The sequence below is a fragment of the Melospiza georgiana genome, chromosome 8 (genome assembly GCF_028018845.1).
Source record: "Melospiza georgiana isolate bMelGeo1 chromosome 8, bMelGeo1.pri, whole genome shotgun sequence".
Taxonomy (NCBI): Eukaryota; Metazoa; Chordata; class Aves; order Passeriformes; family Passerellidae; genus Melospiza; species Melospiza georgiana.
In genome coordinates this window covers 32,806,285-32,950,463 of record NC_080437.1, presented here as the reverse complement: position 1 = coordinate 32,950,463, position 144,179 = coordinate 32,806,285, and the positions used below count along the sequence as shown (strand labels likewise).

Here is a 144,179-nt window from a genome sequence, read left to right as displayed (position 1 = left end):
TGAAAAGAGATTTTCCAAGTCACTGTTAGAAGGCAGGTATGCAAATAACAAGTTTCAGGCAAAGCTGGACCCACAGTATTCATTACACATCAATGAATGAATGAGAAATAACTTCATAAACCTGTCTAATTTCTTCTTAAGCACAGCAGGTCTGACTCTGTGTGAGAAGGCTTCAGACCAAGGCAGAAATTTAAGATACCCACAGGGACACAACTTGGCATATGTGGACACAGAGACAGTGAGTGCTGGGTGCTCTGCTGGGTCTGTTTGCTGCTCTCCTCCTGACACCCCTGAGATGCAAGCCTCAAACCCCTAATTTCATAGTTATAAAACACTCTGATACTGGTGCTGGAGACAGAAGGCAGCCCCAGGGCTTGGCATTTACTCCCAGTCCATGTTTTTCCAATCAGGAGAGCTGGATGAGGCTCCCTTTGAACACTCAACAATAGCTCCAAGTTTACTCCAAGGGAAGCCAATCAGCATTTCAAACTCTGCTATCTCCCAGCCCCAAACATTTGGCTGCTTTTAATGAGATAAGAGCAAGATTTGTGGATCCTGCTCTTACTCCAGACATCTCTGGAAAATGGCACCAACAACCACGAGGCAGGACTGAGCTCTCAGTGCTCTCATCACCCAATGTTTTGTTTTCTTCAGGACACAAGATGTTCTCACTGGGTACAGCAAGGCTGACAAACAAACTCCTTCATATTTCATACTTGGCTTTCTAATACTTTGGGCCAAAGAGTCAAATTTTTAAGCCTCAGTTTACCCATACATAAGAAAAAGTATTAATCAATCCCAGAAAAATACTGAGAGAATTTGCTATTTCTGTTAAGTTCTTATACTGCAATTCTTTGGAAAGGAAAAAATCTAGCAGCACCTACATCAGTTTCAAATTAATTCATTAAAACACAAAACTTGATCCATTTAATTAATTCCTTCATAATATTAACCTTCTCACAGTTCAGTTTGCAGCTTATCTCTTACATTAACCATATTCACAGAAATTACCCTGGTGTCTAGAAAATCCAACAATAACCTGTTACAGTGACTCTGTCCCTTGGGTGTTTCTGCTGTTTAAAAGTATTTCCATGATTACTGGGATTCCTTTCAATGATTCAGCAGAGAAGGAGGTAAGAAGTTATTTCTCATGTAAGAAAACAACATTACAGGTATCACTAAGTAAAACTAAACTTGTTTAGGAAACAGCTCAGACCTGCTGCATAAGATACAAACAAAGCATTAAAAACAAACAAACCCCTCTTTTTTCCCCTCCTGCGCTACTACTTATGAACTTATTTAAAACCCATTTAAATATCAACAGCATTTCAGGGAAAATATGAGACTGTAAGATTAAAATGGAAAGTGTGGCTTTATTTCCCAAGGAACTAAGGGAACATCCATCCTCACAGAATGAGTCCATGCACCAGCAGCAGCTTAAAAGCTCAGACTGGGGGTCACTTTTGCTGGTCACTGTGTATAGATTTAGCCAAGGTTTTACTTTTGCCAGCTAAAAACGCACTCACAGTCATAAGTGCAAGTTTTGGGCAATACACTGCCTTTTGTAAACCCAACAAAAGACCTACTTATGCATTTAAGTATGAGAATTTGGAAAAATCTCTCAAATTCCATACTCTGAAGTAGAAACTATGCCTTAAGAGACTCACACCAGCACTTTGTATTTAGGCTCAGCCGGAGCTGCGCAAACACAGTAATGAAGGTATCCAAGAAATGAACTGGCATGTGTTAATTAAAAGCAAATAAAACCCCTGTCACACGGGGGGGAACACGAGTTTGATGCCCAGTGCATGGCAGCAGAACTACACTTGGGAAAAAAGACACTGTCACTGAGAGACCAGAGCTGGCTCCTGGGGGAACGATTCCACATTTCCACGGTGTCCCCCTGAGCAGGACTCGAGGAATCCACAGAACAGGTCTGGGTGCCGGTGCCTGGGGCTCGCAGGGAGGGTGGGGCAGCCCCCGAGTCACACCTGTCCCCAAGGGAGGGACGTGCCACCGCCCAGGCTGGGGACACAGCACACGCGGCTGGCCAAGCTCCGCACACAGCGACGGGAGAGTCCCTTCCCTTCCAGCACAATCCCACCCCAACAGCACCAGAGAGGCAAACAGGAGCTGGTTCCGGAGAAATGATTTTCCCAAGGCTTGCTGAAGGCAATCCCCACCTGTGGAATGAAAGCAGCCCAGCTGTGCAGCAGCTGGCAGTGCCTGCAGGTAACTCCAGTGTTCTGCTGGAGCTGTCAGGGACCCTGCACAGGCACTGCCAAAAAGTGCATTCTTCTGGCACTCCTTGTGGAAACCCTGACAAGATAGAGGAGTTATCTTGGCAGGGCATGGGGTTTAGTCACACATTACCTGGGGGTCTGCACTTCCTCCCTCACCCAGCCCTCCTTGCTTAGAAACACCCTAATTTCTGTAACATGCGCACCCAGATTGATTACTGATTTGATTAGCTATAACAACAAAACAAAACTTTTTTTTAGTGTTCTACGCTACTATAGTCGCACTAAAACTCAGGGTGAGTTACTACATTAAACAAACACAACTACATTAGATCCAAATACTTAAAGGCACTGAAACATGTGTTACAGCACTACTTCCTTTGCAAAGTAAGAGAGGGACAGCAGAAAGCCACATAAAAGTGTCAGAAGTATAAATCACGCCTGCACAGGATGAATAAGCATATTTGCTGTAATAACTGTCAACCATTAAAAAAAGCCCATCACGTCACCACGAGCAGCTCGTAGAGCTCGGAAGGGCTCGGGAAGGGCTCTCGGTCACATCCTGATGTCAGTGGAGCACAGTTCCCAAATCCCCAAAGTTCCCAGCCAGCAAACCTGAAGCAGAAGTTCCTCAGTTCAAACAACACGCACAGAGTCTCCTCCTCACTCCAGCAGAAAGCCCAAACCCGGCCATAAACCAGGGCAGGAGCCACAAAACCACTGAGGTTTGCTTTTTTGGGGAGGGGGAAGGAGAGTTAATCCTGACCCAGAGCTGGAGGCAGCGCTGTGGGCGCGGGAGAAACAGCGTGCAAAAAAAAAAAAATCAAAAAAGCCCTCAAAAAAAAAAAAAAAAAAAAAAAAAAAAAAGAGGAGGGAAGAGTAACTTTCCCACTCACAAGTGTGTACTTACCAACGCCAGGAAATAAGCAGCAGCGCTCCTGCCCGCGGTCATCCTCGCCGTGAGCGCAGCCCCCCGGCGCAGCCCCTCACACGGCCACCGCCGCCCCGCGCTGCCCTCATCGCGGCCGGGCACCGCCGAGCCCCGCTGCCTGCGCTGCTCCCGGAGCCCACAAAGGCCGAGCACTGCGAGCCCGGAGCTGCCGCTGGAGCTGCTGGCAGGCTCCTCCCATGAGGCTCCCCGAGGAAAGGCCGGAGCGGCCGCGCTGCCGCGCCCGGGTCCCGGATCCTCCCCCGCTGCAGCTCAGCCCGCCCGGCCCGCGGAGCGCCGGGACAAAGCGGCCAAAAACACCGACCAGCCCGGCTAAACACCTCACACCTGCGCTGTCTTCTTTTTTATTGAGGGTTTTTTCCCCTCTCTCCTCGGTTTTACGGTGGAATTTCGGAGTTTCCATCCGCTGGAGAGGAGGGGATGTGGGGAGATTAAATTACGGTGTGTGTAACGCTTAAAGCGCACACACACAGCTCGCTTTAAGGCTTTAAAAGTCGCTTAAGAAGAGCCTGGTTTAATTCATGGTGTTTGGCAATTTTTTTTTTTTTTAAAGTTTCAGTTTTGCCCAACTTTAGAACTTTCAAAAATGTTTTCAGGATGAAGATGTAAAGTTCTTAACAACTTTCACTGAAGCATTATGTGTTTATAGCTAAGCAAGTAACATTTTTAAAAATCCAAAGCAAACCATTTTTAATCCTGGTTTAATTGTTGGGTTAGATTCTCTCCCAAGGCTTTAAAAGTCGCTTAAGGAGAGCCTGGTTTGATTGATGGTGTTCATTTTTTTTTTTTTTTAACTTTCAGTTGTTTTGCCCAACTTTAAGTATAACTTTTAAAAATGTTTTCAGGATGCAGATGTAGAACTTTTAACAACTTTCACTGAAGCATTATATGTTTATAGCTGAACAAGTAACATTTTTAAAAAATCTAAACCAAACAATTTTTAATCCTGACTTAATTGTTGGGTTATTTTAGGAGATTCCAGCTCCTAAAGTCACCCAGGTTTTCTCCTAGTTTTTTCTACCTGCCTTCTTTATAGGTTAATCTCCTTTTTCTGTATCTTCTTTCTCATGGATTTCTTTACCTGCCTTCTTATAACTTCCTTTACCTGCTTTCTTGTAAATTTCTCTTTCTTTCCATAGGTTTTTACCTATTTTCTTACAGCTTTCTTTACCCAGAAGAAAATTGAGCAGTTTTAATTATTTACCTGCCCTTATTAATTTCTTGGTTTTCCTATGGGTTTATTACAACACATAAGAAGGGTTTTACAGGTAATTAAGTCTACGTGGGGATACACCAAATTGCATATACGAGCTGCCAGCACCCAAGGAATTAATTGTCTCTCCCCAGAGAGATTATTATCATGTTTATAACACATAAGCTTTATGATATCTCTCCCACAGCAAGAAAATTGGTATACTGGGTATTTGGCAAGCAATAGAGATATCCTGGATAAAATCTGGGGTTACAGAGAGTCAGTTCAGCTGAGTTAGTTTCCTAGCTGGCTCCATGTCTCCAAACTCCTCAGCTGTGGTGCCAGCCACATCTTGGATGACAAAACTAAAACTTCCTTCTCAGAGCTCAGTCCAGCCCCTAGCAGGACTGTGCATCTCTTTTTAATGTTAAGGCACAGTAATGATAAGTCCTCGTGGACTTCTCAAAGCATCATTCAGAACTGGGCTGCTGGGGGGAAAATGTATTATTCCATTTTTAATTTTTAACTCTTTTGTTAAAGAGTTCAACTGTTTCTATTTCTAGCCCTTGTCTGATCTTTTATAAGCAAAAAGAGGCAGCAGATTTTTGTTCAGGTCAATTGTGTGTTAGAGGAGAACTTTCCATCTAGTAAGGAGAATACAGAGATTTCCCCTCCACGTGCTCATTGCTGCTTTTAACAATTCAGATACCTGAACAGGAAATAGAAGACAATACCAGATGATCCCCAGACACCAAATCAGGCCCTGTAATGGGTTAAAATGCTGAAGGACGTGTAGAGAGCCAGCACCATCTGGGCTGCAGGACATGGCTTTTCATGGGACAAACACCCACGAAAACTCCCCATGGTGTGGGGAGAGCTCACTTGGCTGCAGGAATTGGAGCCAGCATCACCCACTCTGACAGCAAGAATTAAGATGAGCCTCCGAGTTAAAACTTTCTGGGGAGAGCATCTCTATCATATCCTGCTTCCCAAGCAGTAGGAAACCGGCCATGGAAAAATTTACAGTGATTTTTGATACAGGTACAAGGATCCAGGCCCTCTCTCATTTTGGGGGAAATTAACCTTTTTTTTGCCATCTGGAAGCCATTTCACAAATAGCTGCTGCAGGTATAACTGCCCTTGGTGGGGGGAGGGAAAGCCTGGAAAAAGGATGATTCATTAAAATAAATTTTTATTTTCTTTGTGAGCAGCAGTCTGGCACAAAGCCACAGACAAGCCATGTTCTTGCTAACAGAACCAAACCCAGCATTTTTGGAATAAATGCTCATTTTTCTCAAACAGCATGCCTCTACCTGTTTATTCCTTAGCCTTTTGCCGTGCCAAAACCCTTTGACCTACAGTGATGCAATTTCAAGGCACCTTTGTCACAGAAACATTTGCAATTGTCTCCCAGTGCCCTCTGCTATTTAAAGGTGGGAGCCTGAAAGGCTGAAACTCCAGAACAGCATGCCCAGGTGTGTCTGCGCTACCTGAACCTGGGGAGTACAGAGGGAACCAGCTGAAAATCACAGGGAAATAAGAGACAAAAGCTCCCAGCAGACAAGGACAGAGCGAGGGTGGCTGGGGCAGACCAAAGAGCTGCCAAGGAAAGCCTTGCAAAAGTTTCTCTGGAGGCCAGAGCTACACCAGATGAGAGGCACTGGGAGCAGGAGACATCCCAGCTGTGCCAAAGTCTAAACCCTTCCCTGGCTCACAGGGAACCACAAGGAAAAGTCCAGAAAGCATCAGGATGGGTCATACCAGGGGGGACAGTTACAAAATTTAAATTGTGGAATCACAGAATGGGTTTGGCTGGAAGGGACATTTACAGGAGCCACCCCTGCCATGGCAGGGACACGTTCCACTGTCCCAGGTGCTCCCAGCCCTGTCCAGCCTGGCCTTGGGCACTGCCAGGGGTCCAGGGGCAGCCACAGCTGCTCTGGAAAATCTGTTCCAGGGTCTCACCACCCTTTCAGGGAAGAATTTCTTCCCTATAGCCAATCTAGCCTTGCCTTCTTTGATTTTAAAGCCATTCTCCCTTGGCCTATCTCTACATAGCCTTGCAAAAAATGTATGTGTGATTTAAAATTGCTCTTTGTGAAAACTTGGTGCCTGTTTTGAGACTCTTCTGCAACAAATCCATATAACTATGCTTCAGTTTTAGAATAAAACTGAAGTTTTATTGGAAACTATTCTGGAGTTTCTTGTTTGCATTTCCTGACCAGAGGTTCACAGTCTGCAAAACCACAGACTCAACTGAGAAACACCAAGCCAGGTCTGTAACAAACACCTGAACTTTATATTCCCACTCCTTTCCACACACAAATTGCCCACAACCATCATTTGTGGTGGCTGAAAATTAGGTTGTGCATTTCCCAGCAATTTGTACTAGAGAGGCTTTAGGATGGCTGTCTCTTTAACTTCCCAGATTTTCACCTTAATCCAAAGGAAAGTTCAGTATTAACCCATTTCATCTTGGAGGATGAAAGTGATGGGAAACTGCCATTCTGCAAATTTCCAATTAAGTAAGGCTGGTTTTTAGAAAATCCTGGGCTAGACTCAAAACCTCACAAATTCCCATGATAATTTCTCTAGGAAATCAAGTTTTTTTTGAGTTTCTCCCAGAAGATTTGGTAGATGTAGTATAAGTTTCATGTACCATCTCAACATTCAAAAAAAAAAAAAAGGAAGATGTGGAAAATTGTGGAGACTTTTAAATATACAGCAAAACTATCTTTTGAGTGTTTAATGACATTGTTAGGAAGGGGAAATGGAATTTTTAAGTGTCTATTTATTTTTTTCCATAGTTGTTAGTAACTGAGCAATGTATTCATGCTTTTGCTTCCATTCCAGGAAACAAATCCAATCTTCTCTGTCTGCTGCAGGGTTATTCTTAGCTGGCTTTGATATTTCTATCAGCTAGGAGAGCATAACAATGTTATCATGGTTACAAATTCCAAAGATTTTACATAAGCTCTTGAGTGCCTTAAAAAAAGTAAAAAGGCTTTATTGATTACACTGTTTGTGTTTCAATAGCCAAAGCAGCTAGGGAAAACAGTCTGGAGAAGAATTTTTAAAAGGCATTTTGATGAGTTTCATGGAGCACATGCTCTGTGTTTTTCAGAGCACCATGGACAAAGAGAAGCCAAGAGGGAGAAGCTGGAGGCTGGGAAACACCAGGCCAATGAATCACTTAAATCCTACTTGCCTACACACAGCCTGTCTTCCTAATTGGATTTTTTTATCTGTTGGAAACAACTAGACACCCCTCTTGTTCAAGCAGAGCAGGACAACTGTGGTTGTATATTTATGTATATATTTATATATAATATATTATATGTAATATATAATATATAATATATAATATATAATATATAATATATAATATATAATATATAATATATAATATATAATATATAATATATAATATATATAATATATTGTATAATATATTATATAATATATAATATATAATATATAATATATAATATATTATATATTATATATTATATATTATATATTATACAATATATAATATATAATATATAATATATTATATTATATATTATATATTATATTATATATATTATATTATACATTGTATATTATATGTTATATGTTATATATTATATATTGTATATTGTATATTATGTATATTGTATATTATATATTATGTATATTATATACAAGCACTATATACACACACAACCACATATATATATAAATATATGGCAGAATTTTATATATATATATAAATATAAGGGCAGAATTGTCCTTGGTTGAGCTGCCAGAGGCTCAGGGCCAAGTCCTGTGCTGGGATCACTCCAGTGGAGCAGAGATTTTGGGCCAGCATTTACCCCCTTGAAGGGCAGGCTGCAGCCTCTCCCACAGCTGTCTGGAAAGGAATGTACCAGGAGGGAAAGCAAGTCAATTAGTGAAATTAAATTGGAAACAACCCTGTGCAGTCCTGGGGCACTTTTGGACAGCTGGTTATTTCACTGAGGATGGTGGATACCAAACAGGGGAAGGGAAGAGTTGAACAAAGAGGAGGTGCCAGCACATTTCAGCCAGGAGGACAAGGAGGTTGCCCTCACATTTTGGGGCTGGTCCTTCACCACAGCACAGGATGGTGGCAATCAGCATTTCACAGTGACCTTAGAATCCAGAGCAACCCCGCTTTGAATGCAGCAGTTAACATTTCTGCAGTTATTTCTGCAATTTTTCCAAGTTACCCAGATGTTAAGGAATTGCAACATCTAAAAAATCCCCTCTTGTTTTTAGCAATGCATCTGTGGATTTCCACACACCTGGACCGGTATAAGATAGGCACCAAAGACTCAACATAAAAGACAGGAGGGGAAAAATAGAAAGAAAAGGCTAATGCAAAAACTATGGAGTTCTAACTCTTCATCCCTGTGTCTGTAATTCTGTTTTCAGAGATGTCCTCCATGGGGTTCAAAGCTCGGTCTAATCCTATTTTGCATATTCTATTAGACACAGGGACCATGGAAGAAGCCCTATGGTATATCCAATTTCCCAAGAAGCCAGAAGGCATTGTGTTGGAACAGAGAGAACAGGGGATCTGTAAGATGCAGAAATGATTTTGAGAAAACAGGCAGATTACTTGGAAGAAGCAAGGTTGAAAAATACATCTGGGGAAATCTAATTAGGAGGGAAAAAAGTAATCAAAGTAATTTTTCACTTCCTAGAAAGCAATGGGAGATGTCTGTTGAGTAGGAGCAAAGTTATCTTAATTTTTACTCTTCTGTGAATAGAAAAATACCAAACTTAAATGTCTCAGACTTCACACAAATGAAATTCCCACAGAACTGCCCATCCTGTTAATTCAGTTCAGGACTGCAGGCATCTCCAAAGGCACAACTGTACTGACAGCTGCACCTGCTAAGGATGACAATGACAGTAAGAAGGGAGGAAAATAAAAAGAAAGAATTTAGATACAAAGGAAGAAGGAGAGATAAATAACCTGGTTAATTTTGTGCATTTCATTTACACAATCCCCTCCAGCTACTTTTTCCTTTGTTTGTGAGCCTGAGATGCTACACACCTGAGTCGATTTTGAAGTTAAAAAATAAGGAAATAAAGAACTGCACAATCAGTGTTTTGACAAGATTCCTTTTAACTCCAAACTCTTGTTTTCAGAGGCTAACAAAGCAAAGCCTTAGTGCTCAAAACCCACTTACCTGATCTGAAAAGCAGTTCTACATTCCCCACCTCATCCAGCACGACTGTTAAAATATTTAATACTGTATTTGTCATGCAGACAAAAAAAAGACCAAGTCATATTTACTAAGGATCGAACATTCTTTTTGGAGTTACTGAACCTGCCAGTTTTTGATGGCAAGAACAAACAATGAAGCAAATCCAAAAGTATTTCTGGACCAACTTTAGAGATCTTGTCTGACCTATGCAGAGGACGCAAGGAATGTTTTTGCTGACTCCAACTGCCATGTCCTTCCCATACAAAAATATTGTTTTGATTGGTAATTGATGGGAGTCAGCGCAGCAGAACTCTGCATTCTCTCAGAGCATGGGTGCCACTGCTTGCAGTGTGCTCACAGCTCCCTGTGCCCTTCCTGACTGCACTCCCAGCCCAGCTGAGCCCCTGAGCATCTCTGGAGGCTGGAGCACCCAGGGGCTTGTGAACAAACCCAGAGTTCTGCCAAACCAGCACATCAGCCCCCACATGCCATGTGCTCTCTGCACCTGCCCATCTGGGAATGGATTCACAGCCTCCCCTCTAAAATCTCCCTCTAATTTTTCCAACAGACAGTGGCAGCCTGCCTGTGCCAGCCACTTCAATTACAGCAGCTTATCAAAAATCCATCCCACCTCTAAACACCCCTGCAATTTTGCCATCATTTCCCATTTTATTCCGTGCTCTGCCCAACGTCTGTCACAGCCCATGGTGCAAACAGGAGCATTTCAGGGACTTAAGGACTCCCTCCATCCTCCCTCCATAAGAGAAAGATGTGTGGGTTACGTTACAGAAATGTAGGTTACATTGCACGTATGTGGTATCAATTGCAAAAGGAGAAAAAAACAACAACAAAAACCAACCAACCAAAAAAAACCAAAAAAAACCCCAAATCTTGATCTTCTTTTCCAAGTAAACCTCAGACAGAAAAGTGAAGCAAACGGATGCCCAATAAGTAGGAATAGTGGCATTTTGATGCCAAATTGTGGCCATTAGGAATACAGGTTTTCTGTTATTGTCTTGGTAAAGAGAGTTAAAAACAACAAAACAAGTTAGGTTTGGGTTTTTTTAGTCTTTTTCTGTGCTGATAGACAGGTTTGCCAAAATCCAACTCTTCCCTGCTTCTGTAACTGGTATAGCTGTACCTTCTCCTTTTCATTAAGAAGGTTCTAAATGGTTCTCAAAACCATTTCCTGCTCCTAAACATAATTTACTTCTTATTGATATTTATTTTGAGAGCTGGGGAGGAATCTTTCTCCCTGGAGTTCTTTATATCAGGTCCTTATCCTCACAGCCAGCTCTTAGAAAGGTGCACCTTATTTTGCATGGCTGTAGTAGTTTATCCTCTGTGAGGATGAACAGGGCAATAAACCACTGCAATAAATATCTTATTGGTATTTATTATTTATTATTATATAAATAATCTTATTATTTATTTGCAATTATAAATAATAATCTTATTATTTATTATATAGATATCTTATTGATGTTTATGTTGCAATAAATAATTTCGTAATAATTAATAATATTTATTTTGCAGTGGTTTATTAGGGCAATAAACCACTGCAATAAATATGTTATTTATATTTATTATTATTTATTATTATAAAAATAATAATAAGTATTATATTTATTATAAATAATAATATTATTATATATATATTACTGATATTTATTTTGAGACCTGGGGAGGAATCTTTCTCCCTGGAGTTCTTTATACCAAGTCCTTATCCTCACAGCCAGCCTGTAGGAAGGTGCACCTCATTTTGCATGGCTGTAGTAGTTTATCCTCTGTGAGGATGACAGGGCAATAAACCACTGCAAAGCACTCAAGGCTTTGTGGCTGACATACACAGCATATGGAATACACCTTGAAATTTCATGATACAAACAAACCCAGTTCTAATCTCAGAGGAAAACTGGATTGGTCAGTGTGTTGGACCTGGTGAAGACAGACCTGCCAGCTCAGCTAATGCTGTCTGCTTCTTTTTTCTTTTTTTTTTTTTTTTTTTTTTTTGTGTTATAAATGCATATTGCTCTAAACAAGATCCTGAGCAGAGCAGAGGCTCCTCTGGCCCCCTGAGAGTCCCCAGTGTTTCAGCCTTTTGGACAGCCACAGGCCAGAATGAGCAGCTGCCTGTTGATGCAAACCCTCACGCTGGAAAAACAGGTGATAATGAATTCCTGAAGCATATGCAAGCATTGAGCAACTACTCCATGAACTGTCAGCAGCTGTTTCAAGAGCCCTGCCCTGCCTGCCACAGGTATTTATTTAAAGCATGGTACCCACCCTGATATGAAACACATGCACAGACTTATGCACTGCCCTGAGTCCCTTATGGCTCCTGAGCCAGCCCCTGCCTGCAATTTGTTTGGGAATTTCAAAGCTACCCACTGTGCAGGGAAGCAAACAGGAAAGGAAGGACCTCGGGAGAAAGAGCAGGGTCTAATTTCCTTGTCATTTTATAGACAGATCCTTCAAGAGAAAGTCATGTAGCTGTCCTGGTTTCCAGGACTTGTAATATTTTTCTAATAGACATTCTGCTCACACAATCAGATAAATCCAGCCTCCATCCCAGTAGGAAGAACTCCCCCACATTCTCACCACAACTGAACCACTTCAGGAATTTTCACTTACAATATGGTTTTATCACCTCAGCCTTGAAGGAATGTGGCACTGGGACATTTTCCCTCATTGATCAGTTAGTGCCATCTATGTTTTCGGGATTACTTAGAAAGTTTCCACCTCTGCAGACCATCCATTGGCATTGTCTGATATAGTTTAGCTTTTCCCTGTGCTCTGCTGCTGTCTCAGCCATCCCCGCTTCCTCAGATACAGAAAAGAGAGGGACAGTGTGCAAGGAAGTTCTGAGGTTACAGAGGAAGCAGTGACATGACTAGATAAAGGGAAATCACCTGTTCTAAAATCCTAATTATCCTAAATTAACTGCACATCAAACTAGGAATTCAAACAGCAAAGTAGAAGCACGTTAAAAAAGAAAAAAAAAAAGTCTTAACTTTAATAAAGCAGTTACTGCTAGGTTTAAAATAAAAATAAAAATAAATAAAACCAAAAAAGCAAGGCTCAACAAGTCCCAGCTCAGAAGAATTCACATCTGAAACAACTCCATGTCATTAGGAACACTGAATAACACGGTGATCAAAGGCACTGTCAGTGCAATTACTCTGTACAGGAGGATAAGAGGGAGGCCCAGACAACTAACTGTGAGTAATTGGGTTACTCCTTAGGCTTGTTTTTAAACACTGCACTACACCATGTGAATGCTGCAGGTCTCATTTAACTGGGTCACCAAAACTGAGGCAAAACTCTCCTAACTTAAGGCTAGGAAGTGCAATTTGTATGCCTAACTTCAGGTGATGAGGTGAGAACACTGGGAAGCAAACCCACGCAGGTAAGGACAGGAATCTGGCCCAGCAGATGGAACAGCTCAGATCTCTGCTCCTCAGCTTTCAGGACCTCTCTGTCCTTACAAATAGGTATTTTTCCCCCACCACCACATAATCCACATTTAGAAGCAACATATATTTAAGATAAAGTAAAGAACAGAGTGAGTGACATGCCCTCCCAAAGTGCCCAGACAACGGGCACCTGCCTGGAAAATTGCAGCCCTCTCCAGCCCTGGGCTCCTGCCAAGCATTTCACGTAGTAATTCAAAGTAAATACCTTTCAGTGGGTAATCCTGCCACAGCCATATCTTGAGGTTCACTGAGGTCAAAGCTCTTAGGCTCAGTTAATGCCAGTGGTGATAGCTTTCCTTTGGCATCCTCGAGGGAGATTTCGTGCTCGGAATTCATCTTGCTTGGCTGATTTTCAGCAACAACATCACCTGCACATGCAGAATACTCGCCCTGCTCCATCACAGGGAGGGCTGGAGAGTGATTTCTGTACAGGTGTGCCTCCTGCTCCTCAGTGCTGGTGTTTATAGCTAGGTTTCCCTCAGCAGTGACTAACATCCTTGCAGTACCAGTTTCAGGGATGTCTCCACTTTTTTCATTACCTGTCCTTGCTGAGCTTAACACTGTGTCACTGCTCTCTTTCACCTCTCCCTCAGTCATGCTGCCAGACTTAAGTTTACAGTCAGATTGCAAGCAATCATCCTGGCTTACTTCAGTTTTTAAGTAATCTATTAACCCGTGTATGGTCACGTTCTTTTCTTGCTGTGCATCTTGAGAATTCCCCGATGTTTCCAAGCATTTCCTATTTGCTGCTTCATCCTCTATCAACTGCATGTCACTCTGAGACCTAATGTCATGCACAGAACTGCTGTGAATGTTTGCCTGCTGATTTTCCTCAGGTGACACCCTGAAACCGTCTGGCAATTCTTCATGGCTGTAAGATCCTCCCGGGACGAGCGTTGGAGCTGCCATGTCAGAGCTGCTCTTGGCAACCTCTGCATCACCGTACTCACTTTCCCCCTGTTCATTTGGCTCAGGATCCTGGCACTGTGCAGCAGGAAGACTTACATCCTCTTCAGAGGGAGCTGGTTGTGCCTTGCACTCTGTAATTAAGTTATTTCCCTCTGTGGCAGCAGCATCTTCTACGTCCCTGCCCTGCCCATCACCTGCAGAGATAACAGCGCCGCTGGGTTGCTGCTGGCTCTCGGAACACGCAGGGAAGTTCTCAGCTGCTGCTGCTGCTGCCCCATCAAATGAAGCTGGTCCTTGCTTCTTTATCTCTAAGCTTATTAGTGATTCAGGATCAACGCCACCAGCACACACGCCCTCCTCTCTTTCCATCTCACTGCTCTCGGTGGGCTTGCCTGGCTTCCGCAGATTTTCCGCGGCTCGCTCGGCAGATGGAGCGCCATCCAAGCCAGGGACCACTTCTGAACAGCCAGAGGGCTGCCTGCTTTCCTCAGGGTCCTGGAGACTTGCTGGTGGCAGCTCTGCCCCTGTGTTTTCTTGTTGCAGAGATTTGCCCTGGGCAGCTTTGCAAGAAATCTCAGTAGCTAAAGGCAACTCTTGCCCCTCTGCTTCTGAGGTGCCCTCGGGAGCTCCTTCGCCCGCCTTGTTTGGTTCTGAAAAGTTCTCAGCACCACAGAGTTCTGCTGTGCCCTTGGCCACTGGGCTCTGCTTGAAGCCTGCATGGTTTTCAGTCAAAAGCTGGGGTAATTCAGCACTCAGTGTGCTGTGGACAGTTTTCTTAAAAATCTGGCTGATGTGCTCCCTGAAGTCTGGGATGCTGGAGCCAATGCCCAGAGAGCTGCAAGTCAGAGCCTCATGCTCCCTTCCAGAGTTCTCTGCAGACTGCTCAAAAACACTGATGTCTGCCCCGGTTATGTTATTATTCTCTTTTGAAAGCTCTTCCATTTTTTCTGAATTCCCAGGTTGCTCTAAGATCTTACCGTACTTGTCATCCACGCAGATATTGGTTGCAATTTCCTCATTACAGCCTCCTCGTGATGATGAAAGGCTCAGCAGCTTCCCCTCTGTAGTAGGGAGTGCTAACAGAGACTCTACTGAACTGTCACTTTGCTGTTCTTTGAAGTTTAGCTCACTTTTTGTTGTTTTGGATTTAATTGCAGAGATCTCTCTCTTCAGCTGCTCAGAATTGAAGTGTGATAAGTTTCCAGTTCTCTGCCCTACATTCAAAGTCTCTGACAGGGCAAATATTTTGTCTCCATCACCCTGAAAACTTTGGTCTGGACACTCTTTTTCACTCACACACATATTCCCTGCAGAGCTGTTTTCTGAGTTTGCTGCTTTACCTGTGCTTACCCTGGGTGAGGGACCTAAGGGTGCTGACACCTGAGGACCTGGGGGACCCTGCAAATTAGAGTTACCTCCTGAGGTGTTTTGGGATGCTGCAACTTCCAGCTCATTATTTACTGATCCCACCCCAGTACTCTTGTCCTTGTTATTTCCAGGTTGCTGGCTGGGATGGCTGAGTGCAGAAATTGTAAAGTCTGCTTGACAGTAACCAGGCTGCTCTGCTGCATTTTGAATGCAGCTGGGTTTATGTGAGTTATCAGTGGGACTGTCCTCCCTGTGTGCCTGTAATGGTGAAGGAGATCCTTGTGCCCCTGGACTGGCATCAGGCTTTATATTGCTTGTTTCTGGGACAGAAGCACTGTCCTCACAACTCATCCCCATGTTTCCATCTTTCTGGATGATTTCCCCATCAGCAGTCAGAATATTTTCTGAGGTTTTTGCCATTAATGGCATTTTCCTTTGCATTTCTGGACGAGACATTTGGGGATCATTTTTCTCAGAATTATCAGAAGTATGTGCTATTTCTGTATCTCTTGGCAAAGCCTGTGATGTGTTAGTGGCACTTGCTGAATCCTGTGTCCCTGCAAGAGAGTTTACAGCAGCATTATCCTCTCTCCTGCACACGCTGCCTGGCTGCTCATTCTTTTCAAGTCCTTCACAAAACGTGTCTCTCTGACATGCTGCTTCATGCTGCCTCGCTGAGATCAAAGAATTATCACCCTGCTCGGGCTTGCTGGAGTTGTGCTTACTGCAGCACTTCTCTCCTGCCTGCAGATGGGTTTTGTTTTGCTCTGTGCAATCTCGCAAATTAAGCGCGGTCACACCAGCAGCATCGTGCCCATGTTTGCTCACGTCCTCAGCTCTGCTGTCATCCTTGTCCTGCTCTTTTGGGCTGTCAGAGCCGCTCTGGGGCAGAGCTGGGCCTGGCACAGGAGATGGTTTCTCAGGGCTGTTTGAAATGTCCGGAGGTATTTGTGGTGTGTTGCTGTGATTGTCTGGGTCCGGCTGCCCGGGTTGTGGTGTCCTTCCCTTGTGCTGCTGATCACCTGCTCTGCTGGCAGCTCTCACCCTGCCCTGCTGCTCCTGCTGCTCCAGTTCTGTGTTTGAACCCCAGCCTCTGTCACCAGCAGCAGACAGTGACTGCTCTGCGTGCTCTGCTTGGGGAGGAGTTGCTGGAACACCTTCATTTTCCTGCCCCTCTGGGACACTGCTCTCCAGCACCTCGGAACAGCTGCTCGTGTCCCTCTCAGAGGGGCAGCTGTTTGCAGTGACATGGCTGTCACCCCTTTCCTCCATGTGAACGTGGTGATCAGTAAGTCCTGAAGTGCTGACTGCAGTTTTGGGGGGTTCTGAACCAGCCATCTGTGTATTTCTGTGACTTTCTGCAGCCAGCTGAGCTTGCACATCCGATTTACATTTACTTTTCTGAGCCAAATCTTCATCCTCCACAGAACTTTTCCCTGCAGTTTGGTGCTTCCCTTGTTGAACACCCTCATTCTGGTTTCCATCCCCATCACTGCTGTGTGCAGCTGCAGGTTCCTGCTCTGGATCTCTGTGAGGTGCCGTGGTGATGGGACTGTTCTGTTCTTTGGTTTCCTGTGAGGCCTCCTTGGTTTGTCCCATGGTCTCTGCCAACTCATTTAAGGCCTGGAGATCGAGTTTTAATTCAGGCATTTTTGCACTTTCTCCTGACTTGCTGGAGCTCTCGGGCTGTTCTTGACTCTCAGCTTTGTGCTCACATTCCAGCACAGCTTCTCCAGCAAAAGCCTTTTCCCAGGACTCATCCTGCTTACTCTGCTTGATATGATTGTTCCCAGGGTGTAGGAGCAGTGAACTGTGTGCACCATCTAAACAAACCTTGTCAGTCCTGTCACAGCCTGACTGCTCCCAAGGTTTGCCTTCTGCCTCAGTGTTAAGGCAATCAAAACCCCCTGGGCATTCCTCCCTTGCCAGCTGTGGGGAAGCCACGAGTTTGTCCTCCAGGCCATCTGGGGCAGCTGTTTTCTCCTTGCTCATTTGTTGTTCAGGTTCACGAGGATGGGAATCCTCTTTGGGCAATTTAAAGTTGCTGTCCAAATTCAGAGGCTTTCCCCCACCTTCTTCCCCCAGATCACCTGTTGAAATGTTTTCACAAAGATTGAATTTTTCAGGATTGTGTTCCAAGTGGGTATTTTCCATGTCCTGGTGGTGGCTACTAACAGAGCTCAATAGTTGTTTTCCTGCCCCACTTGAGCCCTCAGGTAATTCACTGATTTCTGACACTTGTGCATCCTCTGTACTGATTCCATTTTTTCTTCCTGTTACATCCACCCCCGTTTCTTTTTGATACAGCTCTGTGGATCTGCTCAAAGAAGTACTTAATGCATATTCTTCCAGTAATGATCTTTTATCTACCACTGAATTTTCCTTGGTGGGACTGATAATGCTTTCTGTTTCAGAAAGTGTGGTGCTTTCTCTAGACACATCATCAGCTTTTATAATTTCATTGCTATTGGCTTCTTTTGGGCTTTCAGTTGTGACAGCTGATTTTTCTTCTTCCTGTCTCTCAAATGATAAAGGCACACTGAACTGCTCAGCACTAACAAGCTCATCCTCCTTTTGAAGCTCTCTTTGAAAAGGGGGTTTGTTTTTCTCAGAGGCTGTTTTCACTGCTTCACTCCTCACTGCATCTTGAGAGCCATTGCCAGGCACATATTCCCTCGAAGGCTCTTCAGGCTTTGGTGCCAGGAAGAGATTTGGAGGGCTAGAAGGCAACTCTGACATTAAAGCACAGGGTTCTGATTGCTCCCTTTTGCTCCCAGACAGAGCTGGATTTGCCTCATTCCCTCTAGCTGTTGTTTCAGCCCCCATCTGTAGATTACAGATCTCACTGAAGCCCTGGGCGTTCACAATTGCTCCAAATTTTTCACCGTCTGGGCCTCCTGTTGCTGGATAATTTGGGATTAAGGTTTCCTTTTCCATTAGCAGACCCTCTCCACCATCTGTGTTCTGTCTACCTTGCTGCATTGCTGCCTGCAGCTGACCTACTTCCCAAACTCCTCTCTGCTGCTGCTCCTGAGCAGTAAAATAATCTCCTGCTGCTTCTCCCCAGGGAAACGTGCTGCCATGTGGCTCCCTCCTGCCACCCAGCTGCTCATCCTGCTGGGGTGATCCTGATTCACCCAAACCCACTGCTGGGAGTGCAGGGCTGGGCTCCTGGGGCGTTCTGGGCTCGTTCTGGATGGTTTTGGTGCAGGAGGCAGAAATATTGTCCACATGTGCTGATCCCTCTTCTTTGTCCTCCCCTGGGCCTGGTGGTGGCTGTGCTCTGTGGCAGCCTGATGAGGTGTGTGGTTTGTCACTGCTGCCTGTGACAGGTCCTTTGGCACAGTCTGTGGCAGGCAGGATGCTCTCCCTTGCTGCAGCAGAGTGCTTTAGGAAATCAGAGTCTGTTTGTCCTCCTTGCTCTTGCAAGGCAGTGCTCTGTCCCGTCCCCTCTGGAGACCCCAGGCTGGAATTTGGGCTGGAATTTGGGCTGGAGAGCTCTTCAGCACTGTGGCTACTGATGCTGCCAACAATGGAAACGTTTATTTGTTTCATGTCAATAAAGAAGCAAAGAAATAAGAAGCAAAGAATGAAAACCGTTTTGTGGCGCTGATGTTTCAAAGCCATGCAGTGCATGCACTGGGGAGCTGATAATCTGCTTTCAGCAGTTAAACCAGCAGATGAACAGTGATTTAAATGCTCATTACTCAGTGAAGTATGTTCCCAGTGTTACCTGAGAGCCACCGTGCTCATGTCATGCATTTTAACCACTCCAGAATCTCAGGTAAGTGTGGGGAGAGGGGACACACATCTGACAGACTAAAGGAGCAACAGGGGAAAAACAGGAAAAAAAATAACACTGGGAAAACCCACAGCACCTCAAAGAAAGGCTTTTTGTTTCTGCTTCCAAGAGACTGCTTTGGCAGAGCTACACAGTAAGTGCTGTTATCTGGCTGTACTCGAGTGTGTGGCAGAAGATTAAGAAGAGCCCATCTGCTGGATGTTTTCTCCAACTAATCAGCACAGTTGATTCTCACCAAAAGGTCAGAGGCTCACCCTGCCCAGTGTGGGATGCTGCTGTGCCACCATCCACACCCAAACGATGAGCTCATTTCATTGCAGTGCTTGATTTCAGTGCATCCTAGCTATAACCCTTGGTGTGATCTCTTTCTCCACTCATTAAAGATATTATAGAAAAAAAACAGAACCAGAGATGACTAACTGCAAGAAGGAAAAAGTTATTTTAAGTATTTTTCACTGTGTGGACCTCAGTTTTTTCCACACTGAGGTTTGTAGGTGATGAAATAGATTAACCTTGTTCTCTCACTCACCTTCCATGCCTGGGCATGGGAATATGGACAGAAACATCTATTTCAGACTGGATGTGGGATTGTACAGAGGAGCAAGGGGCAGAGTTTACTTGACATGAAATAATGAATCCCAAGCAAGGCAGGACACAGAAAACACACTGCCAGGTGTGTGCCAGGGCTCAGAGCATTGCCACAGCTTAGCAGTGACAGGTTACATTTCAGAAATTCCCAGTCCCCTTTAGGTTGGAGCTAGAAAAGATGCTTAAAACACCTCCTGTACAGCCAAGCATAGACTGGATTTTCAGTAATCTCCAGAAATCTGAGAAGGCTCTCTCTGCTTCTCTGCCCAAGTTTTACACACAAAATACTTTGATGGAGAAGTGAGTCAGTGACCAGCTCTGGGGTAGGGACCAGAGATTAGGTTGGTGTTTATGCAATCACAGAACCTTGGGCTGTGCTGCCATGCACAAAATTCACTTCCAGCTGGGGCCAAGCCCCCTCCTTATTCTGAGAACTGCCCAACAAACCATTTCTTTAGGGACAGCTGACCTAAAGCTGAATATGAGTCTGTCTGAGGTCCTAAAAACCTTCTTCAGAGTCATTGCAGTGGAAAACAAAGTGGTCTTTAAAGAGCCATTGAAATTTACCTGTATTAAGGCTAAGCCTCAAATCTAAGGTAAAATACAACTTAAAATGCATATATAGTTAAAACAAGTTTCAGCAGTGCTTGGCATGGATTTGAACATTTAATTCATAGCACCAATACATTTTATTTAAATGTTCAAAAAATGGTTTTGCTCAGAGGGATATTTCTTTCCCTAGCACACTGAAAACACTTATCCATATGAAATTTATGGGAATGCCAGAGATGGCAACAGAATATTTGGCGTCTGCTGGGGCATGACAGGGCATGAGCAAACAGCAGGGAGATGCCAGGAGGTTTTCCCCAAGCAAGGAATACACTTTATTATTGACATTAATTTTGCACTCAGGGAAGCTTAATTAGAAGAGGGGGGACAGAAACCACAACACTGAACTGGGGAGGGGGTGGAGAAGTGGGAGTCAATTGTTATTCAGGATTTTTGCTGTGTTGCAGGTCTATCTTCTTACTGACTAAATTGCTCATTAGCTGTTTTGTGCCCAGGGTTCTTCACCCTGGAAGCCAGCTCCTGTCAGAGATCTGGTGATCAGGAGGAAGATAAAACTGGGTGGGGGTTGAGGGGGGAAAGCCACTCTGCCCTCTGTGAAACTGAGCACTGGAAGAAGCAGAAAACACCATCCACAGTTATAATTGCTCCTTATCATTTATCTTTAATCTCTGATTGTTTCCTTATCATCAATCCCATCTGTCAACAGAGCTGGTAAATGCACAGTAATAAATCTGGGATGGAAATGTTGGTAATGTTCACTATATAGAGCATTCATCATCATATATTTGCATTTTTCAGATTTCATCTGACTCAATTTTCTCTTAAGACTTTTACACACGACTTCTTTGTTACATTAGACTTCTGTTTGCAGCTATTAAATATGAAACAGTTCCAGACACGTCTGGAGTGGTTAAATATTCTTGATGACAATATCCAAACCCATGAACTGCCATACTGGTGTCAACCTTGTCAAGAGTTATAAACTTGTGACTTAGCAGGTTCAAGGGAGATGGCAATCCTACCAACTAAGTTCAGCGTTATGAATCAATCAAAACAATTTTTCTGGTGTTCCAAAATGCTGAAAAGTTGTTCATTTTGCTGAGGAGCAGATGAAGGAATTGGGGCAAGTTTGTAATTAATGTATGCTGAAGAGAATTACAATGAGAGTGCTGGCACAGGCTGTGACAGAGAGTTGAGCTGTCGTTGTTAGAGTGGAGCAGCACAGATTCATCATCCTGCGGCTGCAGCTCGCTCAATGTTTTATTCAGAACACAACAGAACTGAAAATCTGAGTTTTCATTCAGCAGGATTGGCCCAGGCTGACCTGTCTGGGACATCTCTGTTTATATTTCTCCCTCTGATGGAGCTAACAAGGAAAACTATTCAGGGAACATATCCTACATCTTCCTTTCCATTATTTGCAATCTTGCTTTTCTGTCTGCGAGGCGTGCTGGGGTTAGACAAACATCTGTTGGGAATGCCTTAAGCACAGCTGATCCTGCTTTAGGGCAGAAGGATGGACTGGACGACCCCTTAAGGTCACACCTAGTCCCATTATCTCCCACTCTTTTTAAAGGGAATAACACTACTGGGAAATTACACCACATGCTGAGGATAATTCCCCTGAGTAAAGCCCAATCTACATTAAATCAACAATTACTTTCAGGGAACATGTATTTTTAGACAACCCATTTAATACAATCAACATAAAGCTATGGCCCTAAAAGTTGGTATTTTTAAACACAGGATAATAAAGTATGGTCTCTTCTGTGGGTAATCTGACCTAGCTCAATATTATTAAGGAGAAAATTAATTCCTATTTTAAAAAAAACATGCAAATGACAAAGTGTGGAAGAACATTTGAGTTCCTCATAGTTCATGTAGAGTTTAGGGCAGAAAAAGTCATTTTGCTGTGAATAATTGCTGCATGCAGTCATGCCAAGAAGTAGGTGCATCTGTAGCTTGAAATGCAGGTGTCCCACTGCACTCAAGAGTTACCAAAGGGAACTTTTCCCTCAGGTTAGAAGTTAAGAATTTGCAATTTCAAGGCCCTAACATACTGAGCATATGAATATTTTCCTTCCAGTTACAGCATCAAATAACAACAAGTTAAATCTTCACATGCCTCAAACATTTGTTTTGCATAAACAATTATTGACAATTCTCTTGTTTGGAAGCCCATTGCCAACTTAGCAATTAATTTTTTATAGCTGCAGTTAACCTCTTCCACCCTCAGAAGATATTGTGGCAAGTCTGAATTTTCCTGGAAAAAATTAGGAGTCCTGCCCAGTTACTAGGCCTGGTTACTACATTTCCTGCTCTGTGTTTAGGGTGTGAAGCTATAAAGGATAATAAGAAATCCATGACTTTTGGTGCACACCCCATAAATAATTCCAGATTAAAAGCCACGCCCAGTCTATCAACCATTAACCCTTGAAGTCACAACTCCATCCACAGCAAAGACAAAGGGCCAGGAGATAAAACCAGCAGCAGCCAGACAAAATCTCTGGCATTTAGCATTTACTATCTGAGTGGGAGTGTGTGTGGAAAGGGGGTTTACAGATGCCCAGATATGATAAATGTACTGGATAAACAACAAGAAATGAAGAAATGAAGATATCAAGAAATGAAGACACCAGAAAATTGTAGAGTGTGTGTGGAAAGGGGGTTTACAGATGCCCAGATATGATAAATGTACTGGATAAACAACAAGAAATGAAGATATCAAGAAATGAAGATACCAGAAAATTGAAGATAATTCAAAATTTCCATTTATAATTCCTCTTCTCCCATTCTAAAACATGCAGTAGTTATTGAAAGGACAGGCAGCTCCCAACCCAGCCCCACTTGTGAGGGAAAAGCATCAAGTGCCCACGGCTCTGGGTGCCAGAGGTCGCACAGGGCTCCCATCCACGCTGGTGTCACTGTGAGCTGGGGGACTGCGCTGCCAGCAGCTGAAATCTGAGCAGGAATTCAGAAAGCACCCAGGGGAACAAATGCACAGCCAGCTCTGCAACCACAGCGCACGGAGAGCTGCCTCCCAAATGTTCCTGTTCTCTTTCCACCGACACATGAGGGATCAGTGCCTACATTTTGAGTTTACGTTTGGACACAGTGTGCTGGAGCGCTTGAGTTAAGGAATCCTGCATTTTAATCTGTCCCTAAGAGGTACTGAAATTCGGTGAGGAACATGGAATTCATTGCCATATTCCCGTTCAAAACCAAAACAAAACAAGGCAAGTGACAGTTTTAGAGGCAGGACAATTCACTTTTTGAACTTCTCAGTGTAAACAAGCACATGAGAAATCCATCACGGCTGAAGGGCTGCTAACAGCAGCCAGGCTCCCCCGCCCTCCCTGTGCATCTAAGCTTTCAGGAAAAAGTAGGAAGCAGGAATAATGATCTGTACAGTCCTCTGGGGAGCCATCCTCCCCTTCTCCCCCACCCCCAGTCACTTTTCACCTCCTTGTTCCATACACAGAATAAAAGGCAGGCCCTGCAGTATTTTATGTACGACCAAACGAAATTATTCTAACATGAAAGAGGTAAGCAAGCAGGGCCAAGCCTCCCATTCCATTCCAGGAGTGGCTCCTAGTCTCCATCTGAGATATCTGGAGTTCCAGCAGGAAGCAGGGCACTGACAGAGTGTCCCACAGGGTGTGTGGCAGCTTTGTCACCCCACAGTGGCTCTGTGGGTCCCACAGGATCTGTGTCCTGCACTCGGGCTGGGAGAGCAGCCAGGGTCATCCACAAAGAGTGCTGCACCCCCTGAACTGTTTCTGGGTACGTGTTGTCTTTTAAATTGATGAGTTATCTTTTGAACTGATGAGTTACCTTTTGAATTGATGAGTTATCTTTTGAATGGATGAGTTATCTTTTAAATTGATGCATCTGCTTCTTCCTGGACCTGCTGAGAGAAGTGCCAGCTGGGGATGCCCCAGGCTGTGCCCCAGGAGAAGGGCATGGTCACACCTCTCATGGACACCACTGCAAAGCCTGACCCTTCCTAACTGTCCTGGCTCTCCACCGTTTTTATTCCATGTGCAAAGTTCACAGATTAATTGTGCAGTAATTACTGATTCTGTGTATTAATTACTGATCTTATTTTCAGCACGCAGCACCAGCGAGTAACAGGTAAGAAAAAATGGGGCTGAAACAATTATAAAGTTCAGGCCAGAGACATTTTGAGCTCCAAAGGACAAGCATTTAAAAGCAGCTTGTGAGGATTTGTGGAGGGCAGGAGGAAGGCACCCAGAGGAAAGGGAAACGTGGTAATTTTCCACGCAGAGATGCTCACACGCCCTGCAGGCTCTCAGGGTTCACTCCGGGGTGGAAAAGATGCGCTCAAAGCAGCACAGGGGAGCGGGTTAAAAATAAACAGCTGGAATGTGCAACTTCAAAGACTTTCCGTTCATTGTCTTTGTTTCTATTTTGGCAAGGATGTAACTTAAAAGACACCCAGAAGAGGCATGTGCCAGCGCTCTCAGGAGTAAGGCTGAAGGACAAGTAATTGCCTGAGCTCCCGCCCATCCAGTGAATTTCCTGAAACAAGAATCCTGTGAATCCTTTCAAGCTGACTCATCCATGTAACATTTCATCTCCCACGAGTCAGAATTTTGCATGCTGCAGTGCAAAGCTCCTCCAGCCAGCTTGAATATAAATCTAAGTGTTCTAGGTACTCACATTTTGGGAAGGAGCCCCTACAGAACTGCCCTTCTGCCATTTTTGAACAATACGTTTTTTAAAATGCAAATTAGCTGCAGAATAGGAAAAAGTTGCTATATTAATATTAAATAATAATAATAATAAAAAGCAAGACTGCACTTGCTGCAGGCAAGCCACAAATCTTCCAAGCCCAAGGTAAGAATGTCCACTCTTACAGAATCTATGTGGATTCTGGTACAAATGCTGTCTGATATTGTGAAGCTCTGCAAACTCCACTTTGCAGCAATGTTAGTTATGATAAATCTACTAAATATCTAAAAAAATCTAAATATCAGCACTTAGCAGCACTCATCATTTCCCCTCTTTTTCCCCTTTTCCATAACCTGCATACTGATCAGAATAGCAGAAAATTACTGTTTTGCTGTCACAAATCAGAATGCATAATTTTTTTAGATAGCTTCCTAATTTATCAAATAATTATGTTTTCTTCAGCAGGACAGCATGGTTACTCACAAACAATACAGTGATTATGCACAATACCATCAAGAGGAGCTAAAACTAGAGGATACATGTGGTATTTGTTAACTGAAATAACAAAAAAACAAAATGCACATTAAAAATCTCACCCTGTCCAATTTTACATCATTATTCCAAAATTTGATTTTTTCCTAGCTATGGAAATCTATGGCTTCTCTCATTAGAGGCACTCAAAGACAATAGAAATTTATCCAAGAAAAAGGTGTTTAATGTGTAGACCTGGTGCTCAACAGTAGTGATTAAGCCATGCATCTCTAGGAAAGAAGTGCAACCTCTCATCACTTTAAATTCATGCCTAAATACCTTTATCACTGTAAATTGACTTAGCAGTCTTAAGTCTTGCTCAGACTCCATTATTTTCAGTAGATAATTAAGATGTGCTAGTGGCAGTCAAAATAAATAGAATTAATAGCAAAAATCCTCCTGTGTAAGAGCTCCACAGCACAGCCAAACTGTCCCGTCCAGAAAACAAGCTGCTCTTTTTCCCATAAATCCTTTTAGATTATGTCATGTGTCTGAATTTCCCTGAAATGTCCCCAGTGTGGTCAGTGATGATCTTACTTAATACCTAAATTAGGGTTTCAGCTGCCAGAAACTGTTGCAAATATCAATAATTTTAAAACAGACTGGAATAGAATAGAATAGAATAGAATAGAATAGAATAGAATAGAATAGAATAGAATAGAATAGAATAGAATAGAATAGAATAGAATAGAATGGGATAGAATGGAATGGAATGGAATGGAATGGAATGGAATGGAATGGAATGGAATAGAATAGAATAGAATAGAATAGAATAGAATAGAATAGAATAGAATAGAATAGAATAGAATAGAATAGAATATTGGAAGGGACCCACTATGATCCAACTGCCTGAGCCCTTCAGGGCTGACCAAGGGTTACAACAAAGACTCTTCAGTGTTGCTCTGTCTCAGATGGGAGTTTATTAGTGCAAGCAAAAAGCATGGAAAGGTTGGGTCAAGGGTTACTACAACAGCTGGAGCCTGGTTTACAGCTCTGCAGTGAGGCAAGAAAATCAGTTTGGTGCTCAGTGAGCAGTCTGGTGGTGTGAGGTTATTTTGAGGAGTGCATCATCATCATCATCATCATCACCATCATCCATCAGGATGACAGATCTCCCCTCCAGCTATCAACAGCATCAGGCTCCAATGCTTTTCCCAGGAGGAAATTTCATGTCTTACCTTGCAGGTGCTGCAGGGGATGGGGATGAGCTCTCCTTGGGCAGTGACACAGCAGCAGTGAGAGCATCTGAGGGCTCCCGACCTCCAGGCTTTGCTGTGCTCTTCTTCTCAGGGCTCCTTTTGAAATCGTGGCCATTACCAGGAGGTTGGCCCAGTTCTGAGTCTTGTGGAGTGTTCTGGAATGAAAAGAGAGAACAAATTAAACAGCTGCTGCTGTTTTGGGGAATACATGAACCAAAGGAATGTTGTTATGCCCACAGACAGACAACCTCTGTGGTGGATTTCCCTACTTTGATGGAACTTGCAGGTTCTAAAGACTTTTTTTTCTTAACAGCAGAAAAACAGAAGGAAACGGTTGGGCCAAAAATAATTACTAGGAAAAGAAGAGGGAGAGAAGAATGCAGCAATTGTTCTGAAGCAGCCAGGGCCTTTACTGACCCAAGGAGGGTATCATCTTCTCTTCCTCCAAGCCTGGCAAATGCTTCCTTGCTGAGCTGGTTTAAAATGAGAAAGAATGGAAACAAGAAAGGCTATAAAGTTGGGCACTCATAATATCAGCAACATATTTGGCGTTAAGTTAGAGATGAAGCCAATGGCACTTGAATCCAAGTCCAGATTCCTTCCCTCCCACTTCAACAAAAGCTCAGAATGCCTCTGAATTGAAACAGAGGGTTTGATTCTTCACCAGGCTGCCCTTCTCTGGTAACAGTGCCAGGAAATGCTGCAGTTTCTCTAGTGACAGCTAGAAATGCTATTCCACAACTATGGCTATGCTGCATCACCTCTTCTCACAGGGAAATAATTACCAGGCATCTCCATCCATGGAGATATGCCTTACATGAGTGGATTTTTTGGTTTGTTTTTATTGCAAATCATTGGTTTTGCTGCAGGGAGGAAGAGAGTCCTGGGCAAGCACAGGTTTACATTAGTTAGTGAGTGGCACCTTCCTACTGAATTTTTTTTGGAAGAAGTATCTTTAGAACATGAAGAAGAACTGGAAAAAGCTGTCCTGAACAGTAGCCGAGGATGCTCTTTGAGCATAGCAAAAGAACTGGAGCAATGGAGAGAAACAAGTGAAAAGCAAGAAAGTCTGAATGAAGGCCTTTATGAAATCCTCTGGCACATCAAGCAAGAGTTAAAAAGAAGGAAAGCTGCTTCACCAAATCACCCTTAACATAAAGTCGCTGTGGTTTTAATTCTTGAATTAAAAAAAAAAAAACAACTGTGTTTTTAATTCTCAATTCTAGCTGTGAAAAGCCTAAGGCACACTTAACCTAAAGCCACATAAGTGTATTTACTGATGGCAGAGCCACTGCAGGGCAGCACCAGAGACCGAAAGCACAGTACACAATTCCATCTCACCTCTTGGGGTTTTCTTCACTCATTTTTATGTTTGTTTTGTTCTAGCAGCAGTCAGTAAATTGCAGAGAGTGCTGTTGAGAGGATTACCCTGCTCTCTGTGAACACGGTGTGCTCCCACTCAGCCGAGAGCTGCTGAGGCTCAGAGCCAGCAACGAGACACCCAGTGGACAAGCACAGTGTGAGGAGCAACTGAGAAGGTCAGGGCACGCTGAAAACACAAAAATACTGCCTTTATACTTAAGACAAATTTGATTAACTCTCATATCCTCTGCCTCTCCCTGGAGGAGCCCCTTCACCACAGCTTTGTTCTCCTTTATCTCTCCGTGTTCCTCTGGGAGAGACCAAGGGCTCTTGGTTTCACGGTCGTGAAGCACTTACCCAGCATGTGCTGACATCTGGCATTCAGAATATTTATCTAAGTATGTATGTTGGCTGCAAACCCAGAGTATATGGCAAAAAAATACTAGAACATCAAGAATTATATGAGGAAATTTGTTTCCTTCAGCCAGGGTAGGAAAAAAAATAGAGCTGAGTGAGCTTGCAGGGCTCTGTTCTGATTTTGGCGCAGAGTTTTGGGCAGCCTTGATTTTGTTTGCATGAGAAATCTGCTTGGAGAGTTTATTTCAGTGTGCAGAGAGAAAGAGCAATGAAAAAATGTGTTATTAAATGAATTAGCAGGAAAAACCCCCAATCAGTGGTTGGGTAAATTCCCACCCAGCCAGGTGGGGCAGTGCCATGCTCCTGCTCAGTCCTGTGTCATGTCTCACCTTGGGAGGTACAGATGGGCCAGATGCAGAGCTGGGCCTCACAAACAAATGCCTCACAGCAGCAGCCAAATTTAAAACTTAAAAAAATCATTTTCAGGCCCCTTGCAGACAGAAATGACCTCCTTTGCTTTCCCAGCAGGGCAGGCAGGGTCAGGAGAACCACACAGAGAACCCCAAGAAATTAGTCCAATTTATTAAACTGTCCAGATGCCTCCAGCAGTTGGCAAGAGCGGTGAGAACTAATTATTCATTTTTTCCTCCTTTCTACTGCTGCCACCTCAGATTTTCTCAGCTGCTTTGGGTGCCAGGCAGGAGGAACACCTCACGTCTCTCCTGACATGAAGAGCTGCATGTTTTGTCTCCTTATCTAAATTTAACAATTTAACATTTAACATTTTCCATAGATTGTTTGAGGTCCGGGGACTTGTGGTTTTTGGTTTTTTTTTTAGGTTGATTAGTTTTGACTTTTTTTTTTTTTGTTTTTAAATAACTTTGTGCTCTCAGGGAACTAATGTTTAAGAAGTTGTGGTTCATCTCCAAATGATCCCCTAAGTGACTGACTTTGGCCACAGAAAAATCTGATTCTTGTTCTTGCAGTTCCTTACCAAATTTAACATGTATTAAAACAATTTTAGCAGCACAGGCCCTGTTGGAGCAGAGGAGTCTGAACTGTGGACACTTCATTTCTTTCTGTTGGATGTTTGAGTGATCAAAAAGCTGCTCTAATACCTAGTAAGGTAAAAGCACACACATATGTTCAAAAGAAATTCAAAAGAGTATTTTAGCCATAATCTAAAATAAATCTTAATGGAGATATTTACATGCAAAATGAACTACTAATATGACAAGATATAGAAAATCTTTACAGATTGCTTTTCTGCATTTAATGTACTCATGTAATCATACAAAAGAATAGGCTTTGTGAATCTAAGCCAGACAGCAGAAAAACATAATTCGATTTTTTGATTAAATTTTTAAAATTTAAACTAGTTATGCAAATCAGGTGCTGAACAAGCTTTGCAAAGAAAGCTTTTTAATTTTTAATTAACATGTGTGAAAACAATTATAAAGACTGTGTTTTGTTCACAAGTACCATCAGACAGCTGCAGTTAAATAAATTACTTTTGAGTTTCAATACATGCATCCTCTGAAGTGATTGACTACAGAAGCTTGCAGCTAAATTTGTTCTATATTTGTTTCAAGTGTAAAAGGATTCTCATTATAAAGAGTAACTTAACTGGAAGACTTAAATAATTATAATAAAAACCAGAACACAGAAGTTCTCAGCATTTTTAAGTCTAGGCTAATTAAAAAAACCCAACAACAAACCAACCAGCTTTGTCACAGAGAACATACAAACAACAGGAGGAAAACTAAACAGCTCATACTTTTTTCCCCCTTTTTGGCAGCACAATATTTAAATGAATACAAGTGATTCTCCCGAAATATGCAATGTAATTTCCATTAAATCCTTCCAGAAACATTGGAGTCTGCAAGAACACAAAGTATATCTACAGGATCACTTTATTTTCCCAATGACTTTGAACAGGATGCGAAAATAAAAAAAATAAAAAAAAATAAATAAAAAAAGGAAGAAAACTCCATTAACGCTGCAGCCAAAAGGATTATGTGCACTGCTGCACTGGAGTTATCACAGCAGAAAGAAATGCCTTTATTGCCTCCTTTTCCAGCACTGCTGGAACCTGCCAGAGCTCTGAGGAGCTCAGAGTGATCTTTGAGGGGTTACATTGAATTTCCATTCCCTCCAACTCCCTCTGGTTTCATGGAGAGGAAGCTGGAGCAAGCCTTTACAAATCTCAGTCAATAAACCAGAAATTGCCTTTCCTTGTCCTCCATGTCTTCCATTACAAGTTGGGGGAGGGAGGTGTTTGAACAGGTTTTTTTTACAAAAAGTCTGCTGCTAGAGGTTGTTCACATGGTTGGGAAATCAGGGTTTTTAAATGGTTCTTGAAACTTTTGAAGACAGAAAGGGATTTTTTGAAACCACCTTTTCAGTCTTCTGGCTTTTGTTGTTGTTCTGCAGGAACAGTAGCCAAGCTGTAAGTTAAGAGTTTTTTAAAACTTCATCTCTTTGGAGAGTCATTGTCTCCCCCTTGTTTGGAGAAGTGGTACCAAAACAAATAAGTAGACAGTGAGTGGATATTGCTTTAACAGCTGGAACTTTGCATTAAAACCAGTGAACACCGGTCAGCAAAAACCAGTGAGCCATCACAGAAGAGTAACAAATTACTACCTAACACATTGAGCCAAGAATTACACTAAAACTCAGTTTTATCACCTTGCAAGGGAGCTAAATGTGATTTTAGCAAACAGCTTGGTGCATTGCTGCCCCTTTGTGAGAGTGGCTGGGGCACAGCAGCTTGCAGGGGATGCCTGCCCTGGCCTCTTCTTGCTTTTCTCCCCAAACACTGTGACTGCTCCATCAGTTGGGTGTAATTATGACATGATCAGATAGGAAGAGCAGACTCCATCCTCGAGGGAGTCTCTGTATAGGATTCTGCAATTACAGTAGATTTTTTCTTTAATCAGTAATGGTGTAATTTGCTGTTGCTTCTGGCGTGGTTTATTTGTCTCTCACGGGAGGAGAATTTTAAGTTCATACCTATTCTAATTAAAACCCTCAAAGGGGGAGGAATGCAAAAACTGGCATTGGCTTCTCATTTAATTTAATTTGCTTCTCACAAACACAAGAAGCAAAGTAAGTTGTGATATGGTAACAATGGTATTTGAAAAATTCTTACAGCTTTTGATTGCAAGCACCCATGACCTTCTCTTAGAGATAAAGGGCTGTTTTTCCTGCTGAGAAACACCTCCTGAAATGACTCTGGCTGAGAACACAAAAATAAACACTGCTGTGTGTAGGGGTGGGTGTGTATGCTTATATATTCACAGTCACCACCTTATCCTTGATTTAGCTTTTTCCCCAGAACACACAATCTCCTCTCAGCCACAGCAGGAACAATTCAAACCTTCAGGCTTCAGTGCTTGTGTTTATGACTCTTCCATTCCACTGAGGGCACCAAATTGTTTTCTTTAGATTCCTGTAATGTCAACATGGGTGTCTTCTCAACCCCCTGAGACTCCTGGCTGTGTTGGAGGAACATGCAGGGAGTTAATGATGCCTGGCTGTGCAACTCCTCCGTGGCTCTCCTTAATTTCACCTTCCCACCTGCCTGATGGGATCTGTGGCCAGCAAGCAAAGGAAAATTCAGAGTTAGCTTTGGATCTTCACAGTTGTTTTCCTTTGTCCCTTTCCTGGTGTTTGGGGAGTGCTTGGATTATTTTCTTAAGGATGGCAGGTGCGTGAGATGCAGCAGGGGAGAGAGAGAATAAAGGTGATGAATTTGGGAAGAAAATCTTCATCCCCTAACTTGCAATTTTCAGTCAGTATAGTTTTAGCTAATTCAGCTTTCTGCTGAGTGGTCCTCAGCAGCCTGGCAATGAATGACTTGAGAAGGTGCTGTTGGATTTAATAAAGCACTATAGAAAAATAATCTCCAGGTTGAGTCCCAAACTCTGTTGTGCTTCTCAGCCAACAGTGTTTGCCTGCCTAGTCATTTCAGAGCTGTGGAAAATGCAGGTCCAACATTTTCACACTATTTTTTAAATGGAGAAATGTAGTAAATAATTACAGAGGAACTTTATAAATATAATGTATTTTTCCTTTTCATCTCTACCCATAAATTCATGTCTTATGAGAAATGATGATGGCTTTGTGAAGGAAACTTTAACCATTAATTCAGAAGAGAAGGACCAGTCTCCCAACCTCCTTTTCACTATACTTTCAAATTAAGAACTCTGCCACAACTTTGAATCTTCTTCTTTCATCCTCTCTCCCTCACTCACAGGAAAGATGTAAATAATAATGTGAATAATAATTATTCATTGCAGTGAGAGGTGTCCCAGAATTTGCTGCATTTGCATGAAAGGACATATAATTCTCTGGGAAAAACATGTTCTTTTTGAGTAAACTCAAAGAAATACTTGACATTATTCACCATGGAATATTGGACCAGCAGTAATTACCACTGGAAGTAAGAATTAATTAATTAAAGTGGTGGCTGGAGGTCTGTCAGGACTATGTAAGCATCAGGAACAGACTGCAGCCAACTGACAGAAACATCCTGATATGCACTGGGTGAAATGGAAGGAAAAATGAAAGAGAATCATAATTCAGGGAGTAAAAATTGTGAATCCCAGTGGACACAACAAACCCAGAGAAGAGCCTGTGTAGGGTAACAGAGAATCACATTAAAATGCTCCAGGCAAAATTTCTGCGCAGAAAATTTGGGATGAGTTTTTGTTCCCAGCCGACCATGAACAATGGGATGTACACAGATGTTACTGCACTGTTCAAAAGGTGTGTAAACACCCAGTTGGAGCCCCAGAGCTCAGAGGGGTTTGCCCAGCTCCCATCTGTGGCATTGGAGGCTGATGCTGGGACAGAGCATCCCCTGCTGATCCCTGCAGCACCAGGGTCTGAAGGGAGATTCATTATCACAGCAATTACCCAGAGCCACTGTCACAGACACATTTTATCAAAAATCCTTTCCTTAGGATTTTTTCTCCTGAGAAGCTTAAAAGCCTCAAAAACAAAATGCAAACATTGATTATCTGCTGCTGTGGGATGCAACAGGGGCATCTGGGATTGGTCTCATGTGGTTGTTTCTAATTAATGGCCAATCACAGTCAGCTGGCTCAGACTCTCTGTCTGAGACACAAACCTTTGTTTTCATTCTTTCTTTAGCTATTCTTAGCCAGCCTTCTGATGAAATCCTTTCTTCTTCTTTCTTCTGATGAAATCCTAACTATTCTTTTAGTATAGTTTTAATATATTATATGTCATAAAATAATAAATCAAGCCTTCTGAAACATGAAGTCAGATCCTCATCTCTTTCCTCATCCTCAGACCCCTGTGAACACCATCCCAAGCCACCAGTTCAGAGGGACTGAAATCAGCTGAAAGATGTGAAAAGTAATAATGCAGAATATGAGCTGCAGGATGCTCAGCAGTCAGATTTGTTCCTAGGAAATAAGTGGAGAAATCTGAGCAGGATCACAGCAGGACAACTCCAGACAGCTCCAGACTCCTAAGAAGTTGTGGCCCCTCTGGCAAGTGTTGCCTGTCTTCCACATTTCACAGCAGAAAACGGGAACAAAAAGATAACCACACATTAAGATCTATGTTTAAAGAGAAATGAACAGTAATAGAGATGAGGAATAACCAGCTTTGTTTGCTTTTTTGCTTATTTCAGAAAACCAAGAGGAAGAAAGGATAAAGCAAAATATGTAGAAATAACTTATGTCTAACTGACTTTGAAATTCCCTCTTCAACTCTGGGGCAGAAGATGCATTACTGGAACATCAGTTCAACAGCAGTTTTCACCTTCAAAGAGCATTAAAATTACTTGGTGACTTTTACTTTTCTGTAGTCGTGAGAAAGGCTGTGGAATATGACAGTTCTCCTCTTCAGAACTCTGAGTGGCAAGAATTAAAACCCTGAGTTAAAAGTATTCCATATTAGAAAATCCAGCCTATTCAAGTTTTACAAAATTTTATGCTCATGTCTCCAGTTATAAAGAATTCTTTCTGTTTTCAACATCCTCCACCCACCTCTTTAAAGTAAGAGGAAAATTGCCTTGGTAATGGCATCATTGTAGTAAAAATAAAGATCAAATACAGTCAGGGAAGTCAATGATAATCCTGTAACGTGCAGTCACTTTGGGAGCTGTCCCTGAGCTCTCTGCACAGCGCTGGAGCAGCATGGATGAGGCTGGGACACATCTGGGGTCACTCTGCATCCCACAGACCATGTCCCTGCCTGTGTCTGGCATTTTAGGGAGCAGATTTGTGGGTCCTGCTCAGCTTGGTCTCATTTCTAAGTGTGGCTTTATGAGCTGGCACCTGAGTCCAGAAGTGCAGGGCTGAGGAAGTGCAGTTACATCAGCCTCTGTCAAAGTGAGTGTTTTCCTTTTATTAAGGCCAAGTGGATGATTTTTGGACATTTGGCTGTCCAGAAAAGTCAAGGAAAAGAAGACAGTGTCATTCCTCCATGACAACCAGTTTTTTTGGGTGGGTTAAGAAAGATCTTTTTGATGGGCAGCACAACAGCTGAGACCTCCTACAGTTCCCTAAACTGCAGCACTTCCCATTAAAGAACACCTCCATTACTTCACCTGCATTTTGCTTGCTAAAGGCTGGATCCCAAGCATCAAACTGGGTCAAAGCATCTGTTCTTCCAGAGTGTTTCTTTATCAATTTAAAGACCTTTCTCTTCAGGTGGGGTTTCACTATTCAAGGAAAATGCATCATAAAAATAGCTTATATTTAATTCAGCATAAGCCCAATAACTGTGCCACTGCAATAGGGCAGGGCACAATCCTAAAATCACTTAGCAGTTTGGACTTGGTGCGCTTTACAAAGCATGGTTAGTATCAGTTTATGTGAAATCACTGTGTTAAACATACTGCTGGCCCCAGCCTTGTTTTATCCAAGCATTTCCTTTGTTCAGTGCCACTAAATTTAGCTGATATTCACCTCAGAGGCTGGTCTCTACAAGCCAGATTGGGTATTTACTTTTTCTCCAAGTGTCTGCTACAGTCTTCCTAGTAGCACATTTATTCCACAGATCTTCCCACTCATTAAATGAGTTCTAAACTTAGCACAGGCTCTCCCAGCTTTAATGCAAACCATGTGTGAGGCTTCCAAATGACTCACTGAGAGCATGAGCCGTGCAGGGGTGCTCTCTGATAAACACACAAATAAAAAACAACTCAGACCAACTGGTTCTCAGCATAAGAACAAGCCCAGCTGAGCTATTTCAGTGGTGTTAGGGTTGGAAGGAAAGGCAGCCAGCAAAGGGGGTCAAGCACAGGCTGCTTCTCCAAAGCATTGATTGCTACTAAAGAAAAAAAGGTTAAAAGAAACCAGATTTTTTTTTTTTTACAACTTGCTGAAAACTCAAATGTATCTGCCTTGCAAATGTGCAGCCAGTGTCACAAAACCCAAAAGCCAGAAGCAGATGCAGAAGAAAAGGAGCAGCCAACATTTTGAATGGAAACCATTTCAAATGGTGATGGTGCTAACATTTTGAATGCAAACCAGGTTCATCATCCACTGCCTGCTGTGCTCCTTGGCTTGGTGGTATAAGGATGGCTTCATTGACATTGGGGAATTTCTGACTCAAAATCAAAATATTTACGTTTTGTTGCTACTTTTTGTTATCTCACTGTTAATAGTGGTTTTTGAAATAATTTGGATTCTTAGCATATTTTGTTTTGCTTTGGATGGTTGGGTTGTCTTTTGTTTTGGTTTTTACAGTCTGAAAAGGAGACCAGAAGCTTCCTTTCCTTCTAGAAGAGGTTTTTTACTACATTTCTTGAAAAATTCAGTCATTTTTAAATAAAGTCTTCTCAGCCTCAGGATGACTCCTGAACAAATCTATTTGACTTCCAAAAGCTTCCTGAGTACAAGCTGTACACTATGGAGAAGAAATTCTCATTACTTAGTTATAGAAATTAAGATATTCTCCTCTTCCCAAACCTTGAGGAAGGCTGGGACCAAATCTTGGGCTAACAGTAAAACTTGGTAAGAATGACCACAAACTATGGAAGATTTTTCTTCTAAAAATGATTTATTAAAAGATTTGTAATGGTTGTAATAGTGATTGCCTTGAGAGGCTCCACTTTGCAATGCAGAAGGTGCAGCAGATCTGCTGATACCTGAAGTGGAAGCAAAATCAATCCTAATGCATTTTAGCAGCTACCACAACATAAGGAGGAGGAGAGGATAAAATTTATACCAGTGTTTTAATTGTTGAAATTAATGAATTGCAACTTTTATTCCAACTTGTATCAGCATGGAAATTTCTAATGTAATTGTACACCAGTAGCCAGAGCATTTTCACCGCCTTCCTTCTGAAAATCTAAAAATAAACCCCCAAACGCCACCATGCATTAGCAGCACACCCTGGGATCACGGGTGCAAAGCCCTGGATGGGGACACAGGCAGTGCAAGGTCCTTTCTGAGCCAGGAGCAGCTGCTGTGTGCCAGGGCTCTGAGGGCACCGCGGGCACTGCCCAGCCCCAGGGCCTGCCCATGGCCCAGCACCCATTTCAGCCTCCTCAGGGCCTGCCCATGGCCCAGCACCCCATTTCAGCCTCCCCAGGGCCTGCCCATGGCCCAGCACCCCATTTCAGCCTCCCCAGGGCCTGCCCATGGCCCAGCGCCCATTTCAGCCTCCCCAGGGCCTGCCCATGGCCCAGCGCCCATTTCAGCCTCCCCAGGGCCTGCCCACGGCCCAGAGCCCCATTTCAGCCTCCTCAGGGCTGCCATCCCCTGTGATGCCACCCTGGGCCCTGCCCTGTGCTCAGGGATGTGCCTGGTGCTGGGGTGCCCCAGGATGGGGTGCTGGCATGAGCCAGCCCTGATAACAGAATTAGTGTTCCTTTAGTACCGCCCACATCCCATAAAAACCCTACACTATTCAATTTGCTGATAATCGGGTGGCAATCAGATCACAGAAACAGAGAAGAGATGCAGTGGTCATTTGTGGGTTCATGATTCCAGTTGTGAATCCCAGTCCTGAATTTTATGTTGATTTTTGAGAGTAAAAGCTTCCCTAAATGTGGTGTCACAGACATCTTTTCTGAAAAATCCTTTCCTTAGGATTTTTTCTCCTGAGAAGCTTAAAAGTCTCAAAAACAAAATGTAAACAATGATTATCTGCTGCTGTGGAATGCAACAGGTGCATCTGGGATTGGTCTCATGTGGTTGTTTCTAATTAATGGCCAACCACAGTCAGCTGTTATCATTCATATCAATCACAAGCTTTTGTTATTCTTCTTTCTTTTTCTATTCTTAGCCAGCCTTCTGATGAAATCCTTTCTTCTATTCTTTTAGTATAGTTTTAATGTAATATATATCATAAAATAATAAATCAGCCTTCTGAAACAGGGAGTCAGATCCTCATCTCTTCCCTCATCCTGGGACCCCTGTGAACACTGCCACAGAGTGGGGAGGCAATATAAGGAAATATTTGCTGTGATTATTTTCCCAGTAGTAATTCCTAAATGTCAGTAACAACTCCACTGCCCAAACCGTGCCCTGATGCTTTGGAGTGCTGTCATTGCCAAAGGAAAAAACCACACCAAGCTGCTTTCAATTACCATTAATGACACTTAAATATGAGTGTAATGGGGAGCAGAAGACAAATATGGGGTAGGTGGCCCGTGGAAGCAGTTTCTGAAGGGTTTGCTCCAGGCTAGGAGGGGAGGAGGAACAATTGCCCAGTCACACTCACCTCATTCTCTGCACTGCTGTTCTCGTTGCCCATCTCAACTCTGATGTCCAGGATCACACAGCAATTAAAGAAAGATCACTGGAAGAAAAGAAAAATCTCTCAATGTGCTGTAAAAAAAAAAAAAAACAAACCCAAACCAAAATAAAACAACAAAACCCCTGGAAATTGTGAAGGGCTCAGCCACCCAGCCAGCTGCCCTTTCTGACATTCAGCCTTACAATGATTCTGAGTCATAAACTGGGGGAAAAGAACTCTTAATGCTTTTATTTCCTCATGTCTCTCTGCTGTCTTCTGGAAAGACAATCCTTGAAATTCAATTTTGTTACTCTGGATTATCCCATGACACTTGAACATGCCAAAGAAAGACATTTCCTTGCCAAAGTCACTTTGAATGGACAGCCCATAGGAAAACCTTAGTGGTTTAATTGTATTCAAACCATTTTTATTTTTTAAAATTCCTGACCAAGCTGCCAGCTCACATTGTCAGAACCATGGTGTAAAACCTGAATATCACTGTAACAAAGAATTTTCAATCAAAGCACTCAGAGAAAGAGTAAATAGATTTTTTTCTCCTGATCATTGGCATTGTTCCCTGCTTTTCTTAGGCATTGTTCTGTTACAATGTTGTGTTCTAAACACATCCTTTAGACTTAAGAGGATCTGCCTACCATAATTACTATTGGTTTTATACTAGTTCAGTTCTAATTATTTAATTTCAAAAAAATCTCTGAGCAGTTCTAGAGTTAAGTGTCTCCCCAGGCATGTTGATTTATTTTTTTTTTAAAGGATACTCAATAGTAAAAGTCCACACCAGAGATTCACTTACATTCCTGTCCTAGACATTTTATTTGGGGGCTCATGCATTGAAATTAATTGTATTTATTGTATTACTGAATAGGTGAAAATTACACATTATTACAGTCCCTTCAGTTTTTTTCCCCAAAGAATTTGGGATTGCTCTGCAGTGTGTGTCAAGAAAAACTCCATTAAAGTCAGGCTGTAAAAGGGAAATTGCACTTTGAACCCCAAGGAAACCATACAAGCTTTTAAGGAATGTTGTTACTTATTACTACAATGCATTTTTTAAAGCTTGAAATATTATTTTTCTCCACAGGAGACTTGTGGAGAGGGAAGTTTGGTGCTGTGCTTTAAGCTGTGTTCTGTTTGAACTTGATTGTCTTCAGGGGATGCAGCAGTGCTGGAACTTGCTCCTGTTGGAATCACTGGGGCCAGGATTGCACTTCCAGTGATTAATTAGCAGCGTGAGGTTTTATCTGCTGAGACTGCTGCCAAATCCTCTCCTGTTTTAAACAGTTTTAGAACTGTTTTGAAACAGTTCTGAGCTATGCTGAAGGCTGGATATAACATTTTCAAAATCACTGTTCCCCAAGTATGAAGTACTCCATCGTGGAGTAATGTACACACACAAATCTTCCCAGCTCAGCCCAGTGAAATGTTCCAAGACAACACATTAAGATTACAATAAGTGTTTATTGATAAAATAAAGCATTCTCACACTGTTAGAGCTGCTGGCTAAGGTTTAAATGCACAGGAGGGAAAGAATAACTCCACTATAGCCATGTGCTTCCCTCAACAGCCAGCACAATTCTTCAAGAGTGAATATTGTGGCATTTCTGTTCCCCTGACCTGCTGAGCTTTTCTCTTCCCAGATCTTTTTCTGTCCCTACAGACATCATGGGAAAACACCTGAAAATTCAGACTGTGCCCTCACAAGCACTTGCAGTAATAACATAAACTGGGGAATTAATGAAATCTCCCAAATTCACATGGAATTCTTTAGTTAGTTGGAGTGGGGTCTTATATATCAATTGTGCAAAATGCAGATTTTGCTCTTCAAGTTCTTCAATAGATTAGCCAATGTATGTCATAATGTTGTCCTATTTATTTTAGAGTAAATTCACTCCAGTGCATAATGTACTGTCAATATTTCTGCACCAGCTCAGCCATACTGACTGTTAAGGACAGCAGCTGCTAATAGAGGCCAAAGTTCTAATATTGAGCTGAAGGATAACAATACTTTTTTTACAGTTTTTAAATTAAAATGCACAGGAATCAAAGTAGAAAATGACAAGAGCACAGCAGAAGTGCCAGCTGTCAAAAATCTCCGCTAACACATCGTATCATATTGTCTACCCACTCTTTTCTTTCCCTAGAGCATGAAATTTCACAATTTTCACACAATTCTCACATTACCATCTGCTTAATAATGAAGATAAATGTCGTAAATAGGAAATAAAGACATTATAGACTTTCCAATAATGAAACAAGCAATAACAATATTAAAGTGTGAATTACATTGCAGAGTGCTAAGATCATTTTTTAGATTACAGTGTTACTGTAATCCTTTTTACATACATTATTTCTAAATCATTCAATGCACAAGCATTACTTAGGTTGCAAACTAAAAGTGCTTTATCATATGTATAGACTTTCAAATAAACATTACAAACATGCTAAAAATCCATCCATTAAATAAACATAGCTTAACCAAAAGATAATATTCATCATCTTTCTGCAGTATCTTTCACAATTTACATGTCATTATTGAAATTATTTGAACACTACATATCTCAGAAACAGCTCAAATTGGCCTGTTCAGCCTGCAGAGACTTTTGAGCAGAACAACTCCAAAGTATTTTCTGACATGGCTTTTTGAGCTGAACAAGAGGGAGCAAACAAGAGGATGTTGAACGTTGCACTTACATTCCAGGATTCATCTGGCACCTTTGGCTTCACTGACGCTTTTAGAGCCTGTCTTCAAACCATTCCTTCCATCTTCACCTCACCAGTTTTGCCCTGGTTTTCCTCCTGCTTCTCCTCAGACTCATGAAATGCAGGCTTTCTCTCCGGGACCCACCTTCATAACCTGCTCAACAACCAAGCTGCCTCCACCCCAGGCGAGAGGGAAAACAAGTTACACCTCCTGAGCCCGGCCTCCCCCTGCTTGCCAGGCTGCTGAGCCTCCCTGCCTGCCAGAAATCCACTTTTCCACAAAAGCAGCCCCAGAGAACATCAATTTTGGGTCAAACATATTTCACTTCTACCGTTTCTTGGCATGTGGTATCAGCGGTGCTTCTTGTAGAAAATGGTTCAGTGGAACTGTGTCAATAACACACTGGAGTTATGTGTTGTTTTCAAGGGAAAATTAGGAATTGGGGAAAAGAAAAATAATTTATTCTGCATTTTGTGTCCAGGTTTGTTTATGTGTTTAAGCTCATCCTTCATTTTCTCATATTACCCTTGAAAGCTGTCAGAAATACCTGTTAGCAAATGTTGATGTGCCTGTTCAGGTTATGGTGAAATCATTTCCCATTTAATCATCCTGAAGGGTGGAGACGTGACAAAAACACTTTGAAATGTGATGTTGCAAGAAGTACTGGTTTATGGGCGAGCTAATTGTTATTATTAACCCTGATTGTCCATTCCAGCACTGCTTCCACAAAACAAGAAATGCTTCCACAAAGGGTGCTCAGAAACACAGCTGGTAACCAAACACAGAGTACTTCTCATTAGTGGCAACTCCAAGGGATTCATGAGTTTCTGTAAATACCAGTGGTGCTTTTTGGGGCCACAAACCAAAGGAATGGGGCACTGTGGGTTTATTGCACCTCCAAGAGTGTGAGGAAGCGTTGCTGAATGCATCATGGAGAAGTCATACCTGGCATGGCTAAAGGCCAGGACTTCATAGGGCAGCAAGTGTGTTGTCTGCTGACTTTTGTTCCACAAAATATTGGTGTCATAAAATCTATAAACTCCTGAATTGGAAACATAGAGCCTGTTATGAGCTGGAATGCACAGTTGCAAGATCAAGGGCTGAATGAATAGCCCTGCCTTTTAAATCTTTCCTTTTTTTTTGAAGTTGGTGATCCAGCATTCTCTGGTCTCCCCAGCCCAGATCAGAATCCAGTAAATCTGAAGTTCATAAATTCAAAATTTTAGTGTGTTCTTCCTTAAAACCAAAGAAGGGGGCATTGCACAATTGATTGTCTTATAGACAACAAATTATGCAATGTTTTTTGTTTAGGCTCTCTGCCATGAATTTAAGAGCAGGGATCCTGTGGGAGCTCAGGAAAACACAAGCCTGGTAATACATCCTCACTTCTGCTAGCTGCATTATTTCCTCATCAAAACAAACTGAACTCACATTTGGGGCCATTCCATGTCTAGGCTAAAGCCAGAAAATGCCACAAAGTGAAAGTGAAGAAGATGCCTTCCAAAACAATTGTCTGGCAGAAACTTTGGGGGAAAACAACCTTCAGTAATCTGTAGATGATGATTTCTGATTGTGTGCTTTTATCAACATGCATGCAAAGCACAATCCCTCTGTTTGGCTGAGTTGTGTGAGGTTTGCAAAGCCACACAGGCAGCTCCTGCGCTGGTGACAGAGCTGTGAGCCCTGGGAATGAGGGCAGTGACACCAACACAGCCACCCTGTGCTCTGACCTGTGAGCCTGTAACAACCCTGACTGACAGCACTGCCACTGTAGCTTTGGGTCAGTCTCCTGATCCACTCCCATGTCTAAATTAGGATTCACTAATTCACTTCTACCCCAGCTATCCCTTCTCCACTGCAAGCTGTTCCCACCTCTGCAGAGGGTGAAGTGTAAACCACCAGCTCTGAGAGAATTCCCCACTCTCTGTTGTCTCTGTTTATTCTCTTTGATTTTACGATGGAACTGGTGGGGGAGGAATACTCACATTGAGCTGCTTTACTGTTGTTGGCTGGAATTTCCCCTGTGGTTCCTCATCCACTCTTCATGCTCATCCAGGGAGAGATTGTCTTTTCTTGATCAAAACAGGATTTAACCGAGGAGGACTGGAAGACTTAAACTAGGGGAGAATACAGGTCAGACTTAAAGTTAAGCTTTGTAGTGGGTTAATAAGTTGGTATTTCAGTAATATTCAAATAATTTGTCATGAATGATCAAATTTAATCCCAGTATATACAGTATTGGGTACACTTACCAACCATACTACACAGATATGTTAGTTTCTTGCATATTGAAGACATGCTACCTTAGGTATTTTTAGAAGACCATTTGGTTTGAGGTCATTTTACTTCATGGTACAAATGCTGCCAATTTAAGACAAAATGTTTTATGTTCCTTACTTTCACATGATTGATGCTACATATGAAACATTGCAAAGTTCTGCTGAAGCACTGAGCATTACACACCAGCTGTTCCCATAGGCAAGAGAAGAAAGGGAAGGTGTTCAGAATTTTACTCTTCTCCAATCTTGATGTAATAGTGAAAAACCATTCCCAATTTCTGCATATTCCAACAATATCTCAGAGATCTGCAAGAACGACTGACCTACGACAGTCCTTTGTCTTTTGCTTTCTCACAAATTCTAGAAGAGAAATACCAAGATCTGGGGGGGAAACCATAGCCCAGCATGAGAATTAATGAACAAGTAATGATTTCAAGTGCACAACTTGATGGGGAGGAGGTTGCTTGGTAGCATCAGCAGCTGGAGCTGCTGTAAAGCCGTGAGGTCGCTTGGCAAGGCTTGGAAAGCTGAACTGGATTTTTGGGAGAGTTGTGAAATTGGGTTTTCGTGCCCTTCCCCCAAGAAAACCAGATCTCTGCCTATGGAGATCACATCACTGAGCCCATGCAGGACTGACATTCAGAGGACAGCAGAGGATGCAGCCCAGCCTTGGCTGATGTGCCCCACTCATGTACAAGTGTGAAAGAAAAGAAGCGGGGATGCTGAGTTCCTGCCACTCAGTACCAAAACAGGTTATGAAAGTTAAAAATTATTCTTCCCATTTCTGGCTTATTTTCAGTCAGGATGATTGAAATCTGATTCAGCCTGGCCTGGAAAAATCCAATTGGTGACATACTTCCATTGCTTCCAATCAGCCCCATGTGGCACCTCAGGGCACTCCTGCATCCTTCAGATGTTTATATTTTATGGCACAGAAGTGCAGAAGATGACACATATTTCTTTGGAGATTAATGGACTTGCCCAAGGTTAAAAAGCTGGCCTAGTGGCAGAACTAGGATGTCAGCACTGGCTCCCCAGTTACCAGAGCCTGCTGGAATTTGAGTTAATGTTATTGGAACCTCCATCAGGAGGTGCCTTTCCTAAGGAAACATGGGGGTGCTAAATAATTTTGGTTTACTTTCCATCTAGTAATATTTACCGAGCTGAAAAAAGTCTATCATTTCAGCTCTTAACAGAACTTTCCTAATACTGTATAGTTTCAAGCAATAATAAATAAAAGTGATTATGGGAACCTTAAGTGTGATTCTGTTGTATTCTACTTGCTGCCTCTCTGGAAGACATGGGTTTCAGATAATTTTGTGTTTTATCTGCTAGTCCCATGAGGATGCCATGGCTACCTCAGGGTGCCTAAAATGGTGTTCAGTGCCTACATCTGTGGATCTCAAAAATCTTTCTCTTCTGCATTGAGCATTAAATGTTTTCAGGTCACGTACATTCCCTTCTGCTGCTCTGGTTGCAGATGTCAAAAGAACTGCATAGGGCTTAGTCCTTAAAGTGATGCCAAAAGTTTTTCATAAAATATATATGATCCAAATAAGAATATCCAAGCATTGGAACGTTTCTCTTTCCAAACCACATTTATACCAGCAGTATTTCAGCAGATTCCATATGCAGCACTTCAGTCAGTGGGGAGGCTGTGGATGCAGACAAAACACAGCTCTGTGCACTCTCTCTCCATGCCCACATGCACATTCCAGCTATGGAGAGCTGGACACTGATTCCTGTTTAAGTTCTGAACACCAGCACCAGCTGATGGGGCTTGGGAGCTATAGGGGAGGCTGACCTGCATGGCTGACCTGGTCAATCTGTGCCTATCATTGTGCAGGACTGCAAGATATTTCCTTATTATTACTGCTGGCCTTTTATAAATAGATTATTATGATTTTTAAACAGTATCTCCTCAACACTTGTATTTTGAGACATATATGACTGTATATTTTACATGTGTTTTCACACTCTAAATGCAAACAGTCATTCAGTCAAAGTGAGGAATTTCTGTTCCTAAATCTCCCAGCTGAGGCTGGAAGAACATGTCCTGTGACTTGGGGCAAAATTCTGGAAGTAGCAGTGGTAGGTCTGATGTGAGGGGAGGATTTTTAGAACCTGGTCTCTGCTCCTCAAGCTGGTCTGCCTGCTCTGGTGTCCAGTCTCAGCACTGGGAATGGTGGGACACGACTCAGAGAGACAAAATCCACATTATGTGAGGCAGAGGAAGAAACAAAGTGGAGATCAGTTGGTTTAACATGTCTAGAGGCGCATGTAGGAAGAATGCATCACAGGATGAATTATTTCTTTCACAGAATTCACAGAATTTCTGGGTTGGAAGAGACCTTCAAGATCATTGAGTCCAACCCAGCCCCAACACCTCAACTCAACCCTGGCCCCCAGTGCCACATCCAGGCCTTGTTAAACACACCCAGGGATGGGGACTGCACCACCTCCCCGGGCAGCCATTCCACAACTTTATCACTCTATTTTCCCTGATATCCAACCTGTATTTCCCTTGAGGCTGTGTGCTCTGGCTGTGTCAGTGCTGCTGCAGACAGAGCCCAGCCCCAGCTGAGCACAGGCACCTTTCAGGAGCTGTGAGAGTGATGGGGGCAGCCCTGAGTCTCCTTTTCTCCAGGCTGAGCACCCCCAGCTCCCTCAGGGGTTCCTCACAGGGTTTGTGTTCCCAGCCCCTTCTTGCCTCTTTTCAGGTCCTTCCTCCTTCAAATTATTTTTCTTGCTTTCCCTTCTGAGTTTACCTGTTCTTTCTGTTCATGCATTCCCTTTTTTCTCCTCCCTTTCTCCACGAGACTCAGTGGGAATACAAGGCAGAGCAGAGTTGCCACAGGCACTGGTTTTTCTGAGAGCTGATGGGCAGGCAGGGGAGAGGCAGATTAGGGGGAAGGGGCTCCCTCCTGCTTGTTCTGCTTCAGCTCTGGGGTCTGAACCAGCTGCCAGCACTGTCTCTCCTAGCTGTGGATGGCAGCAGTATTTCATCTCCCCTTTCCTGGCCTGAGGTGTGTGTTGACATGTCAGGCTTGGCAGGTTGCAGCTGCTCTCTGGGCTTTGTGCTCACACACCCTCCGTGCCCACACAAATATCCCAGCAGAGGAGAACTCTCCTCGGGCTCCTGGAAAGCCTCCAGCACTCAGGGACTCTCCTCAGGGTGTTTATTGGTTTTATTTCTGCTGACACAACACAGGTACACAGCCACCTACCACACAGTCACACATTTATACACATGAAATATTCCGTATATATAAATGCAGATATCTCGTGCAGATTATATCCTTCATCCTCAGTTAGAGGCCATGTAGCCTGAGGCTGTTTTTAATAATTTCATGATAGCTGTTAGATCACTGAGTGAGAATAAATTAGATAAAAACCCAGCTATTGAATATTTTGCAGTTGTCGATACTCTTACTGCAGAAATGCTGTGTTTTGTCAGTAGTGAGAGCAGGCTGTGAAAATAAACCTCTCTGGAGAGCTGCACACCAAGACAACTTGCTAATGGCCAGACAGGGGTTGGATTTCATATTCTAGTCCAAGCAAGTGTATTGGGTTTTTGCAGGACTAACTCTGGGAACTGAGTCACTGACCTCTGAAATTGCAGTCAAGATAGTGCTCATAAGTTGTTTACAAAGATTCCCGAGTTTGGATGAAAAATATTTACTTTGAAACTAAATTTGTTGAGTTACTTCAGTCTTCTGCACCTTGAAAAAGTTAGATTTAGTAAACACAACACTTAGGTGCACTCTGAGCATTTTGCTGGATTACTGTGCAAGTTCCTCACCAATTCACAAAGCAGGAGAAAGCTGCTGACATTTGAGAAAAGCAGAAATTGAGGCACAGGGGAGTTGAGTGATCAGGCTGTTAATATGTAATCCTGGACTAAGCAGGAAAGTACAGCTGGTGTTCAGCCCTCAGAACCATGATACAGAATGAAGATGATTACTGGTTTGATTTGGCATGACTGTTCTAAAAGAAGATTTTCTATTTTACATGGAATATTCCCTGGGTTATGGACTTCTCTAAGTATGATCTAACCCTGCACAAAAGGACTCCATCACATTTCAAGGCTAATCAGGACCAAAATGTTTCCTAGGTTTATTTGTAATGTCAGCCAAGAACAGTTTTGTGAAGAGTAACATCATCCATAAATTAAAAAAAACCCCAAACTAAACAACAACCCAACAGTAAGGTTAAAATAAATTTATGGGCTTTTCCCAAAGGATAATAATTGCAGACTATTAAGAATGTTTCAGTCCAGACATTACCATAGTTTCATACCTGTTAACAGGTTAAAACTAATGTAATGAATGAATGTTTATGCTATAAACATAATTATATATAAATTATAAATTATAAATTATAAACCTATTTTCCTATAAACCCATAAATTATAAACCTATTTTCCCCCTGATTCCTTTGATTCAACTAAGCAGAATTGCAAAACAAGACTGAGAGGAGTCAGTTACAGCCAGTCTTCCATGTATTTATGATACCCTGGTGCCTGAACTGCATTGTCCCCCTCCAGACCAGGTTTGATGTTTGCCTTTGTGGCAGTGGCTTTTTTAGGAGATGATCTAATGCTGTGCTGGTGGGAAGGGGTCCTGGTGATCCCTGATGGTTGGTGGAGATAAAGTTACCTAAGCTGCTCACTGTTGTTACAGATGGCACAACTCTTCATCCTCCTGACAGACCTAAACCTAATCAGCTTCACCTAATGACAGATTTAAACTCTTATAACTTATTGCCTTTCCCAGCTGAGTCTCCACTATTTATATTCATGCTCTCATTTTCCACTCGTTTTCCACAATATCCAGTTTCAGAAGTTCACTCTTAATTTACAGGTGCATTTTTTCATTGGCATTTCATCATCACTAAGGAATATGCCAGTTGCAGGCTTTACAGTACCTTAATCTCAGGTTTGGTTTGGGGAGGGTTCCCTGGAGACCAGGCTCACAAAATCCTTGTTATGCATAATTATGCACTACACTGGCACTTCTAAGCAGGGATTATAACCTTGAATATATAAAAATTCTGCTTTAAATAGGAAACCATGACAGCATGCAGGCAACCAAGTACCAGTCACCAGTACCTAAACATGGATATTAAGCATATTTCAAGCCAGTGGAATGAGCACAAAATAAGGCCTACAATTGTTTGTCCAGTTTAAAGTTCATATGAATAAAGATTTAGGTTTCTTCTCACATAGGTACCCAAATGTGAGTATTTTGCCCTTGTTTGAGAAAACTCTTAAAGATTACTTGGTAAACTCCTGTGCATCTAGAAAGAAGTAATATTCTTCTCTGAAAAGTGTGATAGCCCATAGATTGGGCTCTTAAAAACTCTTCATACTTCATATGTAAGAATAGAACTTGCCACAAAATGATAATATGTAATATAAGAGTAAAATATTATAATGTAATAATGTAATACACAATATGAGAGTACAATATATTAGTGCAAAAGGCTCAAGCATAATTCCTGAAACTCTTGAAATCTTTTTACCAGTAGAAATGGTTTAATAGTGCCATGACTGAAATATTTGTTTTGGGCTGGTGAGTCTTCAGGCAGGAACTAAATATTGCATATAGGACAATTAAGAAATGTTAAGGCTTGTTTATTAGAATTCAAGAATATTTCCATGATCAGTGCTCCTGACACATTTCACCCCTTGGTGTGAGCATTGTGTGATTTAAGAGTCTATCAGAGAAACTGAAAAAAAACCACTTTAGGCCATGAATTTAAACCTCCTGCCCCTTGCATCATGCAGAGATTTTCATATGGGTTCAATAAAAATGTGTAATGCTCCAAAAGTGTGGCTAAAATCAGGTCTTTCTCATCAAGAAAGTGGTTAAGTGTAATTTTCAGTTTACAGTTGTAAGTTGCATGGAAAACTGTGAGTAACAGCCAAAAGAAAAAGTAAAAAGCATGCAACTGAGCACAACAGATTCCAACAATGACTGTATTTTCAATAGTGTCAATATGCTGTAGATATAAAACACAGACACAGAAGCACAGGCAACAGATCCCACTGCTGTTAGAACTGACAGCTTTGCATAATGGAGCACACACATCCCCCTGAAGTGCTGGAGAATAAAAACACACATTAAAATATGGGCAGATGAGGTCAAAGCCTGAAGGTTTATGAAGCTGTGCTGTGAAAACTGGGATTTTGATACTCATGAACAGCTTCTTTGTACTTTTCCCCCCCTTCCCTTACGGCAGCAGTTGTGTTTCTGCCTTCAACCAGGAGTTGCTCACGATGTCAGTTTGTCAACACCAAAAATTGTTGGTGCTTCAGAAGATCTAGGAGGATCCTCTCTGCCTTTTTTGGAGGGCTTGTGAAAATCTGACAGTGAGCCCTCAGTGCACAGAAATGGTGCTGCTGACACTTCACAGAATCACAGAAAACAGAGCTGAGGAACAAATCCTTCCCTATTTTTGCATCTCCCCCAAAGAGGTATTTTTTTACAAGTCTGTTGGAGGAAACACATTTTGGGATGGGACAAAATGTTCTGAAATAATATTTACCAAAGAATTCCTTTGTCTCAGTTTGTCAATTCCTCAGATCTACTCTGCAGAAACATTATAGTGTTGGTTCACTGATAAAGTTTTCTGGTTTATTTCATTGTTTCTAGGGAGATTATCTCATCATCCTGCTTTCTTACTCACAATTCTACTGCTCATGTTCCCTTCTAAAATATTCCTGTAGAAAATATGACAGCTGTTCATATCAAAACAAAAACATTAGCACTATATTAACCACAGTATGTTTTGGTAGCAGAAAAAAACTGTTTTCACCCAGTCAGGTTGCCATGAACCTGCAAATCTTTTCTGATTACTTATACTCAGAAAAGCAGATTTCATCTAGGTAATAAAATAAATCATTCTTACCTTTTATTTATGCACAGACCCATTAAAGTGCTACAAAGCTCCCTGCAGCACACTACTGTTTACACATGAAGCAAATAAATATAAATATCTGAATCCATTTGCAGGGACTCGGAGCTGGCTGAAGCTTGGGTTTGACCAAGAATAAAGAGGGCTGGCTGGATCTTATGCTTGCTGGGAAAGCAGGGAAGTAAATGAGTCTGTCAAGTCCTAACTAGCATTTAATGACAAATTTAATTTGGCAAGAAGATATAGTTCAGTATTTTGTCAAGCTTGCTGAGGCTTGTATATTCTCTATATGGATCTTGACCAACTGCTGTATTTTCATAGGATCCTGCATTAAAGAACTTCTAATGAAAACATACAAAACTTCAATCAAACTTTGTTTCACTATGTGATTTTTGGTACTTAGAAAAGGATTATGTCAAGAAAAATAAAAACTATAATCTCTGATGGCTCAACACTTATCCTGGCTGTCAGCAGTGCAGCTCTTCAAACCAATAGTTTCTGCAATTAAATGTGGAATCAATTAACTGCACTTAAGCCATTCATTGAGCATTAAGCCTAGGCTATAGAAGTAGGGTAAAATGTTACTCTTTTCACACTTGTTATGGACTTTACTGATAAAACCCCAACTTTACAGATAAAACCCAACTACAATGTAACCCAGGTCAGCTCAGAGTGGCTTTTGCCCAGACTGGGTTGCCTCCCACAGATTGTTACATTGCTGGATGAAAACACTCCGTAGGAAATTCATGCATGTGCCAAGTGCCCTCTGATCTCCTTAGGCCAGGACAGCCAGGCCTGTCATTGTCACAGGACTCTGCCTTAGAGATGGGAAAATGACTGGATATGATGCAGATGCAGATGGAGAAGTCAGGTTACTTAAAACTAAGCCTAAGGTCATCCATCCATAGGCCCATCTGCCTTTTCTGGTCAACTACCAGCATTTTTCCTGTCCAAAATCCTTACAAAATAAGATTTATAGTTTCTAAGCATTAGCATTGAATTAAAACTTGAATCTATAGGAAAAATATTTTGGCATGAAGGGACAGATTTTTTTAACTCCTATATGTATATTGCAGGTTTCTAATTCATCTTTTGGGCTGTGTAAAGGGAAAATAGTCTGCTCCTAAGTTGTTAGCAGCTTGATCTTAAATAGTTGGATAATGAAGACAAAATTCAAGCTATAAGCACTCTATCTTGAGAGATTTTGTGGGAAATATCTGCTTTATAATACAGATAGAAGCATGCCTGCCATTGTCATCCTTTGCCTGCCAATAAGATTGTTAGTTTTGCCTGAAGATAACCCCATTTTGTTAAGCTTGAAAAACATTTTCCAAAACATTATGATAATGTAATTTATTGCTGTTCAGTAATAAAATCCTGAAAAAACTGAAGTGGCCATGGACTTAGACACTGACAACAGCTTTCAATGTCATGTCATCAACGTTAAAAACAGTAACAATTAAATTTTTGCTCATCTTATTTTGATTTAATTGGTTCTCCTTAGTGGGTAAGACTGGAACTGACTTCAACTACCTGAAAATCTCTAAGTTTTGCGTCACCAAAGGCAATATTGTACCTACAACTGCTCAGTGTTGTGTTTTACAGCCTGAAACAAACTTTGCTATGCATGAAAGACAAAACATCACAGACAGTTCCCACTTCAGAACATCATCAAACATCTGCATAATCTGTCTAGTGAGCAGCCAGCTCATTTCAGCCCTGAAATTCTGCATGAGAAACACACATTCTTGTTGTTACATGGCAACTTCAAAACAACAAGCAATCCTTTCTGACACAAACCCTCAGAACTGTTTCTGCAAAAAAAGAAGAACAAGTGGAAGGGAGCCACATTTAACAGCTCCAGCATTTGCAAATAGTTATGACAGTCTGTAATGTTGTAACTTGTTTTTAAAACAGCTATTTTAGGACATGCACATTTAATGATCAGCCTCTTGGTCTTAGAGAGATACTGACTAAACAAGACATCATCCTGTAGACACACTATATAGGGTATGGGATTGTAAAACAAGTTATACAAGAGATCATGAAACTATAGAACCTCAAAGGAGACACTCTTTTTTTCTGGTAGAGAGAAAAAAAATTCTTTTACTTGTCAGACACTCCCTTTGCCTTTTTGTAATGTCTAAAACATAATTAGTAAACTGTTTTGAGTCTAGACATTTTTAAATTTAAAGAACTAATGAAAAATTACTTACCCAATTTTCCTTTAGACTAAAAATGAAAATGCACCACTCTGTCCCTGATTTTTATAACCTTCTGCACTCCTTCCCTCCTGGCTGGTGTGTGGATCCCCTTTCTCCCTGGATCACATGAAAGTGTTCTATTAATGTGAATTGGCTGATGTTTGAGAACACTATGCTGGAGAGCTATGAAGTGTAAGGAATCTGACCCAGGGAGCTGTGGGGCTCTGACACATCAGTTCTGCACAGGAATTCTCAGTTGCTGGATGGGAATGACAAGGGACAGGTCCTGTGCACTGGGAGCAGCACGTTGGCACTGTGTTGTTGTTGTTGGGATATGGATTTTTTAATGCAGGGAGACAAGTTCCATGTTAAACCAATGTAACTGGGATTCTACTCTCTGGCTTTTTACTCCAGCACTGTCACTTCCAAGTATCAGGCTGTCCCTTTCACCTGACCTCACAAGCAAAGGTTGGGAAAATTCATCAATCTAGCATGTGACAAATGTAAATAACAACAGCACTGCTGAAAGTGACAGCTGCCTTAAGGAAACCACGGCAAGGCAGCACTGCTCTGCCTATTTCCTTGGAATCCTTGTGGAGCTCAGGATAAACACTGAAAGCCTAGCAATGCTAGCAGATTACCTGGCAGGATGGAGAGAAGGAAAAAGAAGTCTTCTGCCCCCGTTGCATCCTTCATCCTTGGCCTGTGTGCAGTTTTCCCTTGCCCACGTGGGCAGGAGAGAGGGAATGCAGCTTTGTCCTTTCCCTGGTGGGATGAGATGGAGCTCTCAGCACTGCTTTGCACAGGGTGGTTGGAGATGGAGCGTGAGATGTGAGAGCCTTTCAGGGAACCAGCTCCTGCCGCCTCAGCACAGAGCTGCCTCAGCCATACACCCCAAAGCAATGGCACTGCAATGGGAAACCCACACCAATCACAGCAATGTCCTGGAGGCAGAGCATGTTTTCACTTACATGGCACTTTTATAAATCCTCCCTTGGAATACACTGCTCCAGAAAGGAAAGAAAAACCCATTGCTTTCCTAATAGGTTGTGAATTACAGGCCTTTAAAGTCATAAATATAAATATGTCCACACCAGCACAAGATATGATGGGATAGGATTAAACCTATCCCAGAAGTGCTTAGGCTTAAGTCAGTTGTTTGCATGGTATTGGCAAGGTCCAAGAGGTGATAATTTCTACAGATTACTATAAGAAATAATGAATTTATGAATTTTCTGTGAATACAGAAATGATTAGCACATTAAAATTTTTATGTCCAAAAAATTGCCGTGCAGTTATGCAAAATATGTGCACAAATCTTTATAACACTTATTGGCTTTCTGCTTTTGCAAAAATCTGACATTGTTCCACATTTGCTTTTAATTTGTTTATTCCCCCATTCAAGATGTTCTGGATGGACCACCAAGGCTGCAGCAGTCTGGCTATTCTCCACTCTGAGGCACCACTGATGTATGCATATATTTCCTACTCCTTCTTGCAAAGATTTTATTTTATTTTATTTTATTTTATTTTATTTTATTTTATTTTATTTTATTTTATTTTATTTTATTTTTCTACATTGCTGTTTGATTGTAGGGAAAAAGTGGAAGGTTTTCAGCATTTTGGTCTCCAGCACCATGATTTCCACATGTTGTAGTGGTGACCTGGTGTCAGTCTTTCACTTAATGAAACCTTCCAAGTCCATAAAAAGAAAGGGTTCCTGGTGCCAATGAGGGTTTGATCCTAACAGGATTTTTTTCCTTGACATCTCACCAAACTGGGACTATATTTTTTCATAGTTCTATTAATAATTGTTCTTTCATGTGTCTCTGAAAATATCTCCTTAGACTGGCACAATGTACATGGTGATGTGATGGGCTGTAACCTAATCCACACTGCTGAGGGAATATCTGGTGCCAGATTTTCACCTCCCACAGGATTATCTGTAAATACAGAAATAAAAGCTGCTGCAAGAACCAAGTATACTAAGTCACACTTCTGCATTACTAAAAGAATTTTTTAAAATTACCTACACTCATTAAAAGTTTTCCCTCATCTGTGTTTGCTTGCAGAGCTGGCAGCTGAATGCCCAATATCTCAGATGTTTTATTTCTGATGTTTTCAATCCTGTGCTGCCATGTTTTTAGACAACTAATTTCTTGCTTTATCTCTTCATCCTGAACAGGAGCATTTATTTTGGGGTATTCAAGGGAAATGCAAAAGGGTTTATGCTTTAAAATCATAAGCAACACTCCTGGGGGTGACTAAAAGGTCTCATTTAAAGACAAATCTTTTTCCATTAATGGCTGGGAATCTGCTAGGAAATCAGGGATACTCAGATCAGGAGGGCAATTTCCAGAACTGCACAAGTGAATAGATTTGATAGTAAATGAAACAGTGGTGGATCCACATTTTAGGGGCTCTAGATAAGAGCACCATTGTGCTGGGTAGTTCCTAAGCTGAGGTGCACTGTGAATCCCTCTTGTAATTCACTGCTCAGCACCATAAAAAAACCACATTATTGCTCTCTATTTGGTGACAATGGAAAATGACCTTTGCTTGCTGAAATATACTATCTGTATGATCATGGTATATAAAAATTATACAATTTTACATGAAATTCGGTGTGAGATCTGCTGCTAAATGCCAGAAACTCTACATTCATTTCTGCTCCCTGAGAGGAGCAAAAGAGGGAATGATGAAAACTGCACACAATGAAACTCTCCTGCTACATCTGAAATGTTTATTTTAGGATTTCTCTACGTGTCTCTTCTGACTTCAATGAGAACAAGGTTTTATGTATATGCATGAATGAGAACTGAATGAACATCAGACAAAAAATAGTGTTGTGTGTAAAGGCAACTGGAAAATCTTGCAGTCAGCTGCATGTAGGACACTTTTTTCACTTACTGTTTTCACTGCTGACAACAACAATTGACATAGATACACAGTAATAGCTAGGAAAGCACACATCTGCTCATCTGGACAAGCAGAACTCAAAACAAAAACACAATGCAATGTACTGCAGTATTTGGAATGTTGAGTTCTTATTAAGCATAGTGAGAAGACAGTAAAAAATTGTAATTCACATTTGCTAAGCCTGTATTTGCATCCTGAATATTTTTTACCATGTGTTTATGTACTGCAGTGTACAGTGGGCCCTGGTCTTGTTTGGATCCTCTTTTGAGCCTTTCTGTGTCAGCATCTGAAAGCAAATTACTCATATTGAATTTGCAATGCAAATTTGAAAGCATTCTACAAGTCACACAAAGAATAGAAAATGGTTCAAGAGCTCAAATATAATTTATTAATATTAATCTGAAGTATTACATATTTTAAACATATATTTTGAAAGGTAGCTTGTGCACAGTTGCAGTCTGTAGTCCAGCTGAAGTACTGGTTTGGGCAAACTGAAGTAGATCCATGTCTATATACTGAGTCAAGCTGATCTATGAAGATGTTTAAAAAAATACTCCAAAAATACCTTAAAACCCCCACCACAATAATTAGAACAACATAATAGTATTAATCAACAATGAAGGGCTAAGTGTTATGATTTCCATTTCGCAGGGACCATTTGCAGGAAAGTGGTGATCCCTCTGTTCTCAGCATTATACCTCAAGAGGTACATTCAGTGTTGGGCCCTTCACTATAGAGAGGACATGGAGGTGCTGGAGAATTTCCAGAGAGCTCTTCTGAGGAATGGATGAGGCAGCTGGGAGTTTTCAGGCTCAATAAAAGGATGCTCGGGGGCCTTCATCGCCGTCCTCATCGCTGACCTGCAGGAGGGTGCAGCGAGGTGGGACCGGTCTCTGCTGGGCCTGCAGTGAGACAACCAGAGGAAATGGCTTTAAACTGAGGTAGGGATATTCTGATTAGATATCAAAAATTTGTTTTCACTGTTTAGGTGCTCAGGCATTAGGAATAGGTTCCCAGGGAGGTGGTGGAGTCCCCATCCCTGCAGGTGTTCGGGAGGAGCTGGGTGATGTGCTTTAGGGGTTACAGTGACAGTGCCGGGTAGGAAGCTGGACTGGATAATCTTGAAGGTCACTTCCAACCCTGATAATTCCACGATTTTAATCAGATGGTCCTTAAAGTCCCTTCCAACCCAAACCATTCTATGACCCTATAATTTATTTAATTTGCCAGAGCACAGATCCCTGCTCGGCGACTAACGCAGGCGTTTCCATGGACCCATCCCTGTATTAGAGGCGCTGGGACAATCGTAGCGCTCCTTTCCCCCGCTCCCCTCAGAAGTTGCCTCCTTACCCTCTCGCTTTCACCCGCTCCCCTCAGATGTCGCCTCCTTTCCCTCTCGCTTTCACCCGCTCCCCTCAGAGCTGGCTGTCCCCGCCTCCCTCCTCACGCCCCGCGGTTCTCCGCGCCCGCAGCGCCCTCCCGAGGCGCCGCTGGAGCCGCGCCCGCAGCGGAGCGGCCTCGGCGGCCCCGCCCACGCCCGGCTTCATGCACCGCCCGCCGCCGCTCACAGCGCTCGGCCCCGGGCAGCGACCGGAACTCCGGCGAAGGAAGTAAATGGCAAAGGAACGCTGAGGCATCGGTAACCGCCCCTACGGCGAGTCAGAAAGGCCCAACCCTGTTTGCCGCGGGACAGGCGGCGCACAACCGGGGCGACAAACAGCGCCAAGATGGAAGATCGCGATCAGAGCGCAGCGGCTCAGCGACCACCGGCGGCGCCCGCAGACCCCTCCGCCAAGACCCTCTGAAGCGAATTGCGCAGGCTCGACTCGGTGCGTGAAGCCCGGCAGACACGCGGGCCGGCGTCACCCCGGCGGCATCCCGCGGTTCGCGGTGACAGCTCCGCGGCCGCCATGTCGCACACCGGCAGCAGCGGCGACTCCTCGCCGGACTTGCGCCGCCGCCGCTCGCGCCGGCCGCACGCGCAGGAGGACACGGCGGAGGCGGAGGCGGCAGGCGAGAGGCTCCGGCAGCTCAACATCGGCGAGGGCGACGACAGGGAGCACAACAGGATGATCCGCAGCCAGTATCGGGAGCTCATCTCCACCGTGCAGCGTAAGGAGGCGGCGGGGGCAGCGCCGGGGCTGCGGCTGGGCGGTCCGGGCTGGCGGCCGGGGGGACCTGCGGGGCTGGCGGCCGCTCCTCGGCGTGAGGGGAAACGCCTGGGCGAGGGAGCGTTCCTGGCAACTCCGCTTCCTCGGGCTAACGACGCTCTGGGTTTGGACTTAGATCGAAATTTGACTCTCGAGGAAGCAGGGAATCGCAAATCATGGATTGGCTGGAAGGGACCTTACCGGTATTCTCGTTCCAGCAGTGGCAGGGACGCCTTCTACTGTCCCAGGCTGCTCCAAGCCCTGTCCATCCTGGCCTTGGACACTTCCAAGGATCCTGGGGCAGCTACACCTGCTCTGGGCACTCTGTGGATACACCCTGTATCTAAACGTTTTCCAGCGTGAGGCCGGCCGTTCTCCCCTGTGCTATGCAAAGTCCCTCTCCTGCATCCCCTGGGATAGCGAGGTTACGAGGGATTCACTGCATTAACACACATGCGGTGCCTGCGCTGGTGCAGGAGAACTTTAGAGATGCGGCAAAATCCTTTAATTTCACTTTCGTGATGTCTGAGCTTTAGTTTGAAACTGCAGGTATCATTATGTGCCTGGACCACAAAGTTATTCTTGGGACTTCCAAAAAATGCTCTGTAGTTTTTAGCATTTCTCCAGACAGGTATGTGAGTCCTTCTCCTATGTGCGTTTGAGTGAGTTGTGCTTTTTTCTTTACAAAAATGTGGCCGTGGTTGTGTCAGTAGCACTGCCAAGTTCAGCAACATGTGGGATTAGTTGTTTAGTAAATACCTGATAAATTTGTTCACTTGTTTTACAAGAGGCTGCAGTGCAGTTTTTGGGTGATCAGCCTGTTTATAGAAGTGACCAAGCATACAGTTTTAGGGACTGGTTAGTTTTTTTCTTGGAAATTCCACTAATTTCCCCAAGTCAAGCCTGTTTTGCCAGTGAGGTAATTGTTGAGTGATCTCTCCCTTATCTAGACCCATGAGCTTTTTGTTCTCTTTTCTCTCCTTGGCCCAGTTGAGGAGTGATGAAGCTTTGGTGGGCACCTGGCCTCCAGTCAGCATCAAACAAGTGCAGTGTTTCTCAGTGCTTCTGTGTTTAAGTAATTCAGGATTTCCTTTGTGTCTTTTCCCACAGAAAATCGAGAATCCATGCTCAATTCAAAAAGCAACAGGCTGACAGAAGCTTTGGAAGAAGCCAATAGACTTTTTGATGGAGGTAAAACAAATTCTGTGATCTTTCATTGATGTTTGGCCAAGTGCGAGGCAATGATGGCTTACAAACAAAAGAGGGCAAGAGTGAGGTCCCAGTACTTAATCAGAATTTTTATATAATTAAAATAGAAATGTTAAGTTGAAGATTGGTTGAGTAAGTTGATGTGAGAAAATAAATATCATTACAGTTTATTTGCTCTTAGGAATAACTCCTTGCTTTATTTTGATTCGCTGGAACAGTGTATATCAGTAATACACATACAAGATAGCAGTGCAGAGGGGTTCTTTCTCTTGCAGTGGTGGAAAACATGTCAATAAAAATGGATTTGTTGTTCAAGATCATCTGTTACTTTTCCATGGTTTGTCATTCTTTCCCCTTTTAAAATATAAATATAAATATAAATATAAATATAAATATAAATATAAATATAAATATAAATATAAATATAAATATTGTTACGAGGATTATGTGTGTTAGAGGTCATTGCAATAAAAGGATTTCCAAAGCACTAAAGCCAGGATAGTCCCTGTGCTGAATCTGATAATTCTATTTGTGACAATTTCATATTAATCACCATAAAATCCTTTCTGTGCCAGTTTGCAGGGCACGAGAGGCTGCACTGGATGCCCAGTTCCTTGTCATAGCATCCAATATAGGAAAGGAGAAGGCCAATGAGTTACACTCAGAGATGTCAGCATTTGATTCAACAGCATTTGCAGAAGACTTGGTAAGTTCCAGGCTCTGAATTGGCCAACATTTCTGCTGGAGGTTTGTCCTGTTTGTTACAGAACTATAAAGCCTCAGATTGTCAGGCAGTACTTGGCAGTTCTGGTGGAATTTAATGCTCTTCCTATCAATTTCTTTGATAAACTTTCTGGTGAGTGTTGTTAATTGTCTTAAACTACCTATTAAGCACTTGCAGTAGGGGAAAATCTGACTTTAAATGCAAACACCTCCCCCATTATTGCACTGCTGCTCCTTTATGGTTCTGTCAGTTTGTGCTCCTTAAGTCTTCTGCTCTTTTTTCAGTCATTTTTCCATAGTTTCTCAGCAGCTAAGTAGTTTCTTTTATCATGTCCACTGGTTTCTCTGTTTTTGGATAGAGTTCATAAGGCCCTGTGTCACTGACATGAAATGGGACTTTGGGAGACTTCAATGCTTTCAGACTGTTTGTCTCTTTGTACTGGGGGAAGAGTTGGATCAGAACAGCTTTTAACCAGGCTGTTGGCTTCTTTGCTCCTTGAAAATGCTTCCTTATGTTACAGCAGCTCAACAAGGAATCATAAGTGTTTGCTTAAGTCTATAAAAAACATAAAGTTCAATTAAAATTTTTTCCTGGGTTAGTGTGCAGTGGTGGATGCAGGGATAGGCCAGATAAGGTCTGTGATATTTGAGGGGCTGGGCTTCCTGTGAGTGTGTGGTGTTTAAAAACTGTGAGACATCTGAGCTCTGAAATGCAATATGAGTAATGTTCTGCTACTTCATACATCACTGAAAATGTGTTTTGTTTACCTATGGCTTTCATTGGCTGCCGAACACAAGGGTGAATTTGAGTGTTTATCTGTTTTCATGGTGTCCTCAGGAAAGTCAAAGTTCCTAGGCAGTGGTATCAAATGCTAATTTATCAGGCAAACACAACAGTTGTGTCACCATGAATGTATCTACTGCTTTACCTCGAAGTAATTTCTTAATGCAGCTTTTTCCTTTTGCAGCTGACCTTCATGGGTATAAATCGCACAGAAGTGGAAGAAGCTGATGACTCTGAGGACGTTCCAGGTGATTTTTTACCCAGTCATGCCTGGCAAAAAATGGGGGAAGAAGCACCCAAGTACTTCAGGAGAGCACCCACTTTTCACTACATGTAAGTTTCTTCAAGGAAGTAGTGTGTACTGCAGCTCAAGGTAATGGCCTTGGCTGATTCTTTGATGCCCTGGCTTGAAATGAGTTAAACTGAAGTCCCAGCAGAGTGTTGACAAGGTATGAGGCTGCCAACATACTGGAACAACTTTTGGGGCTGGTTCTTTGCAGAAATCTCTAAATGTGATGAAGCTTTAGGTATCAGTCATCACTTTGCATTTTGTTGAGGAGATCCACTGCTCGGTATAAAGATTCCTAAGCATGCAGCATAAACCAGATTTGCATGTGTGCATTTGTTGTGTTGTGTCTGTAGGAAAGGGTTCTTCCTTCCCTCCCTTGTGCTGCCAGTTATCCCAACTCCTCCCCAGTTGCCTTGGAGATTAATGCATTCTTTCTCAAATCCCTCCTCAGTGCCCTGTCCATCACTCAGCGCTCCCACCCTTTTCTCTAGAACTCTCTAGAAACTTCAACTGGAGCATCGAGTGATTGGCTCAGGGGCCGGGGCTCCACCCTCACCCTCAAGTTATCCCCATTAGTGTTCTCCCTAAGTCAATCTTGTATCCCACTCCCCTCTGAAACCTTATTCATCCAAGGACTGACTCCTCCCTTGTTTCCCTCCCTCCTTATAAGCTGTTGTAACGTCCCGCTCTTTCTCTTGGCTGTCGGTTTCCCCTGGGATCAGTAAACCTGCGTTGGCCACAGCTGGAGAGCGCGCTCTTCTCTTTCTGCTGCCTGTAGCCGTAAGCCCAGGCGCGTCTCACCACAAGGTAGCGCTGCTGTCACAGCACGGGGCGTTTGCCTTGGGCGCTGTCCCGAGCACGGAGATCGGGATAGTGCCCCCCTACTGCTAGCGGTGCTGGACAGCTCGCCGGGACGGCCGAGAGGGACGGTATTTCTCCAGCTGGAGCGCTTCATGTGTTCTTTGTGTTTGGGTTAGGATGGGATCCTTCAAGTCTGAGCCTCCTGTACGAAAGCAGCGGATTGAGAGGCAGAAGAAAGCTAGCAGAGGGAAAGCAGAACGGGCAATGCCTGCTCAGGTTTGTTAAGTGTTATCTTTATTAAAAATTACTTTAAAATCTTTGTTTGTTTTGGGTTTTGTAATTATAAACTGTGGATTTGTGACATCCCACCCTGAAGGGGAGGGGAGCATCCAAGATCCTCAGTGGTTGTGCTGTGCTGTGCTTATCTCCAGGAGCCAGAACAAGGATGTTTGTCCCAGAAAAGTGCTGCCCTACCTTCATATGGCTCCTTCTCCAGCTATATCCTGTTGTTTCTCACAGTGTGTGATTACCAGTGCTCCTTGGCTGTTATTGCCAACAGTCCTTCACTGGCTCCACAGCCATCCAGCTGGAGTTGGAGACACACACACCAGCCCCTTTCCTTCTAAGCCTCTACTAAAGGATTCACACTCCATTATTAGGCTTCCTGATTTGTTTTGTGTGGACTGCAGTATTTCATTGAGTGGAAGGAAGTAAAGCAAGATTTACAGACCAATTTCATGTTCAGAAGTAGGGTTTACCAACTGATTTTCAAGTTATAAGCTTACTTGTTCTGTTGCCTGGAAGAAAACAAAAAAGAAACTTCTTTACATTAGTGTGGTGTCCTTTTTTCTTAAAGAAGTGTCTAACAGGGTGTGGCATTTGCACTAAAATGTGGTTAATGACAGCAAGCTAATTAGCTCACGTAACCACTTTTTTATGTTTCCTTATTCTTTGTGTCATTCACTAGCAGAAAAGCAAAAGTCTGGGAATACTGCAAGAGGCTCACATCTGAAACTGCAAATATAATCCGTGTTGTTACAGGGAAGCCTTGGCTGTGATAATGCCAAGATCTAGAGGCAAATGGTTGATTGCTGCCTTTTAAAAGGCAGCCTGCTCAATCCAAATAGTGCTAGAAAGGATTTGTTACAGTTTGTACTGGGAAGAAGAGGAGCTGGAGACTTTGTGGGTTGCTTCTAAATGCTCATCTTCATTAAACTGGCAGACTGTAGCACTGTGTGACCCAGCTCCTCAGAGCTATTGAAAAGTAAGGATACACCTGTACACAGGATCAAAACATGCAAGCCATGGCCTTTCAGATTGGCATTGTCAGATGGGAATTAAACCTAAATCTCTTCAAAGTTGTCTCATGTTTGCATAAGTGTGTTTGTTATGTTTGCATGTAGGGAGAAAAATTCAATTTTATGTTACATGTTCAAAAGAAGCCCTTTGCATATTCTGGCAATTCTACAACAGTTATTTGAGGTGAATCTCTGTTTCTTTTTCCCAGTTAAAAGAAATGGAGCAGTCTCATCAAGAAGCTACAGAAAAAGAAGTAGAGAGGATCTTGAGAATACTGCAAACTCATTTTGAAAATGATCGTAAGTATGATGAAATTAAGCATTAACTAAGGAAAATTAATGTTCTCTGTCTTCTAGAATTTGGAGTGGTAAAACTACAGAGACAAAATGAGATGAAGTCTGCAAGTAGATATCTTTGGTGAAGCACATATACCAACTATGTATTTTTTATGAACACTAATCAGCTGTTGTTTGACTGCAAAGTAAATGTAAATCCTCTCTCCTGATTAAATTCTGCCACTTTTAGATGGTAGTTAAATAGTCAAACATATGGATTTGTGTGGGGGAAATGATGGAAGAAAATAATACACTACATAATCTACTCTGTAGAACATCTGTTACTGCAGGCAGCTGGGAATTCTGGATTATAACTAAATTGAAAAACATCCCTTTAGCTTTTGAAAGGTGCACTGGCTCTCTGAAGTTTGTATTTACATGTGTCAGCTCTGTGTACACCACCTGTTTGTTTATTTGGTTGTTTGAACAAAGGTATTTTTGCATCCCCAGCTAATACACCCATTTCCTTCTTTGATTTTGTGATTGATCCGAACTCGTTTGCACGGACTGTGGAAAATGTGTTTCATGTGTCCTTCCTTGCCAGGGTAAGGCATGATGTCTTTTTAAAATATCCCTTTAGATACTAGAATTACCTAGAAGTACTGACCTGGGATTTTTTCCTGGCTTTGATATTGAAGAATTAGGATTTAAATAGTAGGAATATGAATTTATTTTCTGCAAGTGAACTGGTAATCAAATTTGGTAATCTTTGATTACTTTGGTAATCAAATTAAAAAGGAAACAGAGTTGGCTTTATTTCTTTGCACTGCAGTCAATTTACCAACAAAACAGCAGTGATATTTTTGCAGTCAATATGTTTATCAAAAAAGATTCTGGCTCACATTTTCTGCACATGTAGAAAAATTCTCACAGAGTATGGAAGAGTTACTGAAGCTGTAGAAAACTATGTTAGTGCAAGGTTTTATATTCTTTTTGAATCCAGGGATTTACACTTCAAAACTGTGCTTAGTTTGACTAATAAATAAAATTAATTATGGAAAAAATGAAAACTACCAAGGATATTTTGACTAATTCAGGTTTCATGTTGAATAGATACATTATTATAAATGGTTAGCTCAAGTATATTTAGAGAATAACAATGATTTTAATAAAGCATAACTTTTATAATCCAGCAGTTACACATTGTTGCTATATGGATTGCCTTCTTTATGCATAAGTGCTGTATTAAACTAGTTTTTTCTTATGTGGTATTCTTTATCAGTATATGTACCTGTTCATGATTATATAATAAGTAAAAATACAAATTTTCAGTACATTCTCCTAACTGGAAAACTCTTAAGTTATAAAACTTTAAATCCCACTGTTGTTTAGGATGGTCTTGCAAAAATAAAGCTGGATGAAGATGAATTGCCAATAATAGGTAAAATACAGCTTTAAAATATTTTAATTTTAACAACATTACATGTTACATGTTCACAAAGTTTTTAGGTATAATTTTAACTGGGGATATGCAGTGGATGTAATTGAAGGTATGAAGAGATCTATGGGCAACTGAAAGGATTGAATCTTTTCAAATATTAATATATTTAAAAGATCATACAAATTAATTCTATTAATAGAAATCAAAGGTTATTACCTTTCAAGTTATATTTTTGCTAATAAGTAAATGAACATTATTACACTTGGCTGAACAAAGACATCTTTGGGTGTAAGAACTCTCTTGTCTCAGAGTTGGGAAGTGCTGCAGCTTCAAAACAGTTGGAAGGGAAATCCTTCAGTCAAGGTTGAATGAAGTATTCATTCTCCATTCTTCATACAAGATTGGCTTTCATTCCCACAGGATATCAGTGGGTTAAGACTTTGGTGGGATATTGTAAGGAATGAAATATTTAGTCCTACTGAAAAAAGTCAGTCCTAAGTTTTTAAGATCTGAGACTTAAGGAAGTATCTCGAGCAGTACATGGTACAGGTTGCTGATAGAGACTAACTGTGTGGAATGTGTAGGATTGATCGATTTTTGTGAAGCTTTTGTGTGGAAACTGACTTGACAAGTGTAAATCCTGAAAATGCTGTGTTTGGATCAGAGCCTGTCAAGCCCAGCGAGGGAGAGGGAGGGGAGGAGGACAGCAGAGCTGCAGCACGGAACCAGGTGGTCATAAGTCTGGACCAGAGAGAATGGAAGGTACCATGGACAGCACTTCATCCTTGGGATCAGTTCTTTTTTATTTAAGCCTCTGAGAGCTGTGCTGGGGAGGGCAGCTGTTCTGTGTGCAGAAACACTGCACTTCACCTTAGGCATGCCAGAACAATCACACATCTAAGGGATTTTTGTAGCTGCAGGAAAACTGAGAATTTGGGTTGTGATTCCACCTTTGATTCCTGAAGCCTGGTCAGTTTAAGTGCTTTGAAGCTGTGCACTGGCTTCACTGTTTTATACAAGGCCTGGGTAAATATGGGATCTGTTTCTTCCCTGATGTACAATACTTGTCACTGGAGGCAAAGTTATCCATGCAATGGCCTCACTGTTTGTAATAAATCTTAGACAAAAAGTAGTTTTGAGCACACATACTTCTCCTTTGTCCCTCACTCAGAATGTGCAGCAGAAATGTAGTAATTTGAAATAGTGCTTTAGTATCAGAAACTTTATTACTTGCTTGGTGGTAATTAAATTGAAATAGTTAATCTCTGCTGACTGACACACTGCTGTCATCTCTAACCAGGAGATCATAGAAACATTTCAGATAACAGAAGCTATGATTACCCCTCTTTATCAGAGCACTGAAGAAGAAATGGAGACAGAGTAACTGTTCAAGTAAGTTCTTCTAGCACAACTCAGTAAGCTCCTTATGCATGGGGGAGAACTTCAGGGAATCTGTGTGTGACAAATGCAAAAGAACTGTAAGCAGGGTGATTGTAACACCTGGAATTGCTGTGTTCTTGCCCTCTTCCTGAAACAAAATGTCATCTAGCCATGTATGCAATGATTAACTGGGGAAAAAAACCCTTTATTTTTGAGTTTGATGGTCAGTTAAGTGATGAGTTATTTTTTGGAACTTTATACTCAGAATGCAGTGTTGGAAAGAATCATAGCTTAGTTTTTCTGTTTGGATTCTTAACTTCCTGACAGCTGATGATGTTAATAAAGTAGTGTGAAGAAGGACTTAGAGGGAACCAGGCTGTCTTTCCCTTCTGCTTCCATAAAATTCTTCCAGTGATTGGACTGAAGTCCTGTCACAGTTGTTTGGTCAATTCCAGATCCTAATGCATATTATCTTACTGCCTTCTCTTTTTTGTTTTTCTTTCCCCTTAGGTGCCTTAAAGAAAATACTTCAGGACATTTCTTCCAACAACTGTTTTATATGTATATGTTGTAAAATTAAATATATTTTTTTCTGGAACATCTCAATGCTTTATATGAGCTGCTTTGTTTTAAACCATGGAATGGGTTGGGTCAGAAGGGACCTTAAATCCCACTTAGTGTCACCCCAGCCATGGCGGGGACACCTTCCACTATCCCAGGCTGCTCCAAGCCCTGTCCAGCCTGGCCTTGGACACTTTGAGGGACCCAGGGGCAGCCACAGCTGCTCTGGGCAACCTGAGGAAGTCTGGACTTGTGACAGAGTTATTGATGTATTATGGCTCAGTTTGCTACTTCATATGAAGTTTACTGTCACTCATGAAAAAGGTAAAAAGCAAACACTGTCCCTTCTTCCCTCTCTTGTCCCACCCCAGCAGCAGCAAGTGCAATTCACATGGTTAAACATCCCTGCTGGGATAATCTTGCTATCCTGTATGATTTTGGGTGCTGCAGGAGAATGGATACTGCCCTGCTGTTGTTGCTACTCTGGAAATAAAGGTTTGAGTTTGGAAATCCGGTCTCAGTTACAGATAGCAGTTCCCCCTTCCTTCATTCCAAACTCCTCCTGTATTTGTTTGGTACTTTGGGCATTGGGAAGGCCAGCTCTATAGGGCCAGAACATTATTTTATTAAAAGTACTTGTATGGAAGTCTTGTTCCTTCTCAGAAACCGCTCTGTGGAAGAGCTCAGGATCTCTCCCACCCTTTTATCCTGCTGTAGAGGGTACACAGGGCTCCATCCCCACGGAAGGGCTGTTGGAGCGTGTTTTTGGGGTGAGGAGCTGCTCAGGCCGTGAGGGTGAGGGGGGACACGGCTGAGGAGCGCCAGAGCCTCAGCGCTCTTCGCTCTGCGATCCGCCCGCGGGGGAGGCTGGGCCGGGCCGGGCGCGGCGGCTGCGGCCGGGCAGGGGCGCTGTGGGGTTGCGGGGCCGCCGGCGCCATGCCCGCCGCCGTGGTGGAGTACAAGGGATGGAAGGAGGGCTACGGCTGCGGCTACTGCGGCGCGGCGCGGGGCAAGGTGTCCGCGGGTGAGCGGTTGTGGGGATGGCGGCCGGGCCGGGCTCGGGGCTCCTCCGGCCCCGCCGCGCTGCCCGCCCGAGTCATGGCGGCCGCGCCGCTTCCTGTGCGCGCCGCCCGCGCGCCGCCCGCAGCAAAGATGGCGGCGGGCGCCGCTTCCGGGCGGCCCGGGGCTCTGACCTGAGGCGGGCGGGGATGGCGGCGGGCGGCGGCTCCCCGAGCATCGTCGAGTTCTTCGGCGGGGAGGATGGCTACCGCTGCGGCTACTGCAGGAGCGACACCGGCAACGTCTCGCACGGTGCGGGCGGGGCGGGCTGGCAGCGAGGCCGCCCCGGGCTGGCCGGGAAGCGGCGGCTGCGGGGCCGGGGAGGGCGGCCGGGACAGGCGGCGGCTCGGCAGCAGCTCCCGGCAATCCAGCCGGGAGATCGGAACGGCTCCTACGGCCCGGCGCTCCCCAATGAGTGTGACAGAACTGAGCGGCGGTTCTGTGTTGTTTTCCTTGTATATTTCTGGGGAGTGGGAGGTGCACAGGGGAACTTAGCGCTGGTGCGGTCAGAGAAATGGTTAATTGCATCCCGGGATTTGTGCTGGGCTTAGGGTTTTCACATTTCATGTGGTTATTGAAATCAGTAATTACCATATTTAAGAATCTGTCAGATCCCTATGCATAAGTGGCCATTAGCTACTCAGATTTGCAATAACCGCAGAATCACAGAATTGTTTGGATTGGAAGGGACCTTAAAGCCACCCAGTGCCACCCCTGCCATGGGCCGGGACACCTTCCACTGTCCCAGGCTGCTCCAAGCCCCAATGTTCAACCTGGCCTTGGGCACTGCCAGGGATCCAGAGGCAGCCACACCTTCTCTGGGCACCTGTGCCAGGGCGTTTCCACCCTCACAGCCACGAATTTCCTCCTATTATCCCATCTAACCCTGCCCTCTGGCCGTGAGAAGCCATTCCCTGTGTCCTGTCCCTCCCCACCCCTTGTCCCCAGTCCCTCTCTGGAGCTCCTTCAGGCCCTGGAAGGGCTCCGAGCTCTCCCTGGAGCCTTCTCCTCTCCAGCCTGTCCCAGAGCAGAGGGGCTCCAGGCAGTTCTGCAGAGTTTGTTGTATTTTACAGACAAACCACGGTCAGTCAAGTGTGCTGCTGTGTTGTTTATTTCAGGTATGTGGGCACATTCGATGACAGTTCAAGATTACCAGGATCTCATAGACAGAGGATGGCGAAGGTACATTGAAAAAGAAAATACAAAGCCATGTTGTCAGTTGATATAACAGTTAGAATCCACATTTAAATTTAGAATCCACATTTAAATTTAGATCTATAGATACACTTAAATATCCATGAGTAATTGAACTATTTGTCCAGTGCTCTGTTACCTTTTGTAACATGACTTTCAAACAGGGAAATATTCTGTGATTTTAGAAGGACAATGCAGTCAGCAAAGAACTGAAGAACTTGTTCTTTGATATTTCATCATGACATGTTTTGATGTGATTTTTATAAAAAAGCTTCTTCATTTATTTTGTAGTATAAACAGCAACAAAAAAATCAATGCATATTTATTACTCTTTTCAGAAGTGGAAAATATGTCTACAAACCTATCATGAATCAAACGTGTTGTCCTCAATACACAATAAGGTAAGAAACTCAAAGTACACTTTTGTAAGGGATTTGACCACTTCAAATATGTTCCACCATATGTGTTTGCTGCTTGAAATACGTCATACTTGAGGAGTTAATCTACTTTTAATGATACTTTGAACAGTAAATGTATGCTTTTGGGTTTATGCATAGGGACTTCAGCAGCTCTGGGATATTTTCCTGTAAGGAAATAACCTTGTCTGTAACCCACAAACACTGCTTTAGCAGCCCAAATAAGAGAGGCTTACATTTGTATTTTAGTAATTCTAGAGATACACATAAAAAACATGCCCTAAGGACTGATATTACTCAGTAGAAGACAATGAAATTTCATTATCTCAAAAGTGTTGATAAAACATTTGACCACTCAATATAGAGAAACTTAAGAAATAAATAGAGATTACAGTGTAATTTTTGTAAGTGGTTCCTTAACCTTTCTTTTTTTTTTTTTTTTCCTTAAACAGTCTTTCACAAAAGAAATGTTCTTTTTGGTCTTTTTTAGGTGCCGGGCTTTGCATTTTCAGGCCTCCAAGTCCCACAAGAAAGTTCTGAAGAAAATGTTGAAATTTATTTCCAAAGGAGATGTGTCAAAGGTAGCGAGTGAAGGTAAGAAACAGTGAGTGTTTGAAAACCAATGCTGACGTGTGGAAGGAGGATTTCAGTACCTGCTTGAGTGGTCAGATGGCAAATGGGCTTTGAATTCTGTTTGTACACCCCTGGCTGGGCTGGATCTTGAGCACTTCAGTAGCCCAGAAACCAAATTGTTCAGGGGGCTGGGGTTATTGAAGAAAATATTTCCTTACTTTTTCTATTGGCCAGCTCATTTTCCTGGGCATGTCCTCACTTTCTAGCTGGGTGCTGCAGAGAATTAGATGCTGTTTTTACTTTTATCATGAAACTGATAATCTGGAGAGGACTAACTGGTGGCACAAAAAAGGAAGAGCAAACAGAGAGGGATTTTCCAGTTACCTTCCATTTATACAGCACCAAATCCAGCAATTCTTTGTGCTGGTGAAACTTGTATTGGTTCTGAATCATTATAATCTGCCTCTTTTGTATGTGTGGTATGCTAGATTTGTTTGTTGTTTGTTTGAAAGAGTTTATTTGTTATTTATTTGATTGTTATTTGTTTTAGGGGAGGAAATAAAACTGTTCTCATAAATGAATTGATGTTCATAGTTCAGGATCATAAAGGAAACTCTGTGTTCAGACTGTTGCAATACTGTGGGAGAACACTTGTAAAATTGGAAACTAGTTAGTTTGGTACTAATTTTAGCTGTGGAAAATGTGAGCTGTGGTTGTACAGAGAGAAATTCACTCATGCAGGTTTTAATTCTTGACAGAAGAGCCGATGGATTCCCATATAGAGGATGTGGCCACGTGTGATTTTGCATACAAAAGTGAGTCTCAGGTCAGTCAGTCTGACCTGACTCCCTTGGCTGTGGATCAGGCTGAGAGGGTGGAGAATGAAGATGAGGACTCAGGAGAAACAAAAGAAGAGGGCAATGGGCAGAAGGTGGAATCAGATTCTGTTCAGATCTGTGCAGACAAGGACACCCCAGTCCCTGCAGAACCATCACATTCAGCTAAAGCTGTTCATGCACCACCCAAGCCAGGTAATTTCTGCTAGTCATTGGAGTATCCTCTCATCATTTCACATCTTCTTGAACTCCCTTCTTTTTATCTTGCTTAGTAAGTTAATAATTGCTTTATTTTATTGTTTTGTTTTACTCCCTGCGTTCCTCCCAGTTTATGGAATTACAGCATGAAAATTGAGAGGTGCTGGATTTTACTTGTAATACTGTAATTTATATTTTGTTACATGAAAAAGTTATATTTATCTTCTTTTCCTCACCTTAAGTAAGACTGAATCTTTAAGATCTGAAGCTAAAGAGGGGAGATTTAGATTAGAAACTTTTTATGATGAGGCTGGGGGTGCCCAGAGCAGCTGGGGCTGTCCCATCCCCATGTTGGATGGGGTTTGGAGCAGCCTGGGACAGTGGAAAGTGTCCTTTTAAAAGTCTCTTTCAGCCCAAACCTTTCTGTGATTCTGCCTTCTCTTGGGACATGGGTGATTTCTGGCAGAAAGATGGTAAGGGGTGGGTGGATAATTTATTTAAACCAGAATAATTTATTTAAGGTAGAATTGCTGACAGACACTTTGTGGCCCAGAGGCTACAGGTGAGGCAGCCTTGTCTTACAGATCTTGTTTCTCATTTTGTGTACCCTGTTCTAGCAAATAAAGGGAATTTCCTTCATTGTGGTGTATATGGTAGGGAAAATCCTACTGGAAACTTGTGGCTTTAGAGTTTGTGCCTGTGTTGGGACATCCTAATAATTCCTGATTTCACTCACCTGTTGCATGTTGTGCCAGTATTTAGGAGAACAAAGTACTTCTGTCTTTTTCTGTAGCATTGCTGATTTGAAGTGAAATAATGTTTTTTCCTTAATAACCACTCATCCCTATTAGATCTGATTTTCACCAGCTTGATAAACAATTTTTGCATCTAAATAAAAGGAGAATTTTCAGAAAGACTTGCTCAGAGAATCAGCAGAGTTGCATAGAAATACTACAGAAATTTTAAAACCGTATTTAGTATTTTGATCTTATACAAACCTTTACAACCCTTATATAGTTTATTGTTCATATCAATTTTATTGTGCAAATTTTCAAAGCTCTCTTGTTTTAAATAATAAATTTAAAACTTTGGCCTATGTAAACTTAGTATTGGAAAGAAATGAAGTGGTTGTTGACAGCAGATGGCAGACTTGGGTAAGGAATAGGAGTGTAAAAACCTGCCAGTGCTTTGGAAAAGGTGAGGTAAGGTCTTCACTTAGGTTAAGAAGAGCTTTGAATCAAACTTTAATAAATAAATGCAGATAAATAACATTGAAGTGCATTTCAGGGAAAAAAGGTTTAATTTTACAGAGCAGAAATATTCATGAGTGTGCCTCTTTCTGGTGTTTTTAAAGATCCAAGTGAACAATAAGTGCATCAGAAGCTTATTTAATTTTTTTTTTTTTTTAATGCTAGCTGGTGTCACAGGTCAAATTTAGTTTAAAATTTTCCAGATTCAAAAATGTTTAGTTTTCATCTTGGAAAATGTAGACTTAGTCTGTAATAAGATTGTTTAATTGCATTTTTATTCCTTTATAAACAAAACAGGTCATTGTCCTCTAGGAATAATGGTCTGTTTCTGCACAGTTTCAGATAGAAAAGAAGGTTTGCTTATATCTCTGTAGGCACAGTCACTGCTTGAGGAAGTTTTTCTTGCTAAGTTACAGCTTACAGAAGATCCAAGACATGAAACAGATCCTGATACAGATGAAGTACTCATTCTTCAAATACATCATGGGAGTTTTAAATAAACTCTTCCTCTGACTTGTTTGCCTGAGGACAGGTCACACAGTGTCTGCAATTCCCTCATGCCTTTGGATCTGTGTTGCTTTACAACTCACAGTTCTTGTATTAGTAAGGAACAAATGGATCAAGGTGGGAAACTGCATGGGTTTGACTTCTCCTTTCAGCAAATACCACTTCACAGATAGAATTCTATAAATGACTCATCTGTTAAACTGCAAAAAGTGAATTTATTGATTAAAACAGACAATCTGAAGATAGTTTTAAGCAAATATGCAAATTTGTGGCCTTTTCCATTACATGACCATAATAGCATTGGCAGCATTTCTACACCCTGCCTATGGATTCTGGGCTTTATTTTGGGGTGTGTGTCTTCACAGGAGTCTGTGCTGTAGCCACACACACACAATCACACGGGCTTTGAATGCAGAAGACCAATTCTCTGTGATTTTTTGGTTGTATTTCAAGTTTTTAAGCAGACCCTTGGCTTTGGGGTGAAGTGATCAAGGTGACTCCAGATTAGTGCTGCAGTAAGAAGCTGTGGGAGAATCACTGCGTTCGTGTTGCATCAGGTGTTGGTGGTTGTAAATGTGAAAGGCCATGCTGAGTTCAGAGCCCAGGCTGCAGTAAATGGTGATTTTAACCATTTCCTGCCAATGATGAGGTGAGAGCTGTTTGTTATCAGGTGTGGTGTTTAACTCTGCCTGTGCCCTCATAGGGAAAGGGGCTGATCTGAGCAAGCCCCCGTGTCGGAAAGCAAAGGACATCAGGAAAGAGAGAAAACTCCAGAAGCTCCTGCAGAACCAGATGGGCACAGCAGAAGGCTCTCAACTTCAAGGAGATCAAACTTTCCTCTTGCAAAACTCTAAATCTAAAACAAACCAGCCTAAAAACATTGAAGACTTTGTTTTTGTCCCTCTACCTGATGATGCACGACACAAATTAGAGGTAATCTCTTGTTCCCTGTTGTTGGAGGCAGATGAAGGAAAGGTCCAGTTAAGGAGTTTTTGAAAAGCTTAAGTCTGTATTTATGGCTTTATGAAGTAGTTGTGGCTTAAGTCTTGAAATATATGTGGTACTGAATGATGTATATTTATTTATATATATATAGATATATATAGATGTAGGTACGGATAGATCTATATATAAGTATCTATATATATTTATATATATATATAGATATGCATCATAGGAGTGTGTATATATATGTATGTATATATATGTATTTATATAAATTACACACTCATGGTGCAGCTGCACTCTTTTTAACCACAGGAGGGTACTCTTGTACTACCATGTTCTAGCAGTTCAGTTACTAAAATAACTTGCAAATTAATTTCATACAGAGTGACTTGAAAATGAAAAACTTTGTATTAACCAAGTGTTAATAATGAGAGAAATTCACTATTTAGGTCTGCAGTATGTAAATACTTAAACTACCTAAGCTAATGAAATTTGCAAAGAAGCAGTAACTTCATTAAATTAATCAGATAACAAGGTAGTTGCTCTTTACACACGTCATTGGTGTGTGCTGATGTCTTTGAAAGCTGCAAAAATGAGAATAAAAAAGTTTGCTTAATGCACTGGTTGCCACTACATCTATGAGACAGTAATCTGGAAGACTTTTGGACTTTATAACATTTGTTAATCATAAAACCATTTTTCCTGCTATTTTTTCCATAAGCTGGAAAGCTGACTGAATGTTTTCTTGATCATTTTCAATGATGCTAATGGAGATGAAAATATTTGCTGACTAGAAGCTACAAAATTGATTTGTCTCCCTAACTCCACATTTCCTGAGGAGTTCTTTAACAGAAGCATGATGGCTTTGTCTGAGCATCTTTTTAGAAGATGAAGTATTAAAAGACATTTGCTCTTTGTGAAAATAGAACCATTCTGAAAACTACATAGTTTTGCAAATTAATATGACCTTAAATATTTTTGAAAAGGCATGCACTGCTGCCCCTGTTGTAGCATTATTTTGCTTAGGGAGCAATCATTTTTACTAAGAAGAATGTTTAATTTATAGATTATTTTTTAAAATTATTTTTGCGTGTTTAATGGTGATGGTATGAGGACTGGTAACTCCTTGTTGTGGTTAACTCATAATTGAATATAGAAACACTACTTCATCTTCCTTTTTCAATTTCAAAAGTACCTGGAAATCCCCTTGGGATTTTTGCCATAAAAACATGGATTTTGGGTGAAGAGCAGAGATTTGAGTCTTCCAAGCCTTTCAGGTATTTTTCAGTGTAGTGTGAGACTATGAGAGAATATTTTAAGTAGCACAGAAAATCTCTTTAAAATGATGATCTGCATACCACTTGTTGGTATTATTTCCTAAAAATTGTGTAGTTCTTCTCTAGGCATTTTAGTTAATTTGCAGTTTGAAAACCTGTGTTATTCAATGTCAATTTAAAAACCTTCAGTAGCATAAATTGAGCTGGAGAATTAGAAGACTCTTGGCTAATAGTAATTAATTTGTGATGGCCCTTGTGCAGGAGGGTGAAATTTCTCTCTGTTGTGATGTTTATGTTATGTATAAATGTACAGTCATTGCATGATATTTTAATAATAAATGTGTTTAACTTCTTCTGAAGGTGAGGGTGGTGAGATCATCTCCACCAAGTTCACAGTTCAAAGCCACATTTCAGGAATCTTACCAGGTCTATAAACGTTACCAGATGGTCATTCACAAGGACCCACCTGATAAACCATCCATAAATCAGGTCAGGAGACCAAATTTAATTCTATGCAAAGCTTCCCCTCCATTTCACGTGTCCTGTTTCTAGGAGAAACAAATGTGGATTTTATATCCATTGTATATTCCAGGAGCTTGTAAAATACTGTATCCAATAAAATCAACATCCTGAAAGTGCAAACTCTTGATACCTCTCTGTGTGTGCCACAGATATTTGGTTTTAGTTGCAGGCAGAGAAGTTCTGGATGCTGTTGGGTAAGAAATGGAGAAGGTGAGGCTCTTGGAGATAGAGATGGGCCTTAAAAATACAAATCCCATAAGAACTAAATCCAGCTGGACACTCAGCCTGGTAACTGCTCTCCTTGGCTTTGGTTTGAGTGTTTCCATAAAAAGGATACAATGATCAGGGCCAACATGTGAGCAAAAGTTTGTCACACACACAAATTGTTGGTTTAAGGTTCACCAGAGTGAAATAATTCTCCTCAGTTTCAGTTTAAGCCTTTAAAAAGTAACCTGTGCACTCCATCTGAATTTATAATTTGTTGCTGCTTCCTGCAATGAACAGGTGGAGTATAAAAGTGAACTGTCAGATGTGTTACATCTCTATTCTAGAAGGAAAAAAAATATATCATGAGTTTGGAGAAACAGTCTGAGTAGCAAGAACAAGTAATAGTTGAACCAGGGCAATCAATGAGTGATGTGCCATTAAAAACAAAACATTTTAAGAAGTCCTTGAGACTGTACAATAAAATTAAAATTTGTTGTTGATTGTTAGATATCAGTAAAAATAAGGCAGTTGTCTTATTATTTTTAAGGTAGAAAACTGACTTCAGAGGCTTTGAAGTGCATAGGAGGAGATCTTTCACTAGCCTGACCTTCAGAAGCAGATTATGTGATGCCATGCACTCAAAACAGAATGCTTCTATTTCCCTTGCTCTGAAGGTGAGGTTAGTACCTGTCTCCTTTGAGGACCCCCAGTTCAAATCATCCTTCAACCAATCTGCCACTTTATTTGCCAAGTATCAGATGTCTGTACACAAGGACACACCTTCTGACTGTGGGGAGAACGAGGTACAGTTCACTGCATGCACCTTTCTGCCAACAGCTTCTTCAAATGCACACCTAGATGCTGGGAAATGCTGGTCTAAATATTAAATCACTGAAATTGCCATTCCTGAGGGTTTTTCTGATGGCAAAATCATCTCCTGCTTTAAAGTTCTTTGGTACCTTTTTTATGTTTCTTCCTAATTTTTTGTGTTCTCGCCTAATTTAGCAAGTGAAGGTTTTAAAAATCTCAGTTTTATTCCCATTCCATTGCTAAGCACACTGCTCAGCTGGAACTCACCTTTACAGCAGGAATAGTGCAAAAATATCTCACCAGTTGATCATTTGAGGCTTGATGAGAATATGTTGCATATGGATAAGCCCTGCTCCTAAAAGGGTGTTTACAGAGGATAATCCTAATCTAATAATTGAAAAATAATTAAAAATACTCGTGGGGTTCTGAACAAGCAGCAGTTCTCCATTTCTCTGGCAGGTGGCACAACCTCCTCATTGGCAGAATTAATGAAAATGCTACCTCAGATCTCTCTCTTCTATCTACTGCAGATGTGCAGCTTTATTATTGATTAGCTAGTCAGGATTTTCTGTTCCTGAGAGTGAACTATCTGCAGAAGTGAAACCTTGTAAACTGGGGCTGCTTTCCAGGTAGAATTGTAAAACCACATCATAATTTTTGGCTTTAGTTCAAGAGTGTAAGGAGAGCTGGGTTTTATTTTTTTGTGAGATGTCTGTAATGCTGCTCTGAAAAGCCATAAAATCCATTTCACTTTGTTTAGTAAAATAATAGCTCTCATAACAGTAAGTAGTGGTCTCTACCCTTTTTATAATTGCTGGCCTAAGTGGGTTTAATTATAAAAATGTAAAAGTTGGAGGCATGCCAAGAGAGACTGAGCTATTTACTGGATTTGTACCCAGCATTACCTGGGCAGATTAGAGACTTGAATTTTCTGCCATGGTGGAAGCATTTCATGCATGGAAAGATGTGTTAGGGACTGTCAGGTTTCCACCACCTGAAGGCGTAAAGGCTGTCCTGGGAACTGCTGTTGGAAGGAGATGGATTTCTGTTCACTGCTAATAGTTTAACAGATTTTTATCCTCTTTTTTCTTATTACTTGCCATAGGAGTTTCCCTGCTTTGCTTTTATCGCCTCTCTTTGGCCTCATGTTTGTGCAGGCTTAGAAAATTCCAAGGGAAACATAAAAACCTTCTCTGAAGCATCTGCTGAATGTAAAAACTTGGTCTGATGCTGATGGGTTTGAATTTAGGTTCTTTTTCAGCCTTGGTAAATCATATTTTGTGTCCATGAGACTGCCTGGCCAAGAAGGTTTTTTTATTCACATTTAGGAATTAACACTTTCTCTTCAGTCAACATTTTGTATTTGATCTCTGCAGGATGTAAACTGAAGAATGTTTTACACAAAAATGTGTTTTCATGTAGTTCAGAATCCTTTTTTTAATATTAAATTTGTGTGGGAAGAGTTATCTGAGTCACTTCTAAGGTACCAAGTAGCGTAAAACTGATCCAGATTACTGAGAGGAAGGGTAGAAAATGCTGCTTGTAAGACCTCAAAACTTTTTCTGCTTCCTCTTTTTCAGACTTTTTAATATATCCTACAGACATTATGGAACCAAGGAGTTTTTTAAGCAAAGGGAATAAAATTCTCTCCTATACACAGGACCTTTTATCAGGATAGTAAGAAGTCTGCTTTGTGCTTTAAACTGGCAAATATCCAGGATTTTTTCACTTTTAATTTGTGCAAAATACTCTGTGAGGTTGTTGGGGTTTTTTGTTAGGGAGAGTGCTGCACACTTTCGTGTTTGGAAAGTTTCTAGTTTAGAAAGAGTCTTTAGTTTTATATTAACACTTCATATTTAGAAACCTGCCTATATTTAAATTCAGAATCATACAAAGATTGTTATAGGACATATTAACAACTTCTTTTGGGAATATATTCTTAGATTGTTGGCATTACAATACACTATCTGTTGCTAGGCTAGTTTAATATTAACCTTATTATATTAAAAGGCAATTCTGAGAAGCAATTTAGAGTTTTGGTGGTTATTTGAGAATAACACTAATGGGAAAAACTATAAAAATGTTCACAAATAGTAACAAAAAATATTTGAACAAGGAAGGTGGTTATTGCACAGTGAGTGTGGAGAAGGCCTTTTTGCACCTCAGTAATGTAAATTCAGCTTTCCATCAGGAGTTTAAGTCAGAAGGGAGAGTAGAGGATTGTCAGGGCAGGGAATTGAACTTGTGGGCACTCTGGTTAATGCCAGATTGAGCCAGTGATAATTGGTGTTTTGGTGCCCTTCATGATGCTGAATCTCTTGAAATTTTGCCTTTTCCTCCTTTCCTTCTTCTGCTTCCCTGCTGAAGACTGCACAGCACTAATTACAGTGTGTTCATTAAAATAATTGGAGATTTTGCTGGGGAGAATCCTGCAGCACACTGTGGTGATGCAGTACTGATTCCTGAGTGAGGCAGTGACTTCTGTTTGTTCTAATAAAAAGCAAGGTGGAAACTTGTGAAATCAACTTTTCCCAAGTTCCAGACTTGTGATGAAACTTTGCTTTCATGGAAGCATCACCAAAATCTGTTCCTCTTTCACTGGCAAGGAGAGGACTGGGTAAGGTAGAAATAGAGTGTCTCTCAGCCAAATAGGTTAATATTCTAGGAGCAGTTTAAAGTATTCCCTTGCTCCTGGAATTAAAACCAATTTAGCTTGCAAGAGAAAAAAAAATTCAAATTGGTTTTTATCTTGGCATAGAAGCCACAACTATTTTCTGCATAGTCTTTTAAAATATTCATTATGCCATTTTCTTCTTAGTTGGTCTGGTACAAGATGAATTTACCCTGGAAATCCTCTCACCCCTCTCAAGAACTTTTGATCACTTGCTGCAGGAATTCAGCTTCAAAACTGACCTGGCTGTGTCTGTGCTTTGGAGTGGAGTCAACTCCTGATGTTACACAAACTTGTTGGCACTGAAGAATGTTTCTGTCAGCATGTTTGTATTGTATGGAATTGGTGTCCTGAGGAAAAACATAGCAGGCAATTTTCATACTGGAGGTTTCTTTATAGTCCTTGCTCTTAAAAAGGGCTGAGGAAAAATTGATTTTTCACTTTTCCTCTGTGGGAGCACAAAACTTTATTCAGCTACTGTGTAAATGCATGAGCATCCACTGTTTGAGGAATATATGTATTTTTATTATAGTTGTTGGAGAAAATGAGATGAATTAGGGGGAGCCTGAACAGATTGTGAAGTTAAAGTATAAATAGCAATGAAGGAGTTCAGATAAAATAATGGAAATTAGGAATCCCTCCCTATTGGAGAAGTTTATCTAAGGCTGCTCTTGAATTAGCCAGGTTCTGAGCTGCTCATTTTTGGAAGCTGTTGAAACAATCTGGATTAGTGTCTGCCCCATTCTTTGCATTTCTTCTGTCCCTTTATGAAAATGCTTGATGTGGCTCTTTATCTCAGGTTCAAAATGATGGTCCCATTCCCACTATAACAGAGCTGTCTTTTTCTTTTTTATTTTCAATGGCTTTGTCCTGTTGTTGTTTTGTTTTATTTTGTTTTGTTTTGTTGTTTTCTTGTTTGTTGGGTTGTTTTTAAAGCAGTGGAAGATATAATCATGCTTAGCATGAGGAGCTGTGTCTGTAACATACAAACCCCCCACAAATGTAATCAATTGCAAGGATTTATTTTTTGGGTTATTTCCTGGCTGGTTATATTTATTTTGTGAAATGGGTCAAGCTGTAAGGAAAAGAAATTGAAATCATGAAAGCTTAGAAAAACTGAGACATGGAGACCTCTAATGAGCAGAGAGATGAGAGGCTGAGCATCCTTATATTGAAATAACCTTGGGACCCTGTGGCATCAGTGAAAGATAAGCTGGAGCATAAATTATAGAGCTGATCAGCATATCAAGAGTAAAATAATTATGGAAAAAAATTATGTGGGTGAGGGTTTGTCCACCTTTTTTTTTTTTTCATTGTTCATAAGAAAAATAGTAAATGCTAATACAATTTTGTTGTAATAATCCATGCACAGAGAAATAGGTAAATATGGATTTGGGGTCTGTTTTTAAAATTGAGAAACTTTTAATAGCCTTTGGTTATATTTCTACGAGAAAATGTGTAGATTAATATATGGAAGGATGATCTGAGAATAAGAAAAATGGACTTGTGTCTTATATAATCCCAAGATTTGGCTCTTTGGGTGATCCAGTTCCACTGGATTTATGGAAGCTGTGTAATGGCTTGTCTGTGCTTTGCTAAGAGCAGTCCTTACCTGCAAATATTTTAACTTTGCTCAGCACCAAAAATCCTGTTTCTGGGTAAGAAATGCAGGGAGGGCCGTGCAGAATACAAATCACCTGGAAGATGCTGTGATCCAGCTTCAGGATGATTTATAAAATACCTGGAGATAGGTATTTCAGAACATTTAGATCATTTCAGATAGGTATTTCAGAACATTTAGATCATTTCAGATAGGTATTTCAGAACATTTAGGTCATTTCAGATAGATATTTCAGAACATTTTGCCACCTGAATCTCTTGTGTTTTAAATGAAGAGATGTGATAAATGAAATTATAGGTGTGGAACGGTGGAGATCTGGATCAAAGATTTTACATGAAACAAATACAGCCAAAACATTTTTTAGTCTTTTCATGCCAAGGAGGAAATTTTTGATCCCAATGCAATAATCAATGGCTAATTTGGATAGAACAGAGGTGTCTTTAGCAGTTCTTAATGAAGTATCATCTCATCAGAGGCATCACATTTCTGACCTCAAGTCTTTTTAGAGTCTTTGTCTTTAGCAAACCCAGCTGAAGTGTAACTGAAACAAGCTTATGTGGCAGCTACACAAGCTAGAAAACATTTCCATAAAAGATCATAAAAATTCTACAGTAGTTTCCAGAGAGAGCAGGAGTGAACAGTTTATTGCTATTGCTCCTGAAGCAAACGTTTTATTTAACTTTTCACAAGGGTTTCATAATGACAAACTTGTAGAAAAACAGTATCTGTCTGTTCCCTCTGTGAAAGTAGCTGGACTCTCTCTTTGCTTTGTGCTTAGCTAAATATTTGTCTTGGAAGAAAAGAATTTCAGGACACACAAAAGATACACTGTTTGAAAAGGTGCAAAAAATTACTGAAATACGTAGAGTGGGGTTTTTCTTTCACCCTCCCCCTTTATTTTTTTTTTTTTCTAAATTGCTTCCCAGGAATCCACTTGAACCAATAGAAAAAACTGAGAAATGCCAAGGAGCACGTTCTGATCAGCTCCAACCTGGTATCAGCAGCCAGTTGGAAACTTTTAAGTCTCCCTAACCTACTTTCCTCTCTTATATTCCAGTGAGAAAATGCTGAAAAATCAATAGCCTTTGTGGTTATTTTTAGCCTTCTGTACATTTTTATTCAGCTCCTGGAAGCCATGGCAGAACACCTCACTGCAGTGAACTTGGATTTCACATCCTGGTAGCTCTGACTTCAGGACTTTGAATGAGTATTTCTATATCAGCCCAATTTCTTCTTTTTATTTGTGTGGCCCTTGTGACTGCAGTGCTGTGGATTCATGGATTTTATCATGAAATATCTATAAAAGCAAAATGATTCAGACATCCAGACAATTAAATAACTTGTCCACAGTCATATCATTTCAGTTCAGATTCTTTCTGCATCTCAGTTTATATTCTTCATTTTGCCAATGAGTTTTCTCAGTAAATCCATATAAAATTAAATAATCTTTACTGTAATTCTGATAAACCTTCAGTATATGAGAGGAGGTTTTTTTCTGGGCAAGAAAGCCATAGTGACTTTTATCACTCCATAAAGGAATTGGAACTGAAATAAATGTACAATATTTCATTAGTCCCATCCTTGCATTGAAAACTACTTTTGAGACATGCATTTAAATTTTAAATCCCTCATTCCATTGTAAACTTTAAATCCTTCTTGCTACTTTTGAAGGCTCTTTCTTCACCTTTAGGTCTGTGAATATCTCTGAAACTCGGTTGTTTCTGCATGTTTGTATTTTTGTAAGCAGTTGCTGTAAATGCTAAATAGAGCCAGCCCTGGGATAAGTCTTTGATTCCTCTGCTGAACTCTAATTTATTGTCTGGTTCAAGGGTGGTTTGCACCATCTTTTCCATTAAAAATGCTACATTTTGTCCTATTTTCCTGATTTCTACAGAAAGTTAAAGAATTTACTTCATTTTTCATCTCAATTTCATTGTATTTTCCTAGTGACTTTGTTTTTATTGTTTGGTTTGTTGTTTTCTTTTCTGTGGGAGAGGGTTGTTAGCAGCTGCTCCTTGCCTTGCTGAAACACTGATTTATTTTTACTTTTTTACTGCACAACTTTATGGTTAAGACTGATTCTGATCTGTTTTGGGTAAGGAAGTTTATTTCAATTAAAATATGGCAGCACAGAAGTGATGCACTGGATTTGCAGGTTTTATGACTTGCCATCTTTTTATTTTTTAGTTTCTTATGAGCCTTGGACCTCTGTGAAAAACAAAGCAAAAAAAAAGTGACCAATAAATAACATTGGTTTATTTTAATCCTATTCAGAAATTGGATTTTAAAAACATAAAGAAGGAAGGCCCACATCCCGTATTCATTGCTTATCCTTCTGTATCCCAAAAAAAGGGCAAGTACTCAGCTTTCCTTGGCAGTGAATTGCAGATATGAGCAAACCCTTAATACTGTCAAAGGGGGGATGATAAATGAATGCTTTTTGTGGAATATCTCAGATGATTGTGCAGCTCCTGCTGCTGGCACCTGGGAGGTTCCTGAGGAGGACGTGGTGTCCTCCTGTGACATCAGGAGCAGAAATCCTGAGCTGCCAGGTGAAACCCATTCCAGTTTAGCTCCTGAATCTCCTCCCCCTGTCTAAAGGGAGCAGGTGTTAACACTCTGCTTTATTGCCTCTTTTTAAAGCTCCTGCTCTACTCCAGCAAGAAACTTTGGGCTGAACCCAACCTGCTTTTTATTTTTCTGCCTTTTTTTCCTCCCTTTGATTTCATTCTCACTGATGTGTTTCTTCTTAGTTTTAATAATTATGTTTAAACTTACTCCCTGTTGTTGAGTTGATTCCTTCTGGCAGCTGTAATTAGCTTGCACCAAAGTAAAAATGATGTGGACTTCTTATATATTATAAAGCTTTTAAAAGTTATGTAAATCAGTTGGAAATTAAAATTAGAAAAGGGTGGCTTTGTGAAAGGAATTTGAATTGTGTTTGTGTGACACATTGAGTTATTTTACATACAACATCAGCTTTTGGCTGTATTTCCTTCATGCTTTATTGAATAAATTTTAATTGTGTTCATAATAATCTTGCAGTGTTAGATGAGTTTGTTAATTTAGAAGCTGAATCTAATGTTTTATTTTTTACATAAATGTGTAGATTAATTTAAGAAAATTTAAATTATCTAACCTCTGAACTTCACCAGGTATCATCAGGTGAAATAATTTATAACAAGACTTGGGTTTTTTTTCCCTTAACGCTGTGATACAAATTCAGGTGCAGTTCAGAGGTTTTTTCCAGCAGCTGTAACAGCAGAAGTTATTAAACTTCAAAAGTTCCCCTTCACCCTCAGAGCCAAGGGACTGGGCAGCAGGGCCTGGAGAATTGATAAAACCATTTGAGAAGTGTTGTGGGCTCAGATTTCTCACCACAGGGTTTAGTTTGCACTCTACAGCTAAAGTTACAGATTCAGAACTATTGGGGGTCTTCTGACATGAAAATTAATTACACATGGTTTATTTTTTTTGAAACCTGCACTTTCTAAAACCACTGGCTGTAGAGATGGATGCACTCATAGTGTAGGAATTTGTAACTGTATTTTTACTTCAGGAAAATAACTCAATAATTCAAAAATTTAATTATATATTTTTCTTTAAATATTATTGGTGTTTTTCCCCTGATCCACCAAACCAAAATAATTCTACAATTTAATTAAGATACCACAGTAATTTGTTCTTCCAAACTGAGTAATTTAGAGTGATAGTGACTAGATCTGAAATAGGAAATGTACAGTACCCTGCCTTCACCATCACAATATAGAAATTCAGTGTTCTTCCATAATTTCTGTGTCCAGAGGTTTCCCATCAATCCATAGATCAGCAAGATGAGGCAGCAATAATCTCAGAACTTAATGGAATTCTTGACAACAAAATCTTGACAACAGTCAGGTTTTTGAAGGTGTCCATATGTATTCTTTTTATCTAAATTTTAATTAAAAATTCCTATTTACTGTTATTTGCAGTGTGGGAACTGCTGATTTATTAAATCACCCAGCCATTACAAGAGGGGGGATTAAACTGTATATTAAAGCAGTTATTTAACAAGGGAATGTTTGGAGTTAAATACCAGAACTCTGTAACCTCTTTAATGTGGACTCCACCAATAAGGAAGTGTTTGTATCAAATAAGTAAATGATAGTAAGTGACTAAGTATTGTATTTTATTACTCTAAGAATCTTGGACAAGCTCCAGATCATTAAAACATTGCCTTTTTGGGTAATTATCAGCAGCACATCATTTTGTATTGAGGCAAAAATCCAGGTTTGAAATGCTTGCACTTTCAGGAGGTTGATTTTCTTTCTTTTCTTTGCCCTTCCTCTTCTTTAAAATTAAAATGAGCTTGCTTTTAATTTTGAGTGTAAATTAATTAATTTCTGTTGAGAGGTATGAGGGCCCCATGCTTTGGTGATAGGGGAGGTAGCAGTGGAACAGTGGGAAAAGACTCCCTGTTGCAATGAGTCCCAGAGGAGATTAATGTGTAATTTAAAATAAAGGACACAGAAACAGACCTGTATTACTGGGGGACAATTCTCTCACATCACATTTTTAAAAACCATCTCCTGTTTTATAGAAAATAAAGTACTTTGCATAGTTAATTATTATATTTATTTGTACTTCTAAACAGAATGTGAGAGTTTAAGGGTTTAAATGAAATTTCCATAAACAAAGTCTGATGATGCTTTTCAAATATATGTATTTGAAAGAGTATATTTAAATATTAACGTATCCTAATGCATTGCTGATGGTTTTCTTTCTTTCTGTGCTTTGCATGTTCTTGGGCGCTGCTGAACCCACCTGGGTGCAGTTCACACGATTCCTCTGTGATTCCCCTCTGGAGGTATGTGTTCACTCAGGATGGGAGTTTGGAAATGAATGTATTTCATTTATTTTGTTTAATGAATGTATTAGTGTCCTCTGTGTTGTCTGTAGACAGCCTGCCATGGTTAGAGGTGGTGGAGGTGGCTGGCACAGAATTCCTGTCTGGTAAGGAAGGTTCTGCTGTGTTTCCAAAGGAGCCTGAGGTCTCCTTTGCTGGGCAATAAGCTCCCACTGAATTTCACAGCACTGCATTTAAAAATTGAAGCACAAAAGGCCGTGTCTTTCATGGTTTTTGATTTATTTCTATAGAAGAAAAGAATGAATTACTAAATAACTTGCTAAACTTGTATTTGACTATAATCTGAGGTAGAAGTTGAGGAGAGATGCTGTTCCTTCATTTCAAGTGAGCAAACTGCCATGGAATCCTTGCAGTGTCTCTCTTGTTAGTCTCAAAGAGCTCAGGACAGCGTGACTGCAATGAAATTGTCAGGTTCTAGTAATTACACTGGTAATTTGATCTGTCGCACTTTGAGTGAATCCATGTGTGCAGAGTTTGTTGCTTTTCTCTGCTGAGCCCACTGGCCTTTGCATTCCTGAAAGCTGAAGAGTAATAGAGCTCATTAGACTTTATAGGAAAAGGGCTTTTATCACCTCGTCAACTCGTGCACCAGACTGCCATTATATTCTTAATTTTGTATGGCTACGTACATGTTGATGCACACTACCCTGCCAGCTTTATACCCATATTGTTTCTTACAGACACTTTTTATTGACATTTCCAAGCTTGAATTAAATTTTGTGTGGCACCACTACAGATGTCTTCAATTAGATGAAGTTAAATAAAAGGGGTTATGTATCAGAGGCCAAGGGATTCTTGAAATTCTTTATTCTAAAACAGTTGCCACAAGCAAATCTAGCAGTGTGTAGTCTGTTTACTCTTTTCAACAAAAATAATTTAAAATAAAATTTAAACCTTACATGTTTTCAATTTGTAATTTTTGGAGTTTTTAATGTTATCGTTAGCTGCAAATAGTATGAACACCCAAACTCTTCCTGTCTTTTTTATTTCCTCATTTTATTATCCAGTTTAGTTTCTGTTTTGGCTACAGGCTCTGGCAGAAAAAATGAATGCTTTAAAGAAAAGATACAGTATGAAGTAGCAGAAAACGAGGCAGTTTTCTAGCAGTAAACAGCATAATGTAAAGTGAATTGTTTGAGGTGTTTTTTACTTTATCCTTTGATTTTAGAGGCTGCATTTAACCATTTTAACTGCATTTTAGCAGTTCCCACAGGCAGATGTGGAATGGTGGTCATGGTTCAGCACAGGGGAACAGCCTGCAGGACTCCGTGGGCTGGGACTCTGCTATTGCCAAGGTGGGGGATTCCTGGGAGAAAGTTCCAGGGGAAATCCAGACTGTTCAGGGTGATTCACCTTGTTTTTGGTGCTCAGTGAGCGAGGGGGATGTCAGGGACCAGTTGTGTCAGCATCACTGATGGTCATCTCAGTGTTTGTCCTGCCCAGTTGCTCCATCTTGTCCTGAAATAGCAGCTGGAAGGAGCCTCAACCCTTGGATGGACCATGGTGTTAGGCAGTTCAGGGATAATTTTGTTTTATTCTCTAATTGCTGCTTGGATTTTTTATTTTTCATCTTTACTAATGTTAAGCATTAAACTGACAATTTTCTAAAACTGTTGTCAAAATCTTCTCTTTGAGAGAGCTGCTGATTTATGCCCATTGTTTTGGGTGTGCCTATAGCAATATGTTTTCCAGCATATGGATGGGTTTATGAACGTTTGGTATCTCCTCTGCCTTTTTGATCACTCAGTATTACAGGATCTTTCTGGAGCTATTTACATTCAGTTCTTTTTTAACCCTCCTGAATACTTCAAAATCCTCATCTTGGTTTGCTGCAGCATCATTCAGTCCTCACTGGAGAATGTGATAGATCCAGCAGGATGGAAAGTGATCTGGTTTCTGTTATGCAAATGATCATTTGTTCTCATTAACCATGCTGAGATGCTTTTGGATTCTGAAGAACTGAAAGATGTTTGTGAATCTCAATCTTTCCTCTTCAAAAAGCACATCAGCCTCTGATTTGCATTGTTTTGTTTATTGATATGTTTTAATTTTCAGGAGAACTAATAAGTGGGAGCATTACAAGCCTGTAATTCCCAGGATCATCTTGTTATGAAATGATTTTTGACTCAAATTTGATGCAGTGTAGCTCAAATTCTAGACTTTTCTAGTCAGGCACAGAATGTGGCTCTGTCAGGAGTGCCCTACCAATCCCTAATGGAAGTAGGACAGAGCTCTGGAAAGGAAATGTGTTGCTAACCAAGACATAGAAATCCACCATATGGCAGGTTTCTGTGTGTGCCATTGGGAAAGGAACTGCTGGAATTAATCACTTTGCTTATTTGGCAAATAATTTCCACTGGAGCAGAGAACTCAAGGGTTTCCTGGCTTTTTTTTTTTTTTTCTTTGATAGCATAAATTTAATATCTTCCTCTTCCCACAGCAGAAGGTAAAATGGAAAAGTAGAAAACAAGAAATTTCATTAATTTCTTGAGAAATTTCATGAACCTCCCAGAGAAAAATAATCATGCATTGTACAGGCAGGACACATTTTTGGTGATTATAATATAGAAATTTTTGTAATTATTATAATAAGCAAAATACCTGTTAATATTAAAATAAAAGATTTACCAATGTGCTTTGAGGAAATTCTAGTGCTCTCACCATCATTGAACTTCAATTATGAGCAGTTACTACACTGAAGTACTAATTGGGCAATATATAATGACAGTTCTGTTAAATATTTAAATTTTAATAATGGGTTATAAAATATGAGCAATCAAATGTGTTCATGGGATCATTAGCTAGCAGGTTATGAAGACAGGTAGAATGAACATGGAATAAGTTGTATTTTTTTCTGCATGACAGTGTAAACATTGGAGAGAAAATTGTGGCTTCCATTTTGTCCTGGATTTTTTCAATATCATCAGATTCTGATAATTCATTATATTGAAGTAAGACTAGAAACTGTTAATTTTAAATACTTTGGTCCTTCTGGATTGATTCCAGGGCTGGTGTATAATTTTGGGTAGATAAGATAAGCCCTTTCTGGTGGGGCTTGCTCCCCTGATGTCACTGGTGTATTTTCCATCCCCCTCGACAGACACAGTCCCAGTGGAGATGTCAGTGGTGTGAAATCCTGAAGCCTGCTGCAGGAAAATGTTTCCTATTCTAGACCTGGTTCAGGTCAAATTGCCTGGATAGTGCACAGGAAATCGAGTTAAAGGAGCCAAGTATTCATTGAGGAATGGGAGCAAATGGAATACTGACAAGCATTACAAAGGATTACATTGTATGAGAATTTTTGAAGGTGGAGGGAAACCTTACTCTTTTAAAAATGTTATTTGCTTAATGTAACAGAGATCCCTGTCTGTTTTGCCTGAAATCAGTGCTGTGCTCATTATGTTTGTTCCAGAACATAGACTCTCTTATGTTCCTGACATTTCACTGTAATTGCATTAGTGAAATAACTGCAGATTGTGCTTTAGCAAAAGTTTTAACTGATGTTAATGCTCAGTTTGCAGAGGTCCAGTGACCAAATCCATGTGCTGCTCTTTGGAGCTTTGAGGTCATACACAGACATTTATTTAAGTTCAGAAGAGCTTGCTTTAGTGAAAATCTTTTCCATGGTGGCTTAGACTATCTTCTTTAGCATTCATTAAATCCTATATGATGAATTTTTGACTAAGAAAGAAAATCTGTTTTAACTGAAGCTTACTTAAGCAAGTCTGTGTTCTATTACCAGCTACATCTCCCTGTGGCTTTGAGATGTTTCATTTTTCTGTCACTGACTGCACTCTGAGAAGGGAACTTAACCTGTGCTGAGAAATCCTTAGAGAACATCTTTTGCCTGAAAATGTTACCACTGACCATGTGATTTCATTTGGCTCTGCTGAAAAGCTGATGCTACTGAATGAAACCATAACTGCTGGATAAGTGGGCTTTACCTGAACAAGAAAAGCTGAGTTTAATGTGCTATATCTGGATTTAATGTTCTCACACACTGCAGATGGAGCTCTCAAATGTTTTCATCATTTCACTTTTAGAGTAGTTGTAGCTCCACACTTAGTTTGATGGTATATAACTATATAAAAATTCAAACATATTGTTATATGACCTTTATTTTGGGGCTTGGTGGCTGGGTAAAGCAGTTGAAATGATTTTTGCTCACGTGATTGATTTCTTTTGACACATGTGGTACCAATTAGAGTAACTTCTCCTGCCTATCATCTCTTCAATCAGGGCTACTGTATAAAAATACTTGATTAAACCCACCTTCTGCTGATGTAATGCAAAACAGTTGGAAATAGCAGGCAATATTGTCAGATTTATTGAGTGAGAAGCAGCTTTCTGAAGACCTGGCAATGCAGTGAAAAACATGACTAGATGGATAATTAAGTTGAGCACAGTGGAATTCAGGATTAAAGTAAACTTGACGTGGGAGAAAATGGCATGCCAGAGTTGCTTGTGTAATACAGTTTAAATTAGGGAGATCATTTTCTTCTTAACTTCAAGCATCAGTTTCTGGCTCGAGGTGCTTTACCCCATCCAGAGTCAAACTTGAGTGCACATCCAAAACCACAGCACACAACAATAGCAATCCCTTGGTGCTCCTGCAGGATTTGTGCTGATGTGGGCTGACAAAGAAGAGGTTCCACAGATTTTGTTGCCACACAGTTTCAGGTTCTTGGATGAAAGGTGTTTTGTTATAGAGAGTAAACATCTCATAAAGAGTGGGCTGCTCAGGTTTTTTGATAAATGGTCATCTGAAATAAATTCAATTGCCACTCTGAGGAAATAAATTTCTATGCTGAAAGTGTTTCCAGTGCTTGGGGACATGGAGGAGAGAACCTGGAGGTCCTTGCTGTGACAGGGAGTGTTGGAAGCACCAGGTTTGCATGTAATAATTCATTAATAACTTGAAAAATCATGTTGGTTTGTCCTGTCAGTACCACAAGTGCTGGATGGCAGAGGCTATTTCAGATTCATGTTGGGATGTGTTATATATGGGTTATACCCACTGTGACAACAGCAAAGGGCACAAAAGTTCCAGTAATACCATTGCTTTCCCTGCTTTTCAAATGCCTTTTTTCCTTTTTTTTTCTAAATACAGGTGGCCAGCAAAAGTTTTTACAGTATCTACTTAGGTGTTGAAATTCTCTTTAGGATTGTTTTCATACTGAGTTAATCCCTCTCTTGTTCTTAGGCAGAGCATGCCCCAAACGGACCAGAGTGTGGCTATGGCTCCTTCCACCAGCAGTACTGGCTGGATGGGAAGATCATTGCTGTTGGTGTCATTGATATCCTGCCCTACTGTGTGTCCTCAGTCTATCTGTACTACGACCCAGACTTCTCTTTCTTATCTTTGGGAGTCTACTCTGCATTACGGTAAGAGAGCGTTTTCCTTATCTGGATGGAATTAATACTTGTTTCTAAACTTGGAGTTTTATTTTTAGTCTGAATATATACTAGTAACACTACCTTTAGCAAAATAGTTGTGGGGTTGGTTGCCTTCCAGGTAAATTTTTAATTGTCATCCTTGAATAGGGATGTATCCTTCTAGTTAGCTAAATACTTTTACAGGTTAAGAAAACACACAGAAACGAAATGCCTCGTTTTTATTGCCACTGAAAATAATTTAATATTGCTTGGTTTCAGCAGGAAAAGCCCTTTTTTTTTTTTTGTCTGAATAGAAATAATTTTTCCTTTGACCTTTTTCTAAGTCCAGTTACCAAATGAAATTAATCACTTTTATAGTTTTATGCACATTGAGATCATAAATAACAGAGTACCTAAAAAGTATTGTCTACTGAATTAGTGCTGTCCTGCTGTACTAGCACTATGTATATTTTTCAGGTATGTTAATCTCATTATCTTTCTCTTTAGAAAGCCTGATGGAGAGAGTAATCCTATGAATTTTAAAGCCTTAAATTAACTATCCAGCATGGTCTTGTAAAACAGTAGGAATTGTGGGTATTGCTTTTCACTGTGAACAAAACTTGTATGTGAAATTGCAAGTTACTGCTTTTCTTCCACGGGCAATTTTATGATTCCATTGTTTCTACAAGTGAAAAATATCCACCCTAAATTAGTGGAAATACTTGTGTAACTCTATTTTTTCCTTACCTTTTCTGCTTCTGTGTTTATATGAAAGAAGTTGGCCACAGACAAATGTGGTGTTCTCATGAGCAGCAGGGTTTGAGCCTCGTGCCAGACATGTCTGTGTACAAGTCTGAGTGTGAGAAGCTGCAGCATGAATATTTTCACCTGTGGGGATTTGCACTGCACAATGTCAGGTGCAAAAGGAGCCCTGGAATTGGGAGATCCAGCTTTCCCCTTTCTCCAAGGGCTCCTTCTCTCTCTTGCTCAGGGTCACTCTACAGGGTGGGTAAATTGCATACCTCGAGCTGCGTGAAGCACAAACAGCACTTTTAGGAAACCCCTTACCACAATTAGTTCATAAACCTTTTCTATAATTAATAAACCACATGCAATTTAATATCTCAAAGGTCTAATCTGAATTTGATTAGATTTGGATTAGGATCTGATAATTTTATAGAATTAATCAAATTAACAAATGTGGAAAAACATTGGAACTCCTATAACTTAGAATTGATCTTTTTTATCTTAATGGTTTAGATTTTTAGAACTATTCCATTACAAATATCAGATACTTGAAATTAGAATAATATTTTCCTTGCAAGATGAACATATAAAATACTAAGTCCTCCTAAGAATTATTTTTTAGTCTTTGTAATATCACATTACTTTATGTAATAATAGACTGACATAATCCATGCTTACGAATTCTTTAAATGATTTTAAATTTTTTACATCATAAATTTAAAGGTTTGTAGCTGCACCATGAGTGCATGGCTCAGCTTGTGAAAAAGCAGCTTGTAAATTCTGCAGCATTTAAGGCAATAAAAATGAGTTCCCAACAGTCCTGGAGGGAGCCAACCTCATTCTTCTTTCAAAAAGAGGAAGAAAAAGGTTGAGTTAGGGAGGACTTAGGAAGCTGCAAAGGAATCTGATACCTTCAAAGCTGTTGCCAATTTTACTCCAAGGAGGTTGGACTGCATTGCTGTCACTTCCACTTCATGGCACTCTGAGAATTGTTGCTGCTGAGTTGTAGAAAGGATGGGATTTGAGCATCATTGGAAATATGTAGGCATGTAAGTAGAGAGCAAGGGGAGAAGAAACTGCTTGGAAATGCCAGTCTTGCCACAGGAAAAAAAACCACGAAATACTGAGTAACAGTAATTTAATTTTAAGGGATAAATTGCCTCCAGTGTTTGTAGATGCTTCCTATGTGAATGTACTCATGTCTTGGATCAGAGAATAGTTTGTGTTGGAAGAGAGCTTTTAAAGATCATCTATTCCAGCTCCCCTGCAGTGAGCAGGGACATCTTCTTATCCCTTTGACACAAAGTAAAACCAGCATCCTTTTTCTATCCAGTTTGTTACAGGAGTGATCTGCACAGATAGAAATGCTGCAAAAATGATCATTTATAGAGGAAGCACTGGCTGAGTCTTTGTGGTAACAGTGCTTTCCTTGTGCCAGTAAAATAAAAAACAAACTTTTTTTGGAATACATTGATATTTTTCTCTCAGGATAAATGAGAAAATCATACTAACAAACATGGGATGGGTAAAAATACCTTTTGTTGCATAAAGATGGATGTTTTTACATGCAAATTGCTGGAGCATAAATGATAGAACAAACAAGAGACTTATTGAAGCTTATTTTTCAAAAATACCCTGATGTTTTCCTGAGCCTTGTTAACCAGTAGAATTCCAGAATACCAGTAGGTTTCTGTAGAATTCCAATGTACACAAATATTGATAAGAAACATTAAACAGAGGGTCTTAGTCATTTCTATTTAGATATCAAATCAGACGGTTGGCAGACTAAAACACAAAAATGAAAGTATTTTTAAGCCTGACATGGTGTTGTGCATTTTGATGATTTGTTTGTTAGGTTTCCAAGTAATAATTTTCAGTTTATTATGTTTGAGATTTTTAAAAACATTAGTTTGGAGTTTATGCTGCTGATTTTATAGAAGTCTAGTACTTTTATAAGTCCTAGATTAAGAGACAGCTGTAAAATATTTCAATATGAAGAGGTAAAATGCCTTTAAAAATTGTATTCAAATGTAATTAGTCTTTTCTTTCCCCTCCCAGGGAAATTGCTTTTACCAGACAGCTTTGTGTAAAAGCTCCTGATCTCTGTTTTTATTATATGGGTTTCTACATTCATTCATGCCCCAAAATGAGATACAAGGTAAAGTGTGTTTTCACTTATTTCCTTTGTGTGCTGTTATTCAAAGCTTTTGACGGTGTTCATAGTAATATAATATTTTGTAATTGTCACTTTGCATTTTAATGTAGACTTTATATATGGTTAAATTTGAAATGCTGGTTATTATTTAACTTGGCTTAGGGATTTTTTTTCCCGATTTAGTTGCATGTGCTATTTATTACATCTTGGCTTAAGAGAGGTTTTCAAGGCTGTCAGATAATGTCTGTCATTTGGTTACCTGGCTATCTCATGTTTACAGTGTCTCTTTCATACACTAAAATTCTCCCTTTTTGAGGCTGGCATATTTGTTCCTGTTGCTTAGTGACTCCAGGCAGTGATAAGATGTTTTCTTGGGCTTGGCTGGGTTTTGCTTTTTATTTTTTGTTAGAGGCTCTCCCCATGAAACCAGTGAGAAGTTTGGTGAGCAGAGATTCTGAGGCAGAGCACATTTTGAGGAGAGGATCAGGAAAACCCAAGAACATTTACAGAAACCACTCTGGCTGCCTTGTAACCCCTGGTGGCTTCACCTTTGTTCAGACCTCAGTGCATAAGAATGTCTGTCTCTATTGTGGTTTTAGATCTTGTGAATGTGGTAGCTTTTCTCTTTAAATGCATCATTGCTTTTGGATATTAATTTCAGAGTAATGAACATTGATGGCAATTGCTGAACACTTACACATAACCATTTTTATCTGTTAATAATCTGGAAAGATAAAAAGTTCACAAAATCTAGAGAAAGAGGCAAAGTGTTTTCATTTCCTTTTTTTCCCCTCTCAAAATGTGCTAAAAATCTGCAGTGTTTTCAAATGGCCAAAAACTATGGGGCTCATTAAAGTGATGGTTTTGAAGGAATTTCAGCTTGATTATGGCCTGCACTACTGGTGACCATGAGGATTGTTTTCGGAAAATAAGAAATCCCTCTTGTTTTGGTAGATTATGTGTTTGTGTGTGTGTGTGTCCCCTTGGCCAATTTGAATTTTTATGTCCATCTGCTGGCCAAACAAAAAGAATATTAAGTTTGATGGAAGAAGATGGGTGAGTTGGAAAAGTCTGCCCTCTCTCATCTGAATAATCTTAAAGGCTGTCACACTGCTTGAAACAAAGGTTTTGATTACTTTATCTGCTCTTTGGGGATATTTAGAAGTTTGGGGTGATTTGTTTATGTTGAGACACTGCAATTTAACATCCCTTGTCTCTTTTACAACCTGCATGGTACAAGACTTGTAAAATGAGTGGATGTTATTTACCAGGGCACTTAAAAAACAAATGTGGCAATAATAGCAAAAAAAACCCAAAAATCCCATTTCTGAAAGATATCATGGTTAAGAAACTTTTGGGTTCAGCTGCTTATAGTGCTGTGCTAAAAAAATGAACTTTGTGTATGTGGATTAAATGAAGCTCATACATCAGGCACTGCATTAAAGGAACCACTCTACATTTGTATTATTTATTACAATGTTTTGTGGAGCCTGTGCTGCAATTTGAAAATGATTGCATCAAGAATACAACACTCCCACAATGCTTCTAGATTTCATTCTTAAATAATGGAAATTGATTAAATTGTAGTGGGAGTATTTTACTTTTTGTTTCCTTCACAAAAGCTCCTTTTGTTCCCTTGCTTAGAATTAATGACTATTTGATATGACTGTGATTTGGTAGAATATACATTTTAGTCTTCCAGAAACCTAGACAAGTCAATGTGTTGGGTAATTAAAGCTGGAGCAGGGACTGGGGAGGATAAGAAGAAAAGCCTGTACCTGTGTGATTAGAACACACAAAATGCTCTCTGCTGGGACAGCAGTAATCCAATAAATGAATTGCAAGGGCCTTTGTTCTAGTTTATATTTCCTTTCCTGGATGCATTTGTTTGAGAAGTAGACAAAAGTAATGAAATTGAAAATCAGATTGACATTAATTCTGTAGTTCCACTTTTCCCTCACTGAAACAGAACACCAGAACCAAATTATCAGGCTAAGCTCTGAAATGCATCTGGATAATGCTGCTGCTCCTGTAAGTGATTGGGAGTGGTGAGGTAGGGTGGGGAAGTTCTGACTTTGCAGATTAAGTAATTTCAGTAATGCCTGGCTGACTTGGAGGCATTTAACATTAAAGACTTGGCTTTATTGCAGTTTAATAGAGAAGTTAGAGGCTCCCTTCCCTTAATGATGCTGCTGTGGAAGAGTGACAGGCTGTGGGTGACTGATGTGAAACTGGTGTCAGGTAAAGAAAGAGAAGGAGCTGGAAAGCCATCCACTGGGTTTCTAGCCTTTTTCTTGTAATTTTATTTGCAAATCCTTTGTTTTGGGACCTTCGGAAAGGGAGGCTGACCACAGGAACAATTCTCTGTATGAGAAGTGTCTTATGTGAACACAGAATTAATTTACAGTGAAGGCAAAGATTTGGGGGATATTATTGGGGTCAGTGTGTGACCATTTCCTCTGCAGGGTTCTCTTCCCACAACTGGTACAATTTGGTGTATGAATATGGGGTAATCCAGTGGAAGATATGAGGCCTGAAAGTCCTGGAATCAGATCCCAGAGCTGGGGTTCCTCTGGCACAGAGACAGAGCTGGAGAATTCTGGATTCTCAGGCAGGAAGATGAATGGTTAGAGTATCAACTAACCCATGGATCAGACATAATTACAGAGGTTTTTAAAATAAAGCTCCCTTTTGACTCACTGTTCCCATTCCTTTTGTTCCCCAGCAGCCAGCATTGATTGCAATGTGATTTTGGAACAGTGGATTCCCTGTGAAATTTCTTTTAAGATAGGGGAAGGGATTCCATTGCAAAATTAGGATATCTTTTAGTTCCCAGCCCCTCTCTGATTAGTTCCCATGTATGGGTTAATATTTACAAACTAGTAAAATAAAATCTACATTAAATTGAGACAAAAAGATTCCTGTAGTCCTATTATGTTAATATGGAAAAATCCAGTGAAAAACCTTAAGCAATGGCTTTGTTCCATTTTTTTCTGTGTAGATTAGGGTAATACAAGATTTAAATGGTTCTCTGAAGAAATTCACAACCTTGTGGGAAACCTTCTCAGGCTCTGTTAGATGTGGTGGTTCTCACATTGGAAAATAGGCTCCTGGAAAATTTTCCAAGAGTCATAAGATGCAAAGTCTTTTTCCTAATGCATTTTGGAGTGTGTGATGAAGTTTTAAGCATAAAGTATTTTACTTGAAAATGAGGTTGGTCTCAGGGTTGCTTCTCATGTGTTTAAGTCCTGTCTGTGTGGTTGTTAATGTTTTCAGTTAAATGCAATAATTTGCAAGCATATTTATGGAATTACACAAATAAAAGAAGCACCTTTAGCAAACAGCCATGTCAGAGAAATGCTTGAGAGGACCTGGGATTTTTCTTCCTGGATTAATATTCTGTCTGTTTTATGCTGCATCCTTCAAGTAAAAAAGGCCACTCTGTGGCTCTATGTTACTAAATTCACATTTTCCAATCACTTCTGAACTCTTTAAGGTCCTTTCTGTTCTTTCCATTGCAGTCCTTTCGCACTGATTTTGAGTCTCATGGTGGGTGACACTGGATAGATTTTGAGGTTTCTGGTATAAATAATAAGTGTGTTTGCTGCCTTGCATTAGCCATTTGGCCTCAGTTGACCTTAAATCCCTTTCTCCTCTAAGTTCTTGTGCTGGGAAGGATTTGGTGGCATTTTCTATGTGAGTTTCCTTAGTTCTGGGTTTTGTGAGGCTTTCTCAGTGTTGGGATATGCATAGATCTTGTGAATGTAGTGCCTTTTCTCTTTAAAGATATCATCACTTTTGGATGATACAATTTCAGAGTAGTGAACATTGATAGCAATTTGCTGAACACTTACACCTGACCATTTCTATCTGTTAATAATGTGGAAAAATATAAAGATAGAAAGTTGGAGCGTGGATCATTCCTTGTTTGGGTCAAGGATATGCTTCCCCTGGTGCTGGTAAATAACTCTCAGAGCACTTGGAAGTGCACAGCAGATTTAATGTCTTTGTGCTCTGTTATTTCTGTGTGCCATTTTAAGGCCATTCTATGATGTGAAGAGGTGTTTTGACTGAAATCTTTATCCAGACTTGTATGCAGGCCAAAGTAAATGGAATTATTTCAAACAGTCTCCTTTGGTATCAAGTCATGGCCAGACTTCAGATAGATGGAATACTAGAAAGGGCTCTGAAATGTCAGAAAAGAAACAAAAGGCTGATTCAACTGTGATTAATCATTCTTAAACTAAATACCTCAGACTGATTGTGGTTGTGAGTGGTGCCCCTGGAATTTTATGGCACTTGAGAGCCAATTTCTTTGGCTGCTTTCAGGAATTTCAGCATCACTCCTCGTGCAGCAGTGAAATGCATCCAGGGGTGTCCTGCATGTCCACATCCACGAGATCCACAGGAGCCTGGCTCATCTTCCCCTGCCCAGACTCTTTCACCATGTCTCACTGTGGAATTTAGTTAATGTTTTCAGTAAGCTCAGATTTGCTGTGTGAAGTGAAATTGTGAGGGAAGGAGATTTAATGTGATCCTCTGGGATTTTGGGGGGTGTAAGCACATGCTTGTTATGGTTCTGCCACTGACCAGCAAAAAGCTTTGCTAAATGTGTCATTAGTTCCACACAAAAAGAGTTGGTCCTTTCATACCTTCATGTGTCATCTTTTTATTCTTATTATCATCTTTATTGTTCTTTTTTATTCTTTATTATTTTATTCTTTTTAGTCTCCTTTTCTCATTGGTCTTACTATTTACATTAAAATGGGAAAAATATTATTATTAGCTTGGAGTAGTTTGGAGGACTGGAGTTGCCCTGAAACTAGTGGCTTTTCCAGGATTAATTTTGTAAGTTTGTAGGAATAAATCTGCATTGCAATTAGCACAAAACAACTTTTTTTTTATGTAAACAGGTCATAAAGAGTCAACTAAATATGCTGAAGAGTCAGTGCTTGTTATAGAGTGCCAAGTTGTTGCTTGCAGCACCATTTGATAATAAAGAAGTGAAGTACCTGCATTGTAAAACCATTATTTAAGAAAGCAATAAAAGTTTTGGCAACACAGTGGTTTTGGGCTTTTTTTGGCAGGATCATTAAAAACAAACAGCAAATAATAAAGACAAAAAGATACAGTAGTAAAGTGCTGAGAATGATAAGCTGCACAAGTGAGGAGATAATTCCTGCTTTTGTGTCTTATTAACATCATTTTGATCCTCCTCCTGCCTTCTTCCTTCTGTTTTCTCCCTGGACTTGCCTGGGATCCTCCTCTACATCAGCAGCTAAAATTGAACATTGATTTCTTCAGAGCTCTGGCCTTACCCAGCTGCTCCTTCTGATGGGCTGGGTCAGTGCCTGAAGAGAGACTCCTGAATTCTGCTGCAGTTTGGGCGTTAAAACCTAAAGGGATTTTGAGAAAAGTCTTTTAGAGTGACCAGAACTTCCAGAAGGATTTTGCATTATTGACTTGATGTAAATGTGTTAAATGTGAAAATCAAGCTGCATTAATGTTCATTCAAGGTTTATCTGCTGCAAAAAGTCCTTATCTCTCTACTTGTATTTTATCACATATGTTTGACTAGGAGGAATGTCTGGTTTTTGGATGTCAGAAGGCAGGTGCTCTTTTCAGGATTGCAGAGTCCCTTAAAATCTTTTTTCTTTTTATTTCTTCCTTCCATAAAAGCATTTTCCTTTCACCTTTCCTTATCTGAAAGCCTGCACCAAATAAATGGAACTTAACATGTTGAAATAACTGTGAGAATGTGGGACAGAATAAAAACACCATGGGTGAAAAATTATTAGTTCTTTAGTTATTGATGTCATGCTAGTGATGAATATTTAAAATCTTTTCTCCTTTACTTTTAACAGCTTCTTACAAAGTGTTTGAGGTTTGTTTTTTTCTTCAAGACACTTGTAGAGAGGTTGTGAAAACCACATTATTATTAGCATCAGCAAGCAGGAATAAAGAGATTCTCCATTCTGGATAGCAACAGCCATAAGTGAATGCTGACAGGGGATTTCTACTGAAAATGTAATTATGTAAAGCAGAATATCAGTGTCTGTGTATATTTCCATGTTTTCATAGCAGGTAAAGATAATGAATGCAATTACTCAATTGCCTCTTTATTTTTTTTTCCTAAGCTGTTGTTTTTTACTGGGTATAATTGGTAAATGATTACAGTTGTTCCTCAGTCCAGGTGTTGAGGCTGTGCTGAATTTTACATGGCATTTTTCTGCAATTCCATTTTTCTTCTAGAAACAGACACAGACCCCAGCTTGCATTTTGTCTTAACTTTATTTCTTTACTTTTTTTGTCAGTCTGAACTCCCTTGGGAGAGAATTGACCATGTCCTTGGGGATTTATTTTTCTAATCTTAGAAATGTTTATATTCCTTGTGTTAGAAATCCATGTTTCTTTTTATTTGTTTCTGGAGCTTACGATGAAGTTTGTAGCAGAAATGAAGTGAAAGGAATATGGATATTTATGTTTTACTATTATTTCTAGGCTTTATCAGGGCAGATGATGTTTGTTCTGTAGGTCTCAGCTGACCTCTGACATCAACAAGTCTCTTTCTCATTATTGCACCTTGAGAAAATAAACTTGGTTTGGATCAAGTTATTTTCATGTGGTCCATAAAAAACCCAACCATATTCTGTATGCTCAGGATTCCCAGTTCAAATGTTGTGAAGAATAAACATAGAAATGTGATTAATGTGGCATTAACTACCTACATTTGCACAGCAGGGATGTGCTCTACACCTTTTACTTGTTACAGGAATTTTGTTAATTTGGGACAACTTCACTATAATTTTTTTCTTAGCAAATGTGATTTTGCTAAATTGTGTAAAATTTAAGTGAGCTAAAATCCTGCCTTAAAAACCCAGGAGTAAGAGGCACAGCTAAATTGTTGGTCAGTTCTGTGCTTGTGGATGTTTTCAGATTTACTAGTGGTAACTTCCCTGTCTCTGTCAAAGGGAGCTGCTAAGAAGATTTATTCAGGATCGTGTTAATAAACCTGAGACAAACCATCCTCTGAATGATGGTAGCTGGTGGAAATTCATCATGTCTAATTCATGACTCAGCACAGTCATAAATTCCCTGCTCATTTCTGACTTACACTAAATCTTAGTTGAAGGCTCATTTGGGGACTCCATAGCAACCACTGGCAGCTAAAGTGAGAACTGTAAATTGTGAAAGGCTGAGACAAAAGAGCTGGGGGTTTTGTTTGGGTGGCTTTCTTGTGCTTTTGGTTTTCTGTTTTTTGGTCTTCATTTTTTTAAGGGAGAATAATGTATTTTACAATTTATATGTCTTCAGTTTTTTCCTTCATGTGAGAAATGAGGTCAACATTCCCATTTCAGAATTTGCCAATTATAATTCTACAAACCCATTAGTCCTTGCTAGTAACTGTAAGAATGCATGGAATTAAGAGTATTTTTAAGGTTTCTATCAAGCAAATGAATTGATGTAGTGCTGCTTCATCAGCTTCAGTTTTGTTGGTTTAATAATTTTGGATGGTCCTCAAACACTATTTAACACCCTGTATTCTGAATTTTGTCTTTGTAATTGTCTCTTTGTGAGAATTCCCAAAAGCGAGGTAATTTCAATATTCAGTGATGGACACTGTGCAGTGCTGTGATGAAAAAGGTGAAAACATATTTATGGAGATAATTCTCTTCACTTTCATGACACAGTCCCTGTGTAAAGCTGTTCACAGCCAGGCCAGCTCAGATGTTGGACCAAATATTTAAGTTCTTGTGCCCTACAGAAAAGTCAATCTGTCACCAAAGTATGAGTCCTTGAAACTGGTTAATTTTATCTGTGCACCACATTTATTGAAGATGGCAGCACTTGGAGTGTTGGATCTCTCATTTAACTCCAAATCCAGCTGCTCTTATTTTTGCTGTTTTGCTGATTATCTTAGCTGTAATTAGGCAATATTGTCAAGTGGAATTTATTTGGTTTGAAAGCCTGGAGCTCCTGCTTTTCCTGGCTCTGCCATATTTCACTTGTGGCCTTACAGTAGGAGCTGGCTGACAAGCCAGTTAATCTACACAAGAGATGTTTTCTCTCCAATTTTCCAGGAAAGGTTTAATGGGAGATACTTTAATGAGGCCTGGTTTAACTAAGACCTTATTAATTTTACAGAGGTATCACAGTACACTCCTCTGAAGTGTTGCATGTAATCTAGATGACAATTCATTATTATGAATGATTATTTTCTTTCTCTGAGTTTGTTTAGCTGCTGACTGTATGGAGTCTACAAGTAAGAGTATAATTAATGAACAGGGTATATTAATGAGGTTCTTTTATTTATCCTCAACCCTGAGGTTAAACACAGCCTAGTTTGTAAAAAGTACAACATCAGGACTTGGATGGGAATTGAAGTCCCAGAATTCTGTAGAGGTGAATGATGTGGAGCCAGGAGGGAAAAGTGGAATCATGGATTGTGTAGTCCATCCCTTTACTGCAATACAGGTTCAGTTATATTTGTGTTAACTTTTAAAACCTGTAGGATGTGAGCCAAGGGCCTCCCTTGATACACTCCTGCACATCTCTGCCTTGGTGTGAGTATGTAACAATATATAACATATATAATATGTAAAACATATATAATAATATATAACATATAACATGTTCTAATCTATTCTTGTTCTTTAGTGGTTATCGCACTGAAATTCTTTTTCTTAATGTCTCACCTAAGCTTTTTTTCCTAAAGAACAAGATTATTATTTATTTGTTGTTGTTGTAGTTAATTTTATAGGGTTTTTTGCAACACCCTTAGTTTTAAACCTGATGGCTCCCAACAGGTCTCTTCCTAGTCTTCTCTAAAAATCCCAATCAACCATCCACCAAAAATACCCCTCAATTTCTTCTCCAGCTCTCATTTTAAAGCTGTTTGTAATTTTTTTATGCAGCCTAGAAGATTTTCATCAACCAATGTATTTTTGTCCTAGAGAATGGTGGCTAAAATTAGTCCCTCAGGTGCTGAGGTCAGCTCGTAGCATTTGTTTATATAATATGAGTTACTGCCTTCATTGTGCTGAGGATGATAGCAACCTCTGGAGGCAAGGAGAAAGGGTGGAAAGGAGGAGAAGAAAAGGGAATTGTGCAAATACAAAGTTTTCAGAATGGACTAAATTGGGATATATGGGCTGCGTTATTTTTAGTGTCAGGGTTCGTGACTACGTGACTGTGAAAGAAAATCTGTTTGTGCTGTTGAATTTCTCTGCTGTCCATTGTGCTTTAGCTAAGTCTGTGTTAAAACTTGACTGTTTCTTTCAGGAGAGAATATTGCACTAAATGAGTTGACAGGGCTTATAGGGTTTTATGGTTTTTCCTTCCACTGCTTATGGAGATCTGTTGGATGAATTGTATCTCCCTTATAGTAGTAAATTATTATTTATAGTATTACAGTAAATACCTGAAGTGACAGCTCAAAGTAAAAAATGAAGACTAAAACCTAGAGAAAGGCTATGATAGTACTGGGTTGCAGATGATGGTAATTAATTGTGTTTTCACACCACCAGCATATCCCTGGTAGGGGAGCAGATTATTTCATGTCATCCTGTGGTAGCCATCACTGTTACTTAGATGCAAATAATTTAAAAACAAACTTGCATTTTCTTTAATTGGTATTAGAGACAGTAGTTGAAGTTTGTGAAGTTTGTGGAGTTGGTTTAGCAGGCTCTTGGGTGGTTCTGAGTTTCCCCAAAAATCCTTGAGGGCTCCAAGAGGCTGCACAGAGCAGGGCCCAAGCAGGAAGGTCAGTGGAGAAGTGAAATATTTTTGTTACAGCTTCTTTAAAGTTTTTTCTCATTCTAATAAAATCAGTTCCCAGAGGCTTTCAAAGGTTGCCTTATTGTGGAGACCTGGGAGCTTGACAAGTTGTTGCCTTTTCCAGTGCAAATTAAAAAGAAACCCAACAAATAAACAAAAATCAACAACCTCAAAGTCCTCCTTGGTGTTTTCAGACGCTGCCCCGAGGTTTCTGCTTGTCCTATGGGAATTAACCACTGCCAAAATCTTTATTTATTACTAGTTATTCTCAACTGAAGAGTGGAACTGTTCTGAAAGGAATGGCTGAAACTGTTCAGAGCAGTTATTTGCTGTGTTAGATGTGTTGGATAATTTGGGGATTCTTACTAGAAAGGTTTCAGGGGAGTCGATCATCCTTTTTAACAGATACTGTTTGCTTCCTCCCCTTGCCTTGTTCAGAATGAAAACGTTTTCACAAATAACACTGAGATGGGATGACAAAAAAGGCTATGAAAATGACTCCATTGTTCATTAATTGAAGAAGAATGGGTCTGTGGAGCAAAAGTACATAGCACCCAAAATCCATCTTTGTCCCAACACAAATGCACTGTTGTTCTGTGAATGGACAGAAGATAAGATGAGCTTTTTGTTCCCCTGGTTATTGATTTTATTTATTTATTTAAGTTATTAGGGCTAGTGTTCTCAAGGGGTGCTTAGTGATAGTATGGGCAGTGTATCCATGATTTATTCACTGATTTTTTTCTTATGTTCTTTCCATTTTAGTCTTTACCAGTTGGCATTGTGTGGCTTGTTCATTGCTTTTAACTATCTTCCATTCAGGGAAAAGGGAGGAAGGTGGAGAAATGTTCTGCCTCAAAACATAACAAAAAATGTTATGTTTTGAGGCAGAAATATTTAGGACCATTTTTGGCTGCTGTCCTTTAGATGTGCAGATCTCCATTCAACTTACTTGACTCAAACTGATTAAAGTTTTAATCGTTTAAACTTATATTATGCCAACAAATATTGGCCTAATGTATGCTAAGCATACAAGTGTTTATAGCACTTTGCTGTCTATTTTAGAAGTGTGTTAAAAGTGCAGGGAAGTGCATGAAGCTGCTTTCTTCTTTCCAGATATGCATGCACGTGAGTACAGGGTGCAGCTTATTGATTTTAAAATAAAAGCAGGGTGATTGCCTGGGCAATTTTGAGTTATTTTTAACTCTGAAAAGCAGGGATTGTAAACTGTAGAACGGCAAAAAAGTGCTGGACCTCTGTAAGTACAGTTCTAATTTAATACTCCCCTAATCCTGTATTGGTGGATGTTTAATGCACCCTTGAATTACCAAGTTTTGGAATGATCAGGACTTACACAGCCTATAGTACAGTTGCTAATTCCAGCCCATTTGCCTCCAAACTTGTTTTTTAACGTGAAGGTGTTTATAAAGCAAAGTTTTCAGGTGTTTATAAAGCAAAGGTTTCAAACATCTGGCATTAAGAGAAAACTGAAGTGTTGATGTTTCAGCTCAAAGACTTTGGGGGATACATAATGTTAAACAGTCTGTTTTCCTAAACATGCAAGGAGACATTTGTGTACCTTAAATGGCAATAATTCAGATGGAGGCATAATGGGGAACGTGTTCTGCCCAGCTGAGAGAAGTGTTGGGCACTTTTACAGGGCCACAACCTTAATGGATGCAAAGCTGCACAAGGAGTGACTGCTGCAAAACCTCCCATATAATTTCATTTTGTTCAGCTTGTGTGATAAAAATGAACTTACTTGACAAGAATTCTAGGATTACAAGTTTTATGTTTTGTTTATAATTATGGAGACAGAGTTTAATAACAAAAGGAGGGGTTTGAAAACAAGTCCATGTCAAAAAGAACATGTTGAAAGGATACAATTATTTTTACTGTATTATGTCCTCAGGCAGTTTTTATTTCCTGCAAAACAGCTTAACAAAAATTCAGTACATCTCAATCTAGCCCTGTTTTGTGTCTTATCCCTCCATTTGTATAGTGTCCCTATTCTTGGATTCTTTCATCAGTTTCTTATATCTAGCATGATCTCAGAGGGAATGAATGCATTGAAGCCCTGGAGCTCTCTCACTTCAGTATTTTTTTCTGACAATTAATGTAGCTACAGCCTGGTTTTCAGTTGGGAAGGGAAGGGGCAAATATGTCCAGGGCTCTGGGGACACCTCAGAGCCTCTTCCAGTGCCTGAAGGGGCTCCAGGAGAGCTGAAGTGGGACTTGGGACAGGGATGCTGGAGTGACAGCACCAGGGGGAATGGCTTCCCACTGACAGATGGCAGGGAGAGATGGGATATTGGGAAGAAATTCTTTACTGTGGGATTGCCCAGAGAAGCTGTGGCTGCCCCATCCCTGGGGCAGGCCAGGTTGGACCAGGTTTTGGGATAGTGGAAGGTGTTCCTGCCCATGGCAGTGGGATGGCATGAGCTGAGCTCTGAGGTCCCTTCCAAGCCAAGCCATTCCTTGGCTCTGTGACTGCAGGATGATGGCAGCTGGTGGGGGCTGTGGTGGCAGTCTGGATTTTGGGGGCTGTTGCCTCTCACAGCTGGTTGGGCTGGAGGTGGATGTGGCCCCACTTCACTCCCTATTTTCCAGGCTGGGACACCACCAGCCATCCCTTCTGGGGTAACAAACTTGTCATGGTGTTGCAGCCCAGGGTTTTTGTTCTGACCTGGAGCAGGGATGGCTTCAGCTGAGCCCTGTGGCTGGAGCTGCCCGTGCCAGGATGGTCCCAAGGTGGTGGGATGCTCTCCTGCTGAGGAGGGGCTCTGGGAGAACACAGAGGCTCTGTTTACAAATTCCCCTCTCCCAGCAAACAAAGCAGGCTTGTTTAACAAACCCTCCACAAACAACACGGACCTAAAATTAGAATGCTTGTTTCATGAATAAAAACCTACTATGAAAATAAACATTTTTAGGGACAATAGGAGAAACTTCTTTTAAAACACACGTGTTTTGATGGTCTGGAATTTTTCTGCAGATACTCATTGATCTTTTGTGCAGATAGCTGTTGCTTTGGTTGCTGTTAAGGTTTAAGTTCTAACACATGCTTGGAACACTGGTAAAGTGAGCCTCTGTATTTATTGTATTTATTTATTCAGTTTTTAATCTGCAGATGTAAGGGAGACAAGTGGGTTTAGATTTTTTGGCAGAGATGCATTACTCTATCCTTGTAATACAAATTGTAGACACTGAAAGACTGAGATTTATCATTGCCCATTTTTCTCCTTCAGCTTTTTAGTCTGAATAACATGTTTGTATGTGCATTGGGGATATATTACCATGAATTTCACAATATTATTTAGTCAGGATCCTGCAGAAATTAAAAGTTCACTAATGAACTTTTCTGTGCTGTTGTCTCCCTTTGTCCTACAATTTTGCTCTTTTTCTCCTATCCTAGAGTTACTGTTAGTATGTATTTGCCTGTATATGCCACTGATTTTGAGGTTGTTTCTTCAGAGACAGGCTGTGTGCATTTCAGTGTTGAATGACTAAAGATAAATTACTTGGCTTTTACTCAATTTTTCATTGCTGGGCTTAAAAAGACTTTTCTAGTGTACCATGTATTGGTAGAAAACCTTGAAGTTAAAAATCTCATACTGTTCTGAATTACTGGCTTCAGAATATTATTTTTTGTTCTTAGATGTATGAAAACAGCTAGAAATAAAAAAAAAACTGGACTGACAAATTTTAAAGTGACCTTGTTTTTCAACATGATCTAATTGTGTAAAGTTTTAAAAGCCCACATAGCAAATCTTAATCTAAAGCCAACATCATGCATCTGAATTCTTAATTAGGAGTATATTTCAACTTGTGAATATCAGTGTTTCACAATTTGCAAAGCTGTCAATTAGTCTGTTATTTATTATGTCTTGAAATATTCCACAGGCTGAGCCGGTAGCTGGGCATTTGAGAAGCATGAAATTATTTATTCAGTATAAAGCTACCCTCATCCAGACTTCCTTGGGAAGGTCTGATTTGCTTGCCCTCAGAGTCTGGATGGATTTTTGGCAAGTTCTCTTTTGGCTGGGTTCTTTTAAAGCCCTGTTGGAGGCTGCAGCAGGACTTTGGGGAAGTCCAGGACGGGAGTGGTGTCCCAGTGGTGTGGGAGAGCTGATCCCTAGGGCTGAGCTGGAAAAGGGGCTCTGAGTGGGATAAAGGGTTGAGTTTTGGAAGGTTTGGGGCTCCAGGCAAAACTCCCTGCAGAGTCATTGGAGAGACACTGGGAAAGATGGGGAAAGCTTGGACACACTGATGGACGCTGGGGAAAAAGAGCTGGGAAGTAAGCACAGAACACATCATCTCTGGAGGCAGACATGAAGGCAGAGAAGAGTCAAAAAGGTCAAAAATGCAGAGAAACTGGGTAGGAAGAGCAGGTTTCCACGTGCCCTGTTGGTGCATAGTCCTGGACAGTTTTATCCAGGAGCTGGGAATGAAATTGCAAAAGCAATGCAGGAGTTGTGCATGAGTAAATTGAGTAAATGGAGACTTTATAGATACCTGAAAAATAATAGATAGATATTGTAGATATAATAGATATAATAGAGCTGATAATAATAACAACAGATATAATATAGCTATATTCTATAATAGATAGAATATACCTGCTTTCCTCTTGTATTGTCCTTTAGAATTGTTGCTTAAAAGGATGAGGAAAGTCAGGTTGGGGTTGAAGTGAGTTTTATGTCACAAAATAATTTCTTGTCATTTTCAAAGAAGAATAAGAAACTAATTTACCTTGGTTCACTGTTTGGCACCTCATAACCATAGCCAGTGTTTCTACAAACAAAAATAAAAGATTGTGCACCCCTCACACCCATTTCTATCATGCTGGTATTCTAATTCTGTTGAATTTTCATTTTCTGCTTCCTGCTGCATAGTTGTACAGAAAAAAAATTAAAACATGCTCACTTTCATTCAAATTCTCTAAATTTAATTTTGTTTATTTATGTTTTGTATTAAGTAAACGTGGTGTGTGGTGTTTTTACTTTGATAACTACATAGCAGAAGCCACTTTGACAGGGAATTAATTTAGTTTTCCTGTGGCAAATGTCCATAAACTACAGATGAAAGCTGTTCTTGCAGATGTGACTCCAGCTAGTGAGGTATTAATGATGAATGTTTAATGGATTAATGAATGTTTAAAGCTATTTGATATCAGTGTGACAATTCTGTGCCTCTAAGGGTAAAGCATGGGTATGACACATTAGGTTGTGCATATTTTTCCTGTGCTTATTTCACCTTATATTAAATATAAGAAAACAAACTTTAACACTTAATTTCATACATTTAATTTAATGAACTCAAGGAATATTGTCAGTTTATGGCAGCCCTTCAAGAGAAGGATATGGGATCCACATGATTGAAGCACTCATTGCTTTTTCTGGTTATTTTTTTGGGCTTTTTTTATTCTTTTGCTTCTTCCAGCTGCCAAAATAAACTCCTTTTGAGATAGACCTGAGTCAACAGAGTTGGTGTGTCTCTAATGAAGCATTCTTCTTGAGGCCCCCACTTGGATTTTATCTTTTTGTCATAGTTCTTTTTAATCTCCCTTTCCAAGTTTAATGCTAGGGTCTCCTTAAGAATGTCTGCTCCAGATTCAAAGTAAACAAGGTCCATTTCAGTAATCATAGGATTTTTATTCCCTCAAACACTTTGATTTTTTTTTGTAGTAAAAAGGCAATTAATACTACATTTTTTCTGTAATATACTTTAAGAATATCAAGTTGTTGAAAAAGTTGGCTAAAATTCAAGGAAGCTAATAGCCTTCAAATGTACAAGCTTAATTCTTCTTTATTACTGTTTTCCACTGAAGTTTCTCAAACTGTGCTGCTTTTTTTAGCATTCTTGAGTAGCCTCTCTACAGATAAGACAGATTCTGACTTCCAGCTCCAGAACAATCTGTGTGGTACTGTCGTTAATTATCTTATTCCCAAGTGAATTTTAGATTGCAATTTCCAGTAAATGTTAACTGCTTTTATATATTTTATTTATGACTTTTATTTACAGTCACAAAGTCATTTTTCCTGTAAAATGTTTTGAGCACACATTTTTTTCCTGTAAAATGTTTTGAACCTTTGGAGTTCATAGGGAATCTCAATCTCTAAATGTGCACAAATCCACCTTGAATTAGAAACATTCCTTGGAATCTCAGTCTCATGTGGATGTTACTGTTCTGCCAGTTTAGTGTCACTGGTACTAAATATTAATGCATGAGAGAGATAACATGGCAATATTTAAAGCTATGGAAAATTTTCACATTCTTAATAATATTCTTAATATTCTAATGTTCTTAATATTCTGGTGGCAGTGTCTGGAATTCCATCCAGTAGAATTTTTCTGTAAGTACCAGAAGTATGCAACTTTTTTTGTGTTTGATGTACACAAAAAAGAAAAGTTTATGCAACAACATTGAAAATTCAACTTTGTTTCAATAGTCTGTTTTAATAAAATGCCATTGCATTGTGTACAGCACAGATTAGAAGATAAAAACGGGGAAAAAAGAAAGGAACTTTGGGAAATGTAAATAGTGCAAAATAGACTTATCATAGTTTGGTGATGTACAATAATTTAGAAAATATGCTTTTAAAGTGGCCCTAACTTTATGTAAGCTCCATACTTGTATTTATCTTTGTTTCTCATTTTCAAGAGTTGTCTTCAAACTTATCTGTGATTTGGGTATTATTATTTCAGCTTTGCATAAACAGTAATCCTAGGGCAACCCAGAATCCACAAATTTGCTGTTGCTGCCATTAAAGGTCAGGAACCCTTGGTAAATAATGCACTTTATTGGTCTTGAAGGGACCATTTTGTGATGTTTGTACTGTTGGCTCTGCAGTGTGAAACACCATCTCCAGAGCAAATTCAGCCTGATGGGTTTAATCTGAATTGTGACTGCTAGTGAAGTCTTAAGAATCACAAATGTAAAATTTGTGTGAATATATCTATCCATCTTTCTTACTGAGAGCAAGAGGAATGGAGTTGGAGGAGGCACAGATATTTAATGTCCTGTGTCTGAGTTAAGGAATGTCACTGTCTCTGGACACCCACAGGTTTGAGTAAATCCCTAAGTGCAAAGAACAGGAATATAAAAGATTGACAACTACAAATCTTTAAATTAAATTTTCATAAGGATTCATGTAAATATATACAGTCATCAAATTTTTATGTTGTAATTCCTGAACATAAAGATTTTTTTTCCTCTTTAGTGCAAGCCTTATCACTACATTTATTCCAGACCCAGTGGCTTTGATGCTGTGACTTTTAAGAGAGTGGCTTTAGTTGCTTAGAACAAAGACAAAACTCTCACTTTACTGCTCTTTATCAATGACAAAGGACAAACTCTTAGCAAGAAGTCTTGGAGGAGAGAGCAGGGCTGGAAAGTGGCTGTGAGAGGATGCCCAGAGCTGTGTCTTATCTCCAGCTCTGGCCAGTTGCATCCCAAGCTGATAAGGCAGAGATGATGCAGCAGCCCTCTCTAAAGCTCTCAACCACGCTAATTACTGCTCACTTTACAGCTTGAGACCAGAATTATCTCATTGATTAATTCACTGGTGTTAGAGGGGAGAGCTGCTGGAGTGTGGGCACGGCTGTGGTTCATCTCAGGCAGCACTTTGTTGGCTCCTTGGATGCTGTGGATGGAGTGTTTGAATATTGGTGTGCTGCAGGTTGTAGCTGGGAGCTCCCTTGACCTTGTTCTACTCAGTGAGCGCAGGGAAAGATAATATTGGCATAAAAAAGGAAGAAGAAGAGCTTCACAGACTTGGAGACTAAAGGGGAAAAGCAAAAAAACATCAAAACCTGTCCCAAGTGTTCCCTTTTTGCCTCAGCGGAAAGCAGTTTTTTCTCTGGCAGCCCATGAGCCTTTTCAGACACCTGCTGGCTGTTTCCCACTATAAAAAACAAGCTTAAAATGTTCAATATTTCAGATAATTTCTAGGAAAGGACAAGGGGAAAGCAGCTATTTGGAGTGTACGCTAAGCTGTGAAGATAGCAAAATCCAACCAACTCAGGAGTAGCTCATGTTGGGAAAACAAAGAAACACTAAAAGTTTCTGAAGGTGTTTTGAGGGAAGGGGGAGCATTTCTTTAAAAGTACTTCTTTGCAGAGCACCTTAGGCAAATAGAGTGCTGAGATTTACCTTCAATCTCAATGAAATTTAAGATAAACTTAATTTAATTGCACTTTTGTGGTGGGTTAAGAACATGTAAGTAGTTAATAGCCAAATAATTACATGGTAATTGTAGGATACTGAATGTGAAACTTGGCTTCCTGCCTTTTTGACTTTCACTCATTATCTTAATCTGTTTTACACTTACCTGAAACATTCTGTTTACCTGGGGGACACTATGAAAACCTTCTGAAAAGCTAATTTTTTAAATGTTTAGTGAAGTACAGCCAACTATGAATATATAGTCAATAATTGTAGGAAGTTATTTTGTTTGACATGTAGAAACAAATGTCAGAACTATTTTCACTTTGGGTTTATCATCAGTTACTACTCTTAATGCATTACATGGACTTGGGAAATAAATAAAAAAGAGGTGCAAGTTGGCAAATTATTTACAGATTTGCTTTGGACAATTTAAACATCACTGAGGAACATATAGAAAGACAATTAAAAGTAATAATGATGTAATTAATGGATCTAGATAAATATTTGAAGTAGATGGCTTTAAAGGTCCTTTCCAGCCCAAACCATTCTGTGATTCCATATTTCTTTTGGAAATACAACATCAAATTTTATTTGCATCTCACTTACAGGAATTTGGAGGTTTACATTGGAATTTTATATTCCAAAGAATGTATGAGAAGGTTGGGTGTTTGCTCAAACATGGAGTTTCCATGTTTGAGGTGCTTTGGGAAGCACCTTACAGCTCCCTGGCTGCCTGTAAAATTCCCATTACACAGATTTTGTGATGATGTAACTAAATGAGAATGAACACATCTTTCTGAAGAGCAAGGACTGGCACTTGAGTTCTGTGAGCTGCAAAATAAATTCTGGCTATTATTCGTAACATCTTTTAGGGATTACAACACATTATTCTTTAATGAAACAGAAAGGTGGCTAAGCTCTCAGGAATGCAGCTCTGGGATCCTGAAAATGTGCAGTCCATAATTATTTCAAAGTTTGCAGCTTGGACAAAATCTGCTTGTTTGATGCTGGCCCTGCAGTTTCAGGCAGCCTGGTGAGATCCAACTTGTTAATTCAGTTACCCAATGATGTAACTCCTTTTTGGGGTAGATTTTCTTGTAGACTGAATACTTTTTGATGATAAAGGTGAAGTCTCCAGCCATCTCTCCTGGATAAACAGAACTGCTTGCCTCATTCTGTGCCTATTGCTTATGGGTTTTTTTTTTTTTGTTTAAAAAGATGTTTAAAACGGTGATTATGAGGATTGAATTTGTGGGGGTAGTTTTGGGGCAAGGGGGAGGATTTTGTTGTTTTTCTCAAGTCTTTTAGGGCTCACCCAGCTGGATGCCATGTGAGAGAGGCTGGAAGCACAGAGGCGTTGGGATGTGCAGCTTTTGTCCAGGCTGGGAGAGCACAGCAGGTCAGGTTACCAGCCAAGGGCTCTCCTGGGCATCCAGAAACTCCATTTCTGGTTGTGGAAGGAAATCAGGGAGCAGGGGGCTGTGCAGCACTCTGCCATGGGGTTTGGTTTTCAGGGAAAAGCTGAATTCCATAAGCCATGGTGGGCAGCACTAAGGGGTCGCTGTTGATCATTTGGGGTTGCTTTGTTTGTGTAGCCAGAGCAGTTCTTCTTAGGCAGCTGGCTGGAAATGGAGTCTTAATTCACTTTTAATAAAAGATCAATAGCTTTATTGTGAAAAAATAGAATACAGCTGTAAACTGTACCTGGTAAAAGAATTGAATGTGAGTTTAACCTTCCTGTTTTGTTTTCTCAGTGCTACTGGTGCTTGACCTTCATTTTTGAGACTGTTGTCTTTCTTGGTAGTTTTACATTTTAAGTTTTACTTAGACTACAAAAACAAACTCTGCTGGTGTTTTTCATCTCAAGTGCTTACCAAATCCCTCAGATTTTGCAAAATATTTAAGAAATAATCTCCAGACTAAAGGCTCATTAAAACCTTTGCCCTTCCTGTGGAACAAAAGTTCAGAGAAGTTCTGGCTGATTGTAATTTGAAAACTGTAAAACAAAAACCATAATGGTGTGAAGTATTAATTTAAGCTTGGCAGTCTCTCTGTAAAATTTATTTCCAGAAGCTTCCAATTAAAATGCAGCATGGCTAATTGTATAAGGGAAAGCACCTTGAAGGTTCTCTCTTTTATATTATATTGGAAGAAAAATGCTACAAATACTAGTGACAATAAAACATCTTGCAGGTATTTTTTACTAAAAACCAGTCTCATTTATGTTGGAATGAGTTAACTTGAAGGAACTGTGTGTTCAGGAATTTCTTAGCCATACTAATTTTCAGAATTGCTTTTTAGCCAAACCATTTGATAGATTAGTTAGATATTTATCTTTTTGTATATTTACCTAATCTTTTTGTGGCTTTAATCTAATTTATACCTTTGTTATACATTGGGTTGTTATGCTCCTTGAGCAATTCAATTTAAAAGGTTTTCCCCTGTGGCTCTTTGCCCTTTTTCAAAGGAAAAAAAAAGCAAAACTGGGGAAAGGACGGGTTAACAAGGATGGTTAAAGGTATGGAACACCTCACCTCATAGTGCTGTAAAGAAATTAATTCCCTTTAGTGTGATGGAGATAGCCCAGAATGGTTTGGATTGAAAAGGACCTTGGAGATCATCCACTCCCATCACCTTCCTCTAGACCAGGGGTTTTTAAATTCCAAAAATATTTCAAAAAAGCAAATTTTGTGTCTTGGATATTTCTTGGCAAAATGTAGAAGCAGAGAGAGAAATATGTGCAGTTGTTTTGTATTGACAGAGTTCATTTCATCTGCAGGTAGTATTGGGTTGGAGAAACTGAAACCTGAGACAAGTGCTTGGGGATGGTCTGTAAGAGGAAACTTCTTGTTGAAAGTCTTGTAGTTAAATATTCCCAAGATGGTCTGGACAACTTAAACAGTTCTGCTGTGAAAGAGCTTGTATATAATAAAAGAAAGCAAAATGTTTCACTCTATGGTAAGTGAACTCTTACCATAGAGAGAATCACTTCTGAAATTGATGCTGATTTAATCTGAAGCCAAAGAGAAATGATTTTCAAAATCAGTTTTGCAAATGTGATTAAGTTCTAGTGTGATAAATCCCTTTGCAGCACTTCCTTTCAGGAGATCCCCTTTCTATTTTGGATTTATGTTGGGTGTATGCTGCAAATCAATATTAAGAATAAGAAGGAATATGAATAGTATGCTCAGAGGCAATTTATTTAGATGATGTAATCATTTTAGAATGAGTAATGAAATTGGAACATTTTTCTTGAAGTACAGATGCTCATGTACATGAGGCAGAATCTGTGTGGGTTCTCAGGTTTGGGTGGTTTTGCAGTCCAGGAATAAAGGGAGAGAGGAAAAGGTAGGAAGTGGATTTGTATGAAGTGGTTTATTTTCAAATAAATAAATATATTGGTTTTAAATATAAGTAAATACAAGGTTTTAAGTATTCTGAAGAAAGTAAGTAAATTGAGAGTAAGTCCTTATACTCCTAGTAAAAGAGTAAATTGAGAGTAAGCCCTTATGGAAAGGGTGGGGGGAGGCAGAAGCCCTTAGAAATAATTTTATTTGATGTAATGAAGTCCTGTGGGTTCCCTTTTTAATTCCCTCAATACAGACACAGAGCAAACACTTCATTGGGAACTCACCTGGGCACGTCCTGGGCTCCCCTTCCTCTGGGGGTGACTCATGGGATGTGGGTTTGAGCAGCAGAGGAAATAAAGCACCTTTGCAGGAGAACTCTCTTCTGCTGCTGTGTTTGGAAACACTTCTGGGGAGGGAGGATATCAGAGAGAACCAAGGGCTTCTTTCATTTTTGCCTCTGGTTCCACTGCGTGTCCTGGGTCACTGATGTGTCATCCCCACAGCCTCCTGTGCATCCAGGGAACTTCATTAACAAGCTCCTAAATTTTAGTGTTAGAAAATATCTAAAGGAAGTCACCTCAAAACTATTTATTCCCTTTGCAAATTATGGTGTTTTGATGCCCAAAATAAATATTGACTCTACAATGATAGGTTGGATAATCAATTTTTCCTGTTACTGTGCTGCTCCGCGCTAAAGAAGGGTTTTTTTAAATTATAACCAAACCAGTAATGCTGCAATGCAGTTAATTTTAGAATTCTGTAATACTACAGAAGGAAGTGGGAAATTTGGAACAGGGCTGCACAGTGACTTTCATGTGTGGGATTCACAAATGTGATAAATTTGAAGATGTGGGAGCAGGATCTTCAAGGGAAACTGAGTGCCTGGGCTGTCTTTTCTTAGAGCCGTGAGTTAAATTCATGCTACTAGGAAAGATTAATTTGCCACTTGTGTTTTCTGTGTTCAAGCAACAGCTCTGAAAGACAGTTCCTTGGCTATTTCTGCCTTCTTGGCCAGTTGAGAAAATGTCTTTAAATCAACAAGTAATTATGTTCTAATTTTTTAAAAATATGACTGAAAAGGCATATTTTTTCCCCAAGTCCTTAAACTGTTTCATCTGGGTAATGATGATTAAAAGTTCTTTAAGCACTACCTTCACACAGCTTTCAACTATTTCTGTTTAGAGAGCATAACATTTCAAAGTGGTTTATTTAAAAATGTCACTTCCATTCTCTGGCTTTAGAGGATTTTCTGGGCCTTGAGGTTTAAGTTTCTGAATAGAATTGGAGGAATATTGTTTTAATTTAATATAAAAATTTGCCTTTAATTAAAAATTACCCCAACAAAACCAACAGTAGTAGTTACAAGTCAGTCCTGGACGTTTTGTAAATGAGATAATCAGTCAGACAGATATTTTTAGAAATCTGCCTCAGGTATTTGACAAGGCTCTGCATGAAACTTGGTTACTTTTATCTTTTTTTGCACAGACAAAAAGTGCAAGACTTTTTATCACAGATAATTCTTGTATTTCCTACTTAACCGTTTACTGTTGGTGGGAAATATTTTTAAAAAGTTAATTTTTATTTAAGTATCATGAAGAGTTGAGCAGTAAGAGTATCAAAAGGTCTGGGGATTTCTGGTGGTTCTGATTCCCCAGAATTGGGTGTTCCTCCCTAGGAGTGTCCCTAAAGCAATGTCTTCACCCCCAGGCTGCAGCCACAGGAAATTTGTGTTGTCCCTTCCCAAACCTTGCTCAGATTCATGGAAGGCTTTCTTTTAAATCAGCATCATCTCAAGGTTATAATCTTAATTATCCATTTAATGTAATTGATATGAAGAACTCTTAATAGCATCAACTGCAGAATGACTTCAGATAATGCCCAGTCTTATAATTTTTAATTTATATATTTAAACCTTTTCATTCTCTTTATTGTATGGCTGTTTTTCAAGCTGAGATGTGTAATGAGTTTGCAAGTGAAAAATTAATTTTCTGTTGCCACCATATGGTTGTGAATGTTGAGAGTGTTTGGATTGCATGAGTAATGCCTCAAAGATAGAATTCTGACTTAAGTTATAGGCCACTGAATAATCTTATTTTAAATCAAATGAAGATCTGATTAGGGGAGGTTATTATTGCTGAGGTGGTGATTTTCTGTGTAGCTGGAGGGAAAATAATTAAGGCTGTTTAGTTTCTGGGAATGTCTGTAAAGAATATCTTCTTAATAAATCAACTAAAAAATAGTCGAATTTCACTAATCATTACCTGTAAGCTAATCCAGGAAAAGCTCTGTGAATTAAAGTGTTACTATTTAATCAGCAATGAAATAAATGCTCCATCACTAATGTAATAAAAACAGAGTCCTGCTTACTGTTCAGTGGGGTTTTTCTATTAGATTTTTTTTCTTTTTGGTCTCCATTATTTGCTAGAATTACCAACACTTGAGATGAGCTGCTTGTGGAGGTGCTGAGATTTTTAGTGCAGGCCCCAGCTCAGCAGAGCTCCAGAGAATAACTTAAACACAGAGTTCCAGTAAGCAAAGCCAAAAGTTTCCTAGTTCATCTTGGATATCATGGAAGTGTGTTTTGTTAATTTTACATTTTCATCACGTGCCAAGGTTGAGTTTGTGCTCCTGAGATGGTGCTGAAATGACTAAAGCCTGTGATTTCACTGAACACTCATTTGGTGTAGATTAGGTTAAAAACTATTCTTGCTCTTTGGAAAATCGGGTTGTAGCCAAAGTTCTCGTGCAGCTGATATGACTGTTCTCTTTTTGGTTTCTTTTTTTCCATTTTTTCCCCCTTGGCAGGGTCAGTACAGGCCCTCTGACCTGCTGTGCCCTGAGACCTACGTGTGGACACCCATTGAGCAATGCCTGCCCCTGCTCGAGCACTCCAAGTACTCCCGCTTCAACCAGGATGGAAAAGCAGGTGAGGCTGCAAAAATGAAATCACTCTGATTTTTCTGTCTGCTTCTCATAAATCAGAATCATCTGCTGCTGAAACAGCATGGGAATCTCACCTGTAAAGGATAAAAAGTGTGCAATTCACAGCAAACATTTATCTTTTAAGCAATGGACATTTTAAGTATATTTTGTCCTGTAGGCTATAAGTAGTTCAAAATTAACACATATTGCTGCCTTTCAGATTATTTTCAAATTGTATTTGTTATTCTGGGCATGAACAAACCAATAAAATAATTGTTCCTCACTTACATTCCTGTTGCATGAATGCATAAAGGAATTCAATTGGGATCAATACAGGGAAGTGGAAAGACTGGAGAGGCTTAAAGGTGCTTTTGTAAAGAAACAGAGTGGCAGATTTAGTTTCACAATCAATTAAACATTCAATTTAATTGATGTGGATATGAAGAACACAGTAAACAGCAGAAGTACCTTAAACATCATGATGTAATGTGATATAGTTTTTACACATTGTGTAAAACAGTTTTTTTTTTTTATTATTAATTATTTACCAGCCCTGACTGGTTGAAATTGTTGCTGACCAGAGCACAGTACAGTGATGCTACTGGAAAACAAGGCAATCGAATGAAAAAAAATACATTAATTTGTTTTAGTTACTGATCTCTGGGCCAATGGCAGGCCCCAAGGGAGCTGTGTTAGACCATGCTTGGTGTGGTGCTTGGGGGAAAGAGAATAACTTAACTTCTGTTATTAATTGCAACTTGTTGAATGTCCTCTTTTTGAAGTTTTCTTTCTCCTATGAGTAACAATTGAGTGTGGCTGTGATATTTTTCAGAGATGTGTGGCATTATTCAGGTTAAAAGCACTGTGGTTTGTTTCTAGACACCAAACACAGATTTACCTGAGTCTCAGCATTCTTCAGCAGCTACTTCTTTTTACATGTTTTTACTCTTTTTACTTTTTTTTTACAGTTTGATCCTTTTACTTTTTACTGTAGTTTAGTATAATTCCCATGGCAGTTAACTGCTCAAAAGGCAGAATGTGGATAAATTAAAGGAATTTGAAATGAATGCTTAAGCAGGACTGTGAAGTTCTGGAATTGCTGTTGAGTTCCTTGCTTTTCCTCAACCTCTGCCTGTTACTTGGTTGCTTAATGGAAACATTGATAATAATAATAATAGTGATAATAACTGCAATAGCTGGGTTCTAATAAATCCATCATTGTTAGATTGGTGAGGGGAAATTGGAAAAAAAAAATTACAAAATTAGGAGGAAGAAGGGAATGATTTTGGAGGCCAGTGGTGTTTGGGACACTTTTGGTGTTCAGAAAGGAGAGAGTGCTGAACTGGTGCCTGTGAAAGTGTTTATAACCCTGTGCTAGTAGAGGGGCAGCATCTTGTGCATGGTGTGAAATCCCTGTGGCATAGCAGGCGTTTGGAAACCACAGGAAACAAAGCTCTGCATCATTATCAGCCCAGAATATCTCACTGCAGACCCTGCTGGAGCTGGGACTTGTGTCCTGTGGTTTAAGGAAATTAAAACATAGCAGCACGTTGAGATGCTCTGGGCCTGCTGGGAGCTCGTGGGCTTTGGGGGTTTGGGTTGCTGCTCAGAGGAAGCCATTTCTCACCAGTGAAATCCTCATTCTTTACTCTCTCCAGCAGTCACTAATACCAGTTTAATGAAGTTACAGTGAATTTTAGAAAGAGCAGTACAAATGGTCGTGTGCTTTATTCCCCTTGAATCAGCTTTCTGTGGCACTGGCTGTAATTGTGTTTGTTAAGTGGGCCATGGTTTATCAGGAGTGGGACTTCCAGCCCTGAAACCCAGTGCAATAACCAGAGCCAGTAAACAACTGGGAGAAATGGTGTGACTTTCATTGCTGCCTGGGGCAGTGAAGGTGTCACTGGCAATGGCCATCTTCTCTTGCTGTCTGTAATGGCAGAAAAATTTGGGAAGTATTGTCTCACAATAATTTGTGTGAGACATAATTAATGTGTTCATCATTTTCATGAATTTTTGAATATGTTTTCTCTCCTTTAAAAAAAATCATTGCAATTTACATCATAAATTTACCAATTGCACATGCAGTAGAGTGTCTTACGTGTTTTGATCTTTCAAGCTTCTGTAATATAAAAAGGATTTTTGAGTATCCATACACATTGCAGAGCTCCTTCCTAAATAAGATCTACTTTTACTTTTCTGGAATAAAAATAAAAAGATACTCATGAAAAGTGGCTTTTTATTTTAAAGCATAGGAAAGTATCAATTTATAACATTCATGCCTTGGAACAGATTCTTCATTTTTGTTCTGTTCATTTTGAAAAATTTAGAAGACCTGGCATCATCTTATAAATGAGAGAGATTCATGAAGATTCTGATATTAATAACCAGTAGCCAGGCATTTATTTAGGACTAAGTGAGTAGTTGGTAAGGTGGTGCACTAATGGAGGGTTTGGATACTGATGCAGTCTGGAAATTGAGATAGTGCTGAACTTCATTTAATGGCCAAAGTGCAGATGGACATAGGCTAAAGAAAGAAGAATTAATTAAAAGATTGCTCTGCTGTCAGTGACTTTGATAACAAATCAAACTGATGAGCAGAAGTCATTCACATGATAGCGTTTGCTGAAATATTCCTGGCCATGGTCTGCCTGCCACACCCATTGAGTTCCTCCCAAAACTGCTCCTCAGGGTTTTACCTCATTGGTGTCTTCCCCACCAGCTGGGCCCATGAAATAAGAGCTCTGTGGAAAGATCTAGAAATCATTTATTTGGTATCCCGGCAATATTTTTGTCCTTTCACTTTCCATTTTCTAGACTAACTCCGTGTCATGTTCTCTCTCTAATATCTGTTGAGATTTTCAGTTTGTTGCTCCTGGGAGCAAAAAATATCTCCATGGAGTAAAATATCTACTTTTGGGATAGTAATTAAATTAGTGGGAAACTTCAAATCTTTTTTCCCATCAGTGCTGGACTGTCAAGATGTTTAAAAAGCAACTTCAGATGATGGCAGATACAATCTCACTCTGAGAGTGGTGTCTTGAAGCCTTCATAGTTACATGACTGTGTCACATAATGTGGGGTGTACTTGGTGAAGCCAGGGTGAACATGGGGCTGTTACCCAGGTGAAAAAGCTTTATCCAAATTTTTAGGCATGGCCCACAGCAATCCCAGTGGTGGAAGCTGCTTCCCACCTTCCTGTGTCTGCAGAAACACTGTGAGCAGAGCTTTGAGAGCTGCACTTCAAAAGGACTTCAGTGCTCGTTCTGTCTTAACCATTTTGTTTGCTGAAGTTGATAAATTGGCTAAGCTAATACACATCTGTTCAACTTCCTGCAGGTCTAATAATAGAGTGAAATCAAAATGGCACCGAATGGAATACATTAATTAAAATGAAAGTATTTTCTTCAGCACATTAGAAAAAAGACATTGCACATAACAAATGCATAACACAGGCTCCTCTGCCTTTGTGTGTTCTTGGAGACAAGACACTCTTTGTTGCAGAGGGTATGGTTAACACAAACCATGATGGATGCAGAAGGGTGGGATAAAGGCAGAGAGAGGCACTTCTGGGTTTCCTGGTCAGTTTTATAGTAGACTTAATTATAGTCTATTAATAGACTAAATAGTATTAGACTGAACTGAACTTTTGTAAACATCACAGTGAAGGAAAGTTTCTGAGAGAGGGATCTAAGGAAGTTTCTTTGTTGTCTTTCAGAGCTTATGGAGAAATCTTTTGCAGTGTGAGAGTTTATGGAGAAATCTTTTGCAGTAGAAGAAATTAAGAGACACATAGCAGTTTCCTTGAAAACATAAATTTGTCTGGAATAGGATCCTGTAGTCAGAGGTGGAACTGCAGGCGGATTACTGCCTGCAGGTGCTGGGGATGAAGATGGAGTGAAGCAGAGTGGGGGAAGCTTTGAAAATTAGGATCTCTGGTGTGATCAGGGTGTGGGAGCTGGCAGAGACATGGATAGAGGATGGGAGGAATTTTGCAGTGGTTCATGCAGGTAGAACAGTGAGAAGGGCTTGACAAGAGCAAGAAATAAGTGGCGGTAGGGTTCAAACTTGAGCATGTTACTAGATACTTGTAGAGGTGTGAAGGGAGGCTGTTATTTGGATACACCATCTAAAGAGGTTTAAAGAGATTACAAAGCCAAAAGATTCAGCAATCACCTCCCACTCCTTGCTGCAGACCAGGCTTTGCATCTGCCACCTCCTCACAGCACTGAGGATGTTTTTCCTTCCAGCAGAGTGGAAATCCTTAGCAGAGCTCAGGCTTTAGGCTGTGCCCAGCTGGTGAGAGACAAAGGGATGATGGGCAGTGGGATCCAGAGGAGAGGATTTGTCTGTTCTGTGCTTTCCAGTGCTCAGGCTGGGGCTGCACAAAGGACAGATGTTGACATCCCAATAGCCTTTGAAATTGCCTTGTGTCCACGTGCAAGCCTTAACCATGAGAATAAAACAAAACTTAAACCCAAGCCAACACTGTGTCCTGGAACACCACACGAGGCTATGGAGAGGTCAGAAAATCCTCACTTCACACTCACAAGGGTGACTATAAAAAGCCCATTCCATGTAATACCTCCTGAGTTCATAGCAGATCATTAATTTCTGAGTTATTGAACTAAGAAGATTACTTCAGATTTCCAGTCTTTCTCTGTATTAATCTTGTAACATTTATTAAATGTTTTTACCAGATTTTTAAAGCTTTTAGCTGAAAAAGCTGTTTTTTTAGAAATACATCTTTATATGTGTATTTATCTATCCTGCTCATAGTAAAATGCAAAATAGTGAAATGCAAAGTAAAATGCAAAAAGTAAAATAGTACAGTAGTAAAATGCAAATAAAAATCCCAGTACTTAACAACTTCTGGATCCTCTTAGTAGTGATTGCATTATGTATCTTAGTGCTTCTTTCAAGCAACTGAGTGTTATTAGTTCTAGTAAATAAAACTTAAATAAAACCAGAAATCTACAGGCATGTGCCGTTATACAAAACTGTTTATTTTAAATGTATGTTTTTGTGCATAAAGCTTCCACTAGAAAAATAATTTGTCACAAGTGTTTCAATAACTATAATTTCTAGTGTTGTGTTTTTAAAACATTTACTGTACAATTTTTAGTGCACTTTGTGACCAAAGAGTATTTCAAACAGGTTTTATACTTATTGTGTATTTGAACACAAGTATTTTATTGACTTTTTTTTCCCGTCCAGTACAGAGACTGTTTAATTTTACAATATATGTTAAAAATCTAGTATGTTAGTGTGATAGTGGTGTTGTTTCCCTCCTGCTTTGAACAGAAAAGCCACGATCACATATTTGTGTCCTGTGGTTGCCATTTGGTCACGTCTCAGAGTTCAGGCCCCTGGCAAAGGGCTGAATCTCTGCAGGATGGATGTAGGCAGAGGGATTTGGGTGTAGGCAGAGGGATTAATGCAAAGGCCAGGATGTGTTAATGTTTATAAGGGTGGTGTGATGCAGATTAATGTTTACAAGGATAAATGCACTGAACTTCTCGACATGATGAAAATGTGGTCACAAAAACTGTCACAGATGGAAAACATTAAACCAATTGTTCAGAGCTCTGCAATCATCTGATTTGGGAGAAATTGCTGCTTTGCTCTTCAACAACTGCTGCTTATAATTTATTTTTTTTTAAGATAGTGTTGTGCACTTCAGAGAGTTGGGAAACAGTTTAAATAAACTCTGATGGATCACGAACTCAGGTCTTCTAAAGAAGTAACTTTCCACTATTATCAGAGCTATAGGTAATAAATTTGAATTCTGTAAGAAAAAGAAATTGCATTCTGCAGGAAAAAAGACAGTTCTTTCTAGCAGCTTCCCTAGAACAGACATCTAAAAGGTTCTCTCTGTTTCTAATTAAGTTCATGAGCACTTTGAGCCATCAGAATGCATCTTTCTAAATCCAGTGTGATCCTTGAGTGTCCTGGATGTTTAAACAATGAAGATAATGCCAATAAGGTGTAGCCAGACACATTTCCCCCTCACTTTTTACTGTGTTTGGATTAAATTGAAGTGACTGGCATGGGGTTTTAGCCTCATATGCAGTGTTTCTGTAATACAAAGGAAATGTTATTCTCTTAATTTGTGGGTCCTAAGCAGCTGCCATGACGTGAATTGGTGTGTGGGTTAGAAAATGCAAACTGTAATAAATATTTGTGATTTAAAAGTTTGGATTGATTGATATTTTGAATACATCTGCTTTTAACATATATGTACAGACTAAACCAGTGCCCTTTGAGCAGCACAATTGTCTGATTCTGGTGTGGTGCATGAAACCTTTGGCTTGGACTGTGAAATTCTCAAAAATGTGTTAATCCACGATGACCATCACAGAGATTGTGAAACAAATGGATGTATTTTGGATTTTTTTTTTTTTTTGGAGGGCTTTCCTTGAAAAATAAAGATATCTTGGCATACTTCACTTCTCTTTGTGTTGAAGAGATGATTCTTAGATGAATTTATGCTCAAGATACTCTTACACCTTTTGAACATTGTGGTATTTGATTTTCCAGCAGAATAATTCTGCTTTAACTTTTTTTTTTTTTTTTTTGGTGACGATTCAGGAGAATGCGGGGAAGGGCAAGGACTGCCAAATCCTGTAGGAATCATTTTCCATATGCAGAAGGTGTTAGGAGCACAAGAGCAGAAATTAAAAGTTCAGTAACGCGGGACAAGCAGAGCAGTCGTGCAGATTTATTTCGTGCTGAGGACAATGAGCGTGTGGGACTGGTTTCCAAATGTGATAAAAGTTAGCAGCTGTAATTAGGCTCAGGCACAGAGCAGCCATGGAAGGGACACCACAGGCATGTGCTGAGCCACACTCCAGCATCCACAGGGAAACCTGTGCCAGGGTCAGACCTTCTGGAAGGATCCTCGTTCACTCCCTGCTCCGGTGACATCATCCCAGCTCCTCACGTGGAACCTAATTGATTCCATGTTTTAATTAATTTAGCCAGCAAATTGATTGCTGTAATTTGATTTATTTAGCTGATAAGCTACTGCCAATTGCTTCAGTTTTTCCTATTTCATGGCAATGTTTGCGTTTGTAATTCTCAGCTTGACTCTTGTCTCTGGTTTTTTTCCTCCTCATATGTCAGTCTTAATGAGGACTCCGCCCTTCTTTTTGAAAAATCCTCTGGCTGCTTTCTGCCACGTTCACTTCTATGCAGTTCAGATATTTTAATAAATAGTATTTAAGTCTCTTGCTCCTTCAGATTTTTTCCCTGTTTTCTTCCCATTCTTTTGGAGCTGTAACTCCTTAAAGCATTATCTCTAACTTTTGTCTTTTGTACTGGCTTTTCATAGAAGAATGGTGTAATGGAATGGTCTGGGTTGGAAAGGACATTAAATCCCACCCAGTGCCACCTTCTGCCATGGCAGGGACACCTTCCACTGTCCCAGGTGCTCCAAACCCAGTGTCCAACCTGGCCTTGGGCACTGCCAGGGATCCAGGGCAGCCACAGCTGCTCTGGGCACCTGTGCCAGGGCCTGCCACACTTTACAAACATGTTCTTTTCGATCCGTGCTCTCAAAAGTTCCTATTTTTTGTTAGAATAACTGCAAAGATTTGGCTGATTGAGAATATCCTGAGCATTTTACTGTACTTCCTTTGTGACTTGTGCTTTCTGGTTTTAATTAAGAATTCTTTTCAGTGGATTTTTTTGTGTGTTGTTGTTTATGCTTCATTTTAACTGTACTCTTATTTTGGTTTGAGTTAGTATTTTTGTACCCCAAGGCACAGGGGTCTTTAATATTCCTTAATGTATGAGTATAGCTTGAAAGAAGCAATATGAGAAAAAGCACATTTCAGCTCACTGTTTTATATAAATATGACTATTAATGTGTATTGCTGATTGGCCTTTTTGGTTTTGAGGATGACATCCTATACTTTTCTAGTGAACAAAAGAAATTATGCTTTAAATTGGGTAAGAACTGAGCTTAAATTCAAAGGTCAGAAAGATTTGGCTTCTGATTGTGGTAGAATAATTTTTGATTTCCAGTAATTAATATCTCCTATGTTTCAGTCATAAAATTTGAAAAGTTAATGTGTTTCTTCCTTTTGCAGTTTCTTTGTTTTAAAATCATTGATCATTAACTGTGACAAGGTCATGTAAACCAGATGTAGCTTTTCTTTCAAAAAAAATTCAACAAGGCTTTAGTGTTCCTCATATAAATTAACATCACCATAGTGTAACCAGCAAGGGATGGTGCTTCTTTTTGCCATTTTTACACCTAGTTTGAAAGCTTGAGTATCATGGAACTTTTAATCTCCCTGTAAATTTAATTTTTTTTTCTTTGATTGTAAAAATGGGAACATTCTGTTCATCTTTAAAAACTATGCAAATCCTAAGTGCTTCAAAATTGAAAATTAAAAACCACAAGCAACATGAAACAAAATCAAAACCCCAGCACATCCATGGGCTGAAACTGCAGCAGTCGTCAAGTGTTTATCTTCAGACTTTTTGTTCTGTGGATTTCATGCTTAGAGGTAAAATAATTCTTTTGAGATTCCATTTTTAAGCAAAATGGAAATTTAATTTACAGTATGAGTTGCCTTCATTGTCTACTTTTAAAGTGAATCACCGGTTTCAGTTAATGACACAGATTTAATTATTTTAATTTTTGAATTAGGTTGGTTTTTTGCCTTTTCCTTTCTTTCTTTAACTATTTTGTCCTCCTGTGGTGGAGGAAAAAAATCCAGGTTCTCTGTGTAGTATGGATGCAGAATTACAAAATGATGATGGCCAAATACTTTCATGATTCTAGGGAGTTGAAGGAGCATTTAAAGAAAATTAAACTTAGAAACAGAATAATTTCAGAGTTTAGCAGGAGTACCACATTTCTTGTGTTACCAGTCTTCAGTTAGGCTTCTTGCTAATTCTGAGTCCATTCTGTACAGAAGATATAGGAAATATTTTCCTCTGACTAATGTGGGTTGCTTGGAAATTGGCAGTTGTCCTTTCTCCTATTTAGAAAATGGGAAAGTCAATACATTTGTCACTTTACTTTTAATTATTTCTTCATTTGGTTTCCTGTAAGTGGAAAAAAAGCACTTTAAAGGAAAGTTAGATTGCTTCCATCTCTAGATGATACCCCAGAGAAATTAAACAATGTCATTTTTGTGAGGAGTCTGTCCAAGGGGAGGAAGGCTCTAAAGAGGAGCAGCACAGGATGCTGCAGCTCAGGCTGCCCTTCCACATCACTGTTGATCAAAACCAGCTTGGCCCAGCTCAGCCACCACCAAAGAGCTGTTTTAGTAATAATTTCTGCAGAAACTTTGAGCCATCACCCTTATTTCAGCGTGGTGTTGGCTCTCGGGCTCCTGCAGAGCTCACTCTGCCCTCCGAGTCTCCCTTGTCCAGCTTTGCACGTGCTTACCCAGATTTCTGAGCAGATGGAGCTGGTTTTCACTTCAGCTTCTATTAGGGAGTAATAATAAAGCTTAATGCGTGTGAAGAATAAAAATATTTGGATGTGGGCTTCCCCAAATAACATTAGAAAAATGCTAATCCACCCCTGAGCTGTAAGGAAAAGACCATGAAATTCTGGATTTCTTTAAAGAGTACACTGCTGTCCAGCTTTCTATTGCTGTGAATAAAAAAGGTGAAGTCATTCTCCTTATTTCATGCTGGTGTTTCAGCAGGAATGCTTATCAGCATTTGGAAATGGTGTTTTGGCTTGGGAGGGAGCTTGCAGTTTTAAGGGTAAGTTGATTTGGGTTGTGCAGAGAAATAAGGACTGGACTGTACAGGAGTTTGTTTGGCTTCCTGCTGCTCATGTTCCTCCTCATCCCTGGAGTGTGGGAGCCTTTTTGGGTGAGTGCAGGCTGAGGCTGCCCTTTAGAATAGAAAGCAAATTCCCTTCTTGAATAGAAAGCAAATTTTTTTAACCATTTTACCTTTAGGTGAGGGTGGGTGTGCGAGCTGGGTCAGGGGCTCAGCCCAGAGCCTGCCCAGACACCCCATGGCACGGGAGGCTCTGGGTCACTCCTGCTCCCTGCTTTGTTCTCTGCTGGCATTCAGTGCCTGATACCCTTTGTGTTCTCAGAGAGGAAATCCTCCATGTGTGGATTCCATTTAGCAGTGGTTTGGGGCTGGGAACAGAGCTTTTTAACACCTCTCTGCAGTCTTTATGGGGTCACAGAGGCAAGGTTGAATTAGAAGTGAAATCTCTCCTATATTCAAATTTCAATAGGCAACTGCAGCATAAGTAATTTGCTGCTTTAGGAGTATAGAGGAGAAAAGAAAGAAGTGACAGGTAATTTATTCACTAAGAATTCACCTGTGTTTTTAACTCTGAGACTTACAGGATAATATTTCTGTTTTCAGATGGCAGCTGCAGTTGCCCAGTTCCTTAAATTTACAGGAACTTTCAGTCTACATAATTGATTGCTGTGTATTTTGTTTATCTAGCATCCAGACCATACTGATAGATGTAACTGAATTAAGGGATGAAACCTTGTGTATTTTTTGTGTCAAATGACAGTGTCTCTTCCGTAGACTATAATAAATCAACAGCTCAGAGGGTGAAAAATGTGAAAGTGTGAGGAGGGAAAATAAGCACTTTTAAAAAACTTTTTAGTGGTAACAGTACTGTATTCAGTAATTACAGAAATTACTAAAATTGCTCTAATATACTGTTCCACTATCTGATCAGTCAGGGAAATGTAAGTCACTAAATAAAATTTCTTCACTAAAATTTAAAGGGATGGGGTTTTTTTCTTATTTTCAGCAAGGAGCTTTTTACAATAAAGCATTTGGTCTCATTTTGAATTGTGATTGCTGCTGTATCCCAGCATCAGCCACACAGGGAAGGCCTGCTTGAGTTCAATTGGCATAATTTTGAATAGAAAGCAGATTTTACCATATGCCACTCAGCAGGAGCAGATACTTAATTTTTCTTATTGGGAGAGTAATTTCTTTGTTAAAGTGTGCCAGAGCCCAATCTGCTTTTATTTTCCATTAAATTACTTTAAATTTATTCTGCTTATATTTAAATTGTGTTTAAAGGGAATAGTTTCCTGAATTCCCATGATGTTGCCTCCAGACCAGCAGCAACTGAAAGGTGGCTGAGTTCTGACTTTCAGATTTGTTATAATGGTGACACAAGTTCCTATTTGCCATCTCTAAAAGCTTAACTGTGTACTTGAGATTATTTTACTTAACATCTCAGTAAAAGGTTTCTTTTACAGATGGAGTTTAAGTTACATACATTAAGTACTTTTACAGAAGGTTATTTTTGTTATTAAAGCTTTGATTTTGAGGGGAGTCAATGGAAGAACAGGTAATCGTTGTAGAAATTTGGAATGTTATTTTTCATTGCAAGGAGTAAAAGTGGAGGAAGGGCACAAATGCTGAACAAGAACAGAGTTTAGCTGAGGCAGGAAGTGAAACCAAGGTACAGTAGCTTTGGTCTCTCAAAGAAATCAAATGTGGGGCCAGCAGCACTGCAAGCCAGGAGATGAACTCACCCACTGTATCAGGCTGTGGGAGCATTTGAAATCAGTGAGTATCAGTGAGTATGGACCAGCTCTAAAGTGCTTTTGGCACAGAGCTGTGAGGGCTCAGCTTGGCCTCAGTCCATCCCAGGGCACAGACTGGGAGTCAGTCTAGAGCTGCAGTAAATAGAAACTTTCCAGTTGAAGAAGTTAAAATACCTTTACACTTGTGTCACCTCCAGAAGCTAAACTTGCAGATTTTTTCCTTGGTGAACTCTCTGCAAGGAGAATGTAACAGAAGAGGCAGAAGGGCTGGTGGTAAAACCAACCAACCCAATGGGATATCAGGGAGGTGTTGGCCACACATCAAAAACCTGATGGATTTCAAAGAGGGAGAGAAAGCCATAAAGTGTTTTTGACTTGGTGTTTATCTAAAGCAATTGCCAACAATAATTAGTGGGGAGCACAATCTTAGCAAGTGCTACTCAGATTTTCTTCCTTCAAACCATGTTTTCCCAGTTAAGTCTTAAGAAACACATTGTGCTTTCATGTCAGGAATCAAAACACAGATAAAAGTAATGAAGTCATTCCAAACTTGGTAAAGCAGCCTTCATTAAGTTTCACATACTAAATTCAGGCAATCAGCAGGAAAAAAGTTTACAGACCATTTCTGTGGATGAACAGGGGCAGGTTCTTCAGAGTGTCTTGCACAGAAAAGAGTTTCATGGCCTCCTTTAAAACATAAAAGCAGAAAGAAGGTCCAAAAGGAAGTCTTTGCATAGTTCATGTTGCAAAATACTGACATTCCAGTAAGCATCTCTGTTATTACTGGAGATGCTTAAACTGATTCTCAAACTGATGTTTTAATTCTAGGTTGACTCTTCTTGGTGACTTTTTGAACCTAAAGTTCAGAAAAGTCCAAGATTTCTTTTCCTATTATTTTGTAATAATTTTACTAATTTATCCTGCAGTGGCCTTTAGATGCGTGGCATGTTCTCTGAGTTTCTTTAAAGAGTTTTCTAGCACTGTAGTGCAAAATTTTCTGACACACAGCAGCTATATAGTATTGTTCAGCAGTAGGAGTATCAATGGAATTCATGAAAATAAGGAAGCCTAACTTGTCCAGTGACACTCTTATGTGTATGATTCTGCATAAATTAAGGCACAAGGGGTCTGTATGTGAAGGAAATAAAAAAGATTTAACTTTGGTGTGTGTATCTTTGAGGAGGAATTGTGTTGTACCCACCCAGGGAGTGCTTGCACTGCTCATCCTGTTGATCCACAGAGTTTAGGGTTCAGACTTAGGTGAGGACATGTAACCCCTAAAATGTAACTCACAACCAGTATAACTGAGGGAAAAGCAGATTGGGGCTGGAGGGCAGGGAGCTTCACCTGGGAATGTGGTTTATTGCCTGATGCTTACCCAAGGAAGCAGCCTGAGGTTTCCTGCTGGTTTTAGTACCTTTGTCCCAGCTGGTGTGGTGGGTTTTGCAGGGCGTTCTGTAGTCAAGTCTCCCCTGGTCAGTTCTGTTTGAGATTTTCCCAGATGGAGTTTGACTTCGGCTCCAGGAGCACTAAATGAAGGTGAATTTTTAAATACAGCAGTAGAGGCGTTTTCAGAAGTGCCATCCATCACCATGAGAAATGTGTGATGCAGGATTTGCCTCTCCACACCCTGCAGCCACAGGTCCTTTGCAGGCTGGGTCTGGTGCCAGCCACGATCCAAGAACTCTCTGCAGCTCAGCTCAGCTTCCATCTATCTGCAGATGACTTCTCTTCCTTCATACAGCTCTCATTAGGCATATTGAAGTTAGGGGCATAAATGAAGGTGCTGTAAATAACATTTTTTGTGTTCTGGTTGCCTCTGCAGTCGATGAAGGTCGCCTGAAGGAGCTGGGCAGGGTGAGGGTGCTGCACAAGAGAACCGTGATGCCTTACAGCGTGTACAAGAAGAGGAGGAAGGGGCCCAGTGATGAGGCCAGTGTCCAGCAATATGCCAGCCTGGTGGGACAGACCTGCTCAGAGAGAATGCTGCTGTTCAGGAGCTGAAGCCCCACGAGATGGCATTTCAGTGGCCCCACATTTCATTGCACTGCCCCTGGGTGATGTGTACCATAGTCGTGTGCTGGTGTGCCCACTCAGACAGGCTCAAACACAGGTATATAGCCAGGCTTGTGTCAATACATGGTGCTGTGTGTAAAGGCCAGCTCCAGTAAATCTTACAGCAAGGCTTTAGCAATATAAGTTTAGAAAAACACGCTTGCAGTATATTTTAATTAAGTAGTTCTAGCCTTTCTATGCATTATGAATAATTCTAAGTATCTAAGCAAAATGAAAAACAGGTGTCTTTTTTTTTTGTTTTTTTGTAGAGATGAAGGTTGACTAAATCTAGATCAAGAATCATTAAGTTACAGATGTTTTCAAATAGCACCTTGGGTATCTGTTGTTAAAAATTGCTGTGAAATTTGTGCTCACATTTGTATGCTCCTAAAATCTTGCAAGAGGACTGAAATGTGCTATTACTTTCCAGCATGATCCCATTTTATTTCAGCAGTATGTTTAAAAAACAGGAAGGAATTATTTTCACTGCACATTCTTCATTTGTTTAAAGCAGTAAGTCAGTGTCAGAGGTCCCAGTGAGTGTAGGAGTTCGTGGCAGGGGACGCAGTGCTTTGGAAAACTTTTCCCTTCAGAGAAGAAGCAGAACAGTTGCACTATAAATATACCAAAGATATGCAGCCAAGTGGCACAGTGGTTTTTGGTATAAGCCTTATCCTTTGTCTAACAAGAGTGGGTATTTCAATGCACGTGGCTGATGTGAAATAGAGCTCAGGAGGGTTATCCTGCAGCTCTCAGTGCACATTTCAGAACTATGCTAACAAAAACAAGACATAAGGTACCACTGCTGGGTTTTGTTGCAGGTGCTTTTTTTTTCTGTAGAATTGTACAGGAATTAAATACCATATTCCAGCTTTTTTACTGACTGTTTTGTTTCTGGTGCAGCAGCTCATGGGTTAACACTTTTAATAACATTTTAGTAAATACTTCTGTTGGAAACACAGGAAGTTGTGATCCTTTATGAAAGCACTTTATTATCTCATATATGAGCGTTGTCTGTGTCCCCATTAAGTCATATAAGTTGGAGGAATTTGGGGAAATAACACTGTTGTATAATTCAGTAATGTATTACAACATTGTAACATTACCAATGCATTTGTGCTTCTTATCTTCTTGGATAACAGGGGCTGGTATTTACCTTGAATCCACTTGGAGTTTCCTGTTAGCCTTTGAACAAAGATTCTTATTCAAGGATGTGTGGGTGGTTTTCCCCCAGAAAGGAAACAAATGCAGTTTTACCCTGTGAGGATTACGTCTCCTGTCATTCATGGATTCATTGATTTGATTTTAAACACTTGGCCACTATTATTAATCATTAATTTTTATGTGGAGCAGATGTAAGAACTGGGGAATCAAGTGCAATGCAGGTTTAACTTTGTTTTTCATATCTGTTTGATATGAAAGTAGTGTATATTGCAATATTATTGATAGTCCAGCTTCAATAGCAACTTTAAAAAGTCATTTTCTGTTTTATTAATTGGGCTGTGCAGTATTGATCTGCTTCCAGAATGGTCATTCACGTCAGCATCAAATCTGGTATGTGTTTATCTGTGGCCTGGTACTGAGAGGTTTCTTTGCACTGTTCCTTCTGGTTTGTCCATGCCTTACCTCAGCCTCCTGCCATGGGGAGAAGCACTGAATAATCCTCATGAAGATCATTATGAAGAATTCCTTTCTGTGGAGAAAATGCTTTTACCAGTCTGTTAAACAGTGTAACACTTTCTGCCTACACAGCGTGCTGGAAAGTGGTGATGCCCATATGGCTTGCAACCAAAATAAATGAGAAAACCTTTTTATGTGATACAAAACCAGTTAACAGGCACTGAGGAGTTTCACGATGAATTGCAAAATCTTAAAGGTTATCAAAGCCATTTAATGATGGGCTCCTGGAGAAGTTAAAGTTTCTGTTCAGTTTCAAGGGAGCAGACTTAGTGTCCCCACTGAGGGTTCCATCTCTTTGTGCCCATATTTGTCACTGATATGCCTTGGATTAGACTTTTATCTGATGCTGTTTCTCTTGGGGAGCTTGTAAGGAGTGCAGTTAAAGGAAGGGGAGAGAAGTATCAACCTAAAACCTGAGCACAGCTTGAGGTTGTCCTTGGTGTGGGCACTGGGGGTAAATGAGCATTTCTGTGAGTCTGAAATGGTGCTGTCACCTTCTGACCCCCTGGCACTGCAGCACCAGGGCACACTGGGCTCCTGCTCTACTCAAATATGGATTTATATTAAAAAGCAAAACCAGGCAGCGCCGAGATTAACTCCAAACTGAGTTCATCTCCTGTGGTTTGCTGAGATCTGACTCACTTTAGTGTTATTTTAGAAGGAGGCTGGGGCAGTATTTTTGAGGACTGATGCCTCTATCCCTGTTTTTGGAAGGGGGACAGAGGCTGAGGATGAAGTTCTGTAAATTTTGCCTGTGACTTCAGTGGAGCTGAAAATTCACCACTATTACAATATTATTTAATATATTGTAATTGGCAATTACTGAATTTAGAGATATTTAACTTAGCACAGAATATTTTATAAGAGTTTTTTTTTTTTGTCTGTAGCTGGTTTGTGAGAGTCCATCTCCAATGTAAGGTTGCCTTGTTCTGTCATCTGTTGATAAACAAGCATAAAATGGTGATAAGAAAATGCAGAATTGTGACCAGTGCTAAAAAATGGCATTTTTTGTTTTAGTTGGAAAGAAATGGGAAGCTTACACATGTCCAGCATCAACACGTGTCAGTAAATTCAAAACCTGCATGTTGAGTTTGTAATTGCTTTTTAGCAGGCCTGTTTGACTTGCAAGTGTAGAAAATAAAGTTATTTCCAGTCTCTGTGAATTATTATAAGAAATAATAGCTCTGAATGTGATTTCTGCATTAGTTTGTAGGAATTTCATTATCCTGGAGATTGACCAAGTGTCCAGTGAACAGCAAAATCAAAGAATCCATCAAAGGGTTGCAGCCTTTAGAAGAGAGAACTTGCAAGTTTAAAATCATATCCAAAACACATGACCTGTTTTGGAATGAAGTTTCAGTTCCAGCCAGCCAGATTAATGAAGAAATTGCATTAAATATAATTGATGCTTCTTTTCTGAGTAGAATAAAATAAAATAAAATAGACTTTTCACAAATGGAGACTAGAGAGGACCAGCTATTTATTTGAGTTCAGCTTGGTTGAACAAAAACCTGTCCCGGAATTATGGAGTCAAACCAGCAACACAGAAATTTGGGTTGTGTGCATAAAGATAACTAAACATTAACATTAATATTACAAACATTGCATCATTTGTGACTGCATGAGGCAGAATTCCAGCTAATTCTGGATTCCTGAAGGAGGCTTTTCTCACAGCCCAGCACCAGCCTGGCTTGAAATGTTGGTGGGACTTTTTCTGTTCCATCGCTCCTGTGGGCTCCACATCCATCAATCTTTTCCAGATTCTGTGGATTTCTTTGCCAGGGGATCACTCTGAAGCTCCAGCCTGATCAGCCAATGTTTCTGAGTTCCTTCTCATCCTGGTTCTCCCAGATAATCCCCCAGACAGGATTTTGTGCTGTCCTGATCAGACTCTCCACCCAAGCCTTAATGTCTCTCTGCATATGGAAGGTTGGAGGCAATTTTCAGGTCAGAAATCTTCACTTTTCAGGGAATCACCAACATTTCCCAAAGCATTTTGTAGCCACATCTTCTACCAATATATTTATAGAGCTGCACCTTCAGTCACACTGAGTGTAGAATGCTGAATTACCTTTGCATTTTCCAAATTATTTCAGTTTTTTTAAGTTAGTCACAGTGATGGATGGCAAGAGCAGATGTACAATAGTAACTCATCCTAAATGTAGCTAATTGTGGTCAGTGGATTTCTAAAAGTGTTCTAGAAATTAATCTACTATATACATTTTGTAGTACAGTTAAAGTTCATCTCAAAGTGAGAGCTTTGTTTCCTAACAGCATTAAAATAAGAATGGAAATGAATTAAATTAACATGTAAGCCTGAGTTCAGCATATATTAATGCTCTCTGTACTAATACAGAACAATCTGAACTCTGAAAATGCCCTTGCTGCTGATCTCAGACAAGTAGCAGCTCAGAAGCTTTCTGGCTGGATTCTTTCTGGTTATGTTTTACTGTTTTGATGTTTATTCATTTCCTTATTAGAACTATTCCCATCAGATTTTTGTACTTCCCATCAGTTATTTCCACTTCAGTTTTGACACATAATACATGTGTCTGCCAAAAGCCCTGCTGAGAGATTGCTATCAGGACAAAAGAAAGTGTTGGAAAGTCTGTTAAGCAGTGAGAAGAGAGCAGGGTCCACAGGGACAGTCAGTCTGCAACCTTTGTGCTGCAGAAAAAGCAGGATTTATTTATAATTTAGTCCGCTGCAGGCTTAAATAAATGTGTCAGATTTCATTCATTTCCCTTTGTCTGTGACATCTGATTGTCATTGTCCAGGAAGAATCAATGGTGCATTGTGGAACAGGAAAATAAATGAATAAATGCACTGCATTTGTGGCAGCAAGCTTGAGTTAAGGGATGAAATCACCAACATGAATTTTGTTGGAGTTCTCACTCCATGTCTGCACAGGAGCAGGGAATGGGGGCTGGATGGGGCTTTCAAGAAGTGTTTGTTGCTTGAGTTAAGGGATGAAATCACATAGATTTTTTTTGAGTTATCACTCCATGTCTGCACATGGAGGAGCAAGGAATGGGGGCTGGATGGGGCTTAGAAGTGTTTGTTGCTTGAGTTAAGGGATGAAATCACATGAATTTTGTTGGAGTTCTCACTCCATGTCTGCACAGGAGCAGGGAATGGGGGTGGATGGGACTTGCAGGAAATGTTTGTTGCTTCTCCCCTGTCTGCTGCAGGCTGGAGCAGAGCAAGGACACATCCACCACCCCGAGAGGATCCCTCACTGTGAGCATTCATCTCTCACACAGCTCCTGGGACTGATTCTGCGCAGCAAATACTGAAATGTTGCAGGTTTTAACATCGTCTATCTAATTTTCATCCTTAGATTGCAGTGACCCTGCTCTGGTTGGTGCTGTCCTTGCAGAGCCACCCCTGAGGTTCCTCTTTGCAGCAGCACCAAACCTTCCTGGGGACGGTGCCAGCTCACCCTGCTGTGTTTTCTCTAAGCTAAAAAATCCCAATTACCTTTCCAAAATTTGTGGTTTCAAGATAATTTATTGACCTTTCTTAAATATTGTCCCACTGATCCACTTTTTTTGTCTAGTGCCAGCTGCTCCAGTAATTGAAACAATAATTACTTCAGTGTTTTACATTGGCAAATAAATGCTGAAGTTTTTCAAAATTACAATCACTATTCTGAGTGATTTTTTTTCTGTTTAACACAGATCCCTCTTTGCTGTTTATTTACCACACTTCAGTAAAATATGGTGGAGATACAGCCCTCACTGTCCCAGCAAACAGAATTTTTCTCTCCTTAGCTGCTCTGAACCTGCAACCACCAGATGGCATTTCCAGCCTGTGCAGGTCATTGCAGCATGAAAGTTCTTGTCTGAGTATCCAAATTTTCTGAGTCTCTCCTATTAACATCTCACTCTGAGTTCAGTTTTTTACTCTGCTTTTAATTGGGGTCTATCAGGAAAAAAATAAAAATTGTCAGGTGGGTTTGATGAAGTTCAGTGCTGTTTTAGTTAAATGAAGCATAAAAATATTAAAAATTTGGATTAAAAGCTGTTTCAAGACAAATAATCTCTATTTTTAATGCTGAATTTGTTAGATATGTTCTACTACCAGTAAATTACTGAAAGCAAGATCCATAGGACAATTACAGAGGGGTCAGTTGCAGATTTACCTGTCCCCAAATGCTTTTGGTGCTGTTTATTTCCATGTTCCACCCAAACCACGTGCAGCTGGAGCATTCACAATGTCTAATGTGCATTATTTTTGTGCTCCATCCATGTTCCTCTTTCATTCTTAACCTTGTTTTGATAGCAGGATTTCCTTCTCACCTCTGCAGGGAGTTCAGTGATGTCAAAATAAGGTTTCTAATAGTGAAATCAGAGCTCAGGAGACTGCAACACCTCATTGCATGAAGGGCACTGCAATCCATTTGTTTTGTGACTAAATTTGTCTCTGTTGCTCAAGGTGAAAGCAAAGACACATCAGCTGAAAAAGCAAGGCTCCCAATTTTAAATTAATTATTATTTTTCATCCAAATACGTTATTGTAGCACCCAGAAACCTGGAGGAGGCCTGGCTGCAGCAGCTGCTCTGTGTGTCCTCAAATTGAGATTGTCCTCATCCCTGACATTTTTGCAGTCCATAAAATCCCAGATGTGCTGAGCATTCTCCTTCCTGAGCTGCCTGTGCTAAAGGGAATGTAAAACTGCTTTTCCTGGGCAGGGACATCTGCCATGAGACCAGGCTGCTCAATCCAGCCTGGCCTTGGATCATTCCTGAGACCCCTCACCTCAAATCAGCCCAGGTGATCCCCTCAAACCTCCTGTGTCCAGGGAGTTTTCATCCTGTGTTCATCCAGCTTAATGGGATGGAGATATTCCAGGAATCCAGTGCAGTATTGGGGCTTCGGCATCTTCTTTTAGCCATATTTTAATACGTTAAATCTATATTTTTCTTTGGTTGCCTTGTATTGTAAAATAAAAATAGTTAGTGTTTACACTGTGGAGGAAAAGCAGAACAATTAAATAGAAAAATTAGAACAATAGAACAATTAAATAGAAAGATGAGATTTGCTAAAATTAAAAATGGACATTCCTGAAAAGACAGAACTCTCTTTAGAAAACCAAATCAGTCCAAAAGAGTTGTCAAAATACACCTCCCAGATGCAGAGAGGGATGCACTTTGTGTGCCTGAAGATTCTGATGCTTTTAAGCAGCTGCTTCTCCATCCACACTCCCTTTGTGTTTCCTCTCTGCTGTCGTGCCCTCAGTTTTTCTTGTGCACATCTCCCAGTTCTTCAGAGCCCTTGGGAAGGCAGACACTGCTCGGTGCCAGCAGCTCAGGAGCACGTTCAGCCCGGGGCTGTGTGCTGCTCCTTGCCTTGCAGAGTGCCCTGGCAGAGCAGGAGCACGGTGACATTTACAGGGGACAATCTATTGATTGTGGGACAAAGCACAGGCAAGCAGCAGGAGGGCTGTGATTGTTTGATTGAGCCCCACGAGCAGCACTCTGTACATGGATCCAAAAATGCCTCGGAGCTGCAGCTTCTCAGTGTCATGGCTCTCCCCATGGGCATCATGGTTCGTAATTTGCTGGTTCTCCAAAGTGTTTTGAACTTTCCAACATCGCTGAGCCCCTCTCCCTGAGTGTCACCCTGTGCCAGGTAAGAGATTAAAATCCAGGCTGCTGAGTGGGAGTGGTTTCCTCCCCTTCTGTATTTGTTGAGGCCTTTAGAAGTGACTCCACTTTTCCCAAAAGTGAGGTCAGGGAAGCCAAATTCACCCAGATGTGGCCTTCACCAGGCTCCTCATGAATGGGCTCCACTGAGCATGTTCATTTTTTATTACTCTGCGTCAAGCAGAAGTGACATTGTGGCTTTAAAAGCCAGCAGTTCATCCTCATTGGAAGCCCTGCAGTCACTGGTGATGTGTAGAAATAGCTGGGTATTTAATAAAAAGTTCAATTCTGACATTAATAGTTGGATATTTAATAAGAAGTTTGACATAAGAAGAAAGCGGTTCCCCAGCTCCTCTTCCAGCCAACATCTGGGATTCTTCCCAAACCTCTCTGTACCAACGTTCATTATTGTATTTTATAGTAAGTAAAATCAGGTTTACAATCTCCTGAACCTTCTGGTGGTACTAAAAATACAGCTAATAATTGTCTATACATCTTGTTTTTACTGGAAATAAAAATCCTCTGGATCGAGACACAGCCACGTCCTATAGCCAAGCTGTAAACACTTGTCCTCCAAAAAAATGTTGAAATAGAGTGGAACATAAATTTATAAGCTCAATATAAGTTTGTCTTAATTGTGTTACCTCTGACATCACAGGCTTGGTAAAATAACCACATCTCTCATGATTTCACCCTTTTCTGAGGGATTTCACCTGTGGCTTTGTCCCTTTTCCTGCTGCACACCTGCCCTGCTCCCTTTGGTGTGTCAGGATCCATGCTTGGCACACTGCTCAGCAGTTCCACCTATGGAGATGTGTGTGGAGAGATGGTATCTGGCCTTTAGATACATTACCTGAGATTTCACAACGCTCTCACCGAGTTAATCCTCCTGTTTTTCAAGGATTGTAGAGGTAAGGAGGGCCATAAATTACCTGCAGTATTGTTTTTGTTGAATTGAGCTGAGAAAAATGGAGAGCTTTTTATGTGCCAACCATTTGCTTAGCTGCCTGCAGTTCTGTGCAAGTTTTGGGTGAGGAGGTTTTTCACAGTTAAGTGTGGTTGTGCTTGAAACAGAAAATGGTAAAATCTGAAGCTGTTAGGGTTACAAACCTTCACCAAGTTTCTGATGATTCTGATGTTTGTAGCTTGGAATATTTTGCACACATGTTCCGACTTTGCATCCACAACATTTCTTAAAGGAACAAGTCTGCAGCAGACACGAGAGCTACCATCAGGAAACTTGTTTGACAGTTTAAACAGGCAGCATCTGTGTTTCCTACATTTCATAGTACACAAAAAAGAGCCAGGATTGCCCATGGCTCAATTAATTCAAGATGCTGTCGCATGGTGGAACTCTGCTTTGGAGATGTTAAAAAAAAAAATCTAATTGAAAAAAGGGATTTTGCCCTCATATTTGGCTGAGTTTCATCAATATCACCTCCTCAGTGGAATAATCCTGAGAGCAGTTGGCTTGAATTTGGAGAATTAAGATAAATTGGTGGCCATCAGGGCCGTCCTCCTGTGCTTCCAGGTACATCTCTGTTAGAAGTGAATTTGGGATTTTCAAATTTCAAACAATTATGGGGCCACTTAAGTGTCTTTTTAAAAGCACTGAAACTGCCACCATCATCAAGGAAAGGAGCAGTTGCCTTGCAGGGCTTGGGCTCAGCAGAACACATAAACAGATGCTTAAGGCAAAGCCCACAAGGAATGTTTTGATGAGGTGGACTCCAGGAGAGCCAGGACACCACAGTGAGGTCCAGCCTTGCAGCAGAGGACGTAAAACATCTCAACAATTTGGTTATAATTAAAAGGACTGTGTTCTGGCACCTGCTTCCAGATTTTTGTTTCTACAAAGGACTAATATAAAATAAAAATAGTATAAAATTTTCTCTTCTGTGACAGAGTGCCTCCAAGTGCCTGGAAGTTGGCTGGGTGGGAGAAGTGGGAGAGCTTTCCCAGAAGCTGCAATCGCGGCTCAGGTTGCGATAGCGGCGTTGAATGATACCTGAGCCTGTGATTTCATCTCTTGGCTGCACTGGGGCTCTGTGCAGGGCAGGAGATTATTCCAGGTGTTGTGTCTGAGCCCCTGGCTCTCGCCTCTGGTGGCACGAGGTGCTTCTGCCTGCAGGAGCAGGTTCCACACACATGAGCTGTGCCATGGCCAGAGCTGCTGCCGTGGCTGGTGAATTGTTGGGATCTCCAGCTGGTCAGAGTGACCCTGAGAAAAGTTGGAAAGTCTCTTTTCCCAGCCGGGCACTTTGAAAAAAAGAGTCAGAGCTCTTCGTTTCTCAGTCTCAAGGTTGTTTATGGTTCCTTATCTATAAAATTTTTTCTCCTGTCCAGCTGAGGTCCACTCAGCAGGGCAGTTCCAGGCACTCTGCCTGCCCCCAGGGCAGTGTTATGTCTTTATACTAAAAACTACCTGTACAATATTTACAATAACTTTCCAACACCTATCACCTATGTTTGACAGTGACCTTCTACTCTAAACCAATGTAAAAGTGCCAACATCACAGCAGAAGATGGAGGCCAAGAAGAAAAAGGAGAAAGGCTGGTTGTGCCCAGATTCCTCCATCTTGTTCCCTAAACCCCCATTCTAAAAACCCCAAAATCTACTTTTTCACCTTGTGATAAATTCAGTATCATTCTACTTAATTTGTCATGGCTTGCAGATCTTCATGTAAGGTTGGTAACTTGCTCCATGGGTCATAATCAAAACCACAGGCAATTCTGAGCTCTGTGCCAGGGTCTCTGAGACCCCTGGCAGGGGTCTGGGCTGCTCAGGACAACCAGAGGGGTGTCCTGGGTCCTGACAGTGAATTAGCCCACAAATAAAACCAGTTTTGGGTGTCAGTGTCTGTACTCAGAAATCCTTTCCCACACATCTTCCTGGCTTTTTGAACATGCAGCGAAAATCATGCACACTTACTTGAAAATTTATGTGCTGACCTGAGTATTATCTCTGGGGAGGACTCCTTGGGTCAGTCAAAGTGAATTAAAACCAAATGCGTCTGTTTTCCATGTTTACTCTTTCCATAAACACAGCACGTATGCAGTGTGCAGCTGCTATCCTGGAAGGTTTCCTTCCCCCTGTTGGGGGGATCTGTGCTTTAAGAACAAATTCTGTTGGTAGTGCTCTAGAAGGAAGAAGTGACGCCGGCCCACTTCACAAATCATTTATCAAACTGGAGGAATTTCAAGGAAGGTAAGATGAAGCTGGGGCTAAGACAGTCAGTGCACAGAGCATTTCAGTAAATAAAATAACAGGAATCAATGCCTTTCCCCTCTGCTTAGATCAACTCCAGACAAAACAAGATTGAAAGGTACAGAACATTTCCTTGGGGGAGGATTACCATTTATTTTTATTGATTAGGGCTCTCAGGCTGTGACCTCAAGCGCTCCTTGCAGTTCCTTCTCCCTTTGGTCCCTCCCCACTGCTGGTGCTTGCTCTGATGGAGCAGCTTGTGTTCCCCTTTGCCAGTGAGGGCTCCCCAGAGCTGCTGTGATTCTCCATTTTGCTGTGTTCAGGCCAAGCCTGACACCAGGAATGTGCTGAGCCACTTCATCCCTTGGATGCACCATTCCTCCTCCTGAAAAACAGGGGATGATATTCAATCAGCCCCGCCAGGAAATCTGACATCCTCAGGCAAGGACATGGAGGGGCTGGAGGGTGTCCAGGGAAGGGAATGGAGCTGGGAAGGGACTGGAGAATCCCTGAGGAGCTGGGAAGGGGCTGCAGAATCCCTGAGGAGCTGGGCAGGGGCTGCAGAATCCCTGAGGAGCTGGGAAGGAGCTGGAGAATCCCTGAGGAGCTGGGAAGGGGCTGGAGAATCCCTGAGGGAGCTGGGAAGGGGCTGGAGAATCCCTGAGGAGCTGGGAAGGGAATGGAGAATCCCTGAGGAGCTGGGAAGGGCATGGAGAATCCCTGAGGAGCTGGGAAGGGCCTGCAGAATCCCTGAGGAGCTGGGAAGGAGCTGGAGAATCCCTGAGGAGCTGGGAAGGGCCTGCAGAATCCCTGAGGAGCTGGGAAGGGGCTGCAGAATCCCTGAGGGAGCTGGGAAGGGGCTGGAGAATCCCTGAGGAGCTGGGAAGGAGCTGGAGAATCCCTGAGGAGCTGGGAAGGGGCTGGAGAATCCCTGAGGGAGCTGGGAAGGGGCTGGAGAATCCCTGAGGAGCTGGGAAGGGCCTGGAGAATCCCTGAGGAGCTGGGAAGGGGCTGGAGAATCCCTGAGGGAGCTGGGAAGGGCCTGGAGAATCCCTGAGGAGCTGAGCAGGGGCTCAGTCTGGAGAAAAGGGGGATCAGGTGGCCCTTGTCGCTCTGCACAGCGCCTGCCAGGAGGAGAACAGGGACAGGAGCAGAGGGAACTGAGGGAACTGAGGCCTCAGGCTGTGCTGGGGAGGTTACAATTGGATATTTAGAAAAAACTCTTCACAGAAAGGGCTGTTCAGCCCTGGCACAGATGCCCAGGGTGGTGGTGGAGTCCCCATCCTTGGAGGGATTTAAAAACCATGTGGATGCAGCACCTGGGGACATGGACACTGGTGGACTTGGCAGTGCTGGGTTGATGGGTGGACTTGATGATCTCAGAGAGCTTTTCCAGCCTTAGTGATTCTGTGATTCCATGAAGGGATTGTAAGTGCAAAGAACCACTGTGGGTGCTGCAGGGTGGGGTAAAGCCCAAGCTTTTTTTGCTCTACCAAGAAATTGACAGATAAGGTGAAGCTTGAGGAGAAATTGCAAGAGAATTTTTATGAATGAAAAACACAGTTGAGTGGGAATGTTTGGATATCAGGGAGCTGGACCTGCTCATCTCTGAAAGTCTTCCCTTCCCACCTCAATTATTCTGCAGTTCTATGGATTCCAAGATGGACTCATCCTGTCCCATCCCAGGGCTGGCACGTGATGGGAACCACTAACCTGGGGGAAGAGCAGGCACTGAAACCCTTTCCTGCTTGAATAGCTTTGCAGAATGTCAACCAATTTCCCCAGCAGCCAGGACTTTTGGGATTCATTCTACATCCTTTTATTGCTGTTGCCATAGTGAAAGACACTAATTCACCTTTGTGGGAAACTTAATAAAAATCAGTCCATGGATCATTAGAAATGCTTGTGGTGAATTTTAGAGACGGGCTTTTCACAATCTGTTAATCCACTGGCTGAAGAGTTGGTTATCCCATTCTCTTGTGTGGGATTCTTTACAGGGCACAAAGTGGCTGTACTGGCTTTGACTGCAGTTGTCTGGAAATGGGCAAAAAAGGCTCACAGCTACTGTGTGGTTTAATTTAAATGCCAGAATTACCTTGGGGGTGACTGTTTGCTCTCCAGAGAATGGAGCTGCCTGGGAAACCCCTGCAAAGCACTGAGCACACTAAACTGGGCTGGCATTCATCAGAAATTGTCATTTAGGGGCTAAATGAGAGGGGCTGTTCCACAGACACTGAGGACGTGTTTGGGCTGTTGGGTGAGTTAACAGGGGGGCAGATTTGTGCAGAGCCTGATCTCAACTGGCACCCTGGGCCAGTCTACCTGAGTGACAAAATATAAAATACGCTCAGCTAAAATACAAAATACACTCAGCTACCCTGCAAGAACTGCTTCTGGTTTGGAGGTATGTGGATGCTGATTATAAACCCTTGCTTTTCAGAATTCTCTAAAAAGA

The 144,179-nt window shown here is 40.6% G+C and overlaps 2 protein-coding genes across 6 annotated transcripts; both read left to right on the top strand.

Annotated features, from left to right (window-relative positions):
• The first annotated feature begins 56,803 nt into the window (after positions 1-56,803).
• Positions 56,804-66,621, top strand: NSMCE4A (NSE4 homolog A, SMC5-SMC6 complex component). Its single transcript, XM_058029570.1, has 11 exons — positions 56,804-57,334; positions 58,483-58,563; positions 59,157-59,287; positions 60,273-60,421; positions 61,355-61,454; positions 62,686-62,776; positions 63,263-63,357; positions 64,145-64,193; positions 64,858-64,955; positions 65,494-65,585; positions 66,084-66,621. Exons 1-10 carry the CDS (start codon positions 57,133-57,135, stop codon positions 65,575-65,577), a joined length of 1,080 nt encoding a protein of 359 aa, XP_057885553.1. The 5' UTR covers positions 56,804-57,132; the 3' UTR covers positions 65,578-65,585; positions 66,084-66,621.
• Positions 66,622-67,078: 457 nt separating this feature from the next.
• ATE1 (arginyltransferase 1) lies at positions 67,079-132,063 on the top strand. 5 transcript variants are annotated; one of them, XM_058028919.1, is made up of 12 exons: positions 67,079-67,158; positions 68,312-68,375; positions 68,726-68,788; positions 69,294-69,397; positions 70,135-70,407; positions 72,871-73,100; positions 75,796-75,924; positions 85,037-85,069; positions 90,333-90,514; positions 93,311-93,410; positions 117,507-117,627; positions 130,959-132,063. In XM_058028919.1, exons 2-12 carry the CDS (start codon positions 68,314-68,316, stop codon positions 131,135-131,137), a joined length of 1,476 nt encoding a protein of 491 aa, XP_057884902.1. In that variant the 5' UTR covers positions 67,079-67,158; positions 68,312-68,313; the 3' UTR covers positions 131,138-132,063. The 5 variants fall into 5 exon arrangements, with proteins under 5 accessions (XP_057884902.1, XP_057884900.1, XP_057884899.1 ...); XM_058028917.1 differs by lacking the exon at positions 75,796-75,924 and adding an exon at positions 74,753-74,881; XM_058028916.1 differs by lacking the exon at positions 67,079-67,158 and adding an exon at positions 67,340-67,445.
• Positions 132,064-144,179: the final 12,116 nt, after the last annotated feature.

What these genes read in the sequence shown, in the direction of transcription:
- ATE1 (XM_058028916.1), top strand. Translation starts at nt 67,343, where the DNA reads ATGGCGGCGGGCGGCGGCTCCCCGAGCATCGTCGAGTTCTTCGGCGGG. An exon ending in ATAGACAGAGGATGGCGAAG is followed by an intron (nt 68,376 to 68,725) that starts GTACATTGAAAA and finishes TACTCTTTTCAG; the next exon opens with AAGTGGAAAATATGTCTACA. An exon ending in CAACCAGGATGGAAAAGCAG is followed by an intron (nt 117,628 to 130,958) that starts GTGAGGCTGCAA and finishes TTGCCTCTGCAG; the next exon opens with TCGATGAAGGTCGCCTGAAG.
- NSMCE4A (XM_058029570.1), top strand. Translation starts at nt 57,133, where the DNA reads ATGTCGCACACCGGCAGCAGCGGCGACTCCTCGCCGGACTTGCGCCGC. An exon ending in AACTCATTTTGAAAATGATC is followed by an intron (nt 62,777 to 63,262) that starts GTAAGTATGATG and finishes TTGCATCCCCAG; the next exon opens with CTAATACACCCATTTCCTTC. An exon ending in AGATGAATTGCCAATAATAG is followed by an intron (nt 64,194 to 64,857) that starts GTAAAATACAGC and finishes TGTTTGGATCAG; the next exon opens with AGCCTGTCAAGCCCAGCGAG.